A 144179-nucleotide genomic window follows, 5' to 3' on the forward strand; every position below is an offset into this window, starting at 1 on the left:
GGAGGATTAGTTTAGAATACAGTGGTGTCCTCTTCACATCCAACATTCATGGGACAATGAAAGAGTGGCAGCAGACTGATGAGATAGCCCATTGCTCACTCTGCTCTCTTTCTCTATCAACATGCTCCTTATGTCTATCAACACATTTGCATCCAGAACATCTGATTGACTTTCAGTTCTGTCCACTTCTCTCCCAGTCTTCTCTCCTAAGCTCACAGCGCAGTGGTAGTTCATTAGTAGTCACAGTGCTCTGTGAATGAATGAACTACAAGTCCCAACCGCCACTAAGCCTGTCGAGACTTGTAGTCCATTGATTCACAAAACATTGTGAATGAACGATGCGGCCACATGGGCAGAGCCCCGTACAGCTTGTCTGCTTTTGGAAACTGACAGCTAGTATGGGGAGCTTCTCCCCGTACTTCTGTCACAGAAAGGGTGGCTAGTGAGCGGCGGCTGCAGTAGGATTGAAAACATGTTACATCCTAAATATGGATGAAACATGTAACACGTTCCCAAAAGTAAACTTATCCTTTAATTGAACAAGCTGAAGTTAGAAGCGTATTAGCTACCATGCACAGCTGCACCAGATTCTGAGTGCTCCAGTTTTAGTAAGTCTCCCCCTAAGACTACATTCACATTGATGCATCACTACTGCAAATGATTATAATGTACATTAACTCACAAATCAAGTTGTAGTGCATTGTGGTGCCATTCATTCTGAATGGTACTCCAATGCATCTCCTACAGCTGCGGCAACCCACCAACACTGCAGCACTGTGGTCTGCTGCATTTTAAAAGGGTCATGTTGGTTTTTCGTGCCTAAAATTGTGTGGACTGCCTTTAATGTAGCACATTGTGTAACACAATGTATAGTGTGAATGGGGCCTAAACGATTTACTAAAGAATACAGAGCTGTATTAATTTATGTTCATTATATCTTGCTGTAGTTCAGCTTTAATCAAAGTGTCGTTGGCAAGAAATGTGTGTTGTACTGTACAGCCTATACAGTATATATGAAAATATGCCTGCTTCCCTAATGCATTTAATAGCTCCTTTATGCACGTTTTTAACCACATAGGGGCTAGGCTTAAAATGTGTCTGGGGCAGAGGCGTACTGACCGTTCGGAAACTCGGGCACTGCCTGAGGGCCCGGGGTCAGTAGGGGGCCCCATGAGATGCCCCTGGTACCTTTTTCATAGGCTTTTTGAGTTTGGGCAAGGACACAGGGGCCCCATGATCCCCTATTGCCCAGGGGCCCCATGAGTTGGCAGTCCGCCCCTGATCTGGGGGCAGAATTTCTGTGACTTAAAACATTATTGAGACTGTTTCTAGCCACTTGCAAGGGTCCTTGTCAATGTCGATAGACTACTGGTTATGATTTATCAAATGGTTGCTCATGAAATCAAGCCCCACATAGTGATAGATATTAAAGTATTTGAACATTTGACATTGCAGGGAACCTTATTATCTACCTCACTGAAAGTCACTGACTGTCTCAATCCAGTTGGTTTAGTAAAGGCAAATAGGCTGTCCACTTTTCCCTTTGCAAGGTAATTTTCCCCAGAAGTTAGTGATTATGGCAAAGTTTCACTTTATAAAGATCACCCAACTACGTGCAAGGAGAATTTAAAATACTGCATTTTTGTTTGGATGATTGGATGATGGAAGTCAGCATAACTTCAATCGTTTCTCTAAGCTCTGGGGCAATATCCCTTGCCAACTGAACAGTCTATTTGCCTTTAGTAAGTCAACCCCAATATCTCAATATGTTTGAAAGAAAATTGGACAGCACATACGATCCAGATGATTGCAACAGGAAGGATGACCACTGTTCATACACATATCCACTGTCAGTGCATGTGTAGGGCTGAAGTAAAAAAATATTTGGTGAGCAACCTGCTGCACTCTTTATTTACATCTATGATAATGAACAGGATAAAATTTTATCCTACTGTGTTAAGATATATTTTAGATTTGTAAAGAGACTATCAAAATCTAGACATTTTCACTTTGCAACTAAATATCCCCTACATATTCTTAAAGCCGGTTTCACATTTCAGCCCTGTGTTGTGTGCCATTCATTTTCAATGGTAGTCCAATGCACGAAGGTCTGGAGCCTTGTGTTGTAGAGTGCCATAATACATGGTAGTTTGTTGAGAAGATGGTCATGTGTGAAGCACATTATGGTGTGTTGGCATCCTATTTATATTGAATTGGCAGCCTTAATTCATTGCATGCTAACATGTATTAAATCACTGTAAAGATGTAACTGGGTCATCAATGTACAGTATTAAGTCAGCCCTTGTATAGTATATCGTCTTTCTTCATGCCAATGATGTTTGGTTTGTAGTCCTATAGACTTTGAATAGTCCCCCTTAAGATACAAGTTCTCACCTTGTCATTAATAAAGGGCAACAGCACCTTTTGTTGTAAAAATCAATATTGTTAAGAGCTCAGCATATCTATTAAATCAGCAATAAAAGTTCTATATCCTTTTTCACATAAACTAGGATTTTGTCATGGTCTGCCTAATTTAACTCCGTTATTAAAATCAATCAATCTAGTTACTACTTACACAGCCATAACTTTATGACAAACCACCTAATATTACGTACAGTATGTCCCTCTTTTGCTGCCAAAACAGCCCTGACCTGTTCAGGCATGGATTCCACTAGACCTCTGAGGATATGCTGTGATATCTAATATCAAGCCATCAGAAGCAGATCCTTTAAGTCTTGTAAGTTGCGAGGTGGGATGCTCATGGATCAAACTTGTTTTTCCAGCATATCAGACAGATGCTTGATTGGATTGAGATATGGAGAATTTGGAGGCCAAGTCAACAACCTCAAACTAATTGTTTTGTTCCTCAAATTGTTGTTAAACCATTTTTGGAGTGTGACAAGATGCATTTTCCTGCTAAAAGAGGCCACTGTCATCAGTGAATACCGTTTCCATGAAGGGCTGTACTTGGTCAGTAACAAAGGTTTAGGTAGGTGGTACATGTCAAAGTAACATCCACATGAATGACAAAACCCAAGGTTTCCCAGCAGAACATTGTCCAAAGCATCACACTGCCTCTGCCAGCTTGCCTTCTTCCCATACTGCATCCTGGTGCCATCTGTTCCCCAGGAAAGTGATGCACAATTACCCGGCCATTCACATGATGTAAAAGAAAATGTGATTCATTAGACCAGGCCACTTTCTCTCCTATGCTCCATGGTCCAGTTATGATGCTAACATGTCCATTGCAGGCAATTTTGGATGTGGACACGTGTCAGCATGAGCACCCTGACCAGTCTGCGGCTATGTAGCCCCATACACAGCAAACTGGAATGCCCATTGTTTTGCTTTCAGCACATCAACTTTTGATTTTTGCAACAGAGTTCAAGTGGAAGAAAAGTCAAAGTCTAACTCTTTTTAAAAAATGTTACCTCTCCCTCCATCTACTTATCCGGCATAACCTGTTTAAAAGAGAAAGGTGTACTAACCTATTTTGAATCCACTCTGGTCTGGTTACATGATCTTGCAACTCTGGGCTCTCCTATACCATAGAGCGGCTGTGCAGGGGAGAGGAAGGAGCTCACTCTCTGAGCCAGAGCTGCATGATTACTCTGAATTCACTCTGGTCTGGTTACATGATCTCGCAACTCTGGGCTCTCCTGTACCAGAGAGCGGCTGCTGCAGGGGAGAGGAAGGAGCTCAATCCCTGAACCAGAGCTGCATGATCACTCTGAATCCACTCTGGTCTGGTAACATAATCTCACAGCTCTGGGCTCTCCTATACCATAGAGCGGCTGCTGCAGGGGAGAGGAAGGAGGTCACTCTCTGAGCCAGAGCTGCATGATCACTCTGAATCCACTCTGGTCTGGTTACATGCTCTCGCAGCTCTGGGCTCTCCTATACCAGAGAGTAGCTGCTGCAGGGGAGAGAAAGGAGCTCACTCTCTGAGCCACAGCTGCATGATCACATGACCGGACTGGAGCAGTATAAAAATAGGTAAGTTATTCAGGATAGGTAGGATGAGGAGGGGGGAAAATGTTTAAGAATAGTTAGCCTTAGACTTTACCTCCACTTTAACTTAGGCAGACCATAGCAAAATCTAGGTTTTACGTGGAAAAAGTTTTACGTAGCTTTGATACTGCTGATTTAATAAGTGTATGGTAAATGCACAATTTAGAGCATGTCATTGCAGTTGACTCTCACACATGAACTGTGATGCCATTCATGCCACACTACTACAGTGACAGGGAAGACACCTGCTGTAATTTTCTGAATTGGTAATAAAAAGTAAAAGTTGCTTATTGTAGCCTACAGGCATGATGTTTGTTAGCATACAGAACAGCCACAAAATTTCCTGCCTGTGTACTTCAGAAGTCTCTTAAAAGTCACATTTTAGACTTTCCCTGCCATAGGAGATTTAATGTCGGTGGCACACTCTCTTTCGTCCACCCTCACCTAAATAGACGCATGTGCTCCAGCTTTTCTAACTACAACACTGAGTTTGCCCCAGGGGGTCATAATGAAGGTTGACCCTCCCATTTAGAAATAGGTTAGAGAAAGAACACAGTGGGGGTCATTTTCTAAAACTGGAGAGTGCAAAATCTGGTGCAGCTCTGCCTAGGAACCAATTGGCTTCCAGGTATTATTGTCAAAGCTTATTTGAACAAGCTATAGTTGGAAGTTGATTGGCTACCATGCTGCACCAGATTCTGAGTGCTCCAGTCTTAGGCTCCAGTCTTAGGCTCCAGTCTTAGGCTCCATTCACACCTATGCAGTTTACTTTTTGTCCGTTTTGCGGTGCTTTTTTATGCAGTTCGTTTTGCATTTTTCTACACGCATTTTTGATGCGTTTTTACCGCATTTTGTGTTTTGTTCAGCCCCCTTTTTTTTTAAGTAGATTTTTTTTTTGCTGGGCAGAATAAAAATGAAAAATTCAAAATCGCAGCAAAAACGCACTACCATGCATTTCAGCAGATTCTCCATTGAACTCTATTGTAGCAAAAATGTTGCTTTTTGCTTTTAAAAAAGTCTCTGACCCTTTTCAAAAATGCACCAGCTCAAAAAAGCATAGATGTGAACATGCTATAGGAAACCATGTTAACTGAACGTTAGTGCGTTTCTGCAAAAAGCACTAAAAAGCACATTGGTGTGAACAATGCCTTAGTAAATCCACCCCACCAAAACAAACAACAAAGAAAGATATAAAGCTGCAAAAAAAAAATTGCTAATAATGTAGCAGTGTACAGTATAAAGTTTACCTAGAGGGGATTTTTTTTTTTCTCAGCAAAACTGGAGTTAAGCATTAAACTGACTGCTGTGATGATCTATGTGTGTTAGCATGACAATGTGTGCACACGGTGAAATGTGCCTTGCAGCAGCCCTACCCAGCAATAGGTCCTTTAAATACCCAATCTTATAGTATAGTGTATATATTTAAATATCTTTATATTGATGGTAATACTTTGTATTCTCCAACTCTGTTTTTGTGCCTTGAAGAAATAATTGTGATGACTCTTGGACAAATCATTACAATGTGACCCCTGCCTGATGTTTCTGATTCACAGATTTGTCCAGTCATGGTTGTTCAGATTCCTGAAATGTCTGATTATCCACACAGAGCAGACAGATCTGCTGCAAATATTCAGGTTCACCTGATTTCATAAGTAATGTCTGTTTTGTAAAGGTAACGCTGATGATTATGTCCAATTCACCTATCCCTGGACACCTATGTGAATCTTCTTGCCTTATGAAATCATAAAAATTGTATTGAGCTGTGAACATATTTTCAGCAAAATACTCTACCATTTATTTCTGGACTTCTGTTACCGCTTAACTAAATATTACATATCTGAAACCCTTAAAGTGTTACTGAACCCACAACAGTAAAATCAGTCTGTATATGCAGTAAAGCATGCTTGTTATACTCACTGTGGAACCTAAGGGGTTAATCCTCTGCATTGTGTAAAAAGGCTGTTTAATCCCGTCTTCTCTGATCCTCCCCTTCTTCCACTATTCCCAATCTATCTCCTGATAGAACAGAGCCTTGGGGGATAGCTGCACATGCTCAGTTTGGTGTGTATTGCTGGAGAGTTGTTTTTTCTTTGGAGGGTGCATATGATTAGCACAGGGCCAATCAGCATAGAGGGTCAGGGGTCCTGCAGCTCATAGGACAGAGAGAGGAGAATGAAAACTCCTCCTACATCAGTCTGTATATGCAGTAAAACACGTTTGTTATACTCACTGTGGAACCTAAGGGGTTAATCCTCTGCATTGTGTAAAAAGGCTGTTTTATCCTGCCTTCTGTGATCCTCCCCTTCTTTCAGTGTCCCCCTCTTATTTCCTGATAAGACATATCGTTTGGAGTCACTCTGCACATGCTCAGTTTGGGGTGTATTGCTTGAGAGGTTTTTTTTTTTCTTGGGAGAGTGCATGTGATCAGCACAGGGCCAATCAGCACTGTCCAGACAGAGGTCAGGGATTCTGCATTCTCCTAGAGCAGAATGAAAACTCCTCCTACAAGCTTTAAACAGTGCTCTGCTGGACACTGATAGTAGTCACAAGACTGCTCTAACTGCTGATGAGAAAAGGTAGTTAGCAGTTTATATTTATTAAAATAATTGCATTTCCATGTTGTGTGTACTGTGGGAGACAAGATATAGTGACTGCAGGGTCCTGGCTTTAGTAACACTTTAACTTTCATGGGGAAAAAAATTGCAAATAAAAATAATACAGCATAAACAATTGCAAAACATGCCATATTGTAATTGAATGTTATTAAAAATTCCCTTTCATTTTCAATCTGCAGTGGTGTAATTTTCTGTAAAATGCAATATGGCTACCTGAAGGCATTCTGTGCACAGATGGAGTACAGAACACCCCCCAGATATGTCATTTCCTGCTTGCGTAATTGGCTTCCCAGAGATCTGCACTAAGATACAAGTCCGATTTTTGGCACCCCCTGCAAAAAAATGTAATTTTTGGTGAGATACTCCCAAAGGGTAGTCAAGTCTAAAGGGATGCAGACACTGTCATTTTCTTCATTAGAACCCTGTAGAGGCAGCAGCTGATTGATAATTATAAAATCACTCCCTTGCAGATTTATTCTGCACATGGACACAGAAAAACAAACAGCTATTTCTTCAGAATAGCAAAAGGTAGGAATCTGCAACAAAGTTTGTTAAAATCCTTGTAATGCACCTTTATCACTCAGAGGGTAATATTTTTTTCTCAACAGAATTTCATTAATTCTTTCTACAATTTTGTTTGGTTTGACAAAAAAACATGATAACAACTTTGACCTCCAGTAGTAGTTTGTTGTAGTAGTAGTGACAATACTCCAACATTTTGGTCATTTTTCTGGTAGTATCCTTTATATATCAAGCTTGCTTAGGACGATGCAAGGTTGAACAACATCCCTAAAGGAATGACTTTATTAGTACACTCTGTAAGCAAAACTCACTTTTTATTGTTAAGACTACAACCGAAGTTGGTCCTCGTCGTCAGATTTTAGGAATATTGCTGTTATAATTATTTTGTAGGTTGTACAGGTTTGCAGTAAAGTGCCACCACTACTGTTATCAGAAGGCAGGACCACTTTGTAACATAGACCAGGGGTCTCCAAACAATGGCCCATGGGCTGAATCTGGCCTACTACAGGATTGAATCTGGACCACAGTTAGGGCCTATTTCCCTCTGCTGCGTCTTTTTTTACACCAGTTGGTGCTAAGACCACCAGTGTCCTAGCTACTGATGACATACTTGCCCCAGCAGGATGATAGAACTTTGTCCATACCTGCTTTGCCTCCTGCCCTACTGCTATGCTGTAAGTAAGGTAAGGGTAGACCACCCAAGGGGGCTCTGATGAGGACGCTTATGTAAGGGGGGCTCTGATGGGGACACTAATATAAGAGAGGTCTGATAAGAACACTGACATATGGTAAGCTCTGATGAGGACCCTGATGTAAGAGGAGGCTCTGATGTAAGCGTGGAACACCTAGGACAGATTCTAATATAAGAAAGGCTCTGATGGAACCCTGATATAAGGGTGTCTTTGATTGGGACACTGATGTAAGAGGGGCTCTAATGGGAACACTGACCTAAGGGAGGCTCTGGTGAGGACCCTGATATAAGAGGAGGCTCTGATGTAAGGGTGGAACACCTAGGGTAGACTCTAATATAAGGAGGGCTCTGATAAGGACCCTGATGTAAGGGGGGCTTTTATTGGGACCTTGATGTAAGAGGGGCTGCAATGGGGACCCTGACTTAGGGAAGGCTCTGATGAGGACCCTGATGTAATAGGAGGCTCTGATGTAAAGGGGGGTCTCCTAAGGGAGCTCTGATATGGGGGGGGGGGTCTGATTGGGACTCTGATGAACAGGGAGGCTAGGCTTTGTTTTACTTAAATTCATTCTATTTTTTTCTGAATCATATGCTGATTCCAAAAAGAAATCCAAGTAAAACATCAGAAAAATCCATGTAAATCGTATTCATTCATTTATTATTCATTGATTTAGAAAACAGTTTTTTGGCCTTGAATACTTGTAAAATTTGCAGTGTGATTCTCGGAGACCCCTGATATAGGCAATGCACTTACATGGGGATAACAGATCTATTTGTTTATTTAGTTGTATACATTCTCTGAAAATACACAAAAAGAATAACATTTTTACACATCACCAAATTTCCTCATTAACATTTTCGAAAAAGTGACAGTTACAGCCTTTACCTTACCAACATGGATAAAGTGAATGTAGTCAAATCAAAACTACACAGTAATGTAGTATAGACAGAATGTATTTTTCATAATATGTATGCATCATTGTACTGTCAATATTTCTGTTGTACATATTAAGATATATAATAAAAATGATTTCTTGCTTTGTGACTATAATAGTAATGTTTTGTTCTTCCATTGGAAAGTCTTATTGGCACTTTCCTACTGTACTTACTTACTGATCATTGTAAGCACCCTTGCCAGTGATGAATGGTTTGTCTCATCCCTATAACTGACACATCTGCAAGAGAGTATGCTATTTTGAAAAACAACAGATGTACTGGCCAGATCACCAGAGGAAAATAGAAGAAAGCAAGCCTAAAAAAAGAACACTAATGCAGACACATTTAAAAACTGGTAAGCTGTAATATAATAAATGTTTGCCTTAGGGTTTAATACTGCTATTAGCTATGTGTGGCATGGTTGGTTGGAGTCTGAGTCTGGTGGATAAATTGTTGGGCCAACTCTGACTGCGCCCAGATATTCAAGGAGGGTACTGGCGGTGCTTGAAAACAATAGCTCTCAGTGCAGATTCATCCATCCACACTGTTTAGCATGGATGAAGGGATCTACTTGGGTATGCATTAAATGAGATAAATCCAGCTATGTATGGCTTTAGAATTCACAGTATGGAGACACTGAAGAAGTAATCCAATCATCACATCTTTGAGTCAGTGCTTGCTTGGTTTTGGCCATTTTAACCCTTTACCCTGCCCCCCTCCACTCTGCAGCTGATCATCTCTATGACAGCATCCTCCCCCTGTCCTGCCCCGACTTGGCTACGACCACCTACAACAACACGCTCTCAACAGCCCTTGACTCACTAGCGCCGTTAACCACACGCAACATCAGACCCCGACCACTCCAGCCTTGGCAGACTGATCACACCAAAACCCTCAAATGACACAGTCGTGCCCTGGAACGACTATGGCGCAAAACCAAATCCCAACAAGCCTTCACCCGCTACAAATCTGCCTTCCACACCTACACCTCCTCCCTCCATGCTGCCAAACAGGCCTACTTCTTGACCCTCATCAAGGCCCTCTCCTCCAATCCTCGCCGACTCTTCTCCGCCTTCAACACTCTACTCTCTCCACCCCCACCACCACCCAGCACCTCACTCACTGCCCTTGAGATTGCCAATCACTTCAAAAACAAGATTGACACAATTCGCAAGGACATTGCCACAACTCACACGCCCTCTCAACCCGTCCCCTCTCACACAGCTACCCCCTTATCCCCCCTTCCCCTCGACATAGCCCGCAGGGACTTCGTCGTTGCTCAAACTCTCTCCAACCCCCTTCACCCTCACTCAGCTACCTCCTCATCACCCCTCTCCCACGGCCCCACCACTGCTCTGACCTCCTCTTCCACCCCACCCTACATTCCTTATACTGAAGCTCCCCCAACACTCCGCACCTTTGACCTTACTACCATTGAGGAAGTCTCCAAGATCCTCTCTGATGCCCGCCTCACCACCTGCCCCCTCGACCCTATCCCCTCACAACTCCTACGACCTCCTTCCCCCTCCATCCTACGCTCCCTCACCCACATCTTCAATCTCTCCCTCTCCTCCGGCACTTTCCCCTCCCCTCTGAAACATGCACACATCACCCCCATACTTAAAAAGCCCTCCCTGGACCCTAATGACCCGAACAACCTCAGACCCATCTCCCTGCTCCCATTTACATCTAAACTCCTCGAGCGCCTAGTCTACACCTGCCTATGCTCTCACCTCAACGACAACAACCTCCTCGATCCCCTACAGTCCGGCTTCCGTCCCCTACACTCCACCGAAACTGCCTTACTCAAACTCTCCAACGACCTGCTAACCGCCAAAGCTAATGGCCACTATTCAGTGCTCCTACTCCTTGACCTCTCTGCGGCCTTCGACACAGTCGACCACCCCCTCCTCCTCAAAAAACTACACTCCCTTGGCCTCAGAGATTCTGCTCTCTCCTGGCTCTCATCCTACCTGTCACAACGCTCCTTCAGCATTACCTATAATGCTACCACCTCCCCCTCACTCCCCCTCTCTGTTGGGGTCCCTCAAGGCTCTGTCCTCGGGCCCCTTCTCTTCTCCATCTATACCTCCTCCCTTGGCCAACTCATACACTCTCACGGCTTCAACTACCACCTCTATGCCGACGACACACAAATCTATCTCTCAACCCCCCACCTCACCCCCTTGGTCTCAGCCCGAATCACACACCTACTGAGCGACATATCAGACTGGATGTCACTCCACTTCCTTAAATTGAACCTCTCCAAAACCGAGTTTCTTGTCTTCCCCCCAGCCCGGACACCACCCCCCATTGACTTCTCCGTCACATCCAACAACGCTACCATCAAACCCGCCCTGCAGGCCCGAGTACTTGGTGTCATTCTGGACTCCAACCTATCCTTTCAACCCCAAGTCCAATCTTTAACAAACTCGTGCAGACTCCACCTCCGCAACATCGCCAAAATCCGCACGTTCCTAACCCCAGAAACCACTAAACAGCTCATCCACTCCCTCATCATATCACGACTCAACTACTGCAACTCCCTCCTCACTGGCCTGCCTCGCCGCTGGCTATCCCCGCTTCAGTCGATCTTGAATACGGCTGCCAGACTCATTCACCTTTCCAACCGCTCTGTATCCTCCACCCCCCTCTGCCAATCCCTCCACTGGCTTCCGATTGCGCAACGGATCAAATTCAAAATCCTAACGCTAACGTACAAAGCTGTCCACCATACTGCCCCGAACTACATCACTGACCTAATATCCAAGTACCGCCCAGCACGCACACTCCGCTCCTCACAAGACCTCCTTCTCTCTAGTTCCCTGGTCTCCTCCTCCCATGCCCGCCTCCAGGACTTCTCCAGGGTGTCACCCATCCTCTGGAACTCCCTGCCCCAACCCATCAGATTATCACCTACTCTCCTCTCCTTTAGGCGCACCCTGAAAACCCATCTCTTCAGGGAAGCCTACCCCGCCCCCTGCTAACTTGCCGACCTCCTCCACTCTTTCTACCACTCCATCCCCCACAGCTATCTCCTCCTGTGCCACCATCCCCTCCCTCCTAGATTGTAAGCTCGAAAGAGCAGGGCCCTTGATCCCCTCATGTTTTGCATTGTATTGGTATTGTTCTGTCACATGTTCTGTCCCCCTTTGTAATGTACAGCGCTGAGCGAACTATTGGCGCTTTATAAATACTGTATAATAATAATAATAATAATTTTCCTGTACGTCCTACAGAAGGTTAAGAGTCTCAAGATTTCAGAGAGAGCATCATTTCTTGCAAAACTAGAATTTGATTTAACTTTTTTTTTGTTGTTCAAGTGTTACAATTTTATATAAGCCCACATGTAAAATAAGAAAACTGTTGTATACAGTTTGAAATAAATGGCTCCATAATATTAGACTTATCTGTACTTTAAATCCGCAGTTCTGGATGTACAGTGGTCAACAAGCAGCATAAAGAAATAGTTTGCTTGTATGCACCCAATAAAATTAGGAATAATTACTTATTTTGGTGATTTGTGACAAAATAAGACATGTAAATACCTTCTGTTTAATCACTGCACCTCTCAAACCTGTACACCCCCTATGGACCAGTAGTAATATTTAAATTTCTGATATGGATCTGTTTATTTGGCAATAACTTCATTACTTAAGATAGCAGAGAAATAGTGACCAGCTGTAACATTTCACCCACCATAACCCATTAAGGCATGGACTCTATATGGACACTAGATCTCTGAAGGTATGCTGTATTATATAGCGTATAGTATATAGCATGGGCAGGGGCAACAGAAAAATCAATATTGTTATGAGCCCAGCATATTTAATAAATCAACAATATCAATTCTATATCTTTTTCACATAAACTAGGATTTTGCCATGGTCTGCCTAACTTAACTCTGTTAAAATCAAACTGGTTACCAGCCATAACTTTATAACCACCCACGTAATTTTAAATATGTCCCCCTTTTGCCTCAAGACAGCCCTGACCTGTTGAAGCATGGACTCTACTAGACCTCTGAAGGTATACTGTGGTATCTGTCACCAAGCCGTCAGTAGCAAATCCTTTAAATCCCGTATACAGCGAACCGGAGCCTCCATAGATTGTACTTGTCTTTCCAGCACATCCCACAGATGCTCGATTGGATTGACCTCTGTAGGCCAAGTCAACACCTTGAACTCATTCTTTCTCAAACCATTCTTGAATTTATCTGACCAAGCCACCTTTTTCCATTGCTCTCTGGTCCAGTTCTGATGCTCACATGTCTATTGTAGGTGTTTTTGGCTGTGGACACAGGTCAACATGGGCACCCTGACCAGTCTACAGCAACCCAGCCCCCATACACAACAAACAGCAAGGTACTGTGTATTCTGACACTTTTCTGTTGGAATAAACATTAACTTTTCTGTAATTTGAGCTACAGTAGCTCTTCTGTTGGATCAGTCCACTCAGGATAGCCTTCCCTCCCCAAGTGCATCAATAAGCCTTGACTGTCTTCCATTTGCCGGTTTTCCTTCCTTGGACCACTTTTCATCAGTCCTGAACACTGCAGACCATGAACATCCCCCAAGAGCTGCATTTTTGGAGATGCTCTGACCCATGCTCTGATAGAACTATGATTTAATTGGTATTGCTGAATCTTGGCTCCATTCTTCACATGAATGGACCATTAATATTCCTGGCTATGGTTTTTTTGGGAGAGACAGAGTAAAAAGGAAAGGTAGTGGTGTCTGTCTCTATTTGAGAAGTGATCTCAGAGCAAGTGTGGAAGAGGACCTAGTTGATGGAGAGTGTGATGAGGCTGAAGCATTATGGGTGGAACTGCACATGGGGGTGCATACTACAAAGTTAATCATTGGAGTTTGTTATAGGCCTCCCAGTGTTAACAAGGAGGTGGAGACTCAGCTCCTTGCACAGATCGAAAGGGCTGCAAGAGCTGGGACAGTGATAATAATGGTGGATTTAAACTACCCGGAAATTCACTGGAGTAATGGTACTGCAGGAACAGCTAAAGGGCAAAAATTTACAAACCTGCTACAGGACAATTTTATGGTACAGTTCATAGAGGCCCCAACTAGGAATGATGCTCTGCTGGACCTGGTAATCTCAAACCATGCAGAGACAGAGGGGTGGTGGTGGACGTGGTATACTTGGATTTTGCAAAAGCGTTTCACACAGTTCCCCACACACGACTAATGTGTAAGGTAGTCTACAGACTTGAAAAAATCTGTATGTAAATGGATAGAAAACTGGCTAAAATATCGTATTCAGAGAGTAGTGGTTAACGATTCATACTCTGAATGGTCTAGGGTTGTCAGTGGTGTACCCCAGGGTTCAGTGTTGGGACCCTTACTTTTTAACATATGTATAAACGATATAGGGTCTGGGATTAACAATCCCATTTCAGTCTTTGCAGATGACACCAAGCTTTGCAGTGGAATAACGTCCTTACAGAATGTCTCCAACATACAAGCTGACCTCAATGCACTGTTTAATTGGGCAACTATGTTGCAAATGAGGTTTAATGTTGATAAATGTAAGGTTATGCACTTGGGGGCTAAGAATATGCATGCATCATACATACTAGGGGAGTACAACTGGGGGAATCAATGGTGGAGAAGGATCTGGGAGTTCTGGTAGATCACAAGCTTAATAATGGCATGCAATGCCAAGCTGCAGTTTCTAAAGCGAGCAAAATCCTCTTGTATTAAAAGAGGTATAGACGTGGCCTCTCTGTGGCTCCTGCGAGCGTTGGCCACTGCTGCTCTGCTGGTGTGGGGGGGGGGGGGGGGGGCGAGACCTGGGGATTACATTACATCTGTTTGCTGAATGCCATTTCAGAAGGTTCATAATTGTTTTGTTCTTGTATTTTTATGCACTAAACTTTCAATTTATTGCTGATGGGTTTCTGCTACTGTCGGTGCCGGAGAGTGTCTTTGCGCTCTCACTGACTGGAAGACTCTTCCCCGAGATCGCTTCTCTGGGCAGATCCATTCCACTACAGGGCTATTGCTCTGTATTTCCTGGTGCATAGTATGAACTATTTATATAGTATTGTTTTGTATACCACGGTTACTTGACATGCGGACTTTTGTGTTCCGAATGTCTTATCCTTTCTCTTTCCTTTTTCTCCAATTTTTCTTTCTTTGTCTTTTTTTGTTTTCCTCCGGGGTAAGCTGGCAACATTTAGGGACTCTTAGGAATGTTTTCACTCTTCAGGAACGTAGGGTCTTCATCCTGCTTAGCTCCTTAATTATTTATAATGTCTTCCCTACAGTCCACTAAAGGGGGAATTCATCTAATTTCTCACAATGTTCAGGGGCTTAATTCCCCCTCTAAACGCATACAGGCTTTTAGTTCGTACCACTCCCTTGGGGCAGATATAGTTGCCTTACAGGAGACACATTTTCCCCCCTCCTTCTCTCTGCGCTATATCCATAAAAATTACCGTCTGCTTTTTTGCTAATGCTACAGAGAAAAAACGGAGGGTGGCCCTTTGCTTTTCTCGCCGACTGTCCTTTACCGAATCCAAAATTATTCGGGACAGGGAGGGGCGATATCTTCTGGTGAAAGGCCACTTGGGAGGAAACCTAATCACTTTTCTAATTTATTATACTCCAAATACCAATCAGGTGGAATTTTTTCAGTCCCTGCTCAGCATCCTGGTCGGGGAATTTGAGGGTGATGTTATTCTGGCTGGTGATTCCAATCTAGCACTGGACCAGTCTCTGGATCGTTCCCAAACCGTCACGCTTCAGCCTCCTTCTAGACAGAGCCGTAAGTTGGCCCAACTATTATATCGCTATGACTTTATTGATGCATGGAGAGAGGCTAATCCTACTTCACAAGACTGCTCCCACTACTCCAGGGCTCATAACAGTTATTCCCGTATTGATCATATTTTTCTTCAGACACATTCACTCCCCAGATTTCTTACTGCTAAAATTTTCTTCACGCCCTGGTCTGACCATGACCCAGTTTCTATAACCTTGTTGTCCGGGACACCTGGTAAGATGGCTTTTCACTGGCGTCTTAATGACTCTATTTTGGGTAACCCCTCTCATTGTCGGGAAATCTCCTCACATTTACAAGCATTCTTTGACTTCAATAAAGCAGAGGACATGGACCCGGCGATTAATTGGGCAGCTCATAAGGCCTTGGTCAGGGGGTGTATTATTCAACTTTCTTCTCGTCTTAAAAAAGCCTGAAATGACTTACTTACCGTTAAAACTCAGTTATACACTGACCTGGTTGCTCAACATAAGCAAAATCCCAGTCCTGATTTGTTACTTAAACTTGACCAGACCCGACTGGAACTTAATTTGTGTCTTACTGCCATTGCTGACAAACAACTTTGTTGGTCTAATCATAAATTCTTTACTTGGAGGGACAGACCTGGCACTTTGTTAGCACGCAAGTTGACTCCCAGACATTCCCAGGCGGCTTTCCCCAAACTCAGATTGGATAACGGTTCGTTATCCCAGGACCCTAGTAAGATCCTCCACAAATTTCATTATTTCTACTCTAAACTTTATAGCTCGCCCAAAGGGGGTTCTTCTTCGTCTCTTGACACCTTTTTGGGGTCTGTTTTGCTTCCCCCCCCCCCAGGAGACCCATAGGGAGATGATGGAATGGCCTATTTCATGTGAAGAAATCGGGAACGCTGTGAAATCTCTTGCCTCTCATAAGGCCCCAGGACCGGATGGTCTTCCCAATAATTATTATAAAGCTTTCCCTGATATTTTGCCGCCCCATATGGCCCTCTACTTTAACTATTTGCGGGACAAGGGAATGGTATTCCCAGATGAAAATAAAGCATTCATCAGTGTCATCCCCAAGCCTCTCAAGGACGCTGCTTTGGTTTCCAATTACCGACCTATTTCCTTAATTAATTGCGATTTAAAGATTCTTACTAAAATACTGGCCCTACGTCTCCATAAATTTTTGGCCCTATATATTCACGATGACCAGTCAGGATTCATAAGCGGTCGACAAACATCGGACCAAATTCGACGGACTATAGCTTTGCTGTCAGTGGTGCAGTCCAATTGGGACGGGTCTTCAGAGGGAAATTCTACTACTGTCACTGGATATTCAGAAAACATTCGACAGTCTGTCTTGGGACTATCTGTTTCAGACGTTAGACAAATTCGGGTTTGGCCCTCATTTCACGACACTGTTACGGGCCCTATATTCTACTCTGTCCGCTCAAGTTTCCATTCGTGGATATAAATCAGCCCCTTTTTCAATAGAACGAGGGACTAGACAGGGATGTCCTCTTTCTCCATTGCTCTTTGCTTTGGCAATGGAACCACTTGCGATTGCTATTCGTGCTGATCCCACTATCTCGGGCGTCTACTGTGGTCAACGGGATCATAAATGTACCTTATTTGCTGACAATCTCATGTATGTTTCTAATCCTCGAACGTCTCTGCCTGGTTTCTTCCACTTGTTTCATCGGTTTTCTGAGGCCTCTGGTCTTATGCTTAACTCGTCTAAAACGGTTGTCTTGAATATCTCGTTACCCGATTTGGAGGTTCGTTACTTCTGGGAAAATTTTGATTTTCAGTGGGCTCCTGGCTCTCTTCCCTATCTAGGGATTCACCTCACAAAATCTATATCGACGTTATACAAGACCAACTATCTCCCGCTTTTCAAACGACTTAAAAATGACTTACTAGACTGGCAGGATCTTTCACTTTCCTGGTTCGGTAGAATTAATTCTATTAAAATGACCTTTTTACCGAGATTATTGTACTATTTCAGGACGCTGCCAATCATGGTCCCCAAACGGGAACTGTTATTACTACAAGCAGCGGTCTCTAGATTTATTTGGAGGGGAAAACGCCCTAGGATTAACAAGTCTACCTTATTCTCCCGGGAGAGGCATGGCGATTTGGGACTCCCTAGTCTCCTGGCATATTTTCAGGTGGCCCAAATATCACAGTTATTGTGTACTACGGCCAGGGGATATGTCCCCCAGTGGGTCGGGATTGAGGCTCTTTCGTGCCATCCATACGCTGTGTGTACTCTCATGTGGCTTCCCGGTGGATTGCATCCTCCTATTTTGTGTCCTACTCTATCCTATTCGTTATCGGTATGGGATAGATGGCGAGCTCGCAAACCTTTCTCCTCTCCACATACCCCATTAGCCCCAGTGTTTGGTAATCCTGAGTTTGCCCCGGGTCTATCTCCATCGGTGTTCTAGTGGTGGATTAATAAGGGTCTGTTACGTATCGGAGACTATTTAGATGGGTTTAGTCCTCGGTCACTTCAACATTTTTTGACGACATATCAGATGCCTCCTGGAGAAATATTTCGTTATCGCCAACTTTGCTCTTTTATCATTAGCAAACTTAGATTACTCAGAGAACCCTGTGCGCTTACTTCCCTCGAGGTCTCCTGTGAGGCAGGTGGGATGATGCAAGGTCGTTTATCCTTTATTCATGCTTCCATTGTTGATCCCCTCGCTAAATTGTCCTACATGACCCAATAGGAAGGGGATTTAAATAGTTCATTAGATTTAGATACATGGCAGAATGCGGCTCATACTTTATCGAAGATCTCGATTAATACTGATCTTGTTGAATCCAATTATAAAACACTACTTCGCTGGTATTTGGTTCCTACTCGCTTGGCCAAAATGTACCCCTCAGTATCATCTAGCGGTTTGCGATGCTGTGGTCAACAAGGTACATTTTGGCCAAGCGAGTAGGAACCAAATACCAGCGAAGTAGCGTTTTATAATTGGATTCAACAAGATCAGTATTAATCTATTAATGTCCAGTTGTGAGTAGGTTCTGGATCCGCATATTTAATTTTATATATTCGTTAACAGGAGTTAATATCCGTAGATCACCGGAAGTGGCCTTGTTTCATTTACTTCCCGCTGACGTTCCCAAAAAATCGACTAAACTAATTTTATACCTCTTACTGGCGACTCGCATTACCATAGCTAGAAGTTGGAAACAATCTGTGATCCCGTTAGACAGGGTGAAACATAAACTTAATTGGATAATGGTAAACGATAAACTTACCAGTATTGTCAATGACGATGTGTCCAGATTTGAGGGGACTTGAGAGCCTTGGATTAGTTACATTTCTGTATCATGAGAGTCTTACAGCTGCCCCCCCCCCCCTATTTTTTTTCCTTTTTCTTAGGAGCGGTTTCCTCCTTCTTTTCTCTCTTCCTTCTCTCTTTTTCTACATTATCCGCTGCATTGTTTTTGTTACATTTGGTTTATTCCTACGGTTTAGTCTCTGTTTATTGATTGATGAAACCTGTATGTCTTGATGGTAATGGCACTCTGTGTGTATCCTTATTGCCATTGTTAGTCAAATTTTTTTTTCAGTGTTGTGATTCTATATGATGTCCCATCATGTAGGTGGACCCCTTTTTTTTGCCATCCTGTTTTATGCTATTATATGCCTGTTTCTCAATAAAAAATATTGAAATATAAAGAGGTATAGACTCCAGAGAGAGAGATATCATTTTACCCCTGTACAAATCATTAGTAAGACCTCATGTGGAATATGCAGTTCAGTTTTGGGCTCCAATGCACAAAAAGAACATTGGGGAACTGGAAAAAGTACAGAGAAGGGCAACCAAACTGATATGAGGCATGGAGGAGATCAGCTATGAGGAAGATTAGAGGAACTGAATTTATTCTCTCTTGAGAAGAGGAGATTAAGAGGGGATATGATCAACGTATAAATACATCAGTGGTTCATATAGTGAACTCGGTATAGATCTATTCACCCTGAGGTCATCACAGAGGACAAGGGGGCACTCTTTAATTGTGGAGGAAAAGAGATTTCATCTCCAAATATGTAATATAAAATGCAGCGCTAAGATATACAATATAATGATAAAGTGACAAAGTGGTAGGTTTATGCGCTTATAAGGCACTAGATATCGTGATTAAAAGTGTCGTCAATTACTGACGAGAGATTCAGTGAATGGATGCTTACCACAATGTTATATTCCTGAGATGATAAATGGTGCTAAGGCAGAAACAGCAATAATAATAATATCATTAAGCTATAATGCACACAACTTCATGTCTTTATACATGCATTCATTCTGAATGGGCTTCCTTAACACAATTCACATTAAGAAAAAAAAATCTACAATATATCTAGCATTATGGAATGCACAAAGCATTTGCATCTCTATGCTGCAGCGCACTATAGCAGTGGCAAGTATTTTTTTGGTTACTGTATACATTCATTGATAGCCCTAAAGACTGAAAAGGCAATATATAGCACATTAATGCATGTATTGTCCTGTAAATGAACTCTTAATGTCATCCACTTAGGGCCCATTCACACCAATTTAGGTGTGGTACCACTTGAGTAGTGCACTACAGTGCTATTCACCCTCAATGACAGCCTAATGAAACTCCACAGCACACGTCTTGGTGTACTGTGTAGTGCTTTTAAAAAAATACAACATGCATCATCATTTCATGTTTTGAGGTGCACTGCAGCTCATTCACTGTAAATAAGCTGCCCAAGGCAGCGTGCCTCAACTGTTACATAGGTTGAAAAACAACCTCAAGTCCATCTAGTATGACCACTCTCCTAACCAAGCCCAGATCCCTTACCCTTGGAGAGTAGCTAAACACCCCCATCTGCTGGAAGTTGGAAGTCAAACCACACAAAATACTGAATCAAATATTAAATTCAATGCAAAAAGATTTTATTTTTCAACTTTTTAAAACTGAACATCTTTTAAAACACATTTTTCATGCTTTTTCCTGCTCTCTTTTTTGCTCATAGCTCTTTACCAAGTGTCGAGATAAAAAAAAAAAAAAAAAAAACACCATTAGAAACTATGCAGTTCAAAAGACATTCTCTGAAAGGCACGTCTGGGCAGAGAATATAATGCTAGATTTCGTTACACAATTTTCCAATTCCATTTTCCATCTAATTTTTTGTCTGTAACTTGAGACTGTCACTTCTTTTTCTTTGTATGTCTGAATCCTCTTACAGATCCATGTCCAAAGCAGATTGTGGAAGGAACCCTTAAAAATATATAAAAAAAAAGAAGCAGATTATGGAAATGTTTTCAAGGCAGAAGAAGTAATATAATTAAAACAAAGTTATATGGATTTTGACACCTGTAGCTGGGTGATAACCTGATGTCTGTTTGGTTGTCCCATCGGCCTTATTTCTTTTAGCCAGATTTATTTGTCATTTCTATTAACCATGCTGCTATTAGACATGTTAGATTTGCTTAGTTAAAAATCGAAATTCGGAGATTCGTATGCAACCGAATAGTAACAAATTATAATGAAAGAATGATTTCATTCCGATGACATGATGCAATAGTTTGAGACTTAATGTATATACATCTGAATTAATGTAATGACATAACGAATGTTCCTAATTGACTCATATCCATTTAGTTTTTATGTTGCATTAACATTTTTAATTATTATTAAAAAAAAAAACAACTACATATTAAAAATGGAAACATATTGCAATAAATACAGTAAGGTATAACCGTGAAAGAAGATGATTCCTACTTGGATGGAGGTGGATCCATCAGATTTTCTAAACCATAATCTAACAAATCCAAAATTAATTTTGTTCCAGTCCTTGTTATGATTCTGATGGATCCACCGAAACAGAGTGCATAATGAATCTCGCAAATAAGGAATTCACACGTTAAAACAAATAGCCGATCTTTCAAAATTACTTCTGAAAATATGAATCCATTTGGAACAAAGAATATATGAAACGAATCTGAATATACTGCACGAATTCTGAAAACGAATTATTCTGACATAAGGGCCCCATACAACCAACTCTTTAGGTGCAGTATTATGTGTATTGTGTAAAGGTAGCCCATGGATATTCTGGCACAAGTGACAGGATACTTTACCTGGACCTGCTATAAGTATGTGAAGTAGTGCAGTCATCAGCAGGCATTTCACTGATTTCCATGGATTCCAACATGGCCCTTTCATTAGGTGTAATGTCCATGGAAAGTTCTTGGCCTATGTTACCCTCTTGCTTTTTTTTGCTGCACAATAAAAAACAAAACAAAAACATGGACAGGTTTTAAATACACTCTGGATATAGATGCATGGAAAGTCAAGATTACATAGATTTATAGTGATGGTTACATTTTTTCAAAGTTAGACTTAATAGGGATCGCTAGGGACTTGACCAAGGCCATCTGGAGAGCTCTGAATCAAGACGGTTTCACAATGAAGGATGCTGGTGGATCAAATTATGATAATGCCCCATGGTCTGTTAAATGCAAGAGTGAATAAGGAGATCATTCCATTGGGGTCCAGGGTTTGGTGGCTAAGAAAACCCTCCTCCCAGTTGGTTATGGCTGCAGTGCATATGGCTAGGGATCATTAGACATGTATTATCTGTTTGTTTGCCTTTAAATAATTTTGCCCCTGCCTCACTCCATAGTTAGGGGTTGATCTGCATAGTTAGTCCCATGCCTTAGCCCTCATTCACCGCATTCTGTATTCTGATTGAGCTAGTCATATTATGATTTTTTATTTAACTTATGTTATTCTGTTAGGATCTGCACAAGTTTTGGGTTAAAGCTTTCTATGATCTGCAAGATGTCATTTGGGTCAAGTCATTGTCTGCCAACTCTACTGAGACTAAATTATAGCTATCTTACCACAACTTGATCAGTTATAGATATTACACTCTCAATGCCTAGATTGGGGAAGCAGAACAAGAAGGAAAGCATTCTTTCTAATGCAAACAAGGACTTGGATGCTATCTGATGATTGACATTGTCCAACTGTGTGCAGTCAAAGAAACTTCTGCGAATTTAAAGGCAAGAGATAACATGCATGAGGTTGCAGAATGTTAGTCTATATAGCTGATTTCTTTGGTAAATAACCTAGCACCAGTTGAAAAACCGGCATATATTGTGATTACATAAAAAGCTGCAGTCACAGAATATTGCCCTTTCAAAATATATCAGGAGGAATACATCTCATCCAAAGAGAAAGATGGTGCCATGCTGTTTTGCTCTCATTTCCAGTGGTGCAGGATTTTCCAATGTTATGGCTATTATTGGACATATGGCACTGCCTCCTGAAGCAAACCATACAGTGCTTAAACTGAACTTTTTCCTCAGTTAAGAAGATTTGAAGCAGGGTATTTATTACATGGCTCATTAATATTACAAACGTGATGGGAGCCGAAGAAGCAAACACACTAGGCAGCACCAAGTCTGAACCTTTTATTTAGTTAGGAAGATTATTTGAAGAACAGTGTTGAATGTATAGCTCATTATTATTACAAACGTAATGAGAGCTAAAGCAGACTTGTCCAGATTTTTAATCCATTGTGCTGGAAGATATCACTGACTTTTTCTATTATTTAAAAAAAAAAAAAAATAGACTTTAGTAACACTCTAAAAGGTAACTAGAGTGCTCAAATATACCATGTGACCGATTTAGATTCTAAGTTTAGCCATTTGGGGGGAAACTTTTCACTAGATGGTCTTCCCATCTCTTGTTAGACTGTTTTTTAAACAAACATTTCTGAGAGAGAGATGCTGGTCATCGAAGACACCTAACAATACACAGCATGCACAACTGATTCTGGAAGTTTTAGGGATCTGTCCTTTTACACGATTATATCCTATGAGGTTTTCAATCTGATTCTTGTTAATGAGCAATTGAATGCTAAATACAAACTCACTTTTTAGATGTCTTAGGCTTGTCAAATCGGAAGTCAGAAGGATACAGGTGTGCCCTGACCAAATGCTCCTTACGCTCCCCCGAGGTTTTGAATTTCTCCACACATCCTTCAACCAAACACTGGAACTAGACACAGAAAAGATCAAAATTATTTACTACATGTTAACCGCTTCCCGTCCACCCTATAGCAGAAATACTACTACAGGGTGGCATGGGTGCGCAAAATCATGTATATATACACATGATTTAGCATTTTCTGGTAGGGAAACGAGCCGCACGCGTGTCCTACCCGCGCCGCCATTCGCAGTCGTCAATCAATGGGTCCCGACCGGTGATTACTCACCGGCGCCCAGTGATTTCCGAGGATCTCTGACGGGGAGGAGAACGGTTTTATTTACTAACAGCTCTCCTCCCTGTCAGCTCAGGCACACTGCTTTGGATGGCTGTGCCCCCTAGTGAAACACCCCAAGCACACAGTTAACCCTTTAACGCCCCTCATGTGAACCCCTTCCTGCCCAGTGCCATTAATACAGTGTCAGTGCCTATTTTAGCACTGATCATTGTATTGGTGTCACTGGGGATGTCAGTGACACCAAGTCAGTTCCCCCCCAGTGTCAGAATGTTCGCTGCAGTCACTGATAAGGCGCTGTTTGCCGCCATTACTAGTAGAAAAATCCCAGTATCTATACCGCCATTTCTAAACGCTATAACTCTCACGTAAACTAATTAATTTACTCGTATTGGGATTTTTTTTTACCAAAGACATGTCACAGAATACATTTTGCCGTAAATGTTTGATGAAATTTGATTTTTTTACATTTTTTTACTGGGTAAGTTTAATAGCAAAGAGTCAAAAATAGTTTTTTTCTCAAAATTGTCAGTTTTTTTTTTTATAGCGTAAAAAATAAAACTCACAGGCGATCAAAAATCACAGAAACAAAGCTCAATTTGTGGGAAAAAAAAAATGTAAATTTCATTTGGGTGCAGCGTTGCTTGACCGCGCAATTGTCAGTTAAAGTAACGCAGCGCCATAACCAGGGGCGGACTGACCATTTGGAAACTCGGGCACTGCCCGAGGGCCCGGGGTCAGTAGGGGGCCCCATGAGATGCCCCTGGTACCTTTTTCATAGTTTTTTTTTAGTTTGGGCAAGGACACAGGGGCCCCATGATCCCCTATTGCCCGGGGGCCCCATGAGTTGTCAGTCCGCCCCTGGCCGTAACACAAAAATAGCCTGGTCAAGAATGGGGGTAAATCCTCAGGAGGGCAAGTAGTTAATCATCAGTAATTATGCTTCATACACTTCCAATACCAACTACCATCTAGTAGATAATAACATGACATTTATACATGGGGCTAATAACTATGGATATTTTTTTTTTACATAAATGATACATCTTACCATGTAAAACTATACAGTAGATGAGAGTTGTTGCTAAAACTGATTTACTAAAACTGAAGACTTAAAAATCTGGTACAGCTCTACACAGGAACCAATCAGCTTCCAGGTTTTATTGTCAAAGCTTAAAGTATATGTAAATCCTCACCTTGTACAACAACCCAATGTGTGTAATGTAAATGTAAGAGTAGGGTAGCTGAGATGTGAGGTGATCTGTAGAAGTATATAATTGTGGATATAGTTTAATCCTGTGTTATTAGAGATACAGTATCCCTTAATCATTCATAGACATATGTTTTTAATTAGCATTTGAAAGGACAGAGCAAGCTTCTAGGCTAGAGTTTTCACCTAGATGCCAATAAAACGTTCTCACCTATGTAGTCAGAGTTTGCACACCTTCTTGAACCTAAAAGAAGAATTCTAGTAATTTTGGCTACAAGAGTCCGCAGGAGACCAGGAGAAGGCTTCGAAAGGTCTGCCAGCTTTGAATTATACCAATAGATCAGAGGAATCCATTTAATCTCTCATAAAAGCTAAAATATTAGTTTCAGAGAGATGTAAATACTTCTGATTGGACACATTTTAGGCTACATCTACATTTAAAACTCTATTTGTAGCCTATTTAGAATCCCAGAGAAACACATAAAACAGTATAATAATTATATATTGCGACAGCTGAACAGTGATTGGTACTGTTACGATTGGACTGACACACTGGTGCGGAAATCCTATCCCTGACCCAGTGATTCAAACCGTTCCTGGCCCATTTGAGATTGGGCACTTCAAAGCACAGAACGTCCTGTGGGCTGGTACGGGAACACCCCCCAGGCTTGATTGGCCAAGGTCTAAAGTGCAGCCCACATCCATATTTCAATAAATTGAGGACCCCGAGTTATGTACGGTGTGATTCATATGGAGCCGGTTCCATATGACTGGTGCATCGCAGACTTTCTTTGACTTGCTCCAGTCACAGGATAACGTTTGGTTAAAGTTTTTTTTTCTATTACATATTTTATGCACTGTCCACTTTCGGGATATTAAATCATAAAATTAATAAGAGACTTCTGGATACCTAAGCTCGGGCTCATATCTCCAGAAAAACTGTATCTATGTGCTCGGTCTAAGTTCATTACCAATCTGTATGTAATGGTACTGCATGTTGGCAGATTGCATGCTGGTTGTAAAGTAGCAGATCTGCCAGATGGAGATCTGTGTGTGTGTGGTGGTGCAGCAGACCAGTCTGCGGACAAATTGTTGGGTGGTGGAAAGCTACCGTTTGTTGTGTACCTGGCGTGGGGTTGTGTGGACAGTGGAAGAGTGATTAACACCGGGGTTCTGGCTTGTAGGATAGCTGGAGGAATCGTAGAAGGGTGTGCTAATTGCTAGACTGCTTCCCAGCCCTTAGAGAGCACCAGATTGTATATAAGATTTGTATCTGTGTGTGTGTGGTCAGCCAGCTGGATTGGAGTCCCCCTTTTAGTGGTGGCCAGAGGCAGTGCGGACTGTCGAAGTCAGCCTTATATGCTCAAAGTCCCCCTCATTCCCTATGTCACGGACCACACCTCGGTTAGCTGGTCGCTGTGGGAATGCGTTTATCCGTGACAGCGTGTATAGAAAAATCATTATAAACACTTCACTGTCACTGCTGCAGAGGCTTCCATCTTCACCCAGTGTTCCTTACGGGCTCGTGAGATCCAGCCATCTGACTGGCCAAGCCTGTGCATGCGTGCGCGAGTCCCAGGCCACGTCCTCCTTGTTGCTTCATAGCCAGCTTCCACATCTGCATGTGATGTGTCCCAGAAGGTTGCGGACAAAAAGTGGTGGGGGGGGGGGGGTCGAACTTTTGGTGGAATCACCTAGTCATGCAGATGGAAGTGGGAGTAGCTACCTACCAAAACTAGGTACCCCCCCCCCCCCCCCCCCCCCCGAAGGGGGGGAAAGGTGGATATAAAGTAGAACTTCCCTTAAAGGGCTGGTTCACACCATGCCTGCATTTGAATCACACAGGAATGCGCTGTGTTTGATTCTAGCCCATTCATTTTGAAGGTGCTGAAATCGCACTGCACCAAAAGTAGTGCATGCACTACTTTTTAAACCGCAATCCAAGCAGATCACGTGGTACAAAAGTACCATGTGATCTGGTGCAGGCAAACACACTACGTTTAGGGTGCCTGTAACGTTTTATTGACATCCTCTGCAGATCGCAATGCAGTGCGTTTTACATGCGGTTTGACTCTCACAGGAACACACAGTGCATTCCTCTGCGATTCAAATGTGGGCAAGGTGGTAACCGGCCTATACCGAGAAGTTCTGCTTTAAGCTGACGTGAATATTTATTGGAACACAAAAATCTGGAGTTAATTGTTTATTGTTCATAGTTATAAGCCAGGTGTTTGGTGTTTATTCATTTTATTGCTGTTTCTGTACCCAAAAATGCAACACCTAATTGATGACACCAAAACACATTTTACCTGTTGACAGCAGATCTTATCTGATGCCTGTAGATTTTAGTTGTTCGTTCCTATGTACATAGGATCATGATGGGGGCAGGCCCAAGCTCTTGACCACAGTTGCTGATCAAGATTTACATAATAGCTCACCACAAGTTTCAGGGTTCCTGTTGGGTTTCACTAATTATACGAATACAAAGTGACACTAGATGTCTCCTTTCAAAGTCTTCTACCTTGTAAGACCTTATAAATGGACTCTAACATGCTTACATCTCATCACCGGTTTATTAAGACTAGAACGGGGGCAGCACAGTGGCTAAATGGTTAGCACTTGCGCCTGGCAGCACTAGGTTCGAAACCCAACCATGGCACCGCCTGCCTGGAGTTTGCATGTTCTCCCTGTGCCTGCCTGGGTTTCCTCCCACACACCAAAGACATGCTGGTAGGTGAATTGGCTCCTGTCTAAATTGGCCCTAGTATATGTGTGTATGAATGTGAGTTAAGAACCTTAGATTGTACGCCCCTTGAGGGTTACGGACTGATGTGAATGTACAATATATGTGTAAAGCGCTGCATAATCTGACGGCGCTATATAAGTACCTGAATTACATAAAATAAAAAATGTGGTAGTACATGCCATATTGGTTTTCTCTGCCATAATCTCAAACAAGGAATCGTGCCACTCCAAGATGTGAATGTCCAAAAGTCGGGAAGATGGGAAGGAGCGTTTACAGGTGGAGCAGACATTTCGATGCAGGGTGTTGTAATGATGCTCATATGATTCTAGAGTGTCAAAGACCTGAGAGCAACCTGCGGTCTGACACTGAAACTCCGACACCCTGAAGTGAAATAAAACACAAAGGCCATTTTAGTTTGGACATACAGTATATCCTAGTCATCAGGCTTATCAGAAACCTAAGGCTTGCTTCACACCTATGCTTTTTGCTTTTTATCCAATTTAAAATGCTTTTTCCATTGTGCTTTGTGTTTTTACATGTGCCTTTTTTCCCCGTGTTTTGATTTATTTTTTTTTAAGGTGGAAATTTTTTTGTTGCTGGGCAGAAAAAAAAAATGCAAAATGTGGTAAAAACGTGGCAAAAACGCACTACATGCAGCTTCTCCATTAAACTCTATTTTAGCAAAAATGCTGCTTTTTTGCGTTTAAAAAGTCCCTGACCCTTTCCAAAAACTCAGAAGCTCAAAAAAGCATAGATGTGAACGTGTCCCATAGAAAACCATGTTAAATGGACTGCAGTGTGTGTCTGAAAATAATCACTAAAAAATGCATTGATGTGAACCAGGGGTAAGTCACAAGTTCTGTATCACAATAACTTATTAATAAATAGAACTATTGCCCTGCACCTTGCAAAACAGAACAAACCAATGTATTAGAAAATTTTAGTTTAATACCACTATTATATTATATATAACTATATTTAGTTAATACCAAATATTAAACCCAAAAGCAAAAATGTATAATATTGCAGCTTACCAATTTTTACATGTGGTGGCTGCTTTAGTTTTCTTTTTTAGGCTCTCTTTCTTTTATGGAGATCCGTTTGATCAGATGCTTTCACAAGCCGGTAACGGCTTGTTTACCTTGAACCAAAATAATCACCATGTCTGGATTCTGAGGGCACACAATGGGAGGAACAACATCCATTCCTTTTGCTGTGTCCCAAGAAGCAGATGCCACCAGTTGCATCCTTATTGGGCTCTGCTATGGGAGAGGAGAGCCCAGTAAAAGGCAATGACAGGAGGAGGGGTCCCCCCTTCTGCCGCCTGTAAGTCAGCAGCTCTAAAGCCACTCGGAATAATTTTACTTTGTGGAAAACTATTGGCCCTAAAAAAAAAATGATACCTCGCTCAGTGCTGTAGCTGCACTGATGACAGCAAAATCACCCTTCCCATCCAAGGATGTACAGGTATGTCCTATGGGGGGGAAATGGTTAAGGTAAAAAACCTTCTGAGTGCAGCTCCCGCTGCTGTCACTTACAGCCAGTGAGAAGGGTGCTAGGGCAGAGCTGCACTGTGTGTGTCTATGGACACAAACAGCTGGCTCAGGAGTGAGCCTACACAAGTGTTCCCATAGCAAGCAGCTTGCATGGAGGCACTCAGTGCACAGGGAGGGGGGAGCCAGGAGTGCCAATAGGAGACCCCCAAATAGGAGGATCGTTATTTAGGAGGATGTTTGCTATTTTAAAAATATGGGTTTCCAACCACTTTGAAGTGGAGATAACTCATAATACTTCCTTATCCTTCAACGGACTGATGTTCCTCGCCTGTGCAGGCATCTTCTTCAATGGCTGACGTGAGATAATGGCATTCCAGTGCATGCATAGCAGCACAGTCATCCTGGTACACAGGTGCTGTTCCAAAATAGTACAACGAGCTGCACTGACATATTTAGTGAGCTGACAATAATTCCAGTGCTCTCTGTCTGCACCATTGTCAGATAACATTGTTCCCAGCTCCCTCTGTGGACTATAAAATGCCTCCCCTTTATGTTGTGGTGGAGAGGGGAGGGCTAGGGTGACTACTCTGCTCCTCCATAGACACAGTACAATGAGCATTGTCACCCTAGGACAGGAAGTGTGCTACTGGCATAATGTACAGACAAAAAAACAAAGGAAAAAAAGCCTGAAATATAAAATTACAGGTAGGCCGAAATGTAAAAATTTTTTTTTCGTGGGTTTAGATATGCTATAAAAAATATTTAAAAGAAAAAGAAACACAAATGCAAAGTATAGCAGAAAGGGCAGGCTCCTTTGAAGTATATAAACCTCTATAGATAATACACCCCTGAAAGACCTGACCACCCAATGCTGGATCTACAAGTTACACACAGGACTCCCATTCTGCTAGGTCATCCCATGTACAAAACATAGGTAACATTTCCCACCAAAGGAACGTTCTACATACTTGGCCCTTTCTTCTACTTCTCCAATTCCTGTCAATACATCTTCCAGGTATAAGTGGCGATAAACATCCCCATCCTAGAAAATAAAACCACAATTCAATTCATTAAACTTCTATAAACTTTCAGAGATACATACCTACTTCAAATCAGATCTCAACACAAGAAGAAAATGTATATATAGTGCAGCTTGGATGTGGCGGCTGGATTAGTTTTCTGGTTTCAAGTTTGATTTCTTTATTTTCACCTAGTGATCCTGCCAATAATACACTTCTTGTCCTATGATGGCAACACTTACCATACTGTATCTATGAAGGCGCAGCGTTGTTACCCTAGGAAAGAAAGTATGTTAGGACTACAGAACACCTCCCCCTTTCCCAATATCTGCAATGCAGAGGAGGTGTTCTAAAAGCTGGGAGCAAAGCTATCTGCTAGGTCAGAAAAGGAAGAAGGCACAGAAAGTTACCAGTTCACAAGGCTTCTGGCAGGATCAACAGATATAACAAAACGCTTTCAGTGGTATATTTAACAAACCAAAAGGGAACAAATAAGAGAAGATCATTGTTTGAGTCCAATGAGGAGCTATTGGCCACATCTAAAAAAAACATATGTACAGTCATGGCCAAAATTATTGGCACCCCTGCATTTCCATGTATAATGCACCACTTCACTTAGAAAATTGTTGCAATTACAAATGTTTAGGTATTCTCATTTTTCTTTGGTTTGGATTGGATTGGTATGACAAAAAGTGGGGAAACAAAAAGCCAAATCTCACACATTCCACACAAAACCACAAAAATCAACTGGGCAAAATTATTTGCTTATTTTTATTTGCTCCATTTTGGTCTGTTAAGTATATAATTATACTAAGGGCTTTTTTTTCTCAAATAATAGGTACTCCCCTCCTCCAAATAACCCCTTGTCTCCATTCTCTACCCACCTCCGAGCACCGTTCCTTGTCTCCACCCTCTACCCACCTCCGAGCACCGTTCCTTGTCTCTACCCACCTCCAAGCACCGTTCCTTGTCTCCACCCACCTCCAAGCACCGTTCCTTGTCTCCACCCACCTCCAAGCACCGTTCCTTGTCTCCACCCACCTCCGAGCACCGTTCCTTGTGTCCACCCCCGAGCACCGTTCCTTGTCTCCACCCACCTCCGAGCACCGTTCCTTGTCTCCACCCCATACCCACCTCCGAGCACCGTTCCTTGTCTCCACCCACCTCCGAGCACCGTTCCTTGTCTCCACCCCATACCCACCTCCGAGCACTGTTCCTTGTCTCCACCCTCTACCCACCTCCAAGCACCATTCCTTGTCTCCACCCCGTACCCACCTCCAAGCACCGTTTCTTGTCTCCACCCCCTACCCACCTCCCAGTACTGCCCCTTACTACTAGTAACAGTACTAAGTATCATTTTGTGGTGCCAAGTAATTTGTATGGCATTTGTTAATGATAAGAAAAGCAGTAACATAGATCCCCTGCAGTCAGCAACAAAAGCTTTTCCAAATAACAATAGATCCCCTGCAACAAAATACCCTCCCAGCAGCAACAGATCTCCCCAGCTACAAAAGACCCCTAGCAACAATAGATCTCCCAGCAATAATAGACATCTCCCTCAACAATAGATCCCCCCAGCAACATAAGACCGCCCACCAACAATGGACCCCTCCCTCAACAATAGTTCCCCAGCAGCAATCAACAATGGATTCCTCCCTCAACAATAGATCCCCAGCAGCCAGCAATAATAGACTCCTCCCTCAACAATAGATTGCCAGCAATAATAGACTCCTCCCTCAACAATAGATTGCCAGCAATAATAGACTCCTCCCTCAACAATAGATCCTCAGCAGCCAGCAATAATAGACTCCTCTCTCAACAATAGATCCCCAGCAGCCAGCAATAATAGACTCCTCTCTCAACAATAGATCCCCAGCAGCCAGTAATAATAGACTACTCCCTCAACAATAGATCTCTCAGCAGCCAATAATAGACTTCGCCCTCAACAATAGATCTCCCAGCAGCCAGCAATAACAGACCTTTCCCTCAACAGTAGATCCTCTCCACCAGCAACATAAGATTGCCCAGCAACAATGGACCCCTCCCTCAACAATTGATCCCCAGCAGCCAGCAATAATAGACTCATCCCTCAACAGTAGAACCCCAGCAGCCAGCAATAATAGACTCCTCCCTCAACAATAGATCCCCAGCAGCCAGCAATAATAGACTCATCCCTCAATGACAGATCCCTAGCAGCCAGCAATAATATACTCCTCCCTCAACAATAGATCCCTAGCAGCCAGCAATAATAGACTCCTCCCTCAACAATAGATCTCCCAGCAGCCAGAAATATTAGACTCCTCCCTCAACAGTAGATCCCCAGCAGCCAGCAATAATAGACTCCTCCCTCAACAATAGACCCCCAGCAGGCAGCAATAATAGACTCCTACCTCAACAATAGATCCCCAGCAGCCAGTAATAATAGACGCCTCCCTCTCAACAATAGATCTCCCAGCAGCCAGCAATAATAGACTCCTCCCTCAACAATAGATCCCCCCAGCACAATAGATTTCCGGCAGCCACCATCAATGGACCCTCCAGCACCCCTTGCCATTACATACATACCAGAGATACCTGGAACTGAATTCCCCCTGAAAAAAAGCTGTGCATATATTGTACACACATACATTGAAGGCATTGCACTACATCTGTTCTATAAGTGAAAAAACCCCACTAGCTGTTCATCCAGCCAGAGATCTTGTGAGATAACCCCCTACTCTCTGCTTTGGACTGTTAGCACTGTTCCCTACTAACTTTGTGAACTACAAAACACCTCCCCCTATATTATATAATCTAAACACACTTCCTGGCTAGGGTGACAACGCTGCCCATCCTAAACAGATTATGGTTGTCACCCTAAGACAACAAGTGTGTTCCTGGCAGGATCACCTGTTGAAAATCAGGAAGTAAAACAGAAAATATATTCAGCCAGCACATCTGCGGACCGGTAAGCTGCAATATATTCTGTTCTTGTGTATAGATATACTCTAACATCATGTAATGAGCTGACATCTCAGCCACTTGCTGCACATAAATGGCAATCAGTGTTGTCAGCCCTGCCTGTGTTCTCTGTTCTCCCCTGTTGGACTACAGAACACCTCCCCCACCCTATGTTATGGACTCAAGCTGCACTGTTACATAGTGTGAGCAGACAGGTGCTTCATTGCAGATTAGGCATGTAATGTAATGTGCAATACAATATCCCTACCTGCCTTCTCACTGTCATGTAAACGGAGCTACACATGCACAGCTCAGCTTCCATCACCGCCACAGTCCCTCTATGCTGCAAAGTGAAGACTGGTGCCCAGAAGAAGATGCCACCCAGGGATAGGACACTGAAGAGAAGGTATAATCTGCTCTGTTATTAGAAGCGGGGGAGGTGTTTTATAGTCCAACCGAGGAGGTCAGTCAGGACTCTAGACTGATTGGGATTTCAGTGCAGGAGAGGCAGCCTGAGAGCAGACAAGAGCTCGCTGATTTCTGGCAGGATCAACTTATTAAACAATGAATATGATTTGACAGTTGTCTTCTTTCCTGTCTTTAGTCCCGCCCTCTCTCCCTGTACAGATCCCAGGTGCGACCAGACCTCGAAGAATTGGTGGTCCCGGGAGAAGCGCACTGTGCGGGGGGTGAAGGTGCGGACACCGGCCCTCCCGGGACTCTCTTGCACCGGCAGTGGGTCGGGGAGTCTGAGCACAGCCGGGCCGGACAGGACGGCCAGCAGTTCGGGTGGAATCATGTGTGTCCGCTCTCCTCTACAATCCTTCCATCGGACACACGTCTGTCTGCTCTCACGTCCACTGTATTAGATTGGGCACGGTACGATGGAGGCCGCCATGTTTCTGGAGACCACACTTCGGCTCTGCTCTGTAACGCACAGCTTGCTCCTCTAGTCATGGTGCGGGCTTCCGCTAGGGGCGGGATTGTGCGTTTCACGCCTCACTCGGCTTTCTGACTTCCGGCATTCTCTGTGTTCCACGACTCCTTGCAGAGCCCCGCGCTCGGCACCCGCTGCTTGTTGTCATGGAGATTCCATCCGGTGTCCTATGATTCGGTGTCCGGTAATTTGTTCCTGGACGCTTCCGGTGCTTCTCTGCCGGTGTGCAGCCCCTCCGGCCAGGGGAAGCCGATGACAGCGCGCCCAGCCATTCATCTCCAATAACAGGTGAGGCGGGCAGGCGACCCCCATCCAACTGGGTCACCTATCATATATCTCAGCAGTGATAGGACTGTGCAATCATCCAGACCTTGGTTATAGGCAGAGCAGGTGATTGTGGGGACATTGCTGGGATCAGGTCCCCTTCCATGGCTGCTCTGGAGGTACAGCCTGCTAATCCTGCTGTCAGTAGTCACCCTCGGCTCTGCTGATCCCCCTGCTCAGTGGTCACCTTCGGCTCTGCTGATCCCACGGTCAGTAGTAACCCCGGCTCTGTTGATCCCGCGGTCAGTAGTAACCTCGGCTCTGCTGATCCCGCGGTCAGTAGTAACCCCGGCTCTGCTGATCTCGCGGTCAGTAGTAACCCCGGCTCTGCTGATCTCGCGGTCAGTAGTAACCCCGGCTCTGCTGATCTCGCGGTCAGTAGTAACCCCGGCTCTGCTGATCTCGCGGTCAGTAGTAACCCCGGCTCTGCTGATCTCCCGGTCAGTAGTAACCCCGGCTCTGCTGATCTCGCGGTCAGTAGTAACCCCGGCTCTGCTGATCCCGCGGTCAGTAGTAACCCCGGCTCTGCTGATCCCGCGGTCAGTAGTAACCCCGGCTCTGCTGATCCCGCGGTCAGTAGTAACCCCGGCTCTGCTGATCTCGCGGTCAGTAGTAACCCCGGCTCTGCTGATCTCGCGGTCAGTAGTAACCCCGGCTCTGCTGATCCCGCGGTTAGTAGTAACCCCGGCTCTGCTGATCCCCCACGCAGTACGAACCCCCAGCTCTGCTGATCCCCCACGCAGTACGAACCCCCAGCTCTGCTGATCCCCCACGCAGTACGAACCCCCAGCTCTGCTGATCCCCCACGCAGTACGAACCCCCAGCTCTGCTGATCCCCCACGCAGTACTAACGCCCAGCTCTGCTGATCCCCCACGCAGTACTAACGCCCAGCTCTGCTGATCCCCCACGCAGTACTAACGCCCAGCTCTGCTGATCCCCCACGCAGTACTAACGCCCAGCTCTGCTGATCCCCCACGCAGTACTAACGCCCAGCTCTGCTGATCCCCCACGCAGTACTAACGCCCAGCTCTGCTGATCCCCCACGCAGTACTAACGCCCAGCTCTGCTGATCCCCCACGCAGTACTAACGCCCAGCTCTGCTGATCCCCCACGCAGTACTAACGCCCAGCTCTGCTGATCCCCCACGCAGTACTAACGCCCAGCTCTGCTGATCCCCCACGCAGTACTAACGCCCAGCTCTGCTGATCCCCCACGCAGTACTAACGCCCAGCTCTGCTGATCCCCCACGCAGTACTAACGCCCAGCTCTGCTGATCCCCCACGCAGTACTAACGCCCAGCTCTGCTGATCCCCCACGCAGTACTAACGCCCAGCTCTGCTGATCCCCCACGCAGTACTAACCTCTAGCTCTGCTGATTCTCTGGTTGCTGTTCCTCCTCTCTCTCTGGTTTCCACAATATTGCTTCCACGCTGCACAACACATGTGACATTGGTAGTTTCTCCTGCTTCAGTCTCCCAGCTCTGTTGATCTATTTCTGCTCAGTCCTCTCTCTCTGATCCCTGCTCACCTTCTGCTATAGTGTTCCCCTGTTGCATGCCATGTATACCATTTGCTAGTTGGTTCACTCCAGTCCGGACCCTGCTCACCTTTCTGCACACCAGTTGTAACATTTGCATCAGACGCTCTGAGTATACACATATGAACCAGAAGTGATGGATGATGAATCTTTTCTAAGAGCCAACTGTTGCTGTACAATTAGCGGTGCACCAAAATGAAAATTCTGTTGCCGAAACCGATAGCGAAAATTTAGAATGTATGTGGCCGAATACCGAACCGAAACATCTGCGTATATGTGGGGGTGGGGAGGCTCCATTTTTTTTTGGTACTTTCATGTATTTTTTTTTTTCTTCACTATAGCTCAGAGAAAAACTTTGTTTCTTGTAGCTCGGGGAAAGAAACTATAAATAAACTTTGTTTCTTGTAGCTGGGGAAAGTGACAGGTAATTCTCTGAGCTATAGTGAAGTAAAAAAAGCCGGGAATTGCACTTAAAAATCAACACTGATATATAGTGACAACCAGTCACCATATACACTGCTACTCTCCTGCCTTTCACCACCGTCCCCTCCTCCCTCACATCTGCAGTACACACAGTCCCCTGTATCGGCAAAATACTGATAGGGCTATTTTCGTCCAATATGTTTCGGTGGTGGAAATTTCGGTGCATCCCTATGTACAATATCAGAAACACTCTAAAATCTGATGGAAAGCCCTCCCGGAAGAGTGGGGGCTCTTATAGTCACCAGTTGGTAGGAGGGGTTAGTGGCAACATGCCTATGGATTTGGAATGGGATGTCTAGGTTTTATGGTCAGGTGTCCACACAACTTTAACCATCTAGTGCAGCCCTTCAATAAATGACTATATCTACAACTCATTAGTGTGATGATCAGTGGGAAGAATGCTCCTTATATTTGAGGTTACTGGGAAGAATTATCCCCTTAACCTCCCTGGCGGTATTCCCGAGTGTAGCTCGGGGTAAAGTTTCAGTACCACAAGCGGTAACCCCCGAGCTACACTCGGGAATACCTTGCAGCGCTGCTCCGGGATCTCTTCTGCACTTACCTTGTCCTGCGCTCCCACGATGTCCCTCCTGCAGTGTCCCCGGCAATTTCCTCCGGCCGATGACGGCATCTGTCTTATGGGTTCCGTTCCCTGCGACATCGGGACGTATGGGGGACGGAACTGGTGGGAAATTTGAAAGTTGTAAAAGTGACATTCACAAAATACACTAAAATCTCATAGTATAACATTACTGTACCAAAGCATTTCACATACATTTTGTCCCTAGTGCTTTGTCCTGTGCCCTGCCTGCATTTTTACCGTTCTTTCTGCCTGGAAACTGAGAAACGTCCATGGCGTCCAAAAAGCGTCCCTTTAGGTTAAAAGCGGTTTTAGACCAGCTAGAGAACAGCGATAGTAAATCAGAACCACTTGCAGAATTGAGTGATGATTCGTGGGGAAATTCGTTATCAGACACTGAAAACGATTTTGCGACTTTGCTCAGTGATGTGCGAACTTGGCGTTATATTTCAAATTTCAGTGTTTTTGGTTTGATTATATTATTTAACTTATTATTATTTTTTATGATTATTATATTATAATTTATGATTTCGTGTTTCAAATTTTAACATACCCGGGATGTTTACTAGACTTGTTCGGACAGATTTCAGTGAGTTATTCCTAAAAATTACAGGCCTACAATAAAAAAAATACATATTTCCATGCAAAAAAATGTACCACTTTGAGCACAGAAATATGGACATAATCAGACCGCTAAGGAGGCTACTGATAGCTACAAAGATCAAAGGTGTCAGTGGGAACTTATCTGAGATGCAGAAATTGCTCAAGGAACCCATAGCAACCCCTGGAGGAATCCTGGTTGAGAAACCCTGATCTAGTGTATGAGTAGGAAATATGTGTTCGTTTGCTTCAGAAAGTATAACTTGTTAATCAAAAGGGAGACAGAATAACTTTTTTTAATATGTATTTTTTATACAGCGGCTGTATTAGCTTTAAATCTGTATGGAAAGGTTTGCTTTTTCGTTTCCCAGTGCATCCTGGGATATCTCATACCTGCAATACCTCCTGAACAAAGTAAAACTACAGCTGAATAACAGCCTCAAAAAAGCTGCAGGTGCTGATAGCAAGCTTTTTTTTTGGACTTTTATGGAGGCTTCGGAGACGCTGTAAAGCACCAAGAAAGGACATGGGGTATAATTTTTGAAGCAAACGCAACATGTAACTATTTTATTTAGTGACAGGGGCTTTGAGTGGCATTCAGAGCACTTTAACCACTTGCCCTCCAGAGGATTTACCCCCCTTCCTGACCAGTCCATTTTTTGCGGTACGGAGCTGCATTACATTAACTGACAATTGCGCGGTCATGCGACGCTGCACTCAAATACAATTTGTGTCCTTTTTTTTCCCCACAAATGGAGCTTTCTGTTGGTGGTAGTTGATTACCTCTGCGTTTTTATTTTTTGTGCTATAAACAAAAAAAGACTGACAATCTTTTTGACTTTTTGCTATAAAACATATCCAGTAAAAAAATTAGAAAAATCAAATTTTGTCATAAATTTAGGCCAAAATGTATTCTGCTCAGGGGCAGACTGACCATTTGGAAACTTGGGACCCATGATCCCCTATTGCCCAGGGGCCCCATGAGTTGTCAGTTTCTGCTACATGTCACAGTGAGAGCTTTGAAAATGTGGAATAGACTCCCTCAAGAGTTGGTTTGGCCAGTTCAGTGGATTGCTTTGAAAAAGGCCTGGATTGTTTCTTAGATACACAGAATATAACTGGATACTAACATTTCTAGGTAAAGTTGACCCAGGGAATATCCGATTGCCTCTCGGGGGATCAGGAAGGAATTTTTTTGCCAGCCTCTTGGGGGATCAGGAAGGAATTTTTTTTCCCAGCAGGAGCAAATTGGATCGTGTTTTGCTGGGTTTTTTTTTTATGTATGTGTGTGTATATGTATGTACAGTGGGGATCGAAAGTTTGGGCACCCCAGCTAAAAATTTGTATTAATGTGCATAAAGAAGCCAAGGAAAGATGGAAAAATCTCCAAAAGGCATCAAATTACAGATTAGACATTCTTATAATATGTCAACAAAAGTTAGATTTTATTTCCATCATTTACACTTTCAAAATAACTGAAAACAAAAAAATGGTGTCTGCAAAAGTTTGGGCACCCTGCAGAATTTATAGCATGCACTGCCCCCTTTGCAAAGCTGAGACCTGCCAGTGTCATGGATTGTTCTCAATCATCACCTGGGAAGACCAGATGATGTCAATCTCAAAGGTTTTAAATGCCCAGACTCATCTGAGCTTGCCCCAACAATCAGCACCATGGGTTCTTCTAAGCAGTTGTCTAGAAAACTGAAACTGAAAATAGTTGACGCTCACAAAGCTGGAGAAGGCTATAAGAAGATAGCAAAGCGTTTTCAGATGTCAATATCCTATGTTCGGAATGTAATTAAGAAATGGCAGTCATCAGGAACAGTGGAAGTTAAAGCAAGATCTGGAAGACCAAGAAAAATATCGGACAGAACAGCTCGCAGGATTGTGAGAAAAACAATTCAAAACCCACGTTTGACTGCACGATCCCTCCAGAAAGATCTGGCAGACACTGGAGTTGTGGTACACTATTCCACTATAAAGAGATACTTGTACAAATATGGTCTTCATGGAAGAGTCATCAGAAGAAAACCTCTTCTACATCCTCACCACAAAAATCATCGTTTGAACTTTGCAAATGAACATATAGACAAGCCTGATGCATTTTGGAAACAAGTTCTGTGGACCGATGAGGTTAAAATTGAACTTTTTGGCCGGAATGAGCAAAGGTACGTTTGGAGAAGAAGGGGCACAGAATTTAATGAAAAGAACCTCTGTCCAACTGTTAAGCATGGGGTTGGATCAATCATGCTTTGGGGTTGTGTTGCAGCCAGTGGCACAGGGAACATCTCACGAGTAGAAGGAAAAATGGATTCAATAAAATTTCAGCAAATTTTGGATGGTAACTTGATGCCATCTGTGAAAAAGCTGAAGTTAAAGAGAGGATGGCTTCTACAAATGGATAATGATCCTAAACACACCTCGAAATCCACGGGGGATTACATCAAGAGGCGTAAACTGAAGGTTTTGCCATGGCCTTCACAATCTCCTGACCTCAACATAATTGAAAATCTATGGATAGACCTTAAAAGAGCAGTGCGTGACAGACAGCCCAGAAATCTCAAAGACCTGGAAGACTTTTGTAAGGAAGAATGGGCAAAGATACCTCAAACAAGAATTGAAAGACTCTTGGCTGGCTACAAAAAGCGTTTACAAGCTGTGATACTTGCCAAAGGGGGCTGTACAAGATATTAACTCTGCAGGGTGCCCAAACTTTTGCAGACGCCATTTTTTTGTTTTCTGTTATTTTGAAAGTGTAAATGATGGAAATAAAATCTAACTTTTGTTGACCTATTATAAGAATGTCTAATCTGTAATTTGATGCCTTTTGGAGATTTTTCCATCTTTCCTTGGCTTCTTTATGCACATTAATACACATTTTTAGCTGGGGTGCCCAAACTTTCGATCCCCACTGTATGTATATATGTATGTATATATATGTTCTGCTAAGCAGAGCAATACAAAGCAGCCTGCTGGTGCTGACAGGGGAAAGATCTGTATTGTTTATATACAAACCTCTCCCCTCTCAGTGTTCCTTGGAGATTGCCGGGTGCAAGCGGAAAATCTCTGGTGGGGATCTGGTGACAGCTGTAGCCGCCAATGGTGGTGCAGATAGGACAGTGAGTGCTCCCCCTACCCGGAAATGCAAAATCATGTATATATATGTGTTTTTGCACAGCCCTGCCACCCTGTAGCAGTAGTTCTGCTATAGGGCAGTTGGGAAGAGGTTAAAAAAACATGTCTAAAGCTGCATTTTGAAGAAAGTGTAAACAAGCCCTAATAGTCCTATCACTGTACTGATTAGAGTACAGACCATTAATTGCTCATAGCACCTTATATTGCAGAGCTGGGGGGTTGTGATCACTGATCAGTATCCCGCAAAAGCTTGTGTCCTTCCACTGACCGCTGTAGATAATGAAGGTCCAGTTCACAAATCTTTAGAGCCCTTCACACGGGTTGATTAGTAGATTAGTAGTTTATTTGTGAACAGATCCTGCAGAATCAGAGCCGAATGGAGCAGCTGTCACTTGTGTGAAACTGTTCAGTTTTCCTGTAAAAAGTTCTGAACAGCCAGGGAGTCTTGGTGGTTATGTGACCATTGTCCCGCCGCCTACTGATTGTTAGTGGGGACTAAGAACTGTCTGCTAGTGAGCAGCTCTCAGTGCAGGAACATCAACCCAGTGACATATGTTTTCTGCAGGTGGCAATGTGCTAATCACGGAGCTTAACAAACCCATGTTATGTCTGTGGGCAGGTGGCTGTAAATAGACATATGCTTGTTTACATCCTTTTATCACTGATCCATCATGTTAAAGTATATGTGAACCCTTAGGTCTTTTTCTCAGGAAGGGTCTGATCACATCCACCTGCCAGTTATCCAGGCAGATCTGATCAGACCCTTCATCCATTCCTATAATCTGGCGGGAGTAAAGAGACTTGTACCTACCAATCTGATCTAAAAAAATGGGTTTTTCTTTACCATAGAGAGGATTCTGCGATCATCCACCACTGTTGTCTTCCATGGACGTTCATGCCTTTTTATGTTGCTGAGCTCACCAGTGTGTTCTTCTTTCCTCAGAATGTACCAAATTGTTGATTTGGCCAAATCTAATGTTGCTGCCAACTCTCTGATGGATTTGTTTTGTTTTTGAAGCCTTACAATTTATTTATTTATTTCAGGTACTTATATAGCGCCATCCATTTACGCAGCACTTTACATATATATTGTACATTCACATCAGTCCCTAACCCTCAAGGGGCGTACAATCTAAGGTCCCTAACTCACATTCATATACAGGGGCCAATTTAGACAGGATCCAATTAACCTACCAGCATGTCTTTGGAGTGTGGGAGGAAACCGGAGTACCCATGCAGGCACAGGGAGAACATGCACAGCAGAGTGGCTAAGTGGTTAGCACTTCTGCCTGGCAGTACTAGGGTTGCCGGTTCAAATCCCAACCACAGCACCACCTGTGCCTGCGTGGGTTTACTCCGGTTTCCTCCCACCTCCAAAGACATGCTGGTAGGTGAATTGGCTCCTGTCTAAATTGTCCCTAGTATGTGTATGCATGAATGTGAGTTAGGGACCTTAGATTGTACACCCCTTGAGGGTTAGGGACTGACATGAATGTACAATATATATATGTAAAAGTGCTGCGTAAAATTGATGGCGCTATACAAGTACCTGTAATAAATAATAACATGCAAACTCCAGGCAGGAGGTGCCGTGGCTGGGATGGCCTGTTTCACTTGCATGGACAGCTTCTTTGAATGCATGATGTAGGTTCACAGCAATAGATTCGAAATGCAAATAGCACACTTATGCAGGCCATAGATGGGTTGAAAACTGCGCGTTTTTTCGAACGATAAACAAAAAATCGGTCGTTCGTTAAGCCGACGTTACCACCGATTACAAAATCGGTCAACCAAGTCATAAAGTTCACCCCATATAACAGCCAAAACGTTTGTTCCTTCCAGGTCACGGCTCCTGCGCATATTTTTTTTCGTTAAAACAATCGTATGATTTGGCCATCATTGCTGCAAAAATTGGTCGTTTTCCACGAATTTTCCAACATGACCGATAATCCAAAAGTGCAAAAAACCCCAAAACCGGCCGACCAATTAACCCACTAACAGTGTGAAAATCAGCCGATTAATCTTTTGGACAAAAAATCGGCTGATTTTCGAACAGTATATGGCCGGCATTAGAATCAACTCCAGACCTTTTACCTGCTTAATTGATGAAGAAATAACAAAGGAGTAGCCCACACCTGGCCATGAAACTGCTTTTGATTCAATTGTCCAATTACATTTGGCCCACTGAAAAAGGGGGGTGGTGGCTACTCCTAAGAGCTGTAATTCCTAAACCCTTCCTCCAATTTGGATGTACATACCCTCAAATTAAACCTGAGAGTGTGCACTTTCAATCCATATCCATTATATAACTATAGGTTGAATATGTTTTGGTAAATACCTGAAAAACTAAAGTTGTGCCTGTGTCCAAATATATATGGACCTAGTTGTATGAGGCAGCATCTTGCTGAAGTCCACCGCCGCACTGCCACATATAGGAGTAATCTAATGGAGGAGAGCTGCAAGTTAGCTGTAGATAATCAAAAGTCTTTAGTTGGGCCTACATTGGCCTTGGTGCAGCAGCTCTCCACAAAGCAAAAGGGCTCACCAGGCTTTAGTAATCTGTGTGGATTGAAACCAGAATGAGCATTCATTAGGGCTGCAAAACAACAATTTGTTTGACCCCCTATTTGTGTCTTTTCGTATCTCTGAAGAAGGGGGATTGTTTGACCCCCAAAACATGGTGGCTTCTCATGGTTATACTTTTGCCGTTCACATATTAATAAAATGCATATTTTGCGCTCCTTCTGGTTCAGATACACATATGTGTAGGATTAGTGAGAAGGGGTTAAATGTCATTTTATGCTAAAAATAATTGTGTGGGTTTTTTTTAAGAAGTTTCCTTAATTATCTGTACCCTGGTGTGTTAGCTTTGTGAATTGAGTCCTTTGATGGGAGAAGCTTTTTGAAACAAGGATAACATTATTAAGAGATTTTGCTGTGCTGTATAGTTTTTATTAAAGTGGTTGTAAACCTCAGACATGAAATATGAACAAAGCAAATCCCTCTATAGTGTGTACTTGTCTCTATCCAGAGTCCTAAGTGTCATTTCTGTCTGCTGCTTTGTTCCTCTGCTATCCGCATGAGTCACTTCTGACAAGTTTTCTTGACACCAATAGAAAAAAGGTGACGGGAGGGACCTTCAACAGATTGACAGTCTCAGCTCTGTTCCTTTGAGCTGTGTGAAGGGGGTGTGTCTATTCCCTCCAATCAGCTCTTAGAGCTCTCCTTGCTGTGCTGTGCAGTGTCATTTCATCTGCTCACCCCCTTTTTTCCTGATTTCTCTTATAAATTCACAAATTCAGCACTTTGAATTGATGTAGAGAAGACTGCAGATAAACAGGTACAACTTCTGTAGGGTGATTTGTTTAATCTCTGTGTATCAATCACTTCACTCAATATATGTAAGGGTTTACAACCACTTTAACAAATTATATTTTTGTGTGCTTTTGCCTGGTCTGGACTGGTTATCTGGTCATAAGGACTAGTGGGTATTTTTGGCTCGTGGGCCACTTGGATGCTATATTCAGTGCCTTCAAAAGCTGGTCACACACTATACAAATGGATTGCACAATCTCCTTTAGATTTACCAAAACTGTGTAATATTAGAGCAAACCTAAACAGTCCAATCACTCTGTAGCCAATCAGGCAGGCCCTTGCATTACATAGTAGATTGTGGCACTAAAGAAAATTGTACAATCAGATTCTATAGTGTATGTGCAGCTGTGGGCTGTAGCTGAATGACTGTTTGAAAAGTACCACCAAGTTTTTTTTTTTTTGTTTTTTTTTACTTTAAAGTTGACTCTCCCTTTCTCTCTGTCACTTTGCTCACTTTTCATATCAGCATTTTATTATTTATTTCAGGTACTTATATAGCACCGTCAGTTTACGCAGCGCTTTTACATATATATTGTACATTCACATCAGTCCCTAACCCTCAAGGAGTGTACAATCTAAGGTCTCTAACTCACATTCATACATACACATACTAGGGCTAATTTAGACTGGATCCAATCAACATGCCAGTATGTCTTTGGAGTGTGGGAGAAAACCGGAGTACCACACAGGCACAGGGAGAACATACAAATCCCTGGCAGGTGGTGCCGTGGTTGGGATTCGAACCAACAACCCTAGTGTTGCCAGGGGGAAGTGCTAACCATTTAGCCACTGTGCTGCCGCTAGCATGTTTCTTGAACTGCAGCACAACCAATGGGCTCCTTGTGCTGCTTCTACCATCCCCGGTCTGAGATCTGCTGTACAGTGCATTGCAGGAAACTGATACCAGGTCAAATTCAAGAAAACTGCTAACATTTAAAAACTATATATATTTAGGGATGTACCAATACAATGGTGCATTCATTTGTGTCCTTTATATTTGCCTAGAGTTCAGCTTTACCTAAAACTAGGAAACAGTAAAAATGTTATATATTTTTTATTTGTAAGAAAACATAACAGTTTGATTTATTTTAGTTATTTTTTTTTATTACAGGTATCAGGGGTGTGAAAATTTATGAAAAAACTACTTGTCCAGGGACTAAATCGGTGCCCCAATCTACTTGTCCCTCATGACAATCTACTTGTCCAGATAAAAAAATAAATACATTTTAACTGTATTTAAATTGGAGGTGATGTTAGGAATGTCTGGGGCTTTTAAAAACAAAAGGGGCTTTAAGGCAACTTAAACGTTTAATATTTTTAACATTGCGCTGTATATCTCCTCCTCTCCTCAATACCTGTCTCCAGCACCGCACCTGGGGACTAGCAAGGAGAGGGGAGACCTTGCAGTATAATGAGCACCGATTGGCTGCTCGTCAGGAAAGGGTGGATCAGGGCTTATTCTTTATCTCTTTTGCTGCCAGAGCCATTTTTGTATTTTTTGCACAAGTTTAAAAAAATAATTTTAGGCCTGAAGATTACATAAAACCCCCAAACATTATATTTTTTCTGAAAGCAGAGACCCCAGAGAATAAAATAGTGGTAGTTCCATTGTTTTATGTCGCATGATATTACCGCAAAATTTCAGTAAGAAATACAAGTAAATTAATTTTAGGGCACAAAAAAAAGCAATAAATTACCCTATTTTTTGTAAAATATAAAAGATGAGGTTGCAGTGAGTAAATAGATATCCAACTTGTCAAACCTTAAATTTGTGCGTGGTCATGAAATGGAGACAAACTTCAGTACCCTATATTTTCTATAGGTCGACACTTTTAACCACCTCCCGCCCGCCATATAGTAATATGACGGACGCAAGGTGGTTCTCTTGTTCTAGGAGGACGTCATGACGTGCTCCCATTCTCACCGCGCATGCACGGCTCCGGGAGCGTGCAGCACGGCGATCGGCGGTGCGCTGTGTCCCTTGGACACAGCGGATCACCGATCACGGAAAGAGCCGAAGATGTCGGCTCGGTCATGTGATCAGCTATGTCCAATCACAGCTGATCACATGTAAACAGGGAAATGCCGGTAATCGGCTTTCCGCAGAGGGGACATGTACACTGATCATCAGGGCACTGATGATCAGTGTAGCCCCAGCAGTGCCACTTGTCAGTGTCCATTAGTGCCTCGTATCAGTGCCACGTCAATGCTACATATCAGTGCCTACCAGTGCACATCAATGCCACATATCAGTGCCCATCTGAGCTGCCTTTCAGTGTCACCCATCAGTGCCAGTCAGTGCTGCCAATCAGTGCTGCCAATCAGTGCTGCCTATCAGTGCTATGTATCAGTGCCCATCAGTGATGCCCGTCAATGCCACCTACCAGTGCCTCCTCATCAGTGCCACCTATCAGTTCCCATCAGTGCAGCCTCATTAGTGCACATCAGTGAAGGAGAAAAATCACTTATTTACAAAATTTTTGAACAAAAACTAAGAAACAAAATTTTTTTTTCAAAATTTTCAGTGGTTTTTGGTTTAAGAAAAAATAAAAAACCCAGAGGTGATTAAATACCACCAAAATAAAGCTCTATCTAACACAAAACAATTTCATATGGGTACAGTGTTGCATAACCGCACAATTTTGCCCTCTAGGCTTGTGGTTAAAGCCCCTTATAGGTCACTAGTTTAGCGCTATGGAGGAGGTCTGGTGCTAGAATTATTGCTATCATTTTGGCGTGTGCGGCGATATGTAACATGTGTATCACAATCGACATTGTCATTCGTAGGCACCCCAGTGTGTGCTTTTACGTGCGTATATATGGGGGGGGCCTCAATTTTTTTTTTTGGGGGGGAAAGGTATGTGCTTGGTTGTAACTTTCGTTTTTTACAATTAAAAAAAACACAAAACTTTTTTAAGTCCCCTATGTGATGATTTTTTGGTGACAGGTTCTCTTTATTAAGGCATCCAGAGTCAAAAAGACCCTGCATGTCTCCCCAGTACTCCACTGAATGTAATGTGGTGCACATCGCACTGCATTACATTCTTTCCTGGCTTCCATGGCTGGGAATCTCTCACCGGGGACCTGGAAGTGACATCATAACGTCACTTACGGGTCAGGACAAGAAGGGGAGGGCATTGGACGTGTCTGCTCTCCTTCCCCCCTCTAGCCGACGCAATGAGCCGGTCCTGGGCAAGTGGAGCCTGGGAGAGACTGGCACTGTGTGTAAGCAATCGGCGGCAGCGCTGCCGCCCAAATGCTTCCACTTGACAGCTGAGCCTGCTGCTTGCCCGCAGCAGAGCTAAAGGTAGAATAAAACTACCTGCCCGGTGCCCGGAACTACATGTCCCGATCGTCGGGCGATAGGAATCAAACATCCCTGCAGGTATGTATATTGTGCAGCAATTTGCACAGTTTTTTATGTACTGTAAAGTCACATCAGTCCCTGCCCGCCAGGAGCTTTCAATCTAAGTTCCCTATTTCATGTCCATACAGTACATAGGCATATTAGGGCCAATCTAGGCAGAAGCCTAATAATCTATTACCCAGTGTATTCATGTATGATGTGATTGAACCATGATAATTCTTACTTTCCTTGTTAAACCAGCAGATGTTTCACAATGAGTGAATTCCGAATACATCACGATGTGAATGAGCTAATCAGCTTGCTCCGTGTTCATGGAAGTGAGGGAGCAGAGCTTTACATTGACCTGCTGCAGAAGAATCGCACCCCGTATGTCACCACAAGCGTCTCTGCCCACAGTGCCAAGGTAATATGCTGTTTTCATTCCATACTGATTTAACATGGGAAATCACCCTCCAAAAATATGTATAGCATTCTTTAAAAGAATAAAAAAAATGTTAAAGTTGTTGTAAAGGAAAAAGGTTATTTACCTTAATCCATTCTCATTAAAGTAAAAAATGACCCTACAATAGCAGGCCCCCCCCCCTCCCTAACACTTACCTGAGTCCTGTATCAATCTGCGTTATGCCCAGCTTTAGTTCTTCTCCCGGCTCTCACAGACCTGGCTGAGAGCATCTGGAGGCATTGGCTTCTGCTGCTGTCAGTCAAATCCTGTTAGGAGGTGGCGGGGTCAAGCCTTGCTGTTTGTCTATGGACGCAAAGCCTGTCTCTGGAGTGAGCCCGCATGTCCCTCCTTCCCCCAGTAAGCAGCTTGCTAGGGGGGCAGACCTGGGGTACCCCGCTGGCGCTCTCCACTCCACAAGAGGTGGTTCCGGTCCACTCTGCAAAACTATTGCACAGAGCAGGTAAGTATAACATGTTTGTTATTTTGATAAGAAGAAAATGAACCTATACAACTACTTTTAACAATATAATACATACAGTATGGCCTTACAAGAAACCTGTCATGGTTCAAACATTGAGGTTGCCTTTAGAGAGCTTTCCTGAGGATGTTAATTGCCTGGCTGTCTTGCGAGGCCATTGAACTTTGAGATCTGAGTCTTGGAACAACTGTACAAGACAGGGTGTTTTGATTTTTCTGACCTGCAGCTGACTCTGGGTCAGGGGCTCAATAAGCTATAAATGTACTGACTCCCCAAGACAGCCAGTCAGCAATGACAGACCCCTATAACTTTTGACCATTTTATAGTAGAACTATAGGCAAAACCTTTTTGTTTTCATTCTGGTTAGAGTAAAGGAGGGTTAGTTGTCAGTTTTTTGCCATCTGTGTACTGTAGAGGAGATTTACTTTCTCTTCCTGTCCCATAGCCAAAAGAGGAAGTGAGAATCTATTTAGGCCCACAGGTCACCAGTACTAGTGTCCTCATTGAAAGATTTCCTAATTTGGGGACAACCCTAAACTTGAGATTTTCTTTTACTTTTGATGAAAAAAAGATAATCGGGACAAATAGGTTGAATCTCTCTAACGGGTGAACAGGCAGCAATAAAAACTTAATATGTATTCTAATCCATCTCTACTCTGTCCAAAACTGAAAAAAAGGATTGCCTTTTAGTTATACTTTAAATTCATTAATATGTTGAAACTTAAACCAGAGCTGCAGTCAAAATCTAAAAATAGAAAAGTCAGCAGCTACAAAAACTGTAGCTGCTGATTTTTAAAAAACAGAAATTCACCTGGCCCTCGATCCAGCGGTGTCCTCACCGCAGCTGGTTTCACCGGCCTCTCTCCCCAGCGCCGGCATCTTAAAGTGGTAGTAAATTCTTTTTGTAAACTTTCATCTACAAGTAAACTTGTAGGTAAAATGAATATGCACCGTTTAGGAGAAATTCACTCTTTGAAAGCCAGAGCATGCGCTGTGAAGGAATGGCATAGTTGTGCTGTTCCTTCAGAGCACTGCTGTGGCCAGGGACTCCCATGCATGCGATGTGATGTTACCGCGGCTCTGTCAGTCAGACGGCCAGAGCTTGCGAACCCAGAAGGAAGACCAGGGGACGATGGAAGCCTCTGCAGCAGTGACAGTGTGCCACTGGAGGGATTCATTTTAAAGTAAGTCCTTCATAATGTGCTAGCATGCGATGCATACAAGCACATTTTGGCATTACCTTGGGGATTTTTCAATTTTTTTTTGGTGCAGTTTACTACCGCTTTAAGGCTACGTTCACACTAGCCTTGTGTGCAGGCGGCAGAGAGGCGTTTGGGAAGCGTTTTTACCGCTTCCCAAACGCCTCTGCCAATTCTGCACATTACAGCACATGGTGCTGTTCTAACAGGAGCGTTTGCGTCGCGTTGCGTCGCGGCAAAACGGACGCCTCTGGTCGAGTCAGGAGGCTTTGAAGCCTCCTATTCTCGTCTATGGTGCCGCTCCGCAAACGCCCGGCCGGCGTTTGCGGTGCGGTTGCGACGCGGTTGCGGGTTGTTTGCGGAGCGGTAACACCACTCAAATGCATTATAGGCGTTTGTGGGGCGTTATTAACGCTCGGCAAACGCCTAGCAACCGCCGCTAAACCGCGCATGCGGCGTTTGCGGAGCGTTTGCCGAGCGTTAAAAACGCTCCGCAAACACCGGACCAACGCTTGCCAAACGCTATAGGGGCGTTTGGCAAGCCCTAAGTGTGGTCACCCGGCTGTGACAGCTTGTAGTGTCACAGCCAGGTGCCCACTGTGCATGCGTGAGTAGTGCTGCGCCTTCTGAATAGTGTCCTGCATGTGTACCAGAAGACTATGGGCAGGGAGGACAACTTCCGCTTCCAATCCCCTAGACGATCACAGCGAAAGTGGGAGTGCGTACCTTGCAAAATCGGGTACCCGCTTCCCAAAGGGAGCTGGGGACGAGGCCTTAAAGCGAAACGTCCCCTTTTAGGTGGAGCTCAGCTTTAAATCATTTTCCACCAGGATTTTTAGCAAAAATCAGGTGAGGAAGTTGATTTCCAGGCTTTGCCTGTTGAGAGGCCTACAAGCTGTGCAAATAAGTGGCAACCACCCCAATCTATACCTAGCCTCCACAGTAAGGTGCACATGGAAGGGGCTTTGCACACTCCATCTTTTGAGGAGGAATGGGTTCCCTCCAGGCAAACTTGCCTTTATTTATCCTTTGATATATGTGCTCCAACTTGGAGACTCTGAAAATGATAGTCAGGAGTGCCATATACAGAGGAGCCTTGGCTAGGAACTGTGGCTTTCACATAGATGCAAATTGCAAATGTGTGTGACTAAAACCTGTTTTAAAGTAAACTGTTAGAGCTTATTTGGTTTTGTTGCAAGCTAGCTGTAAAGTGTGCTGGGAAACTTTCTGTTGGGAGACTTGGCATTTGGCCATGATGGGGTGGGCTGAGTAGGAGGCTGCACTAGGTGCCGTTTATATCTGATTGCAATTTATACTTTCACCTGTTTTTTCCCCTGATAGAGTTCTTTTAAAATGGATATGTAAAAGCTGCTGATTTCGAATTTTGAAGAGTGCTAAGCTTTGCGTTGACTCTTTTAGGACCCTACTGTGTGAAAGCCTAGTGTCAGATCAACAATGTGCCTATTGTTTCATAGTTTAATAGCAAGAGTCACAATACAGAAACAAAAGTACACTATATTGCCACAAGTATTGGGCCAGCCCTCCAAATCATTGGATTCAGGTGTTCCAATTACCTCCATGGCCACAGGTAAAATCAAGCATACAGAAACATTTTGGACAATTTCATGCTCCCAACTTCATGGGAAGAGTTTGGGGATCATAAAGACATGGATGAGTGAGTCTGGAATGGAGGAACTTGATTGGCCTGCACAGCGTCCTGACCTCAGCCCGTTAGAACACCTTTGGGATGAATTAGAGCGGAGACAGCGAGCCAGGCCTTCTCGTCCGTCATCAGTGCCTGACCTCATAAATGCGCTTCTGGAAGAATCTGGTCAAACATTCCCAAAGACACACTCCAAAACCTTGTGGACAGCCTTCCCAGAAGAGTTGAAGCTGTTATAGCTGCAAAGGGTGGGCCAACCCAATATTAAACCCTATAGAGTAAGACTGGGATGCCATTAAAGTTCATGTGCGTGTGAAGGCAGGCGTCCCAATACTTTGGAAGTATAGTGTATAATATATCATTAATAATACACTGGATATTAGAAAATCATAATTGTACAGAGTCAATTGTAATCATACAAACCTTGAGAAGAAACCAAATGCTTTAATAGAGTTGTGTAAAACCATAAATATATCACCCTAGTTTTTATGATCCACATGGAAATTAAAGTTCTGAAAATGTAACGGTTAATACACATAAAAAGGTGTTACATAGAGTACCTCACGTTTTTTGTGAGACAGATTAGAAATCCTTAGTACATATTGTATTAATCCAAAATGTATATATGTAGGTGAAAATAGCTGAGTTTTCAAAGACACCAGAAGATTTTCTTAAGAAATATGAAGAGTTAAAATCTAAGAATGCCCGTAATCTGGACCCGTTGGTCTACCTACTTTCCAAGCTCACAGAAGACAAGGAGGTAAGCCAAGACAATATTTTAATGCTGTTTACACCATCCTGCTCTCTATGTATCAGATCTCATGAAACCTCAGTGGTGTCTAGGTTCTGCTTCAAAACATAACTTGCACAATAATATCATCCACAGACAAAAGATGGCGGAAATAATTATATTTACCAGTTATGTGTATAGGCCTCAGGGTTGTTCAATTCATATTGCCTAACGCCCGGGACCTGTAGTTCCGGGCACCAGGCAGGTAGTTTTTTTTTTTTGTTTGTTTTTTTTTTTACCCCTTAGCCCTGCTGTGGAAGCATTTAGGAGGCAGAGCTACTGCCTAATTGCTTTCACACAGCCCACTACGGTGCCAGCCTTTCCCCCTGCCTGCTATATTTCCCAGGCTCCGCTTGCCCATCTGCAGGCCCGGGACCAGTTCGGGGGCTGCCAATGGGTATATGGGAGGGAGGAGAGCAGACACATCCGCTCCCCTTCTGTTCTGACTCGGAAGTGTGTGTGACGTTACTTCCAGGTCCCTATTGATAGATTCCCGGCCATTGAGGCCAGGAAAGAATGTAATGCAGTGTAATGCAGTGTAATGCAGTTCTCTTATGAGGCACCCTGGATGCCTCATAAGAGAACTTGTCACCAAAAGTCATCACATAGGGCTCTTTATGTCCTTAAAGTTACACCCAATCATATAACCTCCCCGCCCCCAAAATTTTTCAAGGCCCCCAACCCCCGACATATGTATGCACGTACAGGGGCGGACTGACCATTTGGAAACTCGGGCACTGCCCAAGGGCACGGGGTCAGTAGGGGGCCCCATGAGATGGCCCTGGTACCTTTTTTCATAGGCTTTTTTGAGTTTGGGCAAGGACACAGGGGCCCCATGATCCCCTATTGCCCGGGGGCCCCATTAGTTGTCAGTCTGCCCCTGTTAACGTACAAACATAAAAGAACACGTTGGGGCGCCTATGCGAAATAATGACGATTGCAATACACATGTTACATATCGCTGCACACGCAGAATTCTAGCACCAGACGATCTCTGTAACGCTAAACTGATGACCTATAAGGGGCTTTAAAAGTATCACCTATAGAAAATATAAGGTACTGAAATTTGTCGCCATTTCAGGAGCGTGTGCAAATTTTAAGGTTTGACGTGTTGGATATCTATTTACTCGATGCAACTTCGTCTTTTATATTTTACAAAAAAATTGGATCATTTATTGCTTTTTGTGCCCTAAAATTAACTTAAGGGTATTTTTTACTGAGGTTTTGCATTTCCTAGACCTTTTTGATAATATCGTGTGACATAAAAAATTGGAACTACCACTATTTTATTCTCTAGGGTCTCTGGTTTCAAAAATATATCATGTTTTGGAGTTTTGTGTAATCCTAAATGATCTTTTAGACTTGTGCAGAAAACGGCTCTGACAGTGAAAGGGATAAAGGATGAGCCCGACACTCCCCTTTCCTGATGAGCACCCAATTGGTCTTTCCCCCCCCGCGCTTTAGTCCCCGGGTGCGATGATGGAGCCAGGCAGGGAGGGGAGGAGGAGATAAGCAGACATGTAAGTCGCCATAAAGCCCTTTTTGTTTTTAAAAGCCCCAGACATTACTTAAAGCAGATTTAAATACGGTTAAGTAGATTGGGGCACCTATTTGGTCCCTGGACAAGTATTTTTTTCAAAAATTTCCACACCCCTGGGCCTGCACAGGGTTGACAGTATGGTGCTAACTCAACCTTGTTGATAGACTGGTCAACTTCAGAACAATTGTTAGAATTTGATCTGAAGGTAGACTTAACAATTGTTAACCAATCCAGATAAAATCAGGGAATGATAAGCTAGCCATATGCTGATTAAAATTTGGCTGGTTCAGCAGGTATCGCCCGAATGTCAACCGGTGTGTGGTTGTTCCCACTCAACAGAATTTGATCGTTTGATGGACTTCTGTTGCAGAGACATGTTGGAGAATTTTTCTCGATCAGCGGTTGTAGTCAACGAGTAGCAGTCATAGATCAATGAATTCTGACAACGCCGTGTGCAGCTGAAAGACTACAATGTCCTAGTGGAGTAATGGCAGGGAGGGGATACAAACATCCACCTAATTTGTGTGGATTGAAGAATCTGTTTGTTTTTCTTGTGGCTGAAAAAAAAAAAAAAAACCTAAGGGCTTGTTTACACTTGATTCAGAATGTGTTTCACTTCAAAAAATTATACCCCATGTTGCTTTCCTGGTGCTTCAAAGTGTCTCTAAAGCCTCCATAAAAGTCTATGTTAAAGCTCGCTAACACCGTGTGCAAAGAACTGATGATATCCCCAAATCAACTGTGAAAGATGTAGAACCTTCACACATACTCTGCATTTGCATGATAAGCACATAAACGCTACCTCTTAGATGTCCATTATATTTGGTTTTCATCATCAGCATCATCATCTTCTAGCAATTTTTTTAAACATTGAGAAATGCATGTTTTACAGTATAAGAGGCTTTATGATGCCCTTGATTCTTGACATACCTAAGGCAGAATTTCTGCCTTTGTGCATTTTTAAATTTCCAAGAAAGTAACATTCATGTTTATTGTTTTATTTAAAGACACTTCAGTATCTGCAACAGAATGCTAAAGACAGAGCTGAGCTGACAACCAGCAGTGTAGCTTCTAGCAGTGTTCCTATCCCTCCCAGCACATCCAAGATCTCCTTGCAGGAACTGGAGGAGCTACGGAGGCAACTGGGGAATGTAACTGCTTCAACGACAGCTGGACCACAGGTGAACATTGTTTCACATTATCCTGTAGTAATGTTTTCGGCATTTAGTGCCACAAATGTGGTCCATTTCAAATGGTGGTGTTTAACTTTGTGTCTTTGCTCCTATTGTTTCATCAGCCAGTGGAAGTTCTACGGAAACATCTTAGAGACAAGCTGAATAAGAAGAATGTGGGGCAGCCAATTCCTGTGTTCCCATCTTGGGTTTACGAGAGACCAGCATTGATAGGAGACTTCCCTTCGCTCTCCAATATAAGTACAGATGTCACGGTACCAATAGGTATGCCTGTATATCTTACACAATTGCACTTTTGCTGCTATTGTATTTTTTTCTGTATCTTCCATTTTATACTTGGAGATTGCAGTTCAGCAGACATTAGTCGTAGAGATCCATTGAAACGGATGTGGAATGTCCTGCTAACAAATATTGGAATTCTTGATAAAAGGAGAAAGAATCCAATATGCTGTCTTCCAACAAGCTATTTTTTTTTTTGTTCTGGGATGTGTTCTATTCTGGGTTCACAACCTATTGGCAATGACTCTGATCATTTTTCAAGTGTGGAAATCGAGAATTCAGCTGTAGACGTAGCCCACTGACTCACTTTTTGTTTTGTTAAAGACTAGTTACCATGATGTTTGGCTTCAGCAATATCTCTAAACAATTTCTCTTTCAATGCATAGGGACACTTCCCCTCCCCACGCAAGAGGCAATTATCGTAGAAGACCTCCTTTACATTCTAATTGGAGTTGATGGGCGATATATTACTGCACAGCCGCTGGTGGGACATCAGACACGCTCCTTTTCAGTAGATCCAAACCTGGACTTATCTGTAAGGGAGTTGGTGAACAGAATTCTGCCAGTAGCTGCCAGCTACTCCACTGTGACCAGGTACTAAATCATACTCATCCAAGGCAACGCAAAAAAAAGTATTGGGGTTTATGTAGGCTTAGTGTGTAGAAATGATAGCATGAAAAGGTTTCAAATAGCAAGTGCTTAGTATTGATGGGTATCTAAGGTATCTACACCCTAATTATCTATTCAAAAGATCTAAACAAGATTTTCTGGGTACCGACAAAGACACAGACATTTAAAGGTAAAAACCTCATATTTTTATTACAAAAGATATAATATTAAAACAACATTATTTGTGTAAAAATCCCTCTGAATACGCTGTACTACAATCACACCTATGGTGCTATCTCACACCCACAAGTTACTATTCCAAAATAAAGAGTCTGTAGTCAGCCATTCTCGACATGTTTCGAGGTCTCCTGCTTCTTCAGGTGTATATAGAGGGAATAATAGTTCTATAACAAAACAAAAAATATACAAAATAATATAGTGTGTGTATGTATGTATGTATGTATATATTTTTTATTTTGTTTTTATTTTTTATTTTTTTTATATATATATTTTATTGGATAACAGTTTCTCTAATGCGGTATCTGACTTCTGCTATTCTTGCCTAAGTGGGTGCCTGTCAGAAATGGGTACTTGCTAACCTGAACAAAAATTAAACTCTTAATAATGGTATAGGAAGGGGAAGGAGGAGGATAAATGGAACATTCATTTTTAAGTGAAGTTCCGCTTTTAAAAGGATGAATGTTATCAACTACTAAATTATTTTGTGGTGAATGAATCATCTGAGTAAATATTCATTGTGCAAATACAAAGGACAAGTTGTGCCTACGTTTCATGAGGCTTTCTTTGTCATAAGCACATACAGGGGTTAGAGAGAGGTTTTGTGGACATGGACTCTGGAAGACTGAGATTGAGCTCTACAGTCACTTTTGCAGGAGTTGTTTTCTTATTCCGGGTCAAAACCCTGTGCAATGTCCTTTTGTCTCTTTTGGTCAGTTGACCGCACTTATGCTTATCAGACGACATTTTACTGGAAACTGTATATGCCACCATAAGCTTTGATACTGTACCTCGCGAGGCATCAGCTAAGCAGGCACCAACAATTTGCCCTCTTTCAAGCTCAGTAAGTGCTGACATGACTCTATGTTACTAGCAGCACATGCAGTGAATGATGGAAATGAGGCTTCTCACCTGTTAGCTAGATGTCTCATCACACAGTGGAAACAAAGGAATGTTACATCACTTCCGTTTTCAGTGCAAAACATTGCCTCTTTCACATCTGTAAATCATGTAGTGTTTCTATATTTTTGTCCAACCCGTGTACTTACATAATTAGATTGATAAGAGAAACATGTTCACCTCCTGATCATTATTAGACCTCGTTCACATGGACACTGAGGCCCATTCTCCATGAATTGGCCATTTGTTTATGCAGCTAGAGCTGCCAGATGCTGTGTGCTGGTAGCCCTTTCATGTCTATGGTGCAGAAGCTGTGCACACACTGTGTGCAGAGTCAGTCACCGGCACCAGCAGTCACATTAGGACATGCGACTGTGTCCGTACAGCCTCTGCATCTCCATAGACTTACATGGGCTGCCTGCACAAAGAACCTGGCAGCTCCAGCGTCATAAACAAATGGACAGTCTTCAGTGTACGAGCCTCAGCACTCATATGAATGAGGCCTTCTGTTGGGCTTATTGATGTCTGAATTCTACTTTTTTTTTTTTAAATTTTGTCAACTCTGCATGTGCCATTAGCTATTGCACCTCCATTAAAGTCCACGCCTCTGCTACTTCCCACAGATTCATTGAAGAAAAATCTTCTTTTGAATATGGTCAGGTTAACCATGCTCTAAGTGCTGCAATGCGGACGCTAGTGAAGGAATACATGATACTTATTACTCAGCTGGAGCACTTGCAACGCCAGGGCCTGCTGTCCTTGCAAAAACTGTGGTTTTATATCCAGCCCACTCTAAGGACAATGGAGGTATTGGCGTCTCTTGGTAAGTTTTCGCAATCATTAGAACCTCTGTATACCTCTCTACATAAATGAACAAGAGCTTGCCTTGTCCTTGTAAGTGCCTCATAGGATACGATGGGTTCACATTGGAAAATGCCATTTGGACATAATGAAGTTCTTCTTGTTTTAACTTTATTTTTGCTTATGAACATTTTGGGAAGGAATTAACAAAGAGTTGTGCAAGCGCAATGCTTGTACCACTCTCCTGAGCACAAAAATAGAGCAGATGCTGATTTTCATTAACAAAGGGGCGCCACTCTCCTGAACACAAAATTAGAGCAGATGCTGCTTCTCACTAACAAAGGGGTGCCAATCTCCTGAACACAAAAATAGAGAAGATGCTGCTGTTCACTAACAAAGGGGCGCCACTCTCCTGAACACAAAAATAGAGCAGATGCTGCTGTTCACTAACAAAGGGGTGCCACTCTCCTGAACACAAAGATAGAGCAGATGCTGCTCTTCACTAACAAAGGGGTGCAAGTTCTCTGTTCTGCTGTGACAGATACGACACAGAGAAGTGGCACTGCATGCTCCGATCTCTATGCCTGTCCTCGCCCCTGCTCAGCTCAAAGTGGGAGCGAGAAGGAGAGTTGTTACATTTTCAGGCTCGGCTCGTATATTGTAATCTCTGCACGGGCAGAGAGGGGATGTGAGCTGTCTGCAGACAACTCACATCCTTTATGTCAAGGTCACTGTGAAATAGAGACTGGTGCAGCTTGAGCAGTTAGACCTGAAACAGGCCTATCTGCTTAGTTAATGTGGCACTCACCACTTCTGGCAGTTTTTTATTCCATTATAATGGCACCGGAAGCTTGGGTAATTCCCTGGTATGAAAGTTTTTAATAGCCTAGGAAAGTAAAATAACCAAAGACCAATGCAATAAAATTCTCTACATCAGTTTCAGAATTTTTCTGGCATGTTTCAAATTCTTATTTCTGTCCTTTCTTCAAATGGGTGTTTTAGGAAGAGAAATATACTTTTCATTTGTCATAAAAGTGCAACCAAAGTCGTGGGGTGTTTGTATCAGTTTTGATGCACAGCAATAAATTTTAATTGACTATGAGACAAATTTGACATGAGATTGCAGCTTGATTCCCAACCACCCACCACCACCCCAGCTTTGCTTCAATAGTGCCTCTGACCAGTCCTTCATTCTGTGCACGTTTTAAGAAATAAAAATAAATGTTTTAGATTGAGGGATTGCAGGCACTGGGGTCACATGAAAAACTTACTGCAAATCCTTTGCTGTATTAACCACTTGCTGCCGAATCACATACCTGTACATGATTGTGTTACAGTGGTTATACCGGGGTTATGGCTGCATTTGTCAGCCATAATCCCGGTAGCAAATATTTCAGCCGGCCATTCTCTAGTCTATCCTATTAAATTAATCCAGGCAGTTCATTAGCTGCTGGATCACTTTTACAAGCAGCAAGAAGGGTCATCCAACCCCCCCACCCTTTTGTGCTTCACACCGATGCCATACCTTGTGCTTCAGCACACCAAGGAGCCTGGGATCCGATCCGGCAGTAGGAGACTAGAAGTGACAAGCATGTTCGGAACGTCTGGTTAGGGCAAATGTAAACACCTCCATTATTATTTTTTTTTTTTCCTCATGCTTTCAAAGGTAGAGGAGAGATCTGGTGTCCTATAGATCCCAGATGTTTCCATAAAGAGGACCTGTCATGCTTTATTGCTATCACAAGTGATGTTTCCAGTTCTTGTGATTACAATAAAAGTGATAAAAAAAAATAAAAATAAAGGGACAGGTAAAAATGTAACATTTTTTAAAATAAAAAAAAATGTTAACGCGCCCCTATCCATCAATGCTCGTATGCAGTGGCGAACACGTTATTTAGGTCACGCATGCATAAGTAAATGTTTGCACCACACATGTGAGGTATCGCCTTGAATGTTCAAGAGAGCACAATAATTCAAGCTCTAGACCTCCTTTGTAACTCTAAACATTTTTAAAGCATCGCCTATGGGGATTTTTCAGTAAAAGCGTGCACAATTTTAAAACTATCTAAAATATTTATATACTCTGAGTAAAATGATTTTTATATTTTTCCCAAAAAAATGGGTATTATATTGTGTTTTTGTCGTATTAAGATTCATTAAAGTGTATCTTTTCCCCAAAAAATTGCTTTTGAATAACTGCTGTGCAAATAATGTGTGATATAAAAAAAAATTGCAACAACCACCATTTTATTCTCTGGGGCCTCTTTAAAAAAAAAAAAACGATAACTTTGGGGGTTCTAAGTAACTTTTTTTAAAAAAAAAAACAAAACTAATTTTTACATGTAAACCAAAAGTGTCAGAATAGTGGCTAAAAGTGCACCAAATTCAGTTGTTTACTTGCTTAATAAAGCTCCCTGTTTATTTACATCATTGAACTTTAATTGATTGTGTTTTTGTTTTTTATCAGCCACTTCATTGGATAAAGGAGAGTGTCTAGGTGGTGCCACACTCAGTTTACTCCATGATAGAACCTTTGGTTATACAGGCGATACTCAGGCCCAGGAGCTATGTCTGTATTTGACTAAGGCAGCCAGCACTCCATACTTTGACATCTTGGAGAGGTGGATTTATAGAGGAATCATCAACGATCCTTACAGGTAAGAGAAATGTTTTCATTCTGAATTTTAATTGAAACTGTAAATAATGGTGTGGATTTTGATCATGGTCATAATTACCCTTTACCAGCTTACGTGCCGCCCTATAGCATAAATCCCACTACAGGGTGGCACGGCTGAGCAAAATCACGTGTATATATATATATGTGAATTTGTAGTTGCGGGTAGGGAACACGCATGCTACCTGCTCTGCTAGTCGCAGCCTTGGCTGTCAATCACCTGGTCCCAACCGGTGATCGCCAAGTATCACCAGCTGGGAAAAGACCTATGTATAAACAAAACAGATCTCTCCCCTATCAGCTCTTGCACACTGCTTTGTATGTCTCTGCATACAGTGTAAAGCACACACACAGCACACAGTTAACCCTTTGATTGCCCCAGATGTTAACCCCTTTCTGCCCAGTGTCATTAGTACAGTGTCGGTGCTTTTTATTAGCACTAATCACTGTGTTCGTGTCATTGGGATGTCAGTGACACCAAGTCATTTCCCCCCAGTGTCAGAATTCCCACTGCAGTCCCGCTATAAGTCACTGATCGTCCCCATTACTAATTAATTTACACGTACTGGGATTTTTTTTAGTGAAGACATGTAGCAGAATACATTTTGGCCTAAATTTATACTGGACATGTTTAATAGCAATAAGTCTAAAGTATATATTTTTTTTTTCTTCAAAATTGTCCCTCTTTTTTTTTTTTTTGTTTTGTTTATAGCGCAAAAAATAAAAACCGCTGAGGCGATCAAATCCCACCGAAAGAAAGCTCAATTTGTGTGGGGGGAAAAAAACCCTAAATTTCATTTGGGTGCAGCGTTGCATGACCGCGCAATTCTCAGTTAAAGTACCGCAGCGCCGTATCGCAAAAAATGCCCTGGTCAGGAAGGGGGGGGGGGGGGTTAAATCCTCTGGAGGGCAAGTGGTTAACATATGTGGTTCCCAAATAAATTACATGGCTTTTATCAACGACCTAAGATTTTATTGTGCTATGATGATCAAGCTGCCAAAGAAGGAAGATTTAACAGCAACATAAGCAAAGTGTCTAAATTAGTGTCACTTATATAAGAAAGCCATTCAGTGGCAAGCTGGGGTGAGAACTGTAGGTATGGACTATTCATATGGACATAGTTTGGATTGTTAATAAGCAATCCATAATGAGCATTTATAAAGTACTGAATTTTAATTTAACCAAACATTCACATGCACCAGGAGGATTTACCTGCAGTGAATATTCAGTCAATGTCAGATTCACTGCTTTGTAAAAATTTCTCAGTGTGTATTGTGATCCAAATTTTGCTCAGCCAAGCACTTATGTTGTGCAGGAAGTGTGATCTAGCTTGGGGAGGCAAGAGATACATCTTGAATATATATTAGTCACCTATCTCCCTCCACCCAAACTGAAGAGATGAACTCTGCTTATAGATAGTTTACAAAGGCTAAAGGGCTTTCTACTTTTTCTTCTGTTGTGTTTTTTTTTTTTTTTTTTTTAATCAGATCTTTATTAGATTTTTTAACTTTTTTTTTTTACAAACAAACGTGCAATTTGTGCACGGCAAACTGCAAACAAATCAAATAAAATTGGTCATCAGCAGCCAGTAAATAACCCATACGTCCCAAGCCATATGCATACAGGCAGTGCCGTTATAGTCCCAGGCCATAGGCATACACGCAGTGCCATTATAGTTCCAGGAACAATCAACAGTATTCCTGCCATTGCTTTTTAGTTGGTATTGCTTATAAAATATACAGTAACTTTCCAAAAACCTTCTTCTGTTTTTTTTAAGTGATTGTAAATGCTCAAATTTGTTTCTCTTAAAATAATAAACATGGCATACATACCTGCTCTGTGTAATTGTTTTGCACAGAGCAGCCCCAATCCGCCTCTTCTGGGGTCCCCTGCTGGTACTCCTCTTCTTGGTGTGCCCTCATAACAGCTGCTTGCTGTGGGGGCACACCTGCATGCTTACTCACGAGCCGTGCTGTGTACGTCCATAGACACACACAGTGCGGCTCGACCCCATCCTTTCTGCTCACTGAATTTGAATGACAGCAGAAGGGGCCCATGGCTCCTGCTGCTGCCCGAGTCCCTGTGAAGAGAGGAAGAGAGGGGAGAGAAGACAGTGCTGGATGGATACAGACTTGAAAAATAAAGGAGGAGGAGGGAAATAGTATGGTGTTTTTTTCCCTTAATGCAGACAATGCATTACAGGGAAAAACACCAAGGTTTTAGAACTACTTTAAATATTCATATGTTTATAGAGACTATTCTGGTTTTGTGTATTTGTCATATAGTATTCCCAATGTTTTGATAATCTTTGTGTTTGACACAGTGAGTTTATGGTAGAGGAACATGAGCTGCAAAAAGAGAAAATCCAGGAGGATTACAATGACAAGTACTGGGATCAGCGCTATACTATTGTACAACAACAGATCCCTTCCTTCCTGCAGAAGGTGGCAGACAAGATTCTTAGTACAGGTAACAAAGAATACATAGAATTGCCTGTCTTTCACTCAATGCCTCTTATCTTTTTGGTGATTTACTTATTTGGCGTTACATATAACTACTATATGGCCACATAGGAAAATGATTTGGCAGTAGCTGTGACTAAATTCTAAGCATGTTGTTGACTCTTTATTGTGCAAATGTTGCCTGTCACCACCAGTGAACTACTGGATTTAATCTTCTAACCTGCACTGCAGAAATTGCTTTCTGAATCAACTCTTAAATTGTAATGACTCCTCTATGGATTTTATTATCCAGGAAAGTACTTGAATGTGGTGAGAGAATGTGGCCATGATGTCACGTGTCCAGATGCCAAGGAGATTGTGTACACACTGAAAGAACGTGCCTATGTGGAGCAAATTGAAAAGGCTTATAGCTATGCTAGCAAAGTACTGCTGGACTTCTTGATGGAAGAGAAGGAGCTGGTGGCACATCTCCGGTAGGACAACATATGAAGAATATTCTAACCAAATCAGTTTTTAGATTTCCATCGTTATCTTGTATTACAGGGGTGACTAACGTAATTTCATCACGGGCAAGATCAGGATTATGAGTTCCCTCAGAGAGCTGGTTGTATCTGTAAGATTAGATGTCCAGAGCACCTCACCCTCCTTACATCAAATGTCCAGAGCCCTCTCCCTACCACCACCACCATCATTGCCATCATCAGAGGTCAAGAGTCCTGCACCCCCCTTACCTTGTGCTGCTTCCGGGAAGGAGTTTGGGGGCAAAGTTTGGAGGAAGACCAGGGGAGGGCTGGAGTCAGCTGCCAGAGTCTGCTGAATGCTGATACCAGGGGAGGCGGATACGAAAGATGCTGCACCTGCACAGAGAGGTGCAGGATCTGAAGAAGGTGTTCTTTCCTGTTCTCTGCTGCTGACTGTTGAGACAGGGGCAGAGACCAGCCTCTCTGCAGCTGCACAGAGAACCGCAGGAGCTATTGGAGGAGTTCTGTACTCCTCTCTGCTGTTGTCTAGCAGCAGAGAGGTATACAATGGATGGCATGAATGAAGCCATCCATTGTATACAACTGTCATGTGACCTGCTGTGATTGGTCACAGCAGGTCACATGGTACCGGCAACGGGGCCGGTACTCAGATCTGTCATCGGCCGTGTCCGAGGTACACGGCCGGTGACAGATTGCGAGGCTGAGCAGGTGCGCAAACTGCGCATGCCCGAAAGGACGCCATATGGTGTCCACCCGGAACAGTGAAGGTTTTTGCCGGCCGCCATTTGGCCATAGGTCGGGCGGGAACCTGTTAAGAAAAAAAAATTGTTCCTCCATTTATTTCAAAAAACAATGTGGATGAAGAATCGCTAGAAGTCTGAATATAACTATATCTCAATATATTGATGGTCTTCACATGGTGAAAATAAAGTTTATCCTATACATATAGGAGATTGTTACATGATGTTTCTGGACTAATTTCTATATAAAGTCATGTTGTATTATCGTTGAAAGTTCAGTTGATCTCAGGCAGTCAGAGAAGCTGCCCAACCCATATATCTTTACTAATTCATTACACTCTCTTCTTTTCAGGTCCATTAAACATTATTTCCTCATGGACCAAGGAGACTTCTTTGTGCACTTCATGGACCTGACCGAGGAGGAGTTAAAGAAAACTGTGGAAGATATAATACCAACCAGGCTGGAGGCTCTATTGGAGTTGGCTTTACGAATGAGCACTGCAAACACTGACCCTTTCAAAGATGATCTAAAGGTACCAAGAGAGAAATAATCTGGTGCTTCAAATCAGGTTCTGACAGTTGAAAGTAAGGCAGAAGTTTGGGCTTTTTATCAAACTATATGCCTTTAAAATATTAAAGACCAAATCCAGCCCAAACTTTTTTTTTTTGGCAAAGTATTGGAACTTCCATTTTCTGCTCTTTTTGACCTTGTTAGAGATTTCTACCCTTATTTTTTCACACCATGATAAGAAATAAGGGCTGGGGAAAGAAAGTGTGGGGGGGGGGGTTGTTTTTTGTTTTTTTGTGACACCCTTCACCAGCATAGGTAATGAAAGGAACAGAAAGAAGATCTAGACACTCTCTCCCGTACGCACCTTATCCAAAGAAACATGTTGGCTGGAATTGAGCTTTAAGGAACCCATACTGTGCTTTTTTCACACTCATGTTGGCTTCTTCTACACGCTTACATGAGTGAAAGCAGCAACAGAGCAGTGAAAGGAAAGTGGCTAAGTGGAGAGTAGTGTGTGTGTGCGTGTGTGTAAAAAAAAAAAAAAAAAAAAAAAAGCCAAAAAATGCTATTGTGTTGCAATGTGACCATGTTTGATCCACATAGTTTGGAGAATTTTGCAAGGCTAAAGCATGCCATATATGATTAATTTGCCTCCTTTCAACCAGCGGGTTGCCCATAGATGGATCGACATTCGGCCGGCCCCTACTGAACTGACAGAATTTCGATCCATCTCTGACCAGCTTCAAATGTTCACCTCTGTTTGAGAAGGGGTCAGCACCTCACCAAGGTTCCACAGCCAAGTGTGACTATTCAGGACATGCCCAGTGAAAAAGCAAAGGTCTGACCTTTAAAGTCGATGTAAGCCCTCACATTTACCCAGTGAAGTGACTGGCCTCAGGTGATAAACAGAGATTAAACCAATCTTCCTATATAAGTTGTACCTGTTTTATCTGTAGTATTCTCTTCTCTACATCAGTTCAAAGTGCAAAATTTATAAAGCTTGTCTGAGCTGTCAGAAAAAGGGGGTGGAGAGCTGAAATTACACTCTGAAGAGCTCAGTGAGGGAAGGGACACACTCCACTTCATACAGTTCACCGGAGCAGAGCTGAGGCTGTCAATCTGCTGAAGGTCCCTCCCCGTCACCATTTTTCTCTTGGTGTCAGGAAAACTTGTCAGAAGTGATTCATGCTGATAGCAGAGGAATGAAGTCGCAGACAGAAATGACCATTCAGACTCTTAAATACACAATAGAAAGGAATATACTTTGTCCACATTTCATGTTTCAGGTTTACAACCACTTTAACATACTTCAAAGCTCTTTTGTATTGGTGACACAACTTATCCTTCCTACTTAATTGTAATAGAACTGAAGAGCGGCATGTGCTTCCTTTTGTTTTTAGATTGAGCTGATGCCTCATGATCTCATCACCCAGCTTCTTCGTGTCCTTGCAATTGAAACTCGGCAAGAGAAAGCCTTGATTAATGCTGATCCCACTGAGCTAGCACTTAGTGGGCTGGAGGCCTTTTCCTTTGATTACATTGTCAAGTGGCCTCTTTCATTAATAATAAACAGGTAAAGTAAACCTATTCTACACTAACCAGAAAATGTATTGAAATACTGTACGTCTATTTTGTTTATACTGTATCTCTCTTTAGATTCATTTTTATGAAAATGAAGTAAATGTAAAGTTTAATGTTTTTTTTTTTTTTTTTTTTATCAACTATAGAAAGGCTCTGACACGTTACCAGATGCTTTTCCGCCATTTATTCTACTGCAAACATGTGGAGAGATTGTTGTGCAATGTTTGGATCAGCAACAAGGCAGCGAAGCAGTTTTCCCTGCATTCTGCTAAATGGTAACGCTATGACTGTAGATACAAGTGTTAAGGTAGCAATACTGTTAGAAATAGACGTAGAAAAAAAAAATACTAGGGGTTGATTTACTAAAGAAGTAGAGATTGCGATCTTTGCAAAGTAAATTAATTCCTAGATGGCTAAACTCACTGAACTGGTTTTAGGTGAAAACTGTATGCTACCCCTCTCATCTACGTAATAAGTTGAGGTTGGAGATCTCAAAGCAGGGATTATAACTTACTCTGTGCACTGTGTGTTACATGTTCTGCTAAAGATTTAAACCATTACGGTTTAAATCTTTAGTATAGGAGGGTATTCTTCAAAAACTTCATATTTCAGTTTAATCCATGGGTACCTATATACATTTTGAACTATTGGCCAATAGATAGCACAATAACTTTTGTTATCTCTGATAGGAAAATGATTTATAGTTTTGGGGGAATAAACCAGACCTGTGGTATAGTCCTCCAGGACTTCCATCATTTTCTATTTTTGTATTTAATTTAAAGGCAGAAACAAAAAATGCAGTTATTATGTGACTTGTTATTAAAACGACACTAAAAATGTATCTTTCTTTTTAACCACTTGCCGACCACCCTATAGCAGAAATACTGCGCAAAATCACGTGTGTATATATACATGATTTTGCATTTCCAGGTAGGGGGCGCATGCCCTACCCACGACGCCATTTGCGGCCGCGGCTGTCAATTGCCGATGCCCAGTGAATTCCAAGGATCTCCGACGGGGGGGAGGACTGTTTTGCCTACTAACAGTCCTCCTCCCTGTCAGCTCGGGCACACTGCTGTGGATGGCTGTGCACAGCCATCCTGAGCTATGTGATTACAGTGAATCTCGCACACACACCTCCCCCTAGTAAAACACTCCCAGCACACAGTTAACCCTTTGATCACCCCTTATGTTAACCCCTTCCTGCCCAGTGTCATTAGTACAATGTCAGTGCTTTTTTTTTTTTTTTTTAGCACTGATCATTGTATTTGTGTCACTGGGGATTTCAGTGACACCAAGTCAGTTCCCCCCAGTGTCAGAATGTCCGCCACAGTCCCGCTATAAGTCGCTGATGACAGCCATTACTAGTAAAAATTAAGAAAAAAAAATCTCAGTATCTATGCCGCCATTTGTAAACGCTATAACTTTCATGCAAACCAATTAATTTACACGTATTGGGATTTTTTATTTTTTTTTATAGCAAAGACATGTCGCAGAATACATTTTGGCATAAATTTATGACGAAATTAGATTTTTTTTTTTTTTTTTTTACTGGACATGTTTAATAGCAAAAAGTAAAAAATATTGTTTATTTCTCAAAATTGTAGTTCGTTTTTTTCGTTAAAGCGCAAAAAATAAAAAACACACAGGTGATCAAATACCACCGAAAGAAAGCTCAATTTGTTGGAAAAAAGGATGTAAATTTCATTTGAGTACAGGGTTGCATGACCGTGCAATTGTCCGTTAAAGTAACGCAGTGCCGTAATGCAAAAATTGGCCTGGTCAGGAAGGGGGGGGGGGGGTAAATCCTCTGGAGGGCAAATGGTTAAAGTTTAGTAAATAATGTACAGATTTCTTGCCTTTTTTAAAGCTAACAATACCGAAAGCAAACAAAATAAAAAGCAGGTAAAAAAATAAATATATTCAGTGGACTGCAGGTGCAGTGTTTTACTCGCTGCAGACTTCGTACCAAGGTATAGATCTTCAGGAAGAATCACTGAACTAGAAGTGCGGTGACGTTACCACACTGGTGGTCCATTGACCGCTACAGTCCCCCTGCCATAGTGGTCTTGTGGTGAATAACATGACTGTGCAGGCAGAGCCGCAGACAGCCATGCTGAATTCAAATTTTACAGAAGTTGGCGGAGAGAAGAACCCCAAGTTTCTGTAAGCGAGGGAATGTGGACACATGTGATTCCCATTCACTCACTCTATGGATATAACATGAAACCTGGACCGAAATATGGAGTCCGCATTTAAAACTGAACTTTAGGAACTCTGCCACTTTGTAAAATGTGCGGGCTTACCTTGGGTTACCGTCAGGGAGGTACATACCACCACCTGCACTTATCTCTTTTATTTACAACTGACTGTTTTTCTGTGTGCTAGTTGTACAGCTTTTGCTATACTCCCAACTCTCTGACAGTAGTGATGCTGCCTTCTCACACCAAGCATCAGCTCTGCCCATCCCTCCTCTTCACTGGTCATTAACAGAAGGCTTTGTCTTTTATGAATGGGTTCACATTAATCCAAAGTGCTCTGTGTTTGGGCAGGAGGGGCAGAGCGGTTGTATAAGACTCTGCAGCTGCTAGAGCTAAGACCAGAAGGTCCAACACCGGAAGTAGGTATAATCCCTGTGCTCAGTAAGCCTGTAATTAAAGGAAGCTGTCTATGAGGTGGCATGCACCTTGTTGGACTTAACACATAATAATCAGGCATATTTTGAAATCTTGGAGTTCAGCTTTAAATATTCAGTGCAGTGGCCATTAAATTCTTAGCATTTTGTTTCTGCTCCTTGAAGTTAAATAGTGTTATCCTATGTGTCCATGTACCCTATTTTAGGCTAGTAGCATTTTTTCAAGCTTCAGCGTTTAGGAGCAAAAAAAAAAATAGTTTTGTAGAGTTTTTTTTGGGAGCATTTTTCCAGCAGAAATAAAAACACTAAACTGACCTAAATGCTACTAAAAATGCTCCTAACTGCTTTTTCTAGCTTTTTTTTTTTCCCTACATGTACTGTAAAAATGCTAATGCTCCTAAATTGTTTTTTTTTTTACAGTGTTTTTTTGTAGCTTTAAAAAAAACTCTAGCGTGCATGGAGTCTTCTAGATCAATAAACACACACACCCCAGAAAAATCGTAATCAAAGTATAAAGGGCTTCCTTCTACCCCACTGCCACTTCCTCTGCCTCTTTTGTCGGCAAGTTGTCTTGTAATGTGTATTATGGTTGCCGCTGTCAAACTGACCTTCTGACAGTGTTTCTAAACACTGTTCAGACTTGAAGTAGAGGGATACAAAGTAACCGTACACTATTTTATTCAAAGATGAGCTTCCATCTGCATATTATGTCAGCTAAATCAACCTGACGTGTATAATAAAATGTATACTTTTTATCTACATGAACAATATATTTTTTTTGGCTAGGTTCACACTGCTGCAATCTGATTTTGATCTATCTTTCAGTGCAATTATGTAATGCAACTTGGATGCTACTTTGAAGTGCATTGCATAGTCTATGGGGCCAAAATTGTGCTGGAATCCCACCAGAGTAGTACTGGAACCTTTTCCAAAATTTCTCTGTGCTGAGTTGCATTGATATGAATGGACACCATTGAAAACAATGTGATTTTTATTGTCATGCAATTCAGTGCGACTTATGTCACATCTGAAATCGCTCTAGTGTGAACAGAGCCTTAAACGAACACTGGTCAAAGTAGTAAAACAATTCATCTTATGTATCATATTGATATACAAACCAACTGTCATATTTATAAAGAGAAGGAATAATATTACTAAAAGAGAAGTTATCAGCCCCATCACAGAATGATCAGGTTCACGTCCATTGTGTATAAATCTGCTTTTAACTGGCTGAACTTATCAGCAAGATCTTTTACAGCAAAAACAATAACATGTTTTGCTTTAATCAGTCTTTCCTTAGTGTCTGTCTCCTGAGTTGACTATATAAACAGTCCACTAAAGGATAAGTTCACCTTTGCTAAAAAATAATAAATGCACATTTTTTTGGAGGTAAAAAATGTGCATGTATTTATTTTTTTTTGGTTGCAGGAGCCTGTAAACCATTGCACCATCCATGCAGGTCTCCTGTAGACCTGTCAGTATATCTGCTTTCCATAAGGGATGTACGGGCAAGCAAATATATGGACAGGAAGAATCAATGAACTGCCGCTAAGGCTGTTGGGAACATTGTGAATGAGTAATGCAGCAAGGTGGGCGAAGCCCTGCACAGCCACGTGTTTTTAACATTTTGACAGCTATCGGGAAATAAGATCCCCCGCTAGGTACACATGGGCCGAATATTGGCTGGTTCTACAGAACTTGGCTAACATTCGGACCGTGTAAACACTAGCCTGTCCAATAGAAGCCAGTTAATGACCGGCTTTTGTTAAACAGGGATGCTGGAAAACCAGCATCAGATAAGTGCTTGCAGCCAAAGGCTGTCAGTGCTGATCTGTGTGTTCTGGCGGAGGGGATGGGGCAGTTCCCTTTGTCAAAACACAATAGCTCAGTGGGGAGATCACCACACTGAGATCGCTGGCTTGAACAAAAAAGAACTCCCCATGCGTAGCTAGCATTAGTACTTTAACATTGAAGTTTGACTTTTTATTTTGTCTTCCTTTCAGGTTTGCAGGGGCATTTACACTCCGCCAGAGGATGTTAAATTTTGTACAGAATATCCAGTATTATATGATGTTTGAAGTGATGGAACCAACTTGGCATATTCTCGAGAAAAACCTCAAGTCAGTAAGTAACAATAAAGAGCAAGGTGCACAGTTAACATTCGTGAAGCCCTTAAAGCATCCATTAGTTTGGGATTATTGATGACATATTTAACTCCATACGGATCTAGGACAAACCTCCTGTCCAAAAGTTATGTGAGCTGTACACACACCTCGTCTTGTAACTGTCAGAACCTGATAACCAAGATCCTAGTCTATCTATCATAGTTCTTGGAAGTGTCTTCACAGGCCTGCAATAGTCTTTAATACTCTAATTTTACAGCTAAATGCCAGGCTGGCAGGCAAAGCTTCAGCAGTTTCTCATAGAGCTAGACCTTACTAACTTCTTCCTGTCTACTGCACATTCCTACTGGCCAGTCATGCAACCCATCTTAGTGATAAGGTAATGGTAATATATGTGGAGTAGGGGCTAGCCAAAGCCAAAAATGTAGCATGTCCACACTCTCTGACCTTCATTTTGGTCTGCAGTCTCTGGCAGTCCTTTCCATCATTACATGTATTAAACATTATGTGTGGCCCTGTGTGGATGTCAGGGGCCTCATTTGAGACCTGATAAGTTGACAACCACTCCTATAATGCATTGCAACTTGCTACAGTGCATTAATACAATACAGTAAAAAAAAAAACCAAAAAAAACATTTTTAAAGTTCAGTAAATGTATTGCAACACGTCTTTAGGTGCTTGCCCGCCACGCTATAGTAGAAGTACTGCTACAGGTCGGCAGGGCTGCGCAAAATCACATACAGTTGCAAGAAAAAGTATGTGAACCCCTTGGGATTACGTGGAGTTTTGCATGAATTGGGCATAAAATGTGCTCTGAACATCATCTAAGTCACAACAATAGAAGAACACAGTCTGCTGAACATAATACTACACAAACATTAGATGTTGCCATGGTTTAATGGCACATAACATGTAAACATTCACAGTGCAGGGAGGAAAAAGTATGTGAGGCCCTAGCTGAATGACTTCTCCCAGAGCTAATTGGAGCCAGGAGTGAGCCAACCCTGACTCCAATCAGTGTGATGATATTGGATGTGTTGCTGACAGCTGTCATGCCCTTAAAAAACACACACCTGTTTTGGGTTTAATGGTTTCAAGAAGCACTGTCTGATGTGAACCATGCCTCGCAGAAAAGGGCTCTCAGAAGACCTACGATCAAGAATTGTTGACTTGCATGAAGCTGGAAAGGGTTACAAAAGTATCTCCAAAAGCCTTGATGTTCATGTGTCCACGGTAAGACAGACTGTCTACAAATGGAGAAAGTTTAGCAGTGTTGCTACTCTCCCTAGGCGTGGTCGTCCTGTAAAAATGACTGCAAAAGCACAGCGCAGAATGCTGCATGAGGTAAAGAAGAATCCCAGAGTGTCAGCTAAAGACCTACAGAAATCTCTGGCACATGCTAACATTTTTGTTGACACATCTACAATAAGGAAAACATTAAACAAGAATGGAGTACATGGGAGGACAACACGGAGGAAGCCATTGCTGTCCAAAAAGAATATTGCAGCACGTTTGAAATTTGCAAAAGAGCACCTGGATGTTCCACAGCACTACTGGCAAAATATACTGTGGACAGATGAAACCAAGACTGAGTTGTTTGGGAAAAACACACAACAGTATGTGTGGAGAAAAAAAGGCACAGCACACCAACATCCAAACCTCATCCCCACTGTATAACATGGCGGAGGGAGCATCATGGTTTGGGGCTGCTTTGCTGCCTCAGGGCCTGGACGGATTGTTGTCATTGTTGGGAAAATGAATTCCAGAGTTTATCAAGATATTTTGCAGGAAAACGTACGACCATCTGTGCGCCAACTGAAGCTCCGCAGAGGATGGGTGATGCAACAGGACAATGACCCAAAGCATACAAGTAATTCAACAAAACAATGGCTGCAACAGCACAGAATACGCCTTCTGGAGTGGCCCAGTCAGAGTCCTGACCTCAACCCGATTGAAATGCTGTGGCATGACCTTAAGAGAGCGATTCACACCAGACATCCCAAGAATATTGCTACACTGAAACAGTTTTGTGAAGAGGAGTGGTCCAAAATTACTCCAGATCGTTGTGTAGGCCTGATCTGCAACTACAGGAAACGTTTGGTTGAGGTTATTGCTGCCAAAGGAGGGTCAACCAGTTATTAAGTCCAAAGGTTAACATACTTTTTCCTCCCTGCACTGTGAATGTTTACATGTTATGTGCAATTAAACCATGGCAACATCTAATGTTTGTGTAGTATTATGTTCAGCAGACTGTGTTCTTCTATTGTTGTGACTTAGATGACGTTCAGAGCACATTTTATGCCCAATTCATGCAAAACTCCACGTAATCCCAAGGGGTTCACATACTTTTTCTTGCAACTGTACATATATGTGTGTGTGTGTGTGTGTGTGTGTGTGTGTGTGTATATGCGTGTGTGTGTGTGATTTGGATTTCCGTGTAGTGGGTATGTGCCGCCAGTGGTGGCTACGGATGTCAATCACCACATCCCGGACGGAGATTTCCCGCCGGCACCTGGCGATCGTCGAGTAAAACTGATAGGGAAGACACCTGTGTGTAAGCAACACAGGTTTCTTTCCTGCCAGCAAGCACATGCTGCTTTGTATTTCTCTGCACAGAAGAGAAATACACAGCAGCATGTTTCCCTAGTAAAACACACACAGTATACAATGTAAAACAGCACACAGTTAACCCTTTGATCGCTCCAGATGTTAAACCCTTCCTGCCCAGTGTCATTAGTACAGTGTCAGTGCTTTTTATTAGCACTGATCCCTGTATTAATGTCAGTGGCAGTTAGTCAGTTCCCCCCCCAGTGTCAGAATTCCCGCCGCAGTCCTGCTATAAGTTGCTGATCGCCGACATTTCTAGTATAAAAAAAAATTCCAGTATATATACAGGGATTAAAATTTGAAGTCCTGAGCTACTAGCCAGGCCTTAAGAGTTACTCGCCACCAGTTGCCCCACCCAACCCTTACCCTGCCTCGCCCCTAATTCCACCCCTAAACACGCCCTCGTAAATTATTTCATGAAATGACACTGTTAAATGTTACCCACATTACATCAGGGTCCCCAGAGTCCCCTCACATTACATCAGGACCTCCAATGTCCCCCTCAACACTCCATCATACTTAGACCATGAACCGCATACAACCATAACACCCCATAATCTTTCACTCATAAAACCATAACTCTACCAAGCATATCCTACCTACTATCCAATACAGCAGTACCTCAAATGTCCCATTCTCTACCACCCATAATAACCACATATAATCCTGAACATGACCAAACCACCCATACATGTAGGTTTACATACAGACATATGTACATACACTCACAGAAACATGTACACACACACATACATGTTCATACACAAAGACACATACACAGAAGTACACGCACAGACACATGTACGTACATACACACAAACACACGCAGACACATGTACACATACATGTACATACATGCAGACACATGTACAGATACACACATGTACATGCACACACAGACACACACAAACACACACAGATACATGTACATACATATACACACACACACACACCTGGACACAGCCCTATAAATAGTTGCAGTATTTCGATACCTTCACTCACAGAGCCGGGTACTGCACTCTAGGGGGAGGCAGAGAGCACAGCACACACTCCTTCCTTTGCTTTCACTTTGCTCAACTATTGAGCAGTCTGACAGCTCCCGGTGCGAGTGACAGATCCGGCCTGAGCTCCGAGCCTGCTCAGCATGACAGCCCTGGGGACACACTCGCCCCCACCATAATTTCCACTCACCAATGCAAGTGGAAATTTGAAGGCCTGTATATATATACTGCCATTTGTAGTCGCTATAACTTTCATGTAAACCAATGAATTTACATGTATTGGGATTTTTTGGCCTAAATTTAGGAAGAAATTAGATTTTTTTACATTTTTTTACTGGACATAGTTTATAGCAAAAAGTCAAAAATACTGTTTTGGGTTTTTTTTCAAAATTGTATGTCCTTTTTTCTTTATAGCGCAAAAAATAAAAACCGCACAGGTGATTAAATACCACCGAAAGAAAGCTCTACACCGTGTTCCAAATTATTATGCAAATTATATTTTTTTCATTTACCTACATAATTGATGTAAATAACAGTCAGCATAATTCTCATGTTATCAACTATTAAGAGTACAATTCAAATTTTATTGAACAAACCTCCTAATGATAACAGTATTTTTGTTAAACATAAAAAACTTACAATGCACTGTTCCAAATTATTACACACAGGAAGTTTCAAAACACTTTGTAGGTTGTAAAGAACTGAAAATTGTCATTTGTTGTGTTTGCAGCATATTTACTAAAATCAAAAGCTATTTCAATCAAACTTTTAACAACATTTTAACTTTTTAAACATTTTAACAGGTCACGTTACATTGTAACATAGGACCCCTTATTTGATAGCAGCTTCACAAGTCTTGCATCCATTGAACTTGTGTGTTTTTGGACAGTTTCTGCTTGAATTTGTTTGCAAGATGTCAGAATAGCCTCCCAGAGCTGCTGTTTGGATGTAAACTGCCTCCCACCCTCATAGATCTTTTGCTTGAGGATGCTCCAAAGGTTCTCAATAGGATTGAGGTCAGGGGAGGATGGAGGCCACACCATGACTTTCTCTCCTTTTATCCCCATAACAGCCATTGATGCAGAGGTATTCTTTGCAGCATGAGATGGTGCATTGTCATGCATGAAGATGATTTTATTATGGAAAGCATAGTTCTTCCTTCTGTACCAGGGAAGAAAGTGGTCAGTCATAAACTCCACATACTTTGCAGAGGTCCTCTTTACTTCTTCGGGGCCCCTAAAGGGGCTGGCCAGCTCTGTTCCCATGATTCCAGCCCAAAACATGACTCCACCACCACTACTTTATCCATCTGGACCATCCAGGGTTGCACGGCACTCATCAGTGAACAGGACTGTTTGAAAATTAGTCTTCATGTATTTTTCTGCCCAATGCAGCCGTTTCTGCTTGTGAGCATTGGTTAGTGGTGCCCGAATAGAAGGTTTATGCACAGTTGCAAGACTCTGGAGGACTCTACACCTTGATGTCCGTGGGACTCCGGAGGCACCAGCAGCTTCAAATATCTGTTTGCTGCTATGTAATGGTATTTTAGCAGCTGCTCTCTTGATCCAATGCATGGATCTGGCAGAAATCCTTCTCAATGTGCCTTTATCTGCATGAACCCGTCTGTGCTCTGAATTAGCCACAAATCTCTTAATAGTGCGATGATCACGCTTAAGTTTTCGTGAAATATCTAATGTTTTCATACCTCGTCCAAGGCATTGAACTATTTCACTCTTTTCGGCAGCAGAGAGATCCTTTTTCTTCCCCATAGTGCTTGAAAATGATGCTCTGCTTAATAATGTGGAACACCGTCCTTTAGTAGTTTTTCCTTAGATTGGGCTCACCGGCCAATCTAATTATCACAGGTGTCCGAGATTGTTTTCAGTGATCAAAAGAGCCCTGACACACCATGCCATCCTTGAGTTAAACTGAAAAACAAAATATTTAATCTTTGTGACACTTAAATAGAATTTGCATAATAATTTGGAACACGGTGTATTTCCTTTCTGTCTCCATGTTAAAGGATAAGTCACAAAAATTTACATTTTTGCTTTCTATCACTGAACCAGTAGCCCTCCTTGGGTGCAGGTCACAGAAGTCTGTTTGGTATAGACCGGGGTCAGCAACCAGTAGATCGTGATCTACCAGTAGATTGTAGCCAGGTGACTGGTAGATCACGGTCTGGACTTGCTGATCCGCCATCCCAGAACATCAGACTGCAATGCAGAGGGACTGTTTGTAAATTTAAAGCTGTGGTAGGGAGCAACAGCCGCATACTTTGATGGCCCCTCTACAGTGCTGGCTCCTGTCCCATGTGGACTGATACAGGCTAGCAGTCTCCAGAGTGGTGCCAGCAGCAGGAAAGAAGAGATCTTTAGGGCAGTGTGAAGCAATACACTGGGCATAGTAGTATAGGGCTGCTTTCACACTGATGTGCAGCGGTTTACTCACACCGTGGGTGCAGTGCACTATACCTGCAGCTTTCATGCGGGTTTGCTGTTTTTAGCCATAGACTTCTATTATATCCTGCCAGTTTTACGCACTTTGTGAAAGTGCACCAAAACTCCATAGAGTTGTAGGGTCATTGCTGAGAGGCCCCATTTACTTGAATTAGGTCATGAGTGGCAGGCGGTAGCAACAGGGCATGTGTACACCTTTGGCTGCTGGCTGGCTGATTGGGAGTGGTAAAACCACGACTTAACTGCAAGGATTTACCACCCTCCAACTTTACATGTGAATGAGCCCCAAGGGTGCCACTGCCAAATGCAATGGGCTCATTCACAAGCTGGTAAGTAGGCGATATTTTGCCACCTCATCACCTGATTTAAACCCACCACTGCCATGCAATGCATGCAATTGCGACAAGGTAGAAGTCTAAATCAGGTGTGAGGAGGTGCACTGTGCCTCTGTGATCTTTGACTTCTCCCATGTTGTTCAGGTAGACCTCTACCTCTTTAAAGTGTTACTAAACCCATGACCCTGCATTCACTATATCTGGTCTCCCACAGTACACACAACATGGGAATGCAATTGTGTTAGTAAATATAAACTGCTAAATACCTTTTTTCATCAGCAGTATATAGCAGTCTTGTGACTTCTATCAGTGTCCAGCAGAGCACATGTGAAAGCTTGTAGGAGGAGTTTTCATTCTGCTCTAGGAGGATGCAGAATCCCTGACCTCTGTCTGGACAGTGCTGATTGGCCCTGTGCTAATCACATGCACGCTCCCAAGAAAAAAAAAAAAAACCTCTCAAGCAATACACCCCAAACTGAGCATATGCAGAGTGACTCCGCATGATATGTCTTATAAGGAAATAAGAGGGGGACACTGAAAGAAGGGGAGGATCAGAGAATACAGGATCAAACAGCCTTTTTACATAATGCAGAGGATTAACCCCTTAGGTTCCACAGTGAGTTTAACAATTTACTGCGTATACAGACTGATTTTAAGGTTGCCTACCCTGGTATAGAGGATCTGAAGTGTAGAATTGGGTTCATGGATTTGGTTCTAGTTTTAAATTACTTGGCACATTCGTTTGACAAATGTGTATAGACTGTTAAAGGTTTTTGCTTCTATATTTCTTTCTAACCAACAGGCCTCTAATATAGATGATGTCCTAAGCCACCACACAAGCTTCCTCGATAACTGTCTGAAGGACTGCATGCTTACCAACCCAGAATTACTCAAAATCTTCTCAAAACTTATGTCTGTGTGCGTCATGTTTACCAACTGTATGCAGGTAAATTTAGACGTTCATTTGCTCCTTATTGGCCTTGGTATTGCTATTGAACTACTGTACAATGTCCTATCATCTCTATGTTAAAAATAAGGTTGAACAGTAAGTGCATTCATATTTTATTAAAACATTTTATAGAATAACGTGTACAACAAACAATAGGGGGTGTGGGAAATGAGAAGCTACCCAGAGGCTTTACTAATGTAAAAAAATGTAGGGTATAAACAGAAGGTAAGCAAACGTGTAGAACAGGGTTCCATGGAACCCTAAGATTCCTCCAAAGGTTTCCAGGGGTTCCTTGAACAATGACCAGTTTTTGCCTCTTAGATAAGTTCCCACTGACACCATTGATCTTGTTAACGATCTGTAAATGAGTAATCCTTCCCAATGACCACAAGTGTAAGGAGCATTCTTCCCATTGACCAATACATTAATGCAGCACGAGCTGTGCATATAGTCATTTTTAGCAGGGGTTCCCTGAGACCAGAAAATTATTTCAAGGGTTCCTCTGTGGTGAAAAGGTTGAGCAAATCTGGTGTAGAAGAATAATACAACCAATGTCACACTTTGTTTTTTTTTCCACAAAAAAATGTCTCAGTTTCTCGGTACAGTTAGTAAGTATATACTTTCACATGCCAGCTTCAGCAACACTTCTGATCGTGTTGAAGGCCAGAATACCCTTGTCAACAGTTTTACTGGCCAATGGGAGCCAGTGGGAGATAGGACAGGCCAGCCATTGATACTGCATGTTAACGTTTGCATATGAGATTGGAGCAGCATTGCATGCTTGATAACGTATTTGAAATACGGGCAGTTTTTGGTCTATGCATTGTACTGCTGGAGACAGATTTGACTGGTGTGCTTTAACTTTCTTTCTGCCATCTGATTGACATTCCGAGTATCCTGAAATATACATCTTTGTTGTCATACAGTTAAAATGATAGTTGATTTAGTTATATGATTGTTCAGAATCTTATATGAAAACCTTTAATATCCTCTTAAAGTACCATGTTTCCTTATTTAATCAGAATTAATAATTTCATATCATTCATCCTCCTCTTCTGGGGTCCTCCGGCAGCGCTCCTGGCTCCTCACCTCTGCCAAGTGCTCCCATAGCAAGCCGCTTGCTATGGGGGCACACGCGCTACCTTGAGCTGCGCTGTGTGTGTCCATTGACATACAGAGCATAGCCCCGCTCTCTCCTCACTGGCACTGATTGACAACAGCCGCTGTTCTCAGCCACAGCACTAGATCAAGTTCAGACTCGGGTAAGTAAAAGGGGGGGGGGGGTTGCTGCATTCAGAAGGTGTCTTTTTTTTTTTTTTATCTTAATGCAGAGAATGCATTAGATTAAGAAACGGAAAAAAATTCTACCTTTTTAGAGAACCACTTTAAGCACACTTTTTTTTTTTTTTTTATAGAAGCCTGTCATTCTACTTTAAAATCATTTCCCAGCTTGGATTTTACTTGCCAAAAAAGAATGTTAGACCCTCTTGTATGAGTCCTTACTTCAATTATTATAGGAAAGGCTGCACACACTTGGCATACAAGTACAATTCGTAAAATTCATAATACTTGAATTCAAGACATACACTATATTTCCAAAAGTATTGGGATGCCTGCCTTTACGCACACATGAACTTTAATGGCATCCAAGTCTTACGCCGTAGGGTTCAATATTGAGTTGGCCCACCCTTTGCAGCTATAATAGCTTCAACTCATCTGGGAAGGCTGTCCACAAGGTTTAGGAGTGTGTCTATGGGAATGTTTCACTATTCTTCCAGAAGCACATTTGTGAGGTCAGGCACTGATGTCGGACGAGGTCCTGGCTTGCAGTCTCCGTTCTAATTCATCCCAAAGGTGCTCTATGGGGTTGAGGTCAGGACTCTGTGCAGGCCAGTCAAGTTCCTCCACCCCAAACTCGCTCATCCATGTCTTTATGTACCTTGCTTTGTGCACTGGTGCTCAGTCATGTTGGAACAGGAAGGGGCCATCCCCAAACTGTTTCCACAAAGTTGGGAGCATGAAATTGATGCTCTAAGAGTTCCCTTCAGTGGAACTAGCGGGCCTGGCCCAACCCCTGAAAAACAGCCCACACCATAATCACCCCTCCATCAAACTTTACACTTGGCACAATGCAGTCAGGCAAGTACTGTTCTCCTGGCAACTGCCAAGCCCAGACATGTCCGGATTGCCAGACAGAAAAGCATAATTTGTCACTCCAGAGAACACGTCTCCACTGCTCCAGAGTCCAGTGGCAGCATGCTTTACACCACTGCATCTGACGCTTTGCATTGCATTTGGTGATGTAAGGCTTGGATGCAGCTGCTTGGCCATGGAAACCCATTCTATGAAGCTCTCTATGCACTGTTGTGCTAATCTGAAGGCCACACGAAGTTTGGAGATCTTTAGCTATTGACTCTGCAGACAGTTGGCGACTTCTGTGCACTGTGTGCTTCAGCATGCGCTCACACCGCTCTGTCATTTTACGTGGCCTACCACTTCGTGGCTGAGTTGCTGTTGTTCCCAGTTGCTTCCACTTTGTTATAATATCACTAACAGTTGGCCGTGGAATATTTAGTAGCAGATGGACTTATTGCACAGATGGCAACCTATCAAGGTACCACTCTTGAATTCACTGAGCGCCTGAGAGCCATAGAAACCCAGTAATTGTATATAGTTTGTGCATACAGTCCATATATTATATTTGTTATCCTTCTCAAATACTGCAAGTGTTCATTGTGGATATTTTTGCTCTTTTAGCGGTTTACACACAGCATGCAGGTACAGACAGAGATGGAGCGTTTGACACTGGAACGTGGAACCATGATGGGACCACCCACACAGAATGAGAAAACAGAAGAAGCTGTGAAGAAGAAACTCACTTCTAAGGTGATCTGAGTAAAGACAGAAATTTCTGCATATTTAGGCACAAGTCTGTAGCTAAACTAAAATATTAACACAAGTACGCTCAGTGGCAGGTAGTACATGCCTGTTGGTGGTATATAACTACTGCAATACTGCTCAAGGCCATCACAGTTACTTGTGAGGAGATTAGACAGCACTCTTCCACCTGCTCATACCCACAATGCATTTCCCTGTCCCTGCAAATCCATTTGGAAAGTCTTGATTTGCATATCTGGTTTGGTAAACCCCAGACAGTAGTACAGTAAGGGCAAAAAAGGTTTTCTTTCTTTTTCAGTTTCTGGCAGAGCATGTTGATGCCTTTCAATCTTCAACTGGCTTTGAATCCACCATCAACAATTTCGACAGCAACTTTTCCACACATCTCATGGACCTCCTTGATAAACTGAGCATGTACAGTACCAATGACTGCGAGCACAGCATGATCAACATTATATACAGGTGAGAATTGTCACAGTTGAAATGTTTCACAAAATGCTTTTGCTGTTAAAGTAAGAGTCATATTTTCTTGGGGAAAAGCCCTCCAGATCAGGCATTGTATATTTCAGGGTTCCTCCATAGGTTGCTAGGGGTTTGTTGAGCAATGAACGATTACCCCATTGATCCCTTTAGCTATCTCTAAGGGGTAATTCTTCCCAGCGACCACAAGTGTAAGGAGCATTCTCACTGGCTATCACACTAATGTATCGTCCATTGTAGATATAATCATATTTATCAGCGGTTCCCTGAGATCAGAAAGTTATTTTAAGGGTTCCTCTGCGTTTGTTTTCCAAAAATCCTGTCAACAAAATAATTGTTCCTGTGTTTGCAAATATATCCAGATTAAGACAATTAGACCTCATGTAGTACACATGGACTCCCCTAGACGTTTAGCTCTCCTGGCAGCAGGAAAACTCTACATGTGGCAAAAACGAGTGTAAACGCATACCACATCTAGCACTTGCACATTTATCCATTTGTTTGCCCAGAGTATTTTCCATGGACATGAATAAACGCCCAAGTGCTAAATGCAGCTAGCATTTAAATTAGTTTTTGACGTGTTTTAGCGTTTTTTTTGGCCAAAACATTCCTTTTCTGAATGCAATTATTCTGTGACGTTTAAGTGCCCCTAAATTCTACAGCTCCTAAACGCTGGTAAAAGCCTATGTGTACATGGATACCTAGGTTTGTATTAAGTTAAGTTCAGGGGCTTTGTAAAAATAAACAAACCGCCAAAAGCTCTTAAACTCATGTTTAAGAGCAGCAGTGTACACGAGGCCTTATCGCTGGCTGTAGATTGAAATGGAAAAATTATTTTTAAAGTAGAACCAAAGTTGCAAATAAAATAAAATGGCAAAACTGGAACGTTATAGCAGGTGCTCCTGCGGCCCCCGCCAGCCTCACTTTTGTTTAATAACATTTCCCAAATCCCACACTTTAAGGGTTAAATGATTGGTAACGTATATGCTTCCCCAACATTTCATATTTCTGATATGTGTCTGCTGTACCATGTTACTTGTATTAAAAATTATCCTGTTCTCTTTGCATTTCTTCCTTTTGTGTGAAAAATCTGGTGGTCCTGCCAGTCCCTCTGCTTTCCTATGTCAAACTGACCACACTAGGCATAAGAGCACATCCATCCCAGTGTGGTAAGTTTTCTGGTTGTGCAGGGAAACCGACTGCTGTCTATCCTCCAATGGGACAGCTGACAGTCTCTCTGCACAGTTCTTCCTGTTCCCTGGTGCTGTTCTCTGCTGTGGCTTGTTAGTGGTCTGTTCTATTGCTTTGCTTTGTACTTGATACCATCATTGTGTGACCTCAGCCCAGAACGCCCTATAGAAGAGGCTTCGGGGTGCCAGTTTGCCCAGATGGAGGGAACCTGCTGGAGTAATGTGAGGAAGACATTATTTCTCATCCCCTAGAGTTAATGAGCATTTAACCCTTGCAGTGTGGTGGGGCCCTACTGTATAGGGTAGTTTTTCGTTATTCCCAGAAGTAGGCTTTAAATTGCATAGTGATTTGTGCATTATTTGTAGGTTATGCCAACACCTTTTTGTTTTGGATGTGGTTGGAATTAGGTAGACCTCCTGTTTTATTGATGTCTGTGTTCCAGTTGATGGGACCTTCTGTAACTTCCTGGCCTCCATACAGTGGTCATTGGAACAGGAAATTTCTTGATTCCTAGAGAAATCTCTTGAATGACAACACTGGCAAGTTTTGTTATTAAAATAGGAAAGTGTTAGATTCTTTGTTAGGATTTTCCCCTCATTCTCTGTCCCAAAAGCAATGATTACAACAACAAGACATGAAGGGAAATGAAACCATCAAGGACATGAGCAGCAATAAAAAATTGATGGGATTTTAACCCTTGTACATCCTGTCCAAAACTGAGGTGGAGTTCTTCTTCAAGTATAAATGTTTTTGTGAAACTACGGGACTCATTTATTAAATCTGTATGAAGTGTCAAGTAGATGGTGTGTGAACAGTCTAATTTATGCTTTTATTTTCTAAAGTTTACTTTTTTGGAAAATGAGTGGTGAACTTTGTGTTGTTGCTACAGACTCTACAGATTTACATCTTCTATTTCAATCTTTATAAATCTGCCTCAGCATGTTACATGTTGCCAGCTATATATGGTCTAAGGCAGGGGTCTCCAAACTTTATAAACGAGGGGCCAGTTTACTGTCCTTCAGACTTCAGTGGGGCTGGACTGTGGCCAGTGGGAGAAGAAAATGTCCTGACATCAGTGAGAATAAACAATGCCTCATCATTGGTATTAACGGGAGATATAGTGCCCCATCACTGGTGTCAGTGGGAGGAATAGTGCCCCATCATTGGTTTCAGTGGGAGGAATAGTGGCCCATCATTGGTTTCAGTGGGAGGAATAGTGCCCCATCATTGGTTTCAGTGGGAGGAATAGTGCCCCATCATTGGTTTCAGTGGGAGGAATAGTACCCCATCATTGGTTTCAGTGGCAGGAATAGTGTCCCAGCATTGGTTTCAGTGGCAGGAATAGTGTCCCAGCATTGGTTTCAGTGGGAGGAATCGTGTCCCAGCATTGGTTTCAGTGGGAGGAATCGTGTCCCAGCATTGCTGTCAGTAGGAGGAATAGTGCCCCATCATTGGTTTCAGTGGGAGGAATAGTGCCCCACCATTGGTTTTAGTGAGAGGAATAGTGCACCATCATTGGTTTTAGTGAGAGGAATAGTGCACCATCATTGGTTTCAGTGGGAGGAATAGTGCCCCATCATTGGTTATTTTCTAAAGTTTACTTTTTTGGAAAATGAGTGGTGAACTTTGTGTTGCTGCTACGGACTCTACAGATTGACATCTTCTATTTCAATCTTTATAAATCTGCCTCAGCATGTTACATGTTACCAGCTATATATGGTCTAAGGCAGGGGTCTCCAAACTTTATAAACGAGGGGCCAGTTTACTGTCCTTCAGACTTTAGTGGGGCTGGACTGTGGCCAGTGGGAGAAGAAAATGTCCTGGCATCAGTGAGAATAAACAATGCCTCATCATTGGTATTAACGGGAGATATAGTGCCCCATCACTGGTGTCAGTGGGAGGAATAGTGCCCCATCATTGGTTTCAGTAAGAGGAATAGTGCCCCATAATTAGTTTCAGTGGGAGGAATAGTGTCCCAGCATTGGTTTCAGTGGGAGGAATCGTGTCCCAGCATTACTGTCAGGAGGAGGAATAGTGCCCCATCATTGGTTTCAGTGGGAGGAATAGTGCCCCACCATTGTTTTCAATGAGAGGAATAGTGCACCATCATTGGTTTTAGTGAGAGGAATAGTGCACCATCATTGGTGTCAGTGGGAGGAATAGTGCCCCATCATTGGTTTCAGTGAGAGGAATAGTGCCCCATCATTGGTTTCAGTGGGAGGAATAGTGCCCCAGCATTGGTTTCAGTGGGAGGAATAGTGCCCCATCATTGGTTTCAGTGGGAGGAATAGTGCCCCATCATTGGTTTCAGTGGGAGGAATAGTGCCCCAGCATTGGTTTCAGTGGGAGGAATCGTGCCCCAGCATTGGTTTCAGTGGGAGGAATCGGGCCCCAGCATTGGTTTCAGTGGGAGGAATAGGGCCCCAGCATTGGTTTTAGTGGGAGGAATAGTGCCCCATCATTGGTTTCAGTGGGAGGAATAGTGCCCCATCATTGGTTTCAGTGGGAGGAATAGTGCCCCATCATTGGTTTCAGTGGGAGGAATAGTGCCCCATCATTGGTTTCAGTGGGAGGAATAGTGCCCCATCATTGGTTTCAGTGGCAGGAATAGTGTCCCAGCATTGGTTTCAGTGGGAGGAATCGTGTCCCAGCATTGGTTTCAGTGGGAGGAATCGTGTCCCAGCATTGCTGTCAGTAGGAGGAATAGTGCCCCATCATTGGTTTCAGTGGGAGGAATAGTGCCCCACCATTGGTTTTAGTGAGAGGAATAGTGCACCATCATTGGTTTTAGTGAGAGGAATAGTGCACCATCATTGGTTTCAGTGGGAGGAATAGTGCCCCATCATTGGTTATTTTCTAAAGTTTACTTTTTTGGAAAATGAGTGGTGAACTTTGTGTTGCTGCTACGGACTCTACAGATTGACATCTTCTATTTCAATCTTTATAAATCTGCCTCAGCATGTTACATGTTACCAGCTATATATGGTCTAAGGCAGGGGTCTCCAAACTTTATAAACGAGGGGCCAGTTTACTGTCCTTCAGACTTTAGTGGGGCTGGACTGTGGCCAGTGGGAGAAGAAAATGTCCTGGCATCAGTGAGAATAAACAATGCCTCATCATTGGTATTAACGGGAGATATAGTGCCCCATCACTGGTGTCAGTGGGAGGAATAGTGCCCCATCATTGGTTTCAGTAAGAGGAATAGTGCCCCATAATTAGTTTCAGTGGGAGGAATAGTGTCCCAGCATTGGTTTCAGTGGGAGGAATCGTGTCCCAGCATTACTGTCAGGAGGAGGAATAGTGCCCCAGCATTGGTTTCAGTGGGAGGAATAGTGCCCCATCATTGGTTTCAGTGAGAGGAATAGTGCCCCAGCATTGGTTTCAGTGGGAGGAATAGTGCCCCATCATTGGTTTCAGTGGGAGGAATAGTGCCCCGCATTGGTTTCAGTGGGAGGAATCGTGCCCCATCATTGGTTTCAGTGGGAGGAATAGTGCCCCGCATTGGTTTCAGTGGGAGGAATCGTGCCCCAGCATTGGTTTCAGTGGGAGGAATAGTGCCCCATCATTGGTGTCCGTGGGAGGAATAGTGCCCCATCATTGGTGTCCGTGGGAGGAATAGTGCCCCATCATTGGTGTCAGTGGGAGGAATAGTGCCCCATCATTGGTGTCAGTGGGAGGAATAGTGCCCCATCATTGGTGTCAGTGGGAGGAATAATGCCCCAGCATTGCTCTCAGTGGGAGGAATAGTGCCCCATCATTGGTTTCAGTAGGAGGAATAATGCACCATTATTAGTGTCAGTGAGAGGAATAGTACTCCATCATTGGTGTCAGTGGGAGGAATAGTACTCCATCATTGGTGTCAGTGGGAGGAATAGTACTCCATCATTGGTGTCAGTGGGAGAAATAGTAGTCCATCATTGGTGTCAGTGGGCGGAATAGTGCTTCATCATTGGTGTCAGTGGGCAGAATAGCGCCTTATCATTAGTGTCAGTAGGAGGAATAGTGCCCCATCATTGGTGTCAGTGGGCAGAATAGCGCCTTATCATTCATGTCAGTAGGAGAAATGGTGCTCTACCATTTGGCTTCAGTGGCAGGAACAATACCCCACTGTTGCTGATGGTAGGGGGTATAATGCCCCAAAGGCCGGATAAAAGCAAGCAAAGGGCCACAGTTTGGAGACCACTGGTCTAAGCCAACCTTTCTCAACCAGGGTTCCATGGATCCTTGTGCAGTGAGCAACTTCTGTCTCTCAGATGAGTAAGAGTAAGCACTATGCTATGAACAATTATCTTTTTGGCTATCCCCAAGGGTAAGTGACCATTACGAATGTACTGTGTACTTTTGATGTGTTCATTATTAGTAGGGGTTCCTTAAGCCTGGATAGTTATTTCAAGGATTCCTCAACCTCCGTTAAAAAGGTTGAGAGAGGCTGGTTTAATCAATGTTGCCTAAATGGCAGGATTGTAATGAACACTTTATTTTACAGGTTGGATTTCAATGGTTTCTATACAGAACATTTGAAGAGACTGTCTGCAGAGAGAAGCCAAAAAATACCTTCACAGGCGGGAACCATACGACAACCCATGGCTACACAGTGACACAACCCTTTCCAGAACCATGACGAGAATCCTTTGGAAGCTATCCTGAAACTTCCTTCCGTGTACACACCCATTACTCATAGTTTTTGACTCTCTTGTACAGTCACAGTAATTTGGTAATGCTGAAATGAAATAACTTTTTTCTAACTAACTTCTTGTCCATACGACTGTTCTTTCCAGGATTGTATCATCAAAGCTTTCATTTGTTACCTGCCCAGGTTTTTTTTTATCTGCTAAATAAGACGTCTTGCCACCATTGTCACTCCTATAAGTATTACTTTTTAGTTCCACAATCATTTCTAATCCTGTTCCTACATTTTACTAAAACTCAGCTTATTCATACTACAGCTCATTTATCTATTATTCTTCCTTAAATACAACAGCTGAATTACTACAATAGAAGTGATAATTTTTTTTCTAGTAGAAGTACCTGCTTTGTAGAGTACAAGGTGTGACAATTTAATTCCCAGGATGGACTGTAAAAAAAAAAAAAAAGTGACCTATACCTGCGCAGTATCTTTGTCGTGGCATGCTGGATTTCTGAAATGTCATCAAATCTGAGTCCTCTTAAGGCATTTTTTCATTTCAGAAAGAGCCAAAAGTCTCAGGGTGTTAAGTGAGGGGGCTAAGGTGGTTGGTCAAATTTCGGAATGGATTTCTGGGCCTGAAACATGCACTTAGTACATCATGCGCAGGAGAATTGTCATGATGGAGAATCTACTTGTCAGGCCAGAGTTCTGGTCTTTTTCTCCAAACAGATACCTGTAACCTTTTCAGAATTTCAAAGTAACCATGTTGGTTCACCTTTTTACTATGTTCTATGAACTTGTAGTGAACCATCCCCTTTTGATCACAAAACATACCAGAATGGTTTTGAACTGAGAACAAGACATATGTGCTTTCTTCAGGTGAGGTTAATTCTTTGTTTTCTCGCCCCTCCTTAAATGGCTATACCATTCAAAAACACTCGATTTCCTTATGGAATGTTCACCATAACCACTTGAGTTCTTTGACCACGTGAGTTTGAGTAGTTATACCTGAATGATGCCTGCAGCTGTACTTTTATAGAGCCAACAGTTGGCTCTCTTGTAAAAACAATTCAAGCGGCCAATTAGCCACTGGATTGCTTTAACAAACAGTGGGAGGGCATGTCCCCCACCTTCTGCAGCTTTACCGGGATTTCCCATCCCACTGGAAGTCCTGATTGACCAGCCTTTGCTTCCACTAGCAGAACGACGACTGGATTGGCTTTATTGGGCTCTATTATATAGTAACGTGGAAGGGATGATCTTAAATCACTTCCAGTTTACAAGGAGGTAAAGGGTGCCATTTTTAAAAATGAAAAACATTTGATCTCACTGATCTTGGTATGATTAAATGCTTTTAAGGGCAGAGGAAGGATTTGGGGTCTTATTGACCCCAGATCCCTCCACGAAGAGTACCTGTCACATGTCTATTGCTGTGACAATGGATCTTTACATTCCTTGTGACAGCAATAAAAGGGATTTTAAAAAAAAAAAATATTAAAGCGACTGTGTAAAAAAAAAATTTAATCGATTGTCCCATACATGTGAAGTATCACTAATCGCCAGATTATGGGCAGTAATTCTTGCACCAGACCTCTGTAAATCTAAAGTGGTCGCCTATGGATAGTAAAATTTACATTGTTTGCCACCGCTGCATGGACGTGCGCAATTTTAAAGCGTGACATGTTTAGTATCTATTTACTCGCGTAACATCTTTTATATTTTATTAACACATTGAGTTATATATTGTGTTCTTTTACATTAAAATTCAAAAAAAGTGTATTTTTTAAAAAAAAACTGAGTTTTAAAAACCGATGCTCAAATACCATGTGACATGAAAAAATTGCAAAACCCACCAATTTATTCTCTAGGGCCCTCTTCTTTAAAAAATATATAATGTTTGGAAGTCTTAAGAAATTTTCTAAGGAGATAAACCTGTTGTAACAGCTAAAGTTTTGCTTGAACTTATGCCAGTTTTCACTTAAAATTTTTATGTTCATTCACTGCTCCAGATTCCTGTCACTCATTTTCTGCCAACAGCACAATGCACATGTGTGATTTCTTCTACTAGTCTATAAAGACTGAATCAATTGGTCTGCAACTCAGGCGAGTTCAAGTTAGAGTAAGAGTAGAGTAAGGTTAGAGTAAGTATGGCTGTGTGACTCCCCACCACAGTGTTACAAAACACGTTCCGAGAATTAAACTGTCACACCTCATACTTTTGTTAAAAAGATATTTATTTATTTATGTATAATAAAATATACATACAATATTGCCAAAGGTATTGGGATGCCTGCCTTCATACACACATAAACTATATTGGTATCCCAGTCTTAGTCCGTAGGGTTCAATATTGAGTTGGCCCACCCTTTGCAGCTATAACAGCGTCACCTCTTCTGGGAAGGCTGTCCACAAGGTTTAGGAGTGTGTCTGTGGGATGTTTGACCATTCTTCCAAAAGCGCATTTGTGAGGTCAGGCACTGACATCGGACGAGAATGCCTGGCTCACAGTCTCTGCTCTAATGCATCCCAATGGTGTTCTCTCGGGTTGAGGTCAGGACTCTGTGCAGGCCAGTCAAGTCCCTCCATTCCAAACTAACTTATCTATGTCTTTATGGACCTTGCTTTGTGCACTGGTGCACAGTCATGTTAGAACAGGAATAGGCCATCCCCAAACTGTTCCCACAAAGTTGGGAGCATGAAATTGTCCAAAATATCTTGTTATGCTGACGCCTTAAGAGTTCACTTCACTGGAACTAAGGGGCCAAGCCCAACCCCTGAAAAACAACCCCACATCATAATCCCCCCTCCACCAAACTCTGCACAATGCAGTCAGGCAAGTACCGTTCCGCAACCGCCAAACCCAGACATTTCCATCGAATTGCCAGACAGAGAAGTGTGATTCATCACTCCAGAGAACACATCTCCACTGCTCTAGAGTCCAGTGGTGGCGTGCTTTACACCACTGCATCCGATGCTTTGCATTGCAGTTGGTGATGTAAGGCATGGATGCAGCTGCTCGGCCATGGAAACCCGTTACATGAAGCTCTCTGCACTGTTGTGCTAATATGAAGGGCACACGAAGTTTGGAGGTCTTTAGCTATTGACTCTGCAGACAGTTGGCGACTTCTGTGTACTGTGCTCTTCAGCTTGTGCTGACCCTACTCTGTCAGTTCCCAGTTGCTTCCACTTGTTATAATACCACTAACAGTTGACCGTGAAATATTTAGTAGCAAGGAAATTTCACAGATGTACTTATTGCACAGGTGTCATCTATCACAGTACCACGCTTGAGTTCACTGAGTTGAGAGCGACCCATTCTTTCACAAATGTTTATAGAAGCAGTCTGCATGCCTAGGTGCTTGATTTTATACACATGTGGACAATGGAGGCGATTGGAACACCTGAATCCAATGATTTGGAGGGGGGGCCCATTACCTTTGGCAATATAGTGTGTTTGTGTGAGATAGATAGATAGATAGATAGATAGATAGATAGATAGATAGATAGATAGATATATGCAAGGTATCTGTAAGTATACTACTGGGTTTTATTACCTCACAATCATAACAGCTTCCCCTTACAATGTCTTCATAATGTTTTCTGCCCAGAAGGATAGTTCCATGTTTGTTGTGGTGTTATCCTGATTGAGGTTCTACTGCCTGGTCTCTGAGATGCTCGCTTACTGGGATGACACAATCATGTAAATCCTGGTGCCTGTGCAGTTCTTGGTTGTGTTTAATCACATCTGAAATATCAGCCCCCTATGGAAGCCTCTCAAATTGTTACTTTCTTCAAAATTGGAATCTTGCCATGTGTTTGCTGGTGTTGAAAAGTCTGACGAAATGATTCCCACTGCCTGCTGCAGACTGGTGGTATCATCTCAGCCTCGAGAATTAACTAGACTGGAGCTCAGGGACTGATTTGTAATGATAAAAGGTGGCTTTTTTTAAGTATATTGTTGCTAAATATTGAGGAACATCAGGAATGTATACATGCAAAGGTCCATGTTATTCACCTTGTAAGTAGTGGTTGGACCCTGCTCATCATTTATTTTAATAAAAGGGACAGATAAATGTTTGGACGATGGGAGTAAGCCACTTTCATCACACTGTTTGTCCATGATGGAGAGTTTGGGTTATGTGAAAGTGCTGTAAACATTTCTGTTAAAGTACAGATTTTTTTGATTGTCCATATGTCATTGCCCCATTGTACATTTTGAACTTAAAACACTAATGGAGGCCTCATTGTGTTTAGCTGGAGTATGTACAATTTCCGATTTAGTCAACAGGCTATGCTATAGCTAAAATGTATATGTTCTGGGAGAAGCTGGGGCTGAGAAGAATGGCACGTTATGTGATTCTTTGAAGCAGTAGTCTCCAAACTGCGGCCTGGATGTGACCCTTTGCTTGCTTTTATCTGGCCCTTGGGGCAATGTTTCATCCACTGACACCAACAATGGCGCATAATTCACCCCTTTGACATAAACTAAGAGGCACAATGACAACAATGATGGGGCACGGTTCCTCCCATTGACACCAACGATGGTGCGCAATTCCTCCCAATGACACCAACGTTCGGATATGATTCTTCCCAATGACACCAACGATAGGGCATAATTCCTCTCACTGACTCCAAAGATAGGGCAGTATTTCTCCCAATGACACGACCAATGGGGCACGATTCCTCTCACTGTCACCAAAGATGGGGCAGTATTTTGCCAATGACACCAATGATAAGGCATGATTCTTCCCAATGACACCAAGGATGGAGCACAATTTTGCTCACTGATAAAAAAGATGGGGTATTGTTTGCTCCCACTGATGACAAGACATTTCTTACTCCCAAAGGCCACAATCCGGCCCCCCTAAGGTTTAAATGGCTCTAAGCTGGCCCTTTCCTTAGAGGGTTTGGTGACCCCTGTTCTAAAAAGTTATAGGAACAATGGGTTTGTTTAAAAAGCATTTTTAAAGATTTTGCAGTGCATATTATAGAAGAGTGCAATATGTTTTAGCAGCTTGGTATGCTGGAATTACTATAAATCATGGAAATCTATATAAACTGAGAGGAGGCAAGGTCTATCTGAAGGGTAGGAGAACATTAGTTCTCCATTTGGGGACAATGGTAAAACCTAATAACATCCTAGGATAGGACCCACTACAAAATCATTTGAAGGGATCCTTCTCCGAGTGACAGAATGACAGTCCTCCTTTGTTATAAGTGTGGAAATCCTGCACTGTATGCCCACAGTAAGATTCCAACTTTATTGGAGACTGATATAGAAACTGCTGAGAAGTGTTCAGGCATTGCGCCATTTTCCAAGCAGGCAATATCTTTGCTATAAGCAGTACAGACACAGGTCCTGTCCATCTTTTTTACCTGCTGTTTGGTGTCTTTTCCATTATTCACTTCTGTCATGGTTATCACTGTGTGTGTATGATATGGCAATATTTCTAATTTATACTTTTATGCAAAGCTTCACTAGAATAAGTCCTGTAATGTGCAATGAATCTGACCTATTTTTATATTGTCGCACTGCTGTTTGAGCTGTGTTTACCTAAACTATCAAATAAACTGCCGTTTTCACTAATGTAACTGTCAGTAGTTGCTTGGACAACATTTTAGCTACATCCAAACTGAAACATGGCAATGAAAAACAATTAAAATCTATTTTTGGGATAAAATGTTTTCCTCCTCATCCTCCTCAATTCTTTTCAGAGTTTAGGATCTTCTATAACTTTTTGTCTTAGTGACAGTGGTCACCAGGACAAATAAAATTGATCAGTATATATAGACTTTTGATGTACCTAAGATTACACCAAAATATCCAGGAAAATTACCAATATTTATTTAAATATACGCATAATAAAACAGCACATACTTTTTTTTTTTTATATGCATTCTAATACATTTTAAGCCCTCATTTATAATAGATCCCTAAACAGTATCTTATACCATGTATTAAAAGATGGCTATGAGGCCTTAATTGCTGTCAGTCTTTAACCGCTTGCCCCTTGGAAGATTTACCCCCCTTCCTGACCAGGCCATTTTTTGCGATATGGCACTGCGTCAACTTAACTGACAATTGCGCAGTTATGCAACGCTGTACATAAATAAAATTTGTGTCCTTTTTTTTCCCACAAATAGAGCTTTCTTTCAGTGGTATTTGATCACCTGTGCGGTTTTTATTGGGCTATACACAAAAAAAGACTGACAATTTTGAAAAAAAAAAAAAATACATGTTTGACTTTGTGCTATAAAACATATCCAGTAAAAAATGTACAAATTTCATCATAAATTTAGGCCAAAATGTATTCTCCTACATGTCTTTGCTAGAAAAAAAAAAAAAAATCACAATAGGTGTATATTAATTGGTTTATGTGAAATTTCTAGCGTCTACAAATAGCGTTGTGTGTAGATACTGAAATTTTTTAGTTTTTTTTATACTAGTAAGGGCGGCAATCAGTGACTTATAGTGGGACTGTGGCGGACAATCTGACACTGGGTGGGAGCTGACTAACTGCCACTGACATCCCCAGTGACACTAACACAATGATCAGTGCTAATAAAAAGCACTGACACTGTACTAATGACACTGGGCAGGAAGGAGTTAACATCTGGGGCAATCAAAGGGTTATATGGTGTGAATCCTTGTGAGCTATTATGAGTCCAATAGGTGTTTTAAATAATAATAATATACTAATCTTTAATGTGTGGTGCGCTGGCACTTACACAAACTCACTTAGTGGTGTCAAATCAATATAAATGGTATTTAAAGTGCCGCGCTCCTATTATTGTGCATGTATATCTCTACATCCACTCTATGGTTGTTAAACTCAATCAATGAATATAGAAATCAAGTGTAAGTCATAATACTAATCATGAGTGGTGAGCCATAAATTAATCAATACAATAAAATTATTCCCAGTGAATAACCAATACACACATCATAACCTAGATGCGTGTGATGAAAGATGTGAAACCTTAATATGATGTGAATATTAAGTGAATATATATAATACATATAATTAGTGCCATTCTAATTATATACAATCAATCCAGTAATAGTTGTGCAACTATACACTCCCATGTGCACGTGCATAAATATAAATAAATTAAAAGTCTTTGTAAAAAAGTGCCAAAGTGAGGGTGATTCCTTGTTTCTCCTCGCCAGGTGCCTTAAGATCTTCCTATGCGCTCACCTTTATGTTTGCCTGAAAGAATTCAGGCAAATACGCTTTTTGATCCTTCCAGGATCAATGGATAAACGCTCTGTGTTAAAGATGTGCCAAGGTGTGGATGTAGGTATTCCTGTACTCTCCTCTTTCTCCTTTATTCCACTGCTCATATGTCGATTGTGAGACCAGCTTTATCTCCTTATTCCCCTCCAGGGGTCATCTCCTTCTCATTTCCTCCTCTTACCCATATACAATTTGGGGGTCAGATGTGGAGAAAATAAAACAAACGATAGTGCCTTATCCTTTAAAAACGATGGAAGTTTATTTCTGCCTGTAGCGGTATTACACAGCTAGATACATTTCCTTGATAGTACAGGGCGGCAAATATATCCTGTAGAAATCCTGGGTGAGCAATCCTCAATCTCTGCTCTCCCTCCCTGCCTGCCTCTGTCTGCAGTCGGAATTACCGAGCCTCACCGCTACCACGGAGGGGCTCTGACGTCACGACGTGGTAGCGGTGAGGCTCGGTAATTCCGACTGCAGACAGAGGCAGGCAGGGAGGGAGAGCAGAGATTGAGGATTGCTCACCCAGGATTTCTACATGATATATTTGCCGCCCTGTACTATCAAGGAAATGTATCTAGCTGTGTAATACCGCTACAGGCAGAAATAAACTTCCATCGTTTTTAAAGGATAAGGCACTATCGTTTGTTTTATTTTCTCCACATCTGACCCCCAAATTGTATATGGGTAAGAGGAGGAAATGAGAAGGAGATGACCCCTGGAGGGGAATAAGGAGATAAAGCTGGTCTCACAATCGACATATGAGCAGTGGAATAAAGGAGAAAGAGGAGAGTACAGGAGTACCTACATCCACACCTTGGCACATCTTTAACACAGAGCGTTTATCCATTGATCCTGGAAGGATCAAAAAGCGTATTTGCCTGAATTCTTTCAGGCAAACATAAAGGTGAGCGCATAGGAAGATCTTAAGGCACCTGGCGAGGAGAAACAAGGAATCACCCTCACTTTGGCACTTTTTTACAAAGACTTTTAATTTATTTATATTTATGCACGTGCACATGGGAGTGTATAGTTGCACAACTATTACTGGATTGATTGTATATAATTAGAATGGCACTAATAATCAAAGGGTTAGCTGTGTTAGTGTTTTTTTTTTACTGTATACTGTGTTGTATTTTACTAAGCAGACCCTCTGCTTTCTAGCTCTCTGCTATGCAGAGAGATAGAAAGCAGTGCATCCATACTGACAGGAGAGAGATCTGAGTTGTTTACTCTCACAGATCTCTCCCCTCTCAGCTTCACCAACGATCACCGAGTCCCAGCCAGGCCCCAGTGATTGACACCTGCAGGAGCCAAAAGCAGCACTGGTAGGGCAGCATGCGCACCCCCTTCCTGGAAATGCAAAATCACATACAGTTGTGTTCAAAATAATAGCAGTCAGACATCACTAACCTGATCAATCACTGTTTTTGGTAGAAATGATATTTCTACATGGCAAATAATTTACTAGCAGGTGTAGTAGAGTAATAGAAATCCATCAGACCCAACAGTCATGACATGCATGCTGCTGATTCTGTGTAATTGAATCACTAATTGAAAGGGGCATGTTCAAAATATTAGTAGTGTGGAGTTCTATTAGTGAGGTCATTCATTCTTTGAAAAACAGGTGGCAATTATTGCCCTTATTTAAGGAAGGAAGGCAGCAAATGTTGTACATGCTGGTTACAGTGCATTTCTCTCTGAAATTCTGAGGAAAATGAGAGTCGTTCCAGACATTGTTCAGAAGAACAGCGTACCTTGATTAAAAGGTTGATTGGAGAGCGGAAAACATAACAACAAATGCTTTAGAAATGGCAACCAAAACCTGAAAGACATGGAAGAAAGCTAAAAACTACCATTCGAATGGATAGAATAGCTAAAATGGCAAGGACTCAGCCAACAATCAGCTCCAGGAAGATCAAAGAAGATCTAAAGTTACCTGTGAGTACTGTTACAATTAGAAGACGCCTATGTGAAGCCAAGCTATCTGCAAGAAGCCCCTGCAAAGTCCCACTGTTGAAAAAAAGACGTGCTGAAGAGGTTACAATTTGCCAAAGAGCACATTGACTGGCCTAAAGAGAAATGAGGCAACATTTTGTGGACTGATGAAAGTAAGATTGTTCTTTTTGGGTCTAGTGGCCGGAGACAGTTTGTCAGACGACCCCCAAACACTGAATTCAAGCCACAGTACACTGTGAAGACAGTGAAGCAAGGTTGCGCAAGCATCATGATATGGGGATGTTTCTCATACTACGGTGCTGGGCCTATTTATCACATACCAGGGATCATGGATCAGTTTGAATACATCAGAATACTTGAAGATGTCGTGCTGCCTTATGCTGAAGAGGAAATGCCTTTGAAATGGGTGTTCCAACAAGACAACGACCCCAAACACACCAGTAAACGTGCAACATCTTGGTTCCAGACCAACAAGATTGACGTTATGGAGTGGCCAGCCCAATCCCCGGATCTTAATCCAATAGAAAACTTGTGGGGTGACATCACAAATGCCGTTTCTGAGGCAAAACCAAGAAATAGAGAAGAACTGTGGAATGTAGTCCAATCATCCTGGGCTGGAATACCTGTTCACAGGTGCCAGAAGTTGGTTGACTCCATGCAACACAGATGTACAGCAGTTCTCAGAAACAGTGGTTCTACAACTAAATATTAAGTGATTCAAAGGAAAGCAAAATCTTCAAACATTTTTCAATATATATAGTGAATTTTTGAGTTTGTAAAGAATACAAACACTGCTATTTTTTTGAACAGTCTAATATTCACTTTTCTTCAATTTTTTTAGAGGAACAACACAAATTTGATATATTTTTCTTCATGTTTTTATTTGGAATAGAATGTGTAGTGTTCCATTTGTGTGTATGGAAATAAAAGCTATTAGAAGGATTTTGAGCTTTATTCACTTTTTTCAACACACTGCTATTATTTTGAACACAACTGTATATCTACATGATTTTGCCCAGAGAAGCCACCCTGAAGCAGTACATCTGCTATGGGGCGGTAAGCAAGTGGTTGAATTTTGTTGGATCTGCTATGGGAGTCCTAAATTCCTCAATACATTTTGCTGGATGTCTTGCTTCTTCAGGAACATGGGAGAACAGCAATCTACACTCGTCAGCCACTTTGAGGTACACCTGTTCAATTGCTTGGCAACAAAAATTGCTAATCAGCCAATTACATGGCAGAAACTCAATGCATTTAGCCATCTAGATGTGGTGAAGTTCAAACAAAGCATCAGAATGGGGAAGAAAGGGGATTAAGTGAATGTGGCATAGTTGTTGGTGCCAGATGGCTTGGTCTGAGTATTTAAAAAAAAACTGCTGATCTGCTCGGATTTTTACACACAACGGTCTCTAGGGTTTACAGAGAATGGTCTGAAAAAGAGAAAATATCCACTGAGCAGCAGTTGTGTGGGAGAAACGGCCTTGTTGATGTCAGAGGAGAATGGGCAGACTGGGTGCTGCCTTATTCAGATGGTAGGTTCAGAAGTTGGCATAAACAACATGAAAGCATGAATCAATCCTGCAAGGTGTACCCAATAAAGTGGTCAGTGAGTGTATATGAATAATACTATAGGGGTATATTAAACACAATCATTGATCGCAGTGTATCTTTAATCTAAACATCTGCTATCCTCTGTATTCTACATAACATAGTACTATTCACTGAGCTAAAATTTACTCAAACTAGGTCTGCACCTACGAGTGAAAGTAGGGTCATATCAGGGGGACAGCTGAAGGGGAATAGATAGATACATTAAAGTGGTTGTAAAACTTTACATATACCCAGTGATGTGACTGGCCTCAGGTAATACATAGAGATGAAACAAATCCTCCTACATAATTTGTACCATTTTATCTGCAGTTTTCTCTTCTCTACATTTGTTCAAAGTCCAGAATGTACAAAGCTTGTCTGAACTATCTGAAAAAAAGGGGCGCAGAGCTGAAATTACACCTTGCAGAGTTCAGTGAGAGCTGATTGGGGGAAGGGACACCCACGCATCTTACAGGAACAGAGCTAAGGTTGTCAATCTGCTGGAGATCCCTCCCGCATCCAATCCACATGACATAAGAATTAACATTGCTTCCTATGGTGCCTGTTCACATGTCCGGTGCACTGGCGGTGCGGATTTAAAAAGAGTGCTGTCCGAATTCTGAGCAGTGTGGTCCAGTACAGGTGGGAATTACAGGCTATTGACTTCTATGGGAACCATTCCTAGACCGCATATGTGTGAACAGAATAATCCTCTCCTGAACCTGATTTAATCCTGACATAAACTGAGCAACTACTTTATCAATTATCTGTGAAACCTGAGCTTTAATCCGCACCGCACATGTGTGAATCAGCACTAAGCCCTGGTTCACACTGATTGGATGTGAAATTCGCAGCATTTTCAGTGTGAATTCTGCACCGCATCAGAATCGCACCCCATTCATGTGAACCACTGCAGGTGTGTTTGTTAACAACACCCTGAAAGCTGTCCGCCAAACGTGGTTGCAATGTGCAGAATTGTATCGCATAAGTGAGAATACCCATGCGAGCCAAAAAAAGGTCCTGCACCTTTTTGGTTTGGGTGCGGTGTGATTAGAGCTATACAAAATGTATGGCTCCAATATCACCGCACACAAATCTCAGTGCTCCACCATCTCACCAGGGACATTTGTCAGATTTTATACTCGACATTAGTCATAGCAGACTGCATGGACATATTTTTTAACATCATGAGCCCATCCCATGGCTCATCATTTATCACATGCATATTTGCTTTAATCTTTGGGGTAGCACTCTCACCTACCAGGGTGGCACTACAGTTGTCCTCTAGCTCTGGTACTTCAGGTCTCTCGAAGTTTCCCGCGGACAACTCCTTTGCACCTGGCACACTTCTTCAGCACTTTGCAATAATGACTCAGGTACATACACAGAAGGTTTTTAAATTTTAACAATACATAATTTACAGGCTCACTTTTAACCTTTTCCTCCCCACTGTACAGAGAGGTTTATTTCAAAATACAGAGTGAGTTCCCCTACAGGGGTCTCTTCCACAAACAGTTTTATTGCCACGCTCTCTAATGACTGATGCAATTTATTCAACTTCTCTTCTTTCTACCTGCAATTCCACCCATCCAGCCACAAAGCAAAATGGCAGCAAACAACAACACATGCCTTGCCAACCCCTGTGAGCTTAACAGGAATTTTCCGACAGCTGCTAGGGGTGTCTGCAGACACTTCATCCATGCAAATTTGACATGCAACCACTGATCGTGGCCTAGTCAGCTTCAAACACTTGGGACTTGCGGTATACCCAGGGCACGGGACACATGGTGGCAGTGCACCATCTGCACCGCACTTGCTTCTCTGTATTGTCAGGACTCTTGTTTTCTCAGTGACAGACACCTGTTGCCAAGGGAGATGGCTTTTCCTGATCTGAGGCTTGCTGAATTTTCAAGTCATGCTGGATCTCGTCTCTAAAATGAATTTCTGCTTTAAACCTATAGTTTTCTCAGCTTTGACCCATCAGCCATTACATTTCACAAAACTATCAGTAGCAGGTGCTGTACTAATTCAGACCAGCTTTATTTATGCCATGATTCCCTCACAGCAATCCACTCAAAGGCAGTGCGAAAGACTTCTACGTCATCGGTGGGCAATGTTGGTTGCAAAACGTTTGCTGCTCAAATTTCTTGTTCAATAATTTTTATTCAATAGCAACATTAAGACACAATACCACAAAGAGCAAATAGTCTGCCTATGCAGGGGCTATGACTGGTGCCATCAAGTGGAATAAATATATATAGTTGGGATAAAGGAGGAGGAGCATCCTCCACAAACAATCACAATAAACACCAACCATAACATGTACACCTGTCGGGGAGTACCCTGAGGGTGTCAGAGGTAGCCTGGGTATTAAAACTAGTAAAGCATGTTGAAACAGTCCTGAGCATGGATCAATCTAGGGAGGGCACAGGCCCCCCCATAAAAGGAAACAAAAAAAGAAAAGAAAATAGCAGGGGAAAGGGATCTGGGATCATCAGAGACACCAGTCAGAGCCAGCCCACGCTTGTCAAGGAAAGATTAGAGAAAGCATATGTCCCCCACAGTTCCCAAATTTTCAAATGTTTGACGGTTCTGATGTCTAATGAACACGTCTAGTATCCTTCATGATTCCCACGCCAAACGGTCTTTCACCCCCTGGAATGGGGCTGTAGGTTTTCTGCCATGCCTGGGCAATCATTCTTTTAGCTGCTATGAACAAATAGAATGTCAATTTTTGTTGACGTGCGAATAGGCTCAGAACAGGACAATGTAAACATGGCAAATTTCTCCTTCCGGATGGTCAGGGGGAACAAAGAATACAGTAGGCCAAACATGCAAGATCAGAAGCCTACCAATCATGCACATGTCCACAGGTATGTAAACATCCCCGCAAAGGCTACACCCGCAAAAACAGCGGTCAGTAGAGGTTGCGTTAACATGAGCTATGTGAGCGGGGCCCAATACCACCGCAGCAACACATTATACACCACCTCCAGGGGTGGCATTGTTAAATGAACATTTAGTGATAGAAAACCAGGTCTTGATCCGATCTGCTCAACAACTTTTCCAGCTTGCAATTTAAGAGTTTTTCCACCCACTCAGATTTTCAGCTTCATGATGAATACAAAGGAAATAGCCATGATACTGGTATTTCCTTGGCTCCAGAATCCCTGCCAGGACGTCAGTGGTACTCTCATAACTATTCCAAGGACTTCCAGAACATCTATGCTCAGAATCCTTGCCAGGATCTTCCAGAATCCTTGCTGGTACTCACAAAATGCTTGCCAGAACCTCCAATAGTACCTACAAACTCCCTGGCAGAACTTTCAATAGTATTTACTGAATCTCTGCTAGGACTTCTAGAGTTTCCTGAAACAATGCTAGTCATGTCCTCTGATGAAAAAGCTCCCATCTTTGAAGTGGCTAGTGCTGTGTCTTATACACCTCTGCTCAGACCTGACTACTGTACAGGGGCGGACTGACAACTCATGGGGCCCCCGGGCAATAGGGGATCATGGGGCCCCTGTGTCCTTGCCCAAACTCAAAAAAGCCTATGAAAAAGGTACCAGGGGCATCTCATGGGGCCCCCTTTTGACCCCAGGCCCTCGGGCAGTGCCCAAGTTTCCAAATGGTCAGTCCGCCCCTGCTACTGTATTTTCTGCCCATGACTTCTCCCTGGATATTATTACTTCTCTGCCTAGCCCTTTGTGAATAGTCACCAAAAGGTAGCCATTCTTTTTCCAGCTACCCCCTTAGTGGGTATTCCTAATGACTGCAACTCAATGACAGCTTGCAGCTATGAAAACTAGGCCCTTCTCCATCAGGAGCTCTGGAGAATACCAGATTAGACTCTGCGCTTCAATTGAGTCAACATTACCTGTCAGGGGGCATTATAACAGTTGTCTGCTACTCAAGCAAGCACACCTTTTAATTTTACTTTAGGCTGGACAGCAGTACCTCAGACTTGAATAACAGAAATTCTATACTTCACACTATTGCATGGAGCAGCCTCAGTTTTGCTTCCCTATCATGGTCCGACAGTCCTCTGGGATGCTTTCCATACAGCAAATTAACTGAAAGCAACCTAGCACTGCACTGTGGGACTTCCTGCATTGTCATTACCAACCATGCCTCCCAATCTTGTCCACCTTTGTTGAGTATCACATGTTATTTCAGGTGTTGGTACTCTGCAGCAGCGTCAAGATCCTCCTGGGTACTTTAACATGACTAAGCATGGGGAGATATTCATTAGCTGGAGCTTTAAAAAATGAGCTTCCTAAAGGGACTTTCTCAGAGCTGGAGGATGTGGTACCCAAGACTGACACACTCATTTCACCCACCCATTTCTTTTCTACCTTTGAGTCAGCACCCTTGCCCACTAGTGAGGTACCACAGTTGTCCTTGCAAATGTAGCACTACCCCTTAGGAGTTGCTGAAATTTTGGGTCCTCCTATAGTACTGCACAGCCAGGCAACATGCATCTTCTTAGACTTGCATTCTGGAGAAACAGTCATTGAGCTTGTTTTTTTAGTTTTATTAGGGGTATTGAACTGGATGGGGTAAGGGGTGTATGGGATGCCCAAGGGACAGCAAACTGAGAACAAACTCCATAGCAACTATGTACAACTCCAGTAGAGAGGTTTCTCCTTTTGGAGAGCTCTCCAGCCTCTCCCGGTGTACCACCCCAAACTCCAGATAGTTCTCCTCTATCCAGATGTCTGGAGGAATCCCTGGGCAAGGGGATCCAGTGCCTGCTTCTTTATTATGAAACAGTCCCGGGTAAGGAGCTAATCAGGTTTCCCACCAGATTGCTCTTTTCCCCTTAACTGGCCCAGGGGGTACGCATTCAGTCTCTTTCCTGTGAACTGGTGTAGGTAGGTGGCTGCCTTCAGACCTTCTGCTGGACTGACTCCACAGGTGGTCCTTGCCAGTGAGGCGGAGCGATCCTGTTGTCCAAGTCCCAGCCTGTAGGTAGGCCCGTTTCCACTGGGCCCCCTCCCAGGCTCCTGTATCTCAGCCTTCCTCACAACTTCTGCCTGAACTCTCTTGACTCTGAGCAGGCTCAGTCATACTTAAGAGCTGCTCTGGTCCCATGCCAAGCCTCCTGCTTGGGCATTGGCCAGAGTCCCTTGAGTATGCAAACCAGCCCCTTCTCACTCCGGCCCACTGCTTCTAGAATCTTCTCCAAAATTCTAAAGCAGGATTAGGTCTCAAGGGACTGATCTGCAGAGCCTCTCAGCCCTGACCCAAATTTGACCCTGCTGACTATTCCCCAGGGTGCTGCTCAGCCTCTCTATCTGAAAAAAAAAAAAAATTAGCTAGTTCCCCCTAGCTAACTAGGAAGGTGCTACACAAACCTCAATCTCCAGTATTACGGACCCCTGGGAGATTTCTAGGTACACCTCCATTTCACCTGATATTGTTGCTCAAGGAAATTGCACACTTTCTTCAGTGGTCACCCCTAACACATTTTTTTCCAGCACTTTGCTTACAAGACTAAGGTATGCACACAGAGGTCTCTACATTTACCATTACTTAATTTGCAGATTAAATTTGTTTCCCCACTGCACCAGGGCACTTAACAGAAGTATTTCCAAACCATAGTGGGCCTTACTGCTGCCCATACATGGCAATAAGTTTCACTGCCAGTCTTGCCAAAGATTTCATCCAGCTTTCTTAAGAAATTCTCACCACACCAGAATGCATTGGTGTTGCAACAAAACTGTTGATTTCTCTCTCTGTGGTCCTGCAATTCTACCCATACAGCCACCTGGAGAAAACAGCAGATGCAGACTTGACCTGGACTCTGCCATAGTTGCTAGGGGTGACGACAGACACTCTATCAACACAAAGTTGTTGGCCAAATCCATACCTTTGCCTGGCCAGGTTACCTTATGCCATATCAAGGAATATGGGATATTTGGTGACAACATCCCCCTATTTACTGCACCTCAAGCCATGCACTTGCCCTCACTTCTTGTCAGGGCTTTCCATGCAACATTGTCCTGCATGTGGAGGCCCATCAACATTCTTTTGGTACCTCTGGCCAGCCAACCTGTCTTCTTTAGAGAGCCACACTTGCTTGTTGCTAGGGGAGACAGATTTTTCCCAACTGGGGCTGGTGAAGCTTGCAGAGCTACTGAAAATGCGCTCTATACACTTGACCACATGATTAGCATTCTCTTGGGCCTGAAGATCTGAGTATTGCAGGCAGTAGAGCTCTTTACTGGACTCCACACACAAGGCACATGACAAGGAAGGTGTCAGAAATGGCCCTCAGGTTTCTTTGGCCAGGCCTCGTGCACTGCAATCTGCTCAAAGTTTTGTAGGAGCTCCTCCACGTCCTCATTTTGTGATATCCTTTGCAGAGACAAGTTCTGGCCCACTGGTCAATACTGGCAATCATCGAGGCATCCATACTACAAGCTTACAGCTCACAAAGACCACAGCAACTTGCAGACATTCTGTAATCGGGGCTCATCCACTAGCACATTCCCACAGTTCCCAGGCTTAGAGTACTGTTCCTTTGAACTTCACAGGCATACACCTACCACACATGATGTGTTGTGTCTTTCAATGATACTTGCAACAATATGCATACGAGGTTCATCAGAAGAAAACGTGCTTTGCAGAAGGGATCAATAGACTGAAAGCAGAAGAAGCTCCACTTTTGCCATTCACATACCTCCACCAAATATGACATTTAGCTTCAAATTTAGAGTTTTCCAAATACTCTTTCCACTCAGCAAGATGCCTTTTAGGGTTTTTTACCCACTTTTTTGCTTACAAACCTTTTTTCTATTGAAAGATAGACAACAAAAACAGCACAACTTCATGAGGTATAAAATACATCAAGAAAAAGGCACATAAGCAGTGAGCAGTATTATAAAATGCAATCACAGAAAAATAAAGTTCAAGTACATGAGAGAGGTAGGCAGTAAGATTTGCAGAACAACCACATAACCAGCAGAGATTCAATATAAATCAATCTATGATAGATCATTTGTCGATGTGTTTTCCACCCATCCCATTTTCTGTTAAATAAGTGCATGCCGTCCATTATTGTATATTGAATACGTTCCATGAGCAAAACCATAACGACTCTTCGCAAAACAGAGGCCAAAGGGACAACCGGTGATTTCCAATGAAGGGCAATAGCTCATAGGGTGGAGACACAGATTGTATGAATTAGCCTCATTATGTTGACTGGGATCCCCGAAATGGGAGCACCCAGTAAACAAATTTGCATAGATATATTTACCGCAGTATCCGCCAAGGCCGAGGCCACCACAGAAATTCTGTGCCAGATCAAGGAGAGACCAGGAGAAGCCCAGAATATATTCACAAGGGTACCAGCAAGGCCACAGCCCCTAAAACAGAGGTGCGACGTTCCTGGAAACGTGATATGTAGTCCAGAAGGGGTGTAATACCAGCAAGTTAAAACTTTCATGGCTGTCTCACGGACTGAGAGAGACCTAGAGCCCCTACGTATATTATCCACCATGGAATCCAAGTCCTCATCAGAGAATGTAATACCACAATCAACCTCCCATTTCTGTAGATACAAGGGAGGCATGGGAAAGATGGCATTCAAGAAGGAGCGATACAGATCTGAGATAAGACCCCTACCCCTGGGAGAGTCACAGCAGATGCGTTCAACGTAAGTGATCGAGGACAAAGGCGTTAATCCAAAATGGGAACCAAAAAAGTGTCTTATTTGCCAATAACGATAATCTAATAAGGGCTTGAGCTTGATCATACCACCAGCGGAAAGCCTGTGGAGACGAAAATGCTGAGACAAACTTCGGCACCAAAAATGTTGAGCCCGGTGGAATGGGAGAGACAGACCCAATTTAGGTTTATAACGGGACCGGGGTGTTAAAGAGTGAGCTACGATCGAATTATAAGTCAACAACAAGTGAGGAGGGATATTTGTCCATAATAAGCCCAGTATATTAAATGGTCCTATGGATTGAGATTCAAATCTGACCCAGGGAGTCTGGGAATTAATCGTTGCCCATTGTGCCAGTTGAGAAAAATGGGTTTTGCCCACTTTTTTTAACCAAATGTAGCACCTTCCGGTGTACATAGTTGGTATTGTAGTTAGAGGCTTATTAGAATCTGGGTGTGAGTCTGAGTTTTTTTAAGGTCAGACTGGAGGACTTTACAAGTCAGGCCTCTGGTACCTTCCCCTGGTTCTAGAAGCTCGGAGAAGATTCTAGAAGCTTGAGGGTGGAGGCCAGAAGGTGCTGATCTGCATAATTATGGGAATCTGGCCAATCCCCAGGTGGGAGGCCTGGCAGGGTGGCCTAATCAGCTCATAAATATGAGAAAGCCTGGCCAGCAGAGGAGTCAGGTGGAAGATGGAATACCGAGGAGTGCTGGTATGTAGCCTGGTCGGGGACCCTGGATAAGCGGGGTTCTGCCTCCAGGCTGGAAGAATGGGAGAAGGAAGTTGACAGAGGGAGCTCCCCAGCCCTTCAGTCTACTAAGGAAGGACAGACTGCAAGCCAGGAAAGAAACTAGCTCAGCGAAAGGCCTGAAAGTAGTTTACCCAAAAGGTACAGGACACAAGGACAGTGTGAGTACCTCTACACACCCAGGGCCTACAGGAGAGAGGGCTGCTAGGTGCTATACCCAACCAGTTCTCCCTGGGACAATGCTATAAGTCTGTTCTAGAATCTCTTGCTCTGGGACAATCTTCAAAGACAGAATGGGCAGTTTCTAGCTGGGGTCTGAAGAGATTCATATAGAGAGGGGACCAAGTCCTCCTTACAGAGACTGTGTTCCTAAACCGTCAAGGGAATGCTGCAACTCCAGAAGGAGTAGAAAGTCCAGAATCCATCCTTTATGTGCAGAATTTAGGAAGTTTATTGTCAGACTTATTGTCTCAACTCAAGGCAGGCATCCCATATACCCCAACCAAGTTGTTTACCCCAAATAAAACAGCAAAAACAAACCCATGGACTGGTTACGGACTCTGAACAGAAGTTGGAAAATGCATGTTGCCTGGCTGTGCAGGGAAAAAGAGGGACCTAACACCAGCGGCTCTCAAGGGGTTGTGCTACACAAAAATGAAAGTAAAACGTATTGTTCCCACACCAGTATTGTTTAGCAAAACACCGTAAACAAATAGATTTCATCCTTCTTGATATTTTATAGAGAAAATATATTTGAGGCAATGCAGGCTTTCATGGTACCACCATAGACATTACAACATCTGACTATTTTCTCGCACAGCCCTGTCTATTCCCCCAAAGTACAAAGTGTTAGTCTTGCATTTACACCAGAGAGACAAGTTGCACGTTTCAGCTCAAAAGCCCATTGACTTGAATGGGCTACCTGAGACTATTGCAGACTAACAAAGCTGCTTACATACTGTCCAGCCAACTAAACAATGTTTGTGGCTACTGTCTGTCACTCTAATTTTTACTGCAAGATAAAACCTGCCTTATCTCTATTTTTACTGTAAGATAAAACCTGCCTTTGCTGTTTTGCTATTTTTCAAGTGCTTGGTTGCTGTCCTGACGAGCCAACTTCTATCAAACACATACCTGAAGTCTATATTTTGAATAGTTTGGGGATTCATGGATCGAAGGGGTTTCAGGAAATGTAGGATTCTGGTTTTGAATTATGTTTGCGTGCTCTGTTTTGAACTTTAAAGATAACACAGTGTGTTGTTGTGAAAAAAGAATCCCACAGAATGTACTCATTAACTTAAATTTGTACAAAGTTGAGGGCTTTAGCTGTAAATTTTAAAGAGGAAATATTCCTATAGTTTTTAGATCCATTGTGGCTGCTACTTCCACTGTTCAATTCAGGCCTAATAAAGCTGGATTAAAAAAATGAGATGTCACAGTTTAAAGTGGAAGTAAAGTCTTTTTTTTAAACTTGTACCTACATGTAAGTCTATAGTAAAGCTTTCCTGTAGGTACAGTCAGGGGCGGACTGGCCATTTGGGGGCCCCATGAGATGCCCCTGGTACCTTTTTCATAGGCTTTTTTGAGTCTGGGCAAGGACACAGGGGCCCCATGATCCCCTGTTGCCCGGGGGCCCCATGAGTTGTCAGTCTGCCCCTGGGTACAGTGAATATCTCGTAAACTTGCACTGTTTAGGAGATATTCATACTGACATCACTGGTGCACGTGCTCTGAAGGGACGACATACTGTAACTGTGCCATCCCTTCAGACCTCTGTGCCATGGCCAAAACTGCTGCGCAGATACTCAGGAGTGATGTAAAAGCGGCTTGGCCAGTCAGATGTCTGGAGCACGTGAACCCAGAAAGAAGACCAGGTGAAGACGAAAGCCCTGCCAGCGGTGACAGTGCTCTGCTGGAGGGCTACGTTGTAGGGTAAGCATTTCATAATGTGCTGTGTATGATGTATACTAGCACATTATGCCAATGTCTTGCAGTTTTTTTCTTTAAAAGGCCACGGTTTACTACCGCTTTAAACTACCTACAAAAAAACAAAAAGCAATAATTTTCTTCAGGTTGAAATAAATGAGATTGAACTGCTGCTGTTGTATTTAAGCCAAGCTAAATGTAAAAGTTAAAAAAATTGTTTACACATCTAAAATATGTGATGCCAGAATAAGGCTGGCCATAAACGGGCCATTTATCGGCTGAATTGTAGGCCGATAAATGAAAAATCGGTCGTTGCTGCCATGGATGCTGCCACCAATGCTTACGGCCGTTTTTCATAGATTTTCTAGCATGACCAATAAAAAGAAACGAGAAGATCCGCGAAAAAGGGCCGATGGCATTGCCCCACTAGCGGTGTGAGTATTGGCCAATTTTTCGGTCGAACGAAAATTCGGCCGATAAACGACCCGTCTATGGCCTGCATAAGGCTACCTGCAAAAACTGTTCAGTTCTGTAACACCACTTACAGATTAAAATGGAACTAAACCCTTCTATCCTTCATAGCTAAGGAAACTGCCATCTTAGTCTGTTTGATGTGCAGTTGGCATGGTGCTGCTCTTGTGATCAGTTATGACACCATCCATTTGATGGCTTGACAGTGTGGTTGAGAGCACAAGCAACCGTGAGAGAGATCATTCACGGCATGCCTTGAATGTAACTGTTTTGGGAAACAGTTAAATTGGTGGGTTAAGTTCTATTTTAGAGGCAACTCCCAAGCATATAATTTAAAGGACTGGTGTTTTTCCCATGTTGCCCTTAAAGTTATAATTAAAGGACCTTCTCCCCGTCGTACAGTATTTTTTTCAACATTTATATGCTTTGTTATTGTCTGCCTTGGCAGTACCCTGCTCTCCGTGCCCTTTTTAACAACCTTACCTATTATTCTTGAAATTGGCTAGAATCAACCCCCACAAACCTTTTTGAGATTCCCTGCCAAGTTCTCCTTTTGTGGATTCAGGTTGTATTCAACAAACCTTCCCCATGAGTCAAACTCCGGCAGGTTCACTCACCCTTAATTACTAATTACAGTGACACAACCCAAAATGGACAATCACAGAATTAGAATGCTGCTGGTGAATGCAAGACTGAATGACAGTACAGTACATGACATATTTATGAGATGCAATATAAATTGTTTTGTATATCTGGCAGCAGACTGGAAGCGATGACCTCACTACAGCCTAGGCAACATCAGAACTGGAGCTCAAGGACTCGTTGTCACGATAAAGGTACAAAAAAAAAAATTATATATATGTGTGTATATATATATATATATATATATATATATATATATATATATATATATATATATAATTTATTTTGTGGTGAATGAATCACCTGAGTCAAATATTCAGTGTGCAAATACAAAGGACAAGTGGTGCTTATGTTTCCTAAGGTTTTCTTTGTCATAAGAAACACATACAGGGGTTGGAGAAAATTATGGAAACACCAGGTATAAGAACATAATCATTACCTAATATGGTGTTGGACCGTCTTTGGATTCCAACATGGCCTGAATTCTCCTGGGAATTAATAAATATAAGTCTTGGATGGTGGACAATGGAATTAATGATATTGAGGTCTGGCAACTGCGGCACCCAGGGAAGGTGCAAGACTTTGTCTTCATGCTTGTCAAACTATGATTTGACAACACCAGCTGTGGGAAGCATTATGGTCTTTGTAAATGGCGATGTCTTCCGCAAACAATGTCTGCACCATGGGGTGCACATGGTCGGCCCAATTTTGCACAAAGTTGCTGGCAGTGACTCCACCTTTCAAGGTGATGATGGGGCCTACAGAATACCAAGATATGGCTGCCCAAACCATGATTGCACTGCCACCATGCTTTACCATTGGCAAAAGACAGTCCTGGTCGTAAGCTGCTTGGGACGATGTTTGCCACATGTAAACACATCTGGTGGTTGGGAACAGTGTGAAGCTCGATTCATCAAACCATATTACAGTCTTCCATTGATCAATAGCCCACGGTTAATGGGTTTTGCACCACTCTCTGCACTTCTGAGCATTATTATTGGTCACTAGTGGTTTTGGCTGTTGCAGTTCATCCGTGAATGTTTTACCTATGGAGTTTCCTCCACACAGTTTTTGTGGATATGGACGTTGGAAGACTGAGATTGAGCTCTGCAGTCACTTTTGCAGCAGGTGTTTTCTTATTCTGGGTCACAATCCTGTGCAATGTCCTGTTGTCTCTTTCGGTCAGTTGACCATGTTAACGGTGCTTATGCTTATCAGATAATGTTTTCCTGGAAATTGTATATACCGTCATAACCTTTGATATTGTACCTCGCAACATGGCAAATAAATTGGCATCTTCAGTCACAGAGGCACCAGCTAAGCCTCACCAACAATTTGCCCTCTTTGAAGCTCAGTAAGCTCTGACATGACTCCGTATCACTAGTAGCGCATGCAGTGAATGACAAATGTGAGGCTTCCCACCTGTTAGCTAGGTGTCTCATCACACAGCGGAAGCAAAATATTGTTACATCACTTTCAATGCAAAATATGCCTTCACTTTCACACCTGCAGATCATGTAGTGTTTCCATATTTTTGTCCAATATATATATATATATATATATATATATATTGCATCATATTGTGACATCAGGATTTTTTTTTTTTTTTTGCAGATGAGTAAAGTTACTGAAAGGTCTATTTTAACCCGAGTTCTAAAGCTACTGCACTGTGTGAGAACTGTTGATTGGTATAAGACAATAGGAATGGTCATTTTATGTAATTAAATATAAAATACTGCATTAGTAGCTTTTTGCTTTTTTGCTTGCTGTCGACAGCTGAGCCTGAAATGATGTCCTGCTGCAAACAGCACAGTTACTGATCTGTAAGGGGTGCTGTAACTATTACTTTCCACTTGAGGGCAACCTTTGAAAAGCCAGCAAAACCAGCATCACCAGTGCCTGCCTGTTAGGATGTTAGTACTGAGCTTTGAATCATCTGGAGGCGTAAATAGTTAAATGTCAGGAAAGGAAATTAAACCAAATGGTATGCTTTGTGTAGCAAAAATAGTACTGTTGGCATTGTGGAATAAAATAAAAAGCAGAACAATCTAAGTGAATCATGCCCATGTCTCCTGGCTTCTACACCATGTTAATCTTAACATCTGTTCTGCATCCTTTGAAAACGTCCTGTCTACTCTCAGCGATTGCACCTGTATTTGTGATTAATGAGGAAGGGATATAGGCTATTGTATGCATTGATGGCTGTTCATTTGCTGTGTTCATGATTCACCAATTAGCTCCATAAACTTGGCAACCGAATATTAGTGTTATAAATGAGGACTTCCTTCTCTTTTATCAGGTTTGGTCTGACATGGAGCCGGCTGTGTCTGAAGACAGCTATATGAAGGCCAATTAAAGCAGGTAATGCTTAGATCTCTGCATGCAACATTCATGCCTTCATCCTGGAAATGATTATTATTTAACAAAAACATTTCTCACCTATGACCAATCCGCTCAGTGAAGAAACTGAAGAATTCACATGGTCCACATATTGCCAAAAGTATTGGGACACCCCTCCAAATCATTGGATTCAGGTGTTCCAATCACCTCCATGGCAACAGGTGTATCAAATCAAGCACCTAGGCATGCAGACTGCTTCTACAAATATTTGTGAAAGAATGGGTTGCTCTCAGGCGCTCAGTGAATTCAAGAGTGGTACCTTGATAGGTTGCTACCTGTGCAATAAGTCCATCTGCTACTAAATATTCCACGGCCAACTGTTAGTGATATTACAACAAAGTGGAAGCAACTGGGAACAACAGCAACTCGGCCACGTAAAATGACAGAGCGGGATGAGCGCATGCTGAAGCGCACAGTGCACAGAAGTCGCCAACTGTCTGCAGAGTCAATAGCTAAAGATCTCCAAACTTCGTGTGGCCTTCAGATTAGCACAACAGTGCGTAGAGAGCTTCATGGAATGGGTTTCCATGGCCAAGCAGCTGCATCTAAGCCTTACATCACCAAGTGCAATGCAAAGCGTCGAATGCAGTGGTGTAAAGTACACCACTACTGGACTCTAGAGCAGTAGAGCCATGTTCTCCGGAGTGACAAATCATGCTTCTCTGTCTGTCAGATGGACATGTTTGGGTTTGACAGTTTCCAGAAGACAAATACTTGCCTAACTCCAATGTACCAAGGGTAGAGTTTGGTGGTGGAGGGATTATGGTTTATGAATATGTAGGGTTGTTTTTCAAGGGTTGGGTTTGGCCCCTTAGTTCCAGTGAAGAGAACTCTTAAGGCGTCAGAATACCAAAACATGTTGGACAATTTCATGCTTCAAACCTTGTGGGAAGAGTTTGGGGATGGCCCCTTCCTGTTCCAACATGACTGTGCACCAGCGCACAAAGCAAGGTCCATAAAGACATGGATGACTCGGTTTGGGATGGAGGAACTAGACTGGCCTGCACAGAGTCCTGACCTCAACCAGATATAACACCTTTGGGATGAATTAGAGTGGAGGCTGCAAGCCAGGCCTTCTCATCTGACATCAGTGCTTGACCTCACAAATGTATTTCTGGAAGAATGGTCAAACATTCCCATAGACACACTCCTAAACCTTGTGGCCTTCACAGAAGAGTTGAAGTTGTTATAGCTGCAAAGGGTGGGCCAACTCAATATTGAACCCTTTGGACTAAGACTGGGATGCCATTAAAGTTCCCATGTGTGTAAAGGCAGGCATCTGAATACTTTTAGCAATATAGTGTAAGTGATTCAGGAAAGAACATAGGATGTTGTTAATCCAAACATTCTAAACATAGAAGAGTGACAGCAGAAAAAAGACCACATGTTCCATTGAGTCTGCCCCATTTTTTAAATTTGTTTTTATTTTTTGTTGGTTAGTTTTTTTTTTATTTTTTGTCTAAATATAGATCTATGTTTATTCTAGGCATATTTGAATCCACTTATTGTTGACTAACTCACTACCTCTGCTTGAAGTTTATTCCAAGCATCAAGTACCCTTTTGGCAAAATAATACAGTCTAAGATTAGTTTTGAACTGTTTCCAGGTAGTTTGAGGTCATGTCCCCGTGTTCTCGATCTTGGCGTCATATTGAAAATACTGCCCTCCTGAACTTTATTTACCCTCTTGATGTATATAAAAGCTTCAGTCTTGTTTTTTCTTTTCCTTCCTTTCTCTAGACTCCATATATTATGTTCCTGAAATATTTTATCCCTCAGACCCTTCACTTATTTTCTTGCCCCTCTCTAGACTCGTTCTATTTTTATCAATATCTTATATCAATAACCAATATAACTGAAGTTGACAAGAAATGGTCTTGCTCATGAAACTCCCCCTGGACTTCTTTTTGATTAGTATGTAGCGCCCTCTAGTGACAGGCTTTGTTATTTTGTTAGTAAGAGGCTGGGTAGCAGCCTTGGATGAGTCAACCTGGGAGCGAGGCAGAGTGAGTTCACCTCAGGACAGGCTGGGAGGCTCTAGAGGTCAGGACTTCTGGAGCCCTCCCACCCTTCCTGTAAGAACTTTCTGGAAGCAAGGCAGAGGAGGGGAGGAGGCCCAGATTTTCATGTTTAGGGGAACTTGGCCAATCCCAAGGCAGGAGGCCAGGCATGTTGGCTAAGAAAAACCCTTAATACGTTCCTGCCTGGCCTATAGCAGATTGATGGATGAGCAGGAAGTGGGTGTCATATGACGTCATCTCAGAAGGCGCTGTGCAGCGGTGCGATCTGTCCCCTGGCTGTGTCATAGCCAATGACTGATCACTACACCGGCCCGCTGTCAGTGTCATGTGATCACTGTGACCAATCTTAGCAGATTACATGACAATTGTAAACAATGAATGGCTTCCTTTCATGCCATCTATTGTATACAATTGTGTTGTTAGCTATGATTGGTCATAACGATCACTTGGTACAGACAGAGCCAATCACACCTATCTGTACCATGTGCTTAGCTTTGGCCAATCACAGGTAATCGCAACAAAAGACACTGAATGGTTTCTTATATCAATGAAATACATTGGTATAAGCAATCATAATGTATAAAAAAATGCTGATAACTTCCCCATAGTAGTGCAGTGTTACTGTGGTAATGCCGTATTGCTCTGGTCACAGTGTGTTAAAAAAAAATCGTAAAAAAATTCAAAAAAAAAAAAAAATTTTCACATACTGTCACCAGTGTCCCTGGTCACCGCCACGCTAGTTTTATTATGATTATACTGTATTGGACTGGTGATAATATGTTAAAAAAAATTAAAACTTTTTTTATTATTTCTGCATTTTCCAAAAAATTGTGACAAAAAAATGACAGCTTAAAAAAACTCAACATGCCTCTTATTAAATACCTCAGGCTGCCTTTTTCCAAAAAGTGGTTATTTGGGGGTGTATTTGTCCTGTCCTGTAATTTTCAGCCCCAATAAATGAGATAGGCCATTAGTATATCATGATTGATTGATTTTCAGATTTATCCCATAGTTTGCGGATTCTATAACTTTCCTGCAGACTAAATAATATACACTGATTTGGGTTATTTTCACTCAAAAACTGCAGAATACATTTTGACCTAAATTTATGAAGAAAGGGTATTTATTTGCAAAATATTATAATATACACAAAGAAAAACTTGGGTTTTTTTGTTCAAAATGTTTGGTCTTTTTGGTTTCTTTAGCAAAAAAATAAAAAAGAGGTAATTAAATACCACCAAAAGAAAGCTCTATTTGTGTGAAAATTTTTTTTTACATGGGTACAGTGTTGCATGATCGCACAATTGTCATTCAAAGTGCGACAGCACTGAAAGCTGAAAATTGGCAGGGGCAGGAAAGGGTAAAAGAGCTCAGTATTGAAGTGGTTAAAGGTGGCAGAGACTGTGCAGCAGGGGTTGTTGCTGGAGTTGGGGGGAAGATGGACTGAGAGGAGGCTTGAGTGGGGAGCCTACCTACAGGCAGGATACTGGAAAGAAGAATCTCCATTGCCCAAAGTCTCCTAGGGAGGACATCCTGTACAGCAGGGAAGGAGCCAGCCCAGCCTAGCCTAAGGCCTGAAAGCAGCTACCAACCCATCAAGCTAACAGGACAGGACAGTGTGAGTACTTCTACACCCCCTAGGTCAGATAAAGCGAGAGGGCCATCAGGTGCAAGACCCAACTAGACTACGTAATTGTCTGATCTTGGAATACCTTGTCCAGGGATATCCTCAGTGCACCTGGGTAAAGAGGAAGCATAAATCTGGAGCCTGAGGAGGTACATCAAGGGGACTACAGTGCTCTTTAAAGAGACAGTGCTATTTTTTTTCATGATCCACATTTTTTTGTACCATGTACAAGTTGCTAAGAAGTTTGTCCTCAAGTTTGCAGTTTCTTGGGCTCCTAGACCTCACCCAAGTTGTTAACTCCTCAATAAAACAACAACAACTAAAAACCAGTTCAAGGACTTATTGACTTTGTGTGGAAAGATGTGGAAAATGAGGCCGTGAAGAGCTTAGGGGGACTCAATCAAATCCAACAGCTCCTGCGGGGGTATAAGTAGATCTGCAGGCAATTTTTTTTTTATTTTGGACTAAATGAAATAAGGAAGTAAAGGAGGGTTCTAGCCCCTGTCATGTTTTTTGCCACCTTAGTCCCATCGGAGAGATTTCCCTTCACTTCCTGTTTCATTGCCACAAGAAGTGAAATTCCCCAAAAGCAAAGGAAAACTCAGGTAATCATCAGAATGTGTTTCAGTGGAAGATTTCCCCTCTATTCCTGTTCTGATGACCACTAAAAATGTAGGATTTTCCTCCACTTTCTCTTTTGGTGATAATGGCCAAGACAAATAGAATGGGTGAATCTCCTTAACGGGGACATAGACAGCAATAGAAGCCTAATGAACTCAAACACAGTAGCGCTTCCATATGTTAAATGTTCATTAAATATAGGTGTTGCATTCTTCAAACCTGCAAATAAACACAGCAAATAATGTTGTAAAAATATAGAGTGTCCATTAATCTGATGCCAAACTATTAAACTACTTCTTAAACTCCAAAACTGTAATCACCATTGGTACCTCCACCAAAAGGAATCACGCTCACCAACTATTATGACCCCCAAATCATAGGAAGGTCATAATATGCATATAGTGTACAGTAATGTAATAAAACGTTATTACTCTATGAGAAGCAATTTAATCTTTATGATGGATAACTCAGTTTCCTGATGTGTAGTAACTGTTTGACATATATAATTGGTCCTACCATTTGGGAGTAATATTAAGTTGCCGGGAGACCTATCTACACTACATGTGTATTATGACCCTCCTATGATTTGGGGGTCATAATTGTTGGTGAGTGAGATTCCACTGAATGGCAGTACACATGGTGATTACAGATTTGTAGCTTCACAGTTTGACATGAGATTAATGGACATAATGGGGTTGAGTTACTAAAACTGGAGAGTGCAAAATCTGGCGCAGTTCTGCATATAAACCAATCAGCTTTCAGGTTTTTTTTGTATCAAAGCGTATCACAGCGTAATAGAACAAGCTGAAGTTAGAAGCTGATTGGCTACCATGCAGAGCTGCACCAGATTTTGCACTCTCCAGTTTTAATGAATGTACCCCATAGAGTGTAACATGAACTGCGGACCCCACATTTCTGTCCATGTCTTATGTTAGACCCATAGGGGTTGATTTGCTAAAACTGGAGAGTGGAGAACTTGGTGCAGCTCTCCATAGAGACCAATCAGCTTACATTTTTTTTGTCAAAGTTTAATGTACAAGTTCACCTTTAGGCTAGGTTCACATCTGCGGGTGGTGCCGCTGCGGATCCGCACAAAAATATATGCAGCCGCACCACCTGCACAGAAGAATGCGGACCTGTGGGTGGGCACGCTGCCTGCACTGAAAATCGCAACTGTACTTGGAACCGAGGTTCCTGTGCGGGCTGAGTTTTCAGTAGAAGTGCAGGGACTTCTTCCGTGCATGTCCCGGGGCACAATAGTCCATTCAAATTAATGGGCCTTTGTCCCCATGCAAAATGCGGAACGCAGATATGTAAACCAGGGGTTAGGAACATGTTACATGTTCCACCCTAAAAACGGAAACATGTAACATGTTCCAGCCGCTGCCCGATCCCCCCTCCCTGTGACAGACGTACAGGGAGTTCCCCATACTAGCTGTCAGTTTTTGAAAACAGCCCGGCCGTGTGGGCAGAGCTCTGCACAAAGTTCTGTGAATTAATGAACTACAAGTCTCAACAGCCTTCGGGCTGTTGGCTTGTAGTTCCCAATGAACTACCATGGCGCTGTTGAGGGCTAGGGGTTGCCACATCATCCCTTTAAAATGGAACTCATATTAATTCTACAGGTTCTGCAGCTGATTAAGGTGGTAATTAAACTCACCTAGTGCCTTATCTGCAATAAATTAGCCTCAGAACTTGTGGAATTATTATTTGTTCAGTTTTGAAGTGATGAGGTGGCAACCCTACTGAGTGACGTGGTAGGTCATTGAGTCTTCCTGCTAGACTGTATCTGCTTGCCCATACAGGATGTACAGGCAAGCAGATACACTGACAGTCTGCAGGAGTCCTGTCCTGTCAGTTCCTGCACACTGCTTTGTATGGCTCTGCATAGCACACAGTAAAACAGCACACAGTTAACCCTTTGATCACCCCCATATGTTAACCCCTTCTTAACCAGTGTCATTATAACAGTGTCAGTGCTTTTTATTAGCACTGGTCACTGTATTAGTGTCACTGAGGATGTCAGTGACAGTTCCCCCTAGTGCCAGAATGCCCACCGCAGTCCCGTTATAAGTCCCTGATCGCCACCATTACTAGCGTATAAAAAAAATCCCAGTATACCGTATATACAATATATATACAAAGACATGTAGCAGAATACATTTTGGCCTAAATTTGACAAAATTAGATTTTTTAAATTTTTTTACTGGACATGTTTAATAGCAAAAAGTAAAAAATATTGTTTTTTTTCTCAAAATTGTCGGTCTTTTTTATGTTTTTTTTTTGTTTACAGCGTAAAAAAAATGCATGGATGATCAAATACCACCGAAAGAAAGCTCTATTAGTGGGGAAAAAAGGATGTCAATCTCATTTGCATGCAGCACTGCATGACCGCACAATTGTCAGTTAAAGTAACACAGCGCCGTATCTCAAAAAATGGCCTGGTCAGGATGGGGGGTAAATCCTCTGGAGGGCAAGGGGTTAAACTAAAGAAAATAAAAATAAAGTTTACATAATGCAGATGATAAGAAGAAGGGATATATGTTCCATGAGGGGATTACTATTAAGAGGCCTGCTGTATTTTGTTGCAGGAGAATGCAATGTAAAGTGATATTTCCTATGAGAAGATTGAATAGATTACAACTGCCATAGAGTTTAGGTTTTAATCTACCCAGCCAATAAATGGTAATGTAATGGAATATGTAGATGGTTCTTGTTTCTACCTCCTTCCAAAAATAACTGCCTGCTTGTCTCTGGCTTTAATCACTACTAAGTTACTGATACAGAATATATATACAACCAAAAAGTATACGATCGGTTACTCTACACTCAGATATGTTCATTATAGAAAAAAGTCAATATTAATATTAGATAAAAAGGCCTTTACTGGAATAGTACCACCGACACATTTTGGGTTGACACCATTCCATCTATGATATTCTGGTTTTCGCCAGGAAAAATCTAAAGTGCTCCAGGACTTCATAATAATTCTCAGTATGTGACTTCTCTCTCACACGTCAGCTGAACAGGTAGAATGTGTTGGTGTGAAGCTCAGCATACTTCCTGGAGGTTGAGATTTGCCCTAAGTCCACACTAATGTGGTTTCTCTGTGGCTACATTTGCGTGGACACAACAACCCCATCATTTGAATGGGCTGCTGTACATGCGGGAAACGCAGGAAAAAGGTCTGTAAACCTTTTATAAAACTGCAGTAAATGCAAACCCCAGAATGCTATGTGTTTCCGCTCACATGCAATGTGTGACCGTGCCATTAAGAATTAATCACTTGAACTCTGAAATGTTTTTCCCCTTTTATGACCAGGCCATTTTTGCTATTCGACACAGTGCTACTGGTAATTGCGTGGTCATGCATCACTGTTCGCGAATGAAATTTATATAATATTTTCACACAGATAGAGCTTTCTTTTCATTGTATTTGATCACCACTGAGTTTTTCTATTTTTTATTATATAAATGAAAAAAATACCAAAGACTTTGGATAAAAAAAACTTATTTTTACTGCTACAAAACATATCCAATAAAAAAATTTAAAAAATCTAATTTATTCAGAAATTTAATCCAAAATTCTGCTACATGGTGTCAGAATGCCCACCAAACTATCACAATCCCACTATGACACTGACACTGGGTGCAAACTTACTGACACTGACATCGCCAGTGAAACTAATACAGTGATCAGTGATAATATTATACACTGTCACTGTACTAATGACATTGGCTGGGAAATCAAGGGGTTAAGTGTGTGCCTAAGAAGTGTTGTGTGTACTATGTGATGCTTTTTACTAGCAATCTCTTTGTTACTTTTCCCTGCAAATCAGGGAGAAGACACAAAGAGATTGTTCCCTCTGTACAGAGCCCTATGTTGTTTGTCAACACAGGGCTCTGGGCTGTGATTGGACACATCTGATCAGCAGGTCTCAGCCATTAACCACTTGCCCTCCAGAGGATTTACCCCCCCTTCTTGACCAGGCCATTTTATGCAATATGGTGCTGCGTTACTTTAACTGACAACTGCGCGGTCATGCAACACTGCCCTCAAATGAAATTTATGTCCTTTTTTCCCCACAAATGGAGCTTTCTTTTGGTGGTATTTGATCGCCTGTGCTTTTTTTATTTTTTGCACTATTAACAAAAAAATACTCGACAATTTTGAAAAAAAATTTTTTACCTTTTGCTATTAAACATGTTCAGTAAAAAAATTTTAAAAATCTAATTTTGTCATAAATTTAGGCCAAAATGTATTCTGCTACATGTCTTTGCTAAAAAAAAAATCCCAATAAATGTAAATGAATTGGTTTACGTGAAAGTATAGCGTGTACAAATGGAGGTATAGATACTAAATTTTTTTTACTAGTAATGGCGGAAATCAGCGACTTATAGCGGTACTGTGGGACTTCGGCGGGCATTCTGACACTGGGGGGAACTCACATCCCCAGTGACACCAATAGAGTGATCAGTGCTAATAAACACATCCAGTAAAAAATTAAAAAAATAAAATTTCGTCATACATTTAGGCCAAAATGTATTTTGCTACGGATCTTTTCTGAAAAAATCCCAATACGTGTAAATTGGCGGTGTATATATACGCCCTGAACCCTGTACAGATACGTCACTGTGCCTGTAAGAGCTGCCCATCTGCAGTACACTATGGGCGAGCAGTCCTGAAGCAGTTAATGGCAACCCTGCAGTCTGCTAAACAATAGCGTGGTTTTGCTGCAGGTGTAGGAAAACATGAGATGTACATGCAGTCCTGCACCCATATAGATGTGAACCTAGCCTGGTGAGTCAGATTTTTTTTTTTTCTGGAGAGTTACCAAATGTGTGCCCATTCTTTGAATGGGGTAAAATTTCTCATTGGTATGAAAAACGTAAGTCTGTTGATACTACAGTATTGGTCTGAATAGAAGTATGAATTTCAAACATTGAACATTGTATTTTAGTGGAACAGTCAAATGTTAGTAATCCAAATCATTACGAGCTGACACGTGCACGCTCATGGTTTAGTCTTTTGTCTTATAATCATTGGAAGCTATACTATGAGATCATATCTAGTACATATCCTTTCCCATTACATGCAAAAGGTTTTGGGTATTGCTTCTCCCTCCACTGAGGATTCTCTGCTTTTGTGTTGCTGGTATGTTGGTCCCCAGGAAAATGGAGCCTGTCCACACATGCGGGCTCCAGGAAAATGGCACCCACTGACGAGCACATGCTCTGGACTATAGAAAAGTTTGCATAGACGCCAATTAGCAGGCATATCCCTTTGAAAATGCACATGCCCACAAAACACGTCAGAAAGGAGCCTGCGCATTGACGTCACACCGCCAGGGCAGCACGAAGGTCCAGCGGCCATCTTAGTGAGTTGTTTTATACTGTTTGTTTGTGGCCTCCACATGGATACTCTGTACCTTTAATAAAGTACTACACTATTAGCCGATTTTCTCTAGCTCTTTTGGGAGCTAACTCCCCAGGACTTCTCATCGTAGTTTGCATGCTGCTTGGTATCATCATCCCTGTCTGAGATCATCCTGGCCTTCATGGTCCTATGACTGACGGGTGTGCTGCCTGTCCTCCCTGGGAAGAAACCAGCTGTCCATGCGCATTTTATATGTGCTTCTGGTGAGTGCATATAAAGGAATACTTTTCACGGATTCATCAGCACTGGATGTCACCTGTTCACGGATTTTCTGGACTTTTTTATAACTATTGTTTATCTCAATTGTGTCATGTGATATATGTTCACTATCAGTCACTATTCATTTTATATCACCCAACGCTGACCACTCAGTGTCACGGATAATATCACCACAGTTATCAGTATATTAATTATTGCTATATTAATCACTCATGAACTCTCGTACTTTAGACTGGTAGCACTGATCAGAGCGCCTCACTGTGTCTGCCTTTTATTATTGCTGCTATTCATTCTATTGCTGCTTCTATTCTCCTTATTATTTATGTATATGCACATGTTTTAGAAGTATTTCATTTGATTCATTCATTCATTACTTTAGCGCTGCACCTTTTATATTTCATTAATCCAAATCATCTACCACAATACACTCAACACGACACACTATTCCCCCCAAATACTCTCAGCACATACACCCATCACACCTTTACCCCCTCATATCCCCCTGCAGAGGATGAACATGCTGTCACTTCTCAGGCTACAATTGGATCTGTACATCCTGCCTGCAGCATTTTTTTGGAAGGAATTAATCAGACAGTGTCTTTTTGTCAGTTTTATGGGGTGACTGTAAGTTATTTTTTTTTAAGAAGCCATTTATTAAGAGGGAACTCATTTGGGCCACTCTTGATGTCTAAATCTGACCATATATCGAGTGAATTTGGATTAATGATGGGCGCTGTTAGCACCACTCCACCTGAATCTAATTTGAATTGTTGGCCATTCAGCACCTGCGTTCAATCAGATGCAGGCACTGTTCATGTTTTCAGAGGGTCAGCGGCGCTCAATGAAGGAGGTTTTTTTTACCTAACAAAGGAGACAGCAGCACAAGGGAAACATCTAGGGTTGCCATCTCATCCCTTTAAAACCGAACACATTAATTACACAGGTTCTGAGGCCAATTTAATGCAGATAAAGCACTAGGTGAGTTTAATTGCCACCTTAATCAGCCACAGAACCTTTGTAATTATTATGTGTGTGGTTTAAAGAGATGAGGTGGCAACCCTAGACACATCCTAATCACTGTAAGGAGGCAACAGCACAAGGGACACATCCTAATCACTGCAAGGAGGCAACAGCACAAGGGACACATCCTAATCACTGTAAGGAGACAAAAGCACAATGGACACATCCTAATCATTGTAAGGAGACAAAAGCACAAGGGACACGTCCTATTCACTGTAAGGAGACAAAAGCACAAGGGACACATCCTAATCACTGTAAGGAGGCAACAGCATAAGGGGCACATCCTAATCACTGTAAGGAAGAAACAGCACAGAGGACATATCCCAATCATTGTAAGGGGCAACAGCACAGGGGACACATCCTAATCACTATAAGGAGACAACAGCACAAAGGACACATCCTAATCATTCTAAAGAGACAACAGCACAGGAGACATATTCTAATCACTGTAAGGAGGCAACAGCACAAGGGACACATCCTAATCACTATAAAGAGACAGCAGCACAAGGGACATGTCCTATGCACTGTAAGGAGACAGCAGCATAAGGGACACATCTTAATCACTGTAAGGAGACAACAGCACAGGGGACTTATTCTAATCACTGTAAGGAGACAACAGCACAGAGGACACATCCTAATCATTGTAAGGGGGCAACAGCACAGGGGACAAATCCTAATTACTGTAAGGAGACAACAGCACAGGGGACACATCCTAATCACTGTAAGGAGACAACAGCACAGGGTACACATCCCAATCACTGTAAGGAGACAACAGCACAGGGGACACATCCTAATCACTGTAAGGAGACAACAGCACAGGGTACACATCCCAATCACTGTAAGGAGACAACAGCACAGGGGACACATCCCAATCACTGTAAGGAGACAACAGCACAAGGGACACATCCTATTCATTGTAAGGAGGCAACAGCACAAGGGACATATCCTAATCACTGTAAGGAGGCAACAGCACAAGGGACACATCCTAATCACTGTAAGGAGACAACAGTAAAGGGGACACATCCCAATCAGTGTAAAGAGACAACAGCACAAGGGACACATCCTAATCACCATAAAGAGACAACAGTACAGGAGACACATCCCAATCACCGTAAGGAGACAACAGTACAGGGGACACATCCCAATCACTGTACGGAGACAACAGTACAGGGGACACATCCTAATCACTGTAAGGAGACAACAGTACAGGGGATACATCCTAATCACTGTAAGGAGACAACAGCACAAGGGACACATCCCAATCACTGTAAAGAGCCAACAGTATAGGGGACACATCCTGATCCTTGAAAGTAATGTCCCTTATGCTAATTTTTTTTGTTTGCTATTTTGACTACACTTAGGTTTAAAGGGGCCACATCAAGAGACAGGCTACCCAAATAATGTCTTATTGGTCCCAACAAACTGAACATTTTCAAAACCAACAAGCAAGTATTCAGGTAACTAGTTGTTTGGGAGCTGCAATGTTTTTTAAGATGCCTTAAAGGATAAGTTCACCTTTGGAACATGTTACATATTTCACCTGTTTTTAGGGTGGAACATGTAACATGATCCCATAGCTGCAACAGCGCCAGCCACCCCCCACCCTCTGACAGATAGTATGAGGAAACTTCTCCTTGTACTATCTGTCAGATTTGAAAACAGCGTGGCCATGAGGGGCTCCGCTCACTCGGCTGCGTCCCTCATTCACAGAACTGAATGAGTGCCTACAAATCCCGGCAGCCTTAGCGGCTGTCGGCTTGTAATTGTCAATGAACTAACATGGCACTGTGGTAGTTCATTGAAGCTTCCTGTCAGTATATCTGCTTCCCTTTACATCCCATACAGCAAGCAGATATTCTGACAGGTCTGCAGGAGACCTGCATGGCATTAGCGATCTACTGATCACTGGTACAATGCTTTCCAGGCTCCTTTGGACAAAAATAATCAATGCATATTTTTTTTTTACCTGCAAAAAAATGTGCGTTTATTATTTTGTCCAAAAGGTGAACTTATCCTTTCATTAGTGATATTCTGGAAAACTCCAGAATACCTCACATTGAATTAAAAAAAAAGTTTTGTTTGTTTTCTGTTTATTTTTTTAGAGAAAAGAACTTGGAAAGGTACAACTTGATCATAAAGAGGTTAATGGCATTTAATTCCCTCAAAGATATGCTCTTGAAAGGGAAGAAAATTTTAAACTCTGCTGAAACATTTCTATGAAGGAATTCATAGACCAGCCAGCAAGGGCCACACACCCACAGGATGAGTGCCATGTTAATGAATAAAGTCATTCAGTGGTGGAAACCCGTGATATGTAGTCTCTGTTTATGGGATTAAGTACAGTGCCACATTTGGAATTCAGCTAGTTTTGGTGTGTGTGAGTGTATATATACATATATATATTTTACAGGACACCAGGGTCGGGTCCTCCATGGCAGGTATATTTCCCCACTATTTGGGTTGTGGCTCTTTTAAGTGAGACTATTTCAATGTATGATGAGTACTTGGGGTTCCAGGGTAGTCCTGCTAGATAGGACAGGACTGACTTTCAGTACTCTCTGAATTGTTAAAGGGACCTAGAATTTTGGAGGTTCGAAGAGTTTTGGGTGGGAAGAACCTCCAAACCTGGAATACAAGGACTTCAGTCCTGAAGGGGTTAACCAGTCTTTGTGCAAGTCCATAAAAGGAGGAATCCGTTGGCACCTGGCAGTGAGAGAGTGAGCAGACTGCACTGAGTGTAGGATTGAGCCATAGTAGCTGAGCTGTGTAAAACACCTCTTTGGGACTCCTAAAGCTAACAGGAAACCCCAAAACCCCAGAGTAGAACTTCTATGGAGGTGATGTTCCTTCAGCTTGTCTTGTGCCATTGAACTAGAGCCATGGACTGTTTTGTGTTTTGCTGAAATAAGTGGACTTTAGCCCATTGTTGGTTGAACACTGTTGACAGGAGTACAGCCAAAAAAGCTATTGCAGTACTTCTCCTTCGACACTTGTATTTCTGAAAGCATTCTTTACAGCATATATCACACTGGCCAGTTCACACTACATGCGTTTCAGTTGTTTTTTTTCTGCATCCAAAATGCACAGGAAGTAGGTTATATGGTTGTCAATGTCATAGTTAACATCTGTGCTTGCAGTTCCAGTGCATTTCAGTTTCAGAAAAAAAAGTAGAAAATGTTGCATTTTTTTTCTGCACAGAACTGAACTGGAAAGCGGTAAAATGCACCTGGAACGCACGTATCGCTATTTAAATTGAAGAAAAAGAGAGGGGGAAAAATGAATTGCAATGCATAAAAAATGCACTGGAATGTGTCAGGCACTGGAATGCACCAAACACGCATATGCAAAAACGCATCTGGAACACATCTGGACTGTGTTTTTATAGTGTGAACCGGCCCTAAAACTTTCACTGTGTTGTACATTGCAGTAACTACTTCCTGCAATAAGAAGTTGGTTTACAGAAGGCAGTCATGTAAATTTTTAATGAGAACTCCATTTTTGTGGGAGAAAAGAGAATATATGCTAGATTTTTTTTATTTGCTATTATTTATTTGTTACAGGTACTTGTATAGTGCCATCAATTTATGCAGTGTTTTTACATATATATATTGACATCAATCCCTAACCCTCAAGGAGTGTACAATCTAAGGTCCCAAACTTACATTCATACATACACATACTAGGGCCAATTTAGACAAGAACCAATTCACCTACTGGCATGTTTTTGGAGTGTGCGGGGAAGCTGGAATGCCCGGTGGAGACTCACGTGGGTGCAGGGGATGCTGTGGCTGGTATTCGAACCAACGACCCTAGTGCTGCCAGGCAAAAGTGCTAACCATTTAGCCACTGTGCTGCATCCATATAAAGTTACTACACAAGCTATATTGTTATAGAATCTTGTTAAAAACTACTTTTCTCTATTTTTAATTTGCAGTGCTGTACATTTCTCTAAATGCAATACGTCAACCTGGCGGTGTTGTGTACACAAATGGTGTACAGAAATAACCCCCCCCCCCGAAATGTCATTCCCTGCTTGTGTGATTGGCCCACTGCTTTTCCAAGAAGTCTGCACTAAGATGAATCAGATTTTAGGCCAAATGTCATTTTTGGTGAGATACTCTCAAAGGGAAGTTGTCTAAGGCTCCATTCACACCAATGTGTTTTTTAGTGCTTTTTGCAGAAACTCATTACAGACCATTTTAACATGGTTTCCATGGACTTTTTTTTAAAAACAAATAAAGTTCAATGGAGAAGCTGCAGAAATGCATGGTAGTGCGTTTTTACTGTGTTTTGCATTTTTATTCTGTCCAGCAACAGAAAACATTGCACTTTACTAAAAATAAAAAGCAAAAGGCAAAAAACAAAACGCAGTAAAAAAGTAAAATGAACTGCAAAAAGCACTGCAAAATGGACAAAGAGCAAACTAAACAAATGTGAACTGAGTCTAAAGGGATGCAGACCCTGCCACTTTCCTCAGAGTCCTGCAAGTGGAGCAGCCGATTAATAATTATAAAAACACTCCCATACAGACTCACTCTGCACATTGACACAGACAGCTCTTTTTTCAGAATAACAAAAGGTAGGAATTTACATCAAAGTTTAAAAATCCCTGAAAAGTACATATATTACCCAGAGGGGAATGGTTTTTTTTCTCAGTAAAAGTGGAGTTCTTTAATTTGGTGCTGTTCTGAACTGCCTTCACAAATGTCTGCCACAGATAAGCCACCAGATTCAATGGTGCCTCCTCCTAGACATATCAGACTATTGGCATCATCTCAGCGTAGGAAAAGTCACTGTCTACAGCTAAAGGGATTTAAAGCCCCACTCTAGGCTGCTGAAAATTATACCCCTGCATCCCCCTACCCCACACATTGCATGGCTTAAATGTTTCTTTTATCTAAGGGATTATGAATAAGGAGAATTACTTACTGTAAGTTGGCCATGCACTGTTAACTTTTCATCTGCCTGTGGGCTTAAAAAAAAGTGTTTCCAATTCCTCCATCTATTCCATACAGTACAGATGGACCAATTCCTCCATCCGTGCCATACAGTACAGATGGACCAATTCCTCCATCCGTGCCATACAGTACAGATGGACCAATTCCTCCATCCGTGCCATACAGTACAGATGGACCAATTCCTCCATCCGTGCCATACAGTACAGATGGACTAATTCCTCCATCTGTCCCATACAGTACAGATGGGCCAATTCCTATATCCGTGCCATACAGTACAGATGGGCCAATTCCTCCATCCGTGCCATACAGTACAGATGGACCAATTCCTATATCCGTGCCATACAGTACAGATGGGCCAATTCCTCCATCCGTGCCATACAGTACAGATGGGCCAATTCCTCCATCCGTGCCATACAGTACAGATGGAATAATCTCCTGCTGTTCCTATGGTTTTCTGAGTGCTGCATGTGTCTAGTGCAGTGTTTCTCAACTCCAGTCCTCATGGACCCCCAACAGGTCATGTTTTCAGGATTTCCATTATTTTGCACAGGTGATTTGTTCAGTTTCACTGCCTTAGTAATTACCACAGCTGTTTCATCTGAGGGAAATCCTGAAAACATGACCTGTTGGGGGTCCATGAGGACTGGAGTTGAGAAACACTGGTCTAGTGGAAGAGAGATCCAGCACTCAACCAGTCAGCCTCAGGATTTTAACCCCGACTGTACGCATATATGCGGCCTCGCGGTAGTGGGTCTTTTTATGTGGGGCTGCATATATGTGTATCTCTCTGTGTTGGGAGCATGATGCAGAGGGCCCTCCCAGCACAGAAACTGGGCTCTCACACTAACAAACAGGACCTGGGACTCCCGGTTCCAGGTCACCTGATTGCTGTTATAACCTAGGATTGGCTATCACAGTGATCAGTCTCTGTGCAGCCTGCTCGTGTGTTTACTTCTGAAAAAAGAGAAAGGTACATTGTATCTTCCTGTCCTTGTGGGAGAGGGAGATATAAGCAAACAATTGTGTAAAAAAAAAAAAATAGGCAAATCATGGTTTTGATCTAGGTCAGGGTCAGTATATTTTGAGTGGGATTAAAAAAAAAAAACATGCTTTAAATTTAGTATCAGCGTTAGTGTGTTTTTTAAGTAAGCTAAAAAAATGTTTTTAAAGTGTGCCATTGTTTCTGGGCCCTTCTATGGGTACAAGCAATAACCAACCTACACATATGTGGTATCACAGAGATTGTCTGGAGCAAGAGAATTTTTTGTTGTTCTTTGGTGGTGAATTATTCTAAAAGCAAGAAATATAAAGCTAAAAATAAAAAAAAGCTTTTTTTATTGTTTACTAATTTGGGCCAGTTGTTCTTTTGAAAATTAAAAAAAAGAGCAGGAGACCAAAAGAGAGTCCAATTTGTCCTGAAAAAAAGGCATGCACCTTGATGCACAAAGTATTTGTGATAATATGTACAGTTTTAATAACCCATGGCGAAGTTGCAAAATTGTGTTCAGGCATTAACATTTGTTTTCCCCTCAGTCACTAAGGGGTTAATGAGGTCATTTTGCAAGCGCCAAGTACAAGTACGCATCCTAAACCCAATAGACCCAAATAGTGGCTGCATAAGGTTGGCCACAATGCTTTTCGTCCCATTCCTTAGGGCAGTTGATGGGGAGGGGGCTGAAGACCGACATAGCCACCCATGTAGAGAATTTTGCCCGGTTCATCAGGAAGCAGGTGAAACTTATACAGTGCATGGTCAGCTTTGTTCCTCAATCCCGCAGGCTTCCTCCATGCTGGATGTCACACCAGGGCCTCTTTTACTTTTACCACCTGACCAATCACTGGCTCCTCACATACACCACATGCAATTCAGGACCAGCAGTGTTGTATTGTATGTGAGGAAGGTGAGGTGCTGCCCACAACATGGATCTATGAGAGTGAGGGGAGCTTCCCTCAGTAGGAAGTCCTATGATAATACAAATTTGAGGCTCTGACCCTTTCCCAAAACAAACAAGTTTTGGCTGAAAATGTTTTTTTTTTTTATAATTCTTAATTTAAATGCAGCCAGAAAATAGGAGTGGTGCAGATCCACAGGGCTAATTAAACATTGTAAATCAAATACACCATTGTGGACCTATGCAAGGTAGAGGTATGCAGTCTTCTTATTAGTAAACCAGTTTTACTAACGCTGTTATAACGGGGTTGTGATGGAATTCCGAACACCCTGACTGGGTATCTCTGCCAAATAGCGCCTTCCCAAGCTCTGGAACATGAGGCAAGTGACTATAACTGTAGCTACCCCAAAGAACTAGACAACACCAATTTTTGGAGTAAACAAGAAAAACGGCTTTATTATAAAACACACTGAATTTATGCAGAAAACCATAAGATAGGAACTAATCACATTATCACAGAAAATACCTACCACATAGGAATTCATTATACATAGGAAGCCATATGTTACTATGATAGCTCTTTTGAGGTGATCTGAAAGGAGCGGCGGCAATCCCAGGATACAATTTGATAGCCCCAGATGATATGATCCAAAAAGGGACATGTTCCGTTGATGAGGCAGGAGTGACAGCTGGTTAAAGGTACCCGGGTGCCATTCATAGAGTAACCCTGGTAACCGTTCCATAGCTATGTTTACCAAACCCCGGAGAGATGTGACATTGAAATTCTGATGTTCCTAAGCAAGCTCCCTCTCAGTAACCACCCTGGCCCATGTCCCACCAAAAAGAGAATTGTCCCAAAACAGCGACACGGCAGGACAATAGGCCTTTGAAGCAACTCCTAGTAAAGTTAGCAGATACTCGTACTGGCCCTAGCTGCTATACAGTTCCATGCGAATGTGGCTAGGACCCAGTGAAGAACTGATGAAGTGCCCAGGCTAGAAGGAAGTCTGAATGGGCATAAAAGGGTACTAGTGACCAGGGCCTTCTGGATAACTTGAAAACACAATAAAACATAGAGTTCTCCAGGCGATGGTTCCTCTGCAGCCCAAAGTCCATAACAGGGGAACATTCTGTCTCCAGATTCTTTTAATAGACTCTGTTACCATTTTACATAGTTTATTAATTACATGTGTGCAGTCCATAAAATATCTATTTACAGAAGCCCTCTTTGCTGTAGCAAATTGCATTAAGGCTGCTGATACATGGATCGTTGATGAAACTTCAGTGAAAATTTCATGAACTAACACAAACTGAGGGAACTTGCACATCAGTGTCATATGAAGATAAACACAAAGTGACACAGAAATCAAAATTAACACAGAGAATTCAAATACTGTAAAAGAACCAGGACACGAGGGGCTTCAATCAGGAAATACACCAGAAGCAATAGACACATCCCAGCCAAACATCTGCCCTATGTTGCTCACATAGCATCGAGGGATGAGATGTCAAGACTTCCAAACCATGAGAAACAAAAGTGGATCAGTTTCTTTGACAAAACCACTTACAAGAAACTGATTTATAGAGCTGAAATCTGAAATGGGACTAATATAAGGCATAGTTGTTGAGTGGGGTATTGGAATACAATGTTCATGTACTGTATTTGCAACAACTACTCTATTTATTACAGGTACTTATATAGCACAGTCAATTTACACAGCGCTTTACAGACACACACATACATATATAAATATTGTGCATTCACATCAGTCCCTAACCCACACTGGGTGTACAATCTAAGGTCCCTAACTTTCATTCATACATACACATACTAGGGCCAATTTAGACAGGAGTCAATTCACCTACTACCATGTCTTTGGAGTGTGGGAGAAAGCCTGCGTACCTGGAGGAAACCCACACAGGCACAGTGAGAACATGCAAACTCCAGGCAGGTGGTGCCGTGGTTGGGATTCAAACCAATGACCCTAGTACCACCAGGCAGACGTGCTAACCATTTAGCCACTGTGCTGCCCCACTTCAGTAGAGATATAAACACTGCCATCTACTGGTTGAAGAATATACGTTTGTAGCAGATCTCTTTGATTAAACTGTCTTTTCTTCTATGAATAAAATTCTTATTTCCTGTTAGCAGAGAAGCAGCAGATATACACATGTGGACTGTGCACTGTCTGTTATGTAGGGCTATATATAGAATCTCTAAACAGACTCAAAGTAATGTAATATTTTAATGTAAATTTGCCATCAATATATTTCTTTACAAAAGAAACAACTTAAACACTTTTTGTCTCTGACATCTGCTCTAAGAATAGACCCATATGCTGAAGAAAAAGATCATGTGAAAAAGCTTATGTTCTCCTTATGTGCAGGTGATATGGCCTAAGTCCATTAGTTATATAAACATAACCCAATGGCCACTATGCCCTCCCCCACTTAAGCAGCTGGACAATGAGCCCTGTATTCCCTGAGCCTTATCAGTAAAAAGTCTTTAGAGGCTTCATTGCCTTCTACAGAATGCCTGCTGTGGATATATTTCTATAGTTCAGCTTCTAAAATATAAGATGATCCAAATCAGCCAGACTGAGCAACAGTTTTCATGTCTATTGCTAGTGGCCAACATGTCCACCCAATCATTTTTGGGGAAGTAGTTGGCTTGTTTGTAATTTCTTCAAATAAACAACTTTCTGTCCCCTTGACATGGTGCTACAGTATTACAACCTTTGGCAAAAAGTATGGAATCGCCACTCTTAGAAAATGTTAATTTAATTGTGTAGAAAAAAAAACAATCACAGACTTGACTTGAAACTATTTTCAGTTAACATTCCAAACCTCTGGCTTTAACATTTAAAAAATGAAAAAGAAAACTGTCATTTTCCAAGAGTGGTGATTCCATACTCCAACTACTCCATTCCCATCGGTTTGCAAGGGTTGGTGATCTGAGTGTTAATAAAATGTTAAGGAAAACAATTCTGGTGGACAAACAGATCCGGCTCTTCTAAAGTCTAGGGGTAGCTTATTTCTACAAGAGACCCAGTAACCACATTTTCTATTGAAATTACCAAATTAACAGATGCATTGAAATAAACAACCCCTGCCCTCCTTGTTTATCCCCTTCCGACCCATGAAGAGATCTGCTTCCCATATCTCCCCAACATCAAAGTGGGAATCTCTTCAACTTCTTTCTGGTTCCTGAGAATATGTATCTGGCTGTAGTACATACAACTCTTTTCTACATCAAACACTCAACAGTTAAGGATAACACAAGATAACACATAATAACCAAAAACCTGGTAGCCACTCTAACATTTACTGTCAACATCCTACCCGCTGAGCTTAGTCTCTGTTAGCAATTTTCCTTTAGAAAAGCACTACCATGTATAACTGTTTGCTCCTACCAAGATAACACATGGAGGAAAATAAAACACTGCCTGACCTCAGTTTTATAATATATAGGTAAATCTTACTAGGGATTTTTGCTATTTAATTTTTATATATAGTATTTTATAATTACTGTTCTGCTAGATGACCCTCAGATGACAGATGAGTTGACATAGAAGATAGAACATAGTGTATGTATGGCCAAAATGAAAATCATAATCAGTACATCTCCTCCTACATCATACATTCTAGGAGGAGAACAGCTAAGGAGTCAATGGTTGGAAAGGATCTGGGTGTTCTGGTAGATTAGAAGTGTAAAGTGGTTTTAAAGGCTAAAGTTTTCTTTTACCTTTTAAACATTCTCTGCATTAAGATTAAAGAACCTTTTGTAATCAGCTCCCCATAAATACTTACCTGAGCCTGCTCTTGATCCAGCACTGTGCCCAAGAGCAGCAGCACCTGCTCTCAATCCAATGCATTAAGGAGGGAATGGGGCTGAGCTGTGCTGTGTGTGTCTATAGACATATGCAGCCCAGCTCAGGATTGAGCCTGCAATGTCTGCCCTCATAGCAAGTGGTTTGCTATGGGGGCAGATGGAGAAAAGGAGGAGCAGACAGTGCCAGTGGGGGACTCCAGAAGAGGAGGTTCCGGGCTGCACTGTGCAAAATCATTACACCGAGCAATTAATGTGATACTAAAACATTTTTTTTTTCAATAACAAGCATGTTCTAGTTACCTGCAAAACCATCACACAGGGGAGCCCCAATCCTCCCCTATTCAGGTCCCCCACTCCTGGCTATCCATACATAGTTACATAATTAGTCTGGCTGAAAAAAGACAAAAGTCCATCCAGTTCAAACATTAAAATGAAAAAGTTACAGGTGAAACTCGAAAAATTAGAATATCGTGCAAAAGTTCATTTATCTCAGTAATGCAACTTAAAAGGTGAAACTAATATATGAGACTCATTACATGCAAAGCAAGATAGCTCAAGCCGTGATTTGTCATAATTGTGTTGATTATGGCTTACAGCTCATGAAAACCCCAAATCCACAATCTCAGAAAATTAGAATATTGTGAAAAGGTGCAATATTCTAGGCTCAAAGTGTCCCACTCTAATCAGCTAATTAAGCCATAACCTGCAAAGGGTTCCTGAGCCTTTAAATGGTCTCTCAGTCTGGTTCAGTAGGAATCACAATCATGGGAAAGACTGCTGACCTGACAGTTGTGCAGAAAACCATCACTGACACCCTCCATAAGGAGGGAAAGCCTCAAAAGGTAATTGCAAAAGAAGTTGGATGTTCCCAAAGTGCTGTATCAAAGCACATTAATAGAAAGTTATGTGGAAGGGAAAAGTGTGGAAGAAAAAGGTGCACAAGCAGCAGGGATGACCGCAGCCTGGAGAGGATTGTCAGGAAAAGGCCATTCAAAAGTGTTGGTGACTTTTACAAGGAGTGGACTGAGGCTGGAGTCAGTGTATCAAGAGCCACCACACACAGACGGATCCTGGACATGTCGTATTCCTCTTGTCAAGCTGCTCCTGAACACCAAACAACGTCAGAAGTGTCTTACCTGGGCTAAAGAAAAACAAACCTGGTCTGTTGCTCAGTGGTCCAAAGTCCTCTTTTCTGATGAGAGCAACTTTTGCATCTTATTTGGAAACCAAGGACCCAGAGTATGGAGGAAGAATGGAGAGGCACACACTGCAAGATGCTTGAAGTCCAGTGTGAAGTTTCCACAGTCTGTGTTGATTTGGGGAGCCATGTCATCTGCTGGTGTTGGTCCACTCTGCTTCATTAAATCCAGAGTCAACGGAGCCGTCTACCAAGAGATTTTGGAGCACTTCATGCTTCCTTCCGCAGACGAGCTTTTTGGGGATGCTGACTTCATTTTCCAGCAGGACTTGGCACCTGCCCACACTACCAAAAGCACCAAAACCTGGTTCAATGACCGTGGGATTACTGTGCTTGATTGGCCAGCAAACTCGCCTGACCTGAACCCCATAGAGAATCTATGGGGCATTGACAAGAGAAAGATGAGAGACATGAGACCGAACAATGCAGAAGAGCTGAAGGCCGCTATTGAAGCATCCTGGTCTTCCATAACACCTCAGCAGTGCCACAGGCTGATGGCTTCCATGCCACGCCGCATTGAGGCAGTAATTGCTGCAAAGGGGCCCAAACCAAGTACTGAGTACATATGCATGCTTATACTTTTCAGAGGTCCGATATTGTTCTATGTACAATCCTTGTTTTATTGATTGCATGTAATATTCTAATTTTCTGAGATTGTGGATTTGGGGTTTTCATGAGCTGTAAGCCATAATCATCACAAATATGACAAATCACGGCTTGAACTATCTTGCTGTGCATGTAATGAGTCTCTCATATATTAGTTTCACCTTTTAAGTTGCGTTACTGAAATAAATGAACTTTTGCACGATATTCAAATTTTTTCAAGTTTCACCTGTATATGAATGCACTGGGAGGAGAGATGGAAATGAGGAGGGAATCCCTACAAGCCCATGTAGTTCTCATACATAAGGAAGGTAAAGATAATATGCACTGTTCAAGTTACGGACTGATTTCCTTATTAAACACAGATACCAAACTATATGCAAAAGTTCTGGCAAACGACAGGTTGAAAGACCTAATGTCAGAATGGATACACATAGACCAAGTAGGCTTTGTCCCAGGGAGAGAGGGTAGAGATAACTGACTGAGATCTCTGTTTCTCATACAAAAAAGTAGGAAAGAGAAAATCCCTGCGGTGGTACTCTCTATCAATGCTGAAAAGGCATTTGATAGAGTAGATTGGTGATATATGTTGGATACATTGGAAGTATTGGGGATGGGATCTAGAATGAGAGGGAATGGGCATAAAAGGGTACTAGTGATCAGGGCCTTCTAGATAATGGGAATGGATAAGGAAATTATATAGTCAACCCTCTGCGGCAATCATGGTTAATGGCGAATTGTCAGAGCATTTTGGGATGCAGAACGGAACTAGACAGGGATGCCCTTTGTCTCCATTGCTATATGTTAAAACATTGGAATCATTGGAATCTCTTTTGGCTACAATAAGGAATAATATAGATATAAAAGGAATTTGGATAGGAGATACAGAGCATAAGGTGGCAGCTTATGCAGATGACATGCTGTTCTATGTGGGAAACGCAAGGATAACATTGCCAAATTTTAATAAAATCACTGAAAGAATATGGGGAGATGTCAAATTTAAAAATTAACCCAACAAGAACAGAAATTTTAAACATAAATCTTCCAAATAGAGAGAAAAATAGGTTACAGGAGGAATTTCCCTTTTTGTTTGGAGAGAAAAAAAATTGAAATATCTAGGAATAAAATTAACTGTATCCTCCAAGAACTTGTATAAATTGAATTATATCCCATTGTTAAATGAGATCAGGGATGAACTAAGGAAATTAGGAGGGGAAACCCCGTCATGGATAGGTCGTATAAATTTGATAAAAATGGTGATTGTTCCAAAAATATTATATAAATTTCAAATGATACTAAAACTACCAGAAGTATACTTTAGATCAATAAAAAAAAATCTTAAGATTTATTTGGAGGAATAAAAAACCGAGAATAAGCCAGGAAATTTTTTGTAGAAATAAAGAGGAGGATTGGGAGTTCCAGATTTAAAAAGATATTAAACTCGGTAATAATGGCGAGAATATTTGACTGGACACATACAGAGGATTAGCAGACAGTACAAGTTTGTTCACATTTAATGTTTTAAGAGTTTGGGATGTTTTACACAAACAGATGGGATGGGAATTTAATTCATTGTTAATGCCCTTAAAGTCCACAGAGTTTTTTCCCCCGGGTAAAGAAGGTATCACAGGGAAGTGGATTAAGAAGGAAGATGCACAATTAAGGGATAGAATGGTGGGGGAGGAAATAGGATCACTTAAGGAATTAGAAAAAAAAGAGAAGGTTTTACGAGAATGGATGAGTGGCGTTATTTTCAATTGAAACACTTTATAGGAAAGCTTCCAAAGCCTTTACGAATAAGAGAGGATTGGAATCCTTTTGAGCACTTGTTAGGTACACGGGGAGATGGGAAACACAGAACCTCTAAAATATATAAGATTCTCACTGAAATAAACGCAGATATAAGTCCTCCATATATAGAAAAATGGGAAAGAGAAATAGGAGTTAAAATAGATGCGGAAAAACAGAGGAAAATGTATAGAATAATCCATGGAAATATAAATATGCAGGAGGTAGAAATGAATTATAAGTGTTTGGCAAGATGATATATCACACCAAGTGTGACAGATTGAGTGGAGATAATTCACCTTTATGTTGACATGGATGTAGAGGTAGAGGCACAATGTATCACATATGGTGGGAGTGTTCTAAAATACAAGAAAATTAGAGGCTGATATTCTAGTAGACCCAGAGATTTGCCTTTTTCATAGTACTAAGCTTTCAGTTAAAAAATACAAAGAATCTGGTTTATTGTACTATTTGAATGCAGCAAAGGGACTGATACCCAAGTATTGGAGGAGACAGGAGGTGCCAAAAATAAAAGACTGGGTGGATAGGGTGGATCAAATATGTAAATTGGAGGAACATTATCATTTGAATGAAGATAAGATGGAGAGTCACCATACAAGATGGAACAAATGGGAGGAATTCAAAAAGTCAAGGCTAGCCTTAAAGGTTATGGCGGATTAACATAGAATAATATGTAAACATATTTTTTTCTTCTTTTATAGGTATTACGATCTCCAGAAATGAACAGGAAAATGCAGAGCAGAAGGGGTCAGGGATTGGATGGGGGGACGGGGTGGTAAATAGGTAGGGGGTGGAGGGGGAGGGATGAATTGATAAGTGTTTTGATAATAAGCTTATGTTTTAATGAGTATGTTGGTATAACTTTTTTATCTGAAAAATTAATATTTAAACTTAAAATAAAAACACAGTAAAAATGCGTCAAAAATGCATCAAAAACATGTAAAAAAAGCATGTCTAAAAACGCAAAATGAACTGTGAAAAGCGCTGCAAAACGGACAGAAAGCAAACTGCATAGGTGTGAATGGGGCCTGAAAGTGGAACTAAAGTCTGCAACACTTACCTCCCCTTCAATGTTCCAAGGTCTCTAGCTGGCACCATGCCCAGCTTTTCCAGGTACAGAGCTGTGGCTGTCTTCATTGGTCTGTGCGGAATGCCATCACTTTTTCGCATGAGTTCAGTCATCCTGCCACACAGGATATATGCCAGAATGTATGCACAGCTCAGTGTACATTCTAAGGAAGAGTGCGAGCAGGCACGTAGGTTTATTTTTTGCAAATGAGACATTGAATGTCTCTTCTGCAATAGAGAGCCTGCTTGCTTTAAAGTGGTTCTATGCATTAAGGTAAAATATCTTCAGTGTGCAGCTCCCGCCTCAGCCCCACCTTATACTTACCTGAGCCTGATCTTGGTCCAGCGATGTGCATGAGAGCCACAGCTCTCCCGGGTCTCTCTCCTCTTTGGCTCATACAGCAGCAGGAACCATTGGCTGAAGAAGGTCTGAAGAAGAAGCGGTAGTTTCTAAACGCGTTACCGCTCATTTCTACGTCATGTTTCCCCGTTGACATCACGTCTGGTCGAGCACCATCTTGCTTTCCACGTTGGCTATTGCGGCAGACAGCCGCTCCTGGAAGCTCCAGCCTCAAAGTTCAGCTGCGTGGAGGCTACCCTGACCACCGGGGAGGCTACCCTGACCACCGTAAGACTTGTAGATATACCTGCCTTTTTTACCTTCTAGTGAGTTACCTATTGTGTGTGTTCAATCAGTCACATCAACTTTATACTGCACTTAGTCTGGCGCCCCTCTGTTTCTTATATACTCAGAGTTCTAGCTTTATTCTTAAGGGTGCTGCCGTGGAGGCTGCATTGTGTTCATGCCTGTGAACATTTACATGGACTTTTATTAATTATAACTAACACTCCTCCAGCAAAAAATTTTATTTTTTTTTTTTCAGGTTTTCTATTTATGTTATTTATTCTATTTTTCCTATATTGGTTACCATAGATGGGCTTTTGTCTTTTTTAACCCAACTATGTAAATATACAATATAACTATTTCCGCCTGGTTTTTTTTTTACTACTGTAAGTACAGAAAAATATCTGTTAGGCTAGGTACACACTCATGCGGTGCGGTACATCGCATGTGATTCGCACAGGAACCACACCACATTCCTGTGCAAGTCGCATGCAATTTATGTGCGGTGTGATTTGAGCCATACATTATGTATGGCTCAAATCTCACTACACCCGCACCAAAAACGTGCAGGACCCTTTTTTGGGTCCGCACTAGAATCAGATCGCATGGGTATTTATACCTCTCTGATCCGATTCTGCACATTGCACCGCGTTTTGCGGATCGATTTCGGGGTGTTGTTAACTTAACATACACACCCGCAGTGGTTCGCATGAACAGGGTGCAGTTCTGATGTGGTGCAGAATTCGCACAGAAAACGCTGCAAATTCTGCACTGCATCACTGGATTTCTGTATGAATGAGCCTGGGTTCACACTGAGTTCCTAACTTCTTGTGCAGTCTGTACTGAAATTCCCTCCCAGTTCTCTCTGTGGACTACCGAACTCCTCCCTGATTTGTTGTGAATTTGATGGGATGGGGAGGTGTTCTGTTGTCCCTACACACTTTTCATCCTAGGATAACAAGACTGCTCCAGTATAGCTATAGTACAGTGATTGAACATTATCATTCTGGGACATGTAAAGTGTTACTGGCAAGTAAAAGTAAAAAAAGAAAGCCTAATGAGAAGAAAACTAAGCAACTAGCAGTTACATAACCTGCAACCAGTAAGCTGCAATATATTCCATTTTTGTTCTTGGATTTAGATACACTTTAAGGAGCCCACTGAACTGTGACAAAAAGTTGCCAAGCCTGGCCAAAAGCAAGAAAGAAACATCTTTATTCTCTAAATAACACATCTGGTTGTCTGCTGTACCCTAGGGACAAAGCGAGGACAATGACAACGGGAATACAGAAATCTGGAGTGGTCGGACAGCTGTATGTGGTTGATACCTCTCTTGTTCATTTAATTGCTCAATGATTGATGAGAGGAGCCTGTGATGGAATTCAACTGAAGTCTGTAAATTGGTTCCCAGTGCCATTGTCTAATGCAGTTTACTTATTTACTTACAATCAAGGTACAACTAAGACCTTTTCCTATTTTTTATAGAAAACCTTCATCTTTTAGGCTGTCTCAGGTGAGTGCTCACATTTGTGGTTGAGCTGGAAGGCTCTGAATGGTTCTAAAGTCCAAGTGTGGTTTACCTTAAAGTGGTATTAAACCCAAAATCAAACATTTATTATATTGCAGCTTACCAATTCTTACATGTGATGGCTGCATTAATTTTCTTTTCTAGACTTTCTGTCTTCTATTTTTATCCGGTGATCCAGCCAGTAAGTCTGTTGTTTTTCAAAAGAACAAGCTATCCCACAGAATGTATGTTTCAGATTAGACAACTAGCACGGGTGCTTACAATGATCAGCTTTTATTTATGTAGAACCTTTATCCTAAAAGGAAAAAAAAATGTTGCTGTAACTGCTTTAATGTATTAACTGAAGTTTGGCTTTGATTTGTTAGTGTATTTAAATCTGCTAGTCCACCTAACCCCCTCAGACTGACAATGATGCTGTCCAATGGTGCCCCTGTGCCCACTGACCGAGTGTAGGCACTCTTAAGACAGGAGGTATCTTAATGGGCAGATCAAAAAGCTAACATTTTTGTAAGCTTTGACGAGCAGGGCCCTCTGATCATTCCTGTATTCATTTGTAGTGTAATTATACTGTCTGCTCAAACTGGCACTATATAAATCCTGTATAATAATTATAAAAAAAAAACTGTAGACTGAGCATTGTCCTGATAATGTAGACTGAGCATTGTCCTGATAATGTAGACTGAGCATTGTCCTGATAATGTAGACTGAGCATTGTCCTGATAATGTAGACTGAGCGTTGTCCTCCTAGGAAGTGTACTACCGGCAGAATCACCAGGGAAGTGTACTACTGGCAGAATCACCAGGTGAAAACAAAGTGGTGAAAGCTTAAAGTTGACCTCCTCTCCAACAATCTGATGTCTGTGAGGTTCCTCCAACTGTTATTATGTTCTTGTCTTCAACCATTTTGATTGACCAGCATGGGATGATGTGACTATCACGCATAAGCAGGGGTTCAGGCATCCCAGTACACAAGCACCATGCAAACAAAAACAGAGCTGCGCAGGTCAGTGTACATTCTACAGAAAACTGCAATCAGGCAAGTACATTTATTTTTTGCACTAGAGACTTTGCTTGTCTCTTCTGTAAGAAATAGCCTGCCTGCTCAGAGGATTCCTAATTTGGAATTTAGTTCCACTTTAAGTCCTGGTTCACAAAACTGCGGTGTGGGAACCACACCGCATTCCTGTTCAAATGCGATTCTTTGCAGCTGGATTTGAGCCATTCATTTTGTATGTTTTTTAATTGCACCGCACCAGCACGAAAGGTGCAGGCACCTTTTTTTTTTTTTTTTTTTTCCCCGTACTGGAATCTGATCGCTCGAGTAATGCAGTGTGAGAAACGTACAGGAATCGCTGCGAATTCCGCACTGCATCAGTGTGAACCGCCACCAAATAAACAGAACTAATGCAACCACCACATCTAATGCAGGCCATAGATGGGTCGAAAATCGGCCGATTTGTCGGCCGAAAATAAAATCGGCCGATTTTCGGATCGTTAGTGGGCGATTTGGTCGGCCGTTTTTCGGGATTTTGGCCGTTTTTTTTTTTTTGGTGAAGTTGGAAAAAAATCGGCCGATCGGCCGATTTTCGCGGCATTAATGGGCTAATCGGCCGATTTTTTTTACCGATTAAAATCTGCGCATGAGCAGTGACCTGCAAGAGGAAGACAAAAAGAAGAAAAAGAAGAAGAGGAAGAAGAAGAAGATGAGGAAGAAGAGGAAGAGGAAGAAGAAGAAGAGGATGAGGATGAAGAGGATGAGGATGAAGAAGAAGAAGAAGAGGATGAGGATGAAGAAGAAGAAGAAGAGGATGAGGATGAAGAAGAAGAAGAAGAGGATGAGGATGAAGAAGAAGAAGAAGAGGATGAAGAAGAAGAAGAAGAGGATGAGGATGAAGAAGAAGAGGATGAGGATGAGGAAGAAGAAGAAGAGGATGAGGATGAGGAAGAAGAAGAAGAGGATGAGGAAGAAGAAGAAGAGGATGAGGATGAAGAAGAAGAGGATGAGGATGAAGAAGAAGAGGATGAGGATGAAGAAGAAGAGGATGAGGAAGAAGAAGAAGAGGATGAGGAAGAAGAAGAAGAGGATGAGGAAGAAGAAGAGGATGAGTGTCAGGGCTCCCAGGTATGACCAGAGGTGTGTGACTGAAGCAGGGAAACGCAGACCTCAGATATGTTATAAACAATATAATTTATTAACACTAACAGTACAAACATAAACGCAGTGCAATACTAAAACATAATACGGTGCAAACAAACCAAACCAAACCACCCACAGATAACAGTATATACAAGCAAGCGTCGTCAGGCAGGCCGGGTCAATATCAATTGGGCAGGTAGGTACAGGGGGAGCAAGCGGAGAATGGTCGGGGTCACAGGCCAGGTTCAGCAGGTAGCAAGCAGCATAGTACAGAGGGTCAGGCAGAGGGATGGTCCGGGTCACAAGCCAGGGATCAGAACAGGTAGCAAGCAGCGTAGTACAGAGGGTCAGACAGAGGGATGGTCAGGGTCACAAGCCAGGATCAGAGCAGGAGAAGTCAGCAAAGGAACAGAAACAGGATGCAGGACAGATACAGGGCCCAGGACAAACACAACACCAAGGCAGAGTCTGCAAGTCTGGCCATCCCTTAAATACCCCAGTATCATCAGTTCCAGGTGTTAGCTGGCTGAAAGGTTGAGTCTCTGATTGCTGGGAGCACCCGCTGGCCAGCCCTGGTACTGCAGATCAAAAGGCAGGTGAGTCCCACCATTGCTGGCCAGTCCATTCCTAACAGTACCCCCCCCTCAAGGAGCGGCCTCAGGACACTCCAAACAGTCCTAGCTGGGCAAAATGTTCCACCGCCCGGGTCTGGCAACTGGCGGGATATCAAAGACTGACACACCGGGCAGGACTCCGGGCAGCGGCACACCGGGCTGGACTCCGGGCAGCGGCACATCGAGCAGAGGCACACCGGGCAGAGGCACACCGGGCAGAGGCACACCGGGCAGAGGCACATCGGGCAGAGGCACATCGGGCAGGACTCCGGGCAGAGGCACATCGGGCAGGACTCCGGGCAGAGGCACATCGGGCAGGACTCCGGGCAGAGGCACATCGGGCAGGACTCCGGGCAGAGGCACATCGGGCAGGACTCCGGGCAGAGGCACATCGGGCAGGACTCCGGGCAGAGGCACAACGGATTACCAGGCGAAGCAGCAGGCAGCGGGCCACCAGGCGGAGCAGCAGGCACCGGGCCCCCGGGCGGATCAGCAGGCACCGGGCCCCCGGGCGGGGCTACAGGCACCGGGCCCCCGGGCGGAGCAGCAGGCACCGGGCCCCCGGGCGGAGCAGCAGGCACCGGGCCCCCGGGCGGGGCAGCAGGCACCGGGCCCCCGGGCGGGGCGACGGGCACCGGGCCCCCGGGCGGGGCGACGGGCACCGGGCCCCCAGGCGGGGCGACGGGCATCGTGCCCCCAGGCGGGGCGACGGGCATCGTGCCCCCAGGCGGGGCGACGGGCCTCGGGCCCTCAGGCGGAGCGGCGGGCGCCGGACCCCCAGGAGGAGCGACAGGTCTCGGGCCCTCAGGCGGAGCGGCGGGCACCGGACCCCCAGATGGAGCGACAGGTCTCGGGCCCTCAGGCGGAG

General features: G+C 42.5%; 2 protein-coding genes across 4 annotated transcripts; one reads left to right on the forward strand and one right to left on the reverse strand.

The window, feature by feature from the left end:
* Nucleotides 1-20460: 20460 nt before the first annotated feature.
* On the reverse strand, nucleotides 20461-34208 carry ZNF511 (zinc finger protein 511). Of its 2 annotated transcripts, none has more exons than XM_089680034.1 (6): nucleotides 33878-34208; nucleotides 30241-30314; nucleotides 27956-28157; nucleotides 23473-23597; nucleotides 21671-21811; nucleotides 20461-20807 (listed from the first exon to the last, which is right to left on the reverse strand). In XM_089680034.1, the coding sequence occupies exons 1-6, from the start codon at nucleotides 34028-34030 to the stop codon at nucleotides 20738-20740; spliced, it is 765 nt and encodes a 254-aa protein (XP_089536160.1). In that variant the 5' UTR covers nucleotides 34031-34208; the 3' UTR covers nucleotides 20461-20737. The 2 variants fall into 2 exon arrangements, with proteins under 2 accessions (XP_089536160.1, XP_089536161.1); XM_089680035.1 differs by lacking the exon at nucleotides 33878-34208 and adding an exon at nucleotides 33500-33855.
* A 42-nt stretch (nucleotides 34209-34250) lies between these two features.
* TUBGCP2 (tubulin gamma complex component 2) lies at nucleotides 34251-93044 on the forward strand. 2 transcript variants are annotated; one of them, XM_089680033.1, is made up of 18 exons: nucleotides 34251-34456; nucleotides 47811-47973; nucleotides 51984-52112; nucleotides 54690-54863; nucleotides 54980-55139; nucleotides 55541-55748; nucleotides 57524-57723; nucleotides 60169-60358; nucleotides 62700-62845; nucleotides 63131-63311; nucleotides 64413-64593; nucleotides 65972-66144; nucleotides 66299-66427; nucleotides 70791-70911; nucleotides 78115-78258; nucleotides 81019-81147; nucleotides 81458-81621; nucleotides 87317-93044. In XM_089680033.1, the coding sequence occupies exons 2-18, from the start codon at nucleotides 47824-47826 to the stop codon at nucleotides 87426-87428; spliced, it is 2691 nt and encodes an 896-aa protein (XP_089536159.1). In that variant the 5' UTR covers nucleotides 34251-34456; nucleotides 47811-47823; the 3' UTR covers nucleotides 87429-93044. The 2 variants fall into 2 exon arrangements, with proteins under 2 accessions (XP_089536159.1, XP_089536158.1); XM_089680032.1 differs by having other exon boundaries at nucleotides 47814-47973.
* Nucleotides 93045-144179: the final 51135 nt, after the last annotated feature.

The sequence above is a fragment of the Staurois parvus genome, unplaced genomic scaffold (genome assembly GCF_062004578.1).
Source record: "Staurois parvus isolate SC_StPar_1 unplaced genomic scaffold, SC_StPar_1.0 ptg000234l, whole genome shotgun sequence".
In the NCBI taxonomy this organism is placed as follows: domain Eukaryota; kingdom Metazoa; phylum Chordata; class Amphibia; order Anura; family Ranidae; genus Staurois; species Staurois parvus.

Excerpts from the sequence above, each read along its gene's own strand:
- ZNF511 (XM_089680034.1), bottom strand. The coding sequence starts at position 34,030 with ATGATTCCACCCGAACTGCTGGCCGTCCTGTCCGGCCCGGCTGTGCTC. Across the intron at positions 23,598-27,955 it reads TGGCAGAGAAAACCAATATG|TTCCAGTGTTTGGTTGAAGG; the intron begins GCATGTACTACC and ends TTCTGTGTCTAG. Across the intron at positions 20,808-21,670 it reads CATACTTATAGCAGGTCCAG|GGTTCCTTCCACAATCTGCT; the intron begins GTAAAGTATCCT and ends TATATTTTTAAG.
- TUBGCP2 (XM_089680033.1), top strand. The coding sequence starts at position 47,824 with ATGAGTGAATTCCGAATACATCACGATGTGAATGAGCTAATCAGCTTG. Across the intron at positions 62,846-63,130 it reads AGACAAGATTCTTAGTACAG|GAAAGTACTTGAATGTGGTG; the intron begins GTAACAAAGAAT and ends TTTATTATCCAG. Across the intron at positions 66,145-66,298 it reads CTTTCATTAATAATAAACAG|AAAGGCTCTGACACGTTACC; the intron begins GTAAAGTAAACC and ends TATCAACTATAG.